This window comes from Schistocerca cancellata, chromosome 1 (genome assembly GCF_023864275.1).
Source record: "Schistocerca cancellata isolate TAMUIC-IGC-003103 chromosome 1, iqSchCanc2.1, whole genome shotgun sequence".
Taxonomy (NCBI): Eukaryota; Metazoa; Arthropoda; class Insecta; order Orthoptera; family Acrididae; genus Schistocerca; species Schistocerca cancellata.
The window spans coordinates 805474788-805583884 of NC_064626.1; the positions used below are offsets into that span (position 1 = coordinate 805474788).

General features: G+C 40.4%; 1 protein-coding gene across 1 annotated transcript; it reads right to left on the reverse strand.

The window, feature by feature from the left end:
* Positions 1-11344: 11344 nt before the first annotated feature.
* On the reverse strand, positions 11345-73738 carry LOC126187992 (phospholipid phosphatase 5). Its single transcript, XM_049929403.1, has 7 exons — positions 73555-73738; positions 36766-36871; positions 36538-36685; positions 36272-36400; positions 27386-27556; positions 12015-12237; positions 11345-11808 (listed from the first exon to the last, which is right to left on the reverse strand). The coding sequence occupies exons 1-6, from the start codon at positions 73629-73631 to the stop codon at positions 12053-12055; spliced, it is 816 nt and encodes a 271-aa protein (XP_049785360.1). The 5' UTR covers positions 73632-73738; the 3' UTR covers positions 11345-11808; positions 12015-12052.
* Positions 73739-109097: the final 35359 nt, after the last annotated feature.

Sequence of the window (109097 nt, forward strand, 5' to 3'; positions counted from 1 at the left end):
ACTCCCCTGGATATGGCATTCCAGCCACCGATGCCACACAATCATTTTCTTTAAAAAAATCTCTTTACACACTGTGGAGTAAACGCACTTAGCATCATGTCATAGATAAAACTTGATGGATATAAAAGTAAAACAAAGCACAATTGTAGATTCAGTGAATCCACAGCACTTACAAAGTGTTGCTAATTATAGATGGCATGAAGACTTTCAATATTTTCTTTGAGAGACAGACATGAAAAAATGGTTACCATGATTTGTCGATTTGGAAACCCTTGTCTCAGATGAGCCAGTTGTCTGCTAATTGTATTTCCATGGCTTTCTTGGCCACTGAATCTCAGTACAAGGAGGCTGTGACCAGTATCTATTTTCCCATAATCCATGGAATTAAAGTTGAAATAATATATTCAGCCACAGCTGATTTATTAAGTTGTAGAAGATGGGTGTATTACTTGTGTTCACTGCAATTTTCTTTTACAGTGTGTACTGTTTGTCTTATGCACCTTTTACCACACTTACATGGAATTTCATATACACCCACCTTTTGTAAAAGCAGATTACTCTTCACAAATCCCAGAAGAGCTGCTGTCTTAGCCTAATAAACTGACATTGACCTTACAAAGTCTGAGACAATACTAGCCACATCATGGCTTTATTGTTTCAAACAGTAATTTTGAAGTTTACAATTAAAAGTTGATTGGGTTTCTAAAACAACTTACAGACTTTATACTTAAAACTGTCACAATCTTTATGAAATGGTTAACATGCCAAAATAATACAGTTATTATCACCAAAATAAAGGGTGTACATAAAGTCCAGGAACACTTTTAATTATTTATTGCACAAGAACCAAACATTGTACAAATATCATACATATGTCATTTTGAAGAGAAACCCTGAAAGTTTTTTTTTTTTTTTTTTTTTTTTTTTTTTTTTTCCTACCGCCATGGCGTAGTTTGGTAATTCGCCAATAGTCTGTGCTAGTCGCAAACATGGTGACTTCAGGTGCACAAAGAGCTTTCTGGGTGTTGGAGTTCGACAAAAACAAGTGTGCTACAGCTGTTCAATGGATGTTTAGAAACAAGTACGGTAAGAAGCACCAACAAGGAAGGCCATTTACCACTAGCACAACAAATTCGTAACAACGGGTTGATTGTGCCTGGGAAAGAGAAGCAGACGTCCCAGTGTGAATGAAGTGAATGTGGAGCGTGTGCAAGAGCCATTCATAAGGAGTCCAAAGAAATGGTGGCTGTGCCTCGTCATGCATCATGCATCCCATGAACTCAAAATGGCTCCAATGACAGTTTGGAAAGCCCTGCGACAGAAGCTGTCTATGAAACCATTCAAATTGGAGCTAGTGCAGAAGCTCAATGACGACGACAAAGACAAGCAATTTGAGTTTTGTTCGTAGTTGTAACAATTGAATGAGGATGAGGATGGCTTTGTTGATCGCTGAATTTTTAGCAACGAAGCCACTTTTCACACTAATGGGAAAGTGAACAGGCATAATTGTCGAATCTGGGGTACAAAGCATCCACACCAATGCATTGAATTTGAGCATGATTCCCCAAAGGTAAATGTTTCTTGTGCCTTGTCACGTCGAAAACTGTATGGGCCATTCTTCTTTGCCGAGTGCACTGCTACTGGATATTCCTACTTGGACATGTTACAGCAATGGCTGATGCCTTAAATGCAATCGAACTCTCCATTCATCTTTCAGCCAGACGGGGCTCCACCCCATTTACATCATGAAGTTCATGGGTATCTGAATACGGAGCTGCCACAGCAATGGTTTGGCTGAGCTACTGAAGGGGAGAGCTGTTTCGTGAAATGGCCTCCCCGGTCATCAGATCTAACCCAGTGTGACTTTTTTCTGTGGGGCCACATTAAAGATATGGTGTATGTACCACATCTACCACATGATGTAGCACAGCTCTGGGAGAGAATATGGGAAACGACTGCCACAGTCGACGATTCCATGCTGGGACAGGTATAGCACGAATTAGATTACTGTATTGACGTCTGCCAGGTCACTCATGGATCGCATATCGAAAGTTTATAAAAACAATGTTCAGAATTTCTCTTCAAAATGCAATTGTATGACATCTGTATAATGTTTAGTTCTTGTGCAATAAATAACTGAAAGTGTTCCCAGACTTCATGTAGATACTAACAAGAATCCTGCATCTTTAAACTTAGCTGAACAATAATTACAATCAGTTTGTGAGTACTAATTTTGTAAGTGCAGGCTTTTACATTTGTTTACATCTGTTGCACATACTTTTGGATAGTAGCTCTACTTCACCACATTTTTATTACAATTCATCATAATTATGTTCCAGGTAGTCCAATCACTTTAATATATTGAGTTTACAGTGTAACAATGGATGCTCAAGTGTTTGTACTACTTTGTGTAAACATCGCGGTATAGCATGAGGTACTTCAATACAGTTAGAATCACAGTTTTCGTTGAGAGTCATCCCATTCTGCTACTTCACAATATGAAGAGCAGTGTTTGTTCAACTGCACCCACAGACTGCAAAAATTGGGTACACAACAAATCACATAGCCAAACAAAGGAACATCATGTACCGAGTGACAAACAGGAGAAGTTTCATAGAATCATGAGTTTGCCACTGGTTTCCCTGTTCAACGTAAGATTACTAGTATGATTAAGACTCTTCAGACTGTAAATGATGGATTATAGCAAAAATAAAACAAAGGAAACCCTAGGATGGAATAACAACAGTAGGAAAAGGACAGATTGCCACTAACCCTATAGAGGAACCGTTGAGTCACAGAGAGGAGCAATGAAAACTACCACTAAACATTTAAACTCTCAAACACAAAAGGTCCCCAGCCCTGCTGCGGCTGTTCAGTCAGTTCTATGCTGTCCTTCAGAGGATCTGGGTTATGTACAGTCACGTCAACATCTACATGTGTCAGAGTTATTTTGATATTATTAATTTTCATTAAAAAGTTAGGAGGGAGAGCTGGGCTTAAGCGCCTCCCCACCAATCCCCAACCCCCACCCCATCTCACCTTATTAGAGCCCCTGAATAACAGGGAAGAAAGGTGGCACACAGCTGAACAATCAAAATGAAGAAAAAGATTGCCTGTACTTTGTGTGTGTGTGTGTGTGTGTGTCTAAATAATTGCTATCAATATGTTTACCAGATGGTAATCTCTAAGATGAAAACCAGTGTCGAAAAGAAAATTATATTAGAATTATGTTAGTGTTACTGGTTTCATAACATCGTTCTTCAAATCGTATTTAGTGACTGCAGTGATACAAATTTAGGATAGAAACAGCAAGCTAGACATCAGTAAATGAGTTAAAAACAAGACTATACAGGGTGAGCCAAAAAGGTCTTTACAACTTTGGAATCATACTGAAGTTTATTGAGATAACTTACAAACAACTTCAGATTTGGTTCATGTAGTACATTAACAGGGTGTATATACATGGACAAGGAAAAAAAATTCCCAGATTTTTCTCAGATTTCTCGGTTGAAAATACACTTTCTCCCGGGTGAAAATATATTTTTCCCCTTGTTATGTGAGAGTATGCTTTTCCTCGGCACTGTAAAACTTATCAGTCTTTAATGTTTGTGGTTTTATACGCTGACGTAGAGTTTCCCGGCACTATAGAAAACGAAACTCAGGTGGGGTGGGAGGGAGAACACGTTTTGGATAGATCTGTGATGTGCAGCAGCAACATGTACACTGCATATTTTCATGTTACGGAGATATAAATTCGAATTCCACTAAACACCGCTTGTTACTTTCCAAGGCATTGAAATCAAGGCATTGAAATCGAGATTGCGACGCACTTTTGTAAGCCAGTCATAGCTCATGTCATGTGATCTCGCCAGCTGATGTCACATAGGACACGTGATGTAGTCAACCAATAGCAAGATCACTCTTAAGTAGTGCGAACACACAAATAAGAAAAGTTGATGGCTTAAATTAATATACACAGAGTTGCTACAAGAAAAACAGAGGTTTCACATATAATCGTAGTCTGGAACATTAATAAGCTGCAAGAGAAGCTAAGTTTCCACATATAATGTTGATCTTTTTCGCGCGTCTTACACTTTAAGATACATCACACAAAAGTGCCAGTAAAATTTTTAATAACGACGTAAATGTCTGATCTTCTGGGATCGAAATTCTTGTAGATGGTCGTCCTCAAAGAGTTGATTTTTAATTGAGAGTCAAACGCCCTGTGATTTAAGAAATTCATCCTACATTCTCGCAATAGTTCATCTTGTGTAAAAGGAAATCTACTTTGAAAGTAACGCTTTCCAAACCACCATGCGTAATGTTTTCCCGTGACCTGTTAGAAAGTGATTTGTTTCAGCAGTTACCAGAAAGCCCCAGATAACAGGTCCCACCGCTCTTGCACAGCTACGATTACACAGGAAGCCCGTTATGTCCGTACGTGTAAAACATTAAAAGATCTTACACTATGTCACAAAAGAAACAAAACATCAGAGGACACTTCAAGTTCATCGGAATTTTGTGAACCATACTAAAATGCATAATTGGGCTTGAAGCACACATTCGTATGTCCAGATTCGGATGTAAATTTTCTTGTGTACCAGTACTGTATTTTCTCATGTTTGGTTCTTTATTACGGCATAACACCATGCAAGCTAGAAGATGGAAAACGTGCACTTGAAATGCAGCGAACAGTTGAAACTAGCCAACAGTGTGAAAGTAAACACTTCGTTCCAAATAAATTGACTGCCTCAGTGCAAAAGATTAATAAAAGCCAAATCTCTTCAGCAAAGTGACAAAAATAACTTCATTGTTCTGCAAGGTGATTAATGCTTGACTGTCAAAAGGTGGAAATAAAACATGAAAATAATACCATATTTTAGCCTTCCTTTTGTGGCGGCGTTCGTAGCGACAAACACTTCGCTGTAGAAACGGCTTACGAAGTCACCGCCACAGTTTTAATAGCGGGCCGACCGGTCCGCTGGAACAGTGAACAGAAAGATGAAAACCCAAACACTCTGATTAAATAAAAGTCGGTACTTATCTTTATTAACGAAGATACAGAAACACAGTAGTGAACTCCGTGTCTACAGAAATCTGTCTAGTTCGAGTTGGAGCGGCTAGGTCAGCGTCGGCTGACAACAAACAACAACTCTGCTGCGATGAACACACAACTGACTAGCAAGTACGCAAATCGGTGGCGAGTATACAACTGAGCGGCGAATACAGAACTGTCCTAGCGCTCGCGACTCCAGCGCTTAAGAAGCCAGAAGCCAGCGGTGGCGCGCGCAGACTTGCGGCGATTTCCTGTATCGCTGGCGCTGCTTATGCGGACGGCGTCCGGACTTTGATGCTGCCAACCTTTTGGCAGCGGGCTCGGTTGGCATTACTGGCTAGGATATAACACTTCCGTTATTATGCGAATGTATTTTAATTCATCTGATAGCTTCAGGCCATAGAAATCCGTTTTGTTTTCATTTGATGTGAGAGTAATAAACGAAGAGGAAACAGCAAAATCACTAAACATAAACAACAGGTCACATGGAGACTACCCACCTCCCCACTACAATTCAGACTGTTCTGTGCATCAGCCCCAGATGTACGATATTTCCGAAACGGGGCAATACTAGATAGTGGCGCCCAGCCACACATCCATGGCGGGAGAAGGTTCTCGCTCATACGCGACTCAACTGCGCACGCACAAGAGCCCGCCCGCAACTGCTCAAACGAATCTAATGTCAACAGCTGTCACGTCACGCTCATCGGAGGCAATTTGTCTTTATGAATCATTGCGTAGTCTTTCTGAAGCCTTTGACGCACTTTACTGCTGGCAGACACTTGTATGAGCACTATGTTTTAATGTTGTATATGGCGGATTTCCTTTGCGACCTAAGTTTTATTTTCGTTTTTTCTTCCTCTTGTTAACATTTTGTTGCTGCAGAATTATCCTGCAGACGCGTAGACAGTAATATCCTTTGTTGGAGTAATGGTTATTACCAGTCAAAGTCACAAAAATTTAACTGAAAACCGAAACAATGAAACATTCCCGGAATTCTAAAAAATTCCTGGGTTTTTCCCGGTTTTCTCCCGGATGAAAAAATCCCCAGGTTTTTCCCCGGATCTCCCGGGTCGTATACACCCTGATTAATACATTCGCTCACGGTTGTTCAAGGTTTTTTCGATAATTGCTTCCTTGGTCCCATGAAGGGCCAAACGCATGGCCACTTCACTCCCGAAACTTGACACAACTGGATTTCTTTCCCTGAGGTTTTGTTAAAGACTGTGTGCATGTTACTCCCCTACCAAAGTATTTAGCTGACCTGAAAAATTGAATCTACACTGCTGCAACAAGTGTAGGAAGAAACTGATTTACCAGTGTGGTATCTGCTGCATCACAAATGCTAGTCACACTGAAATAAAATTACAAAACTTGATGTTGGTTGTTATAAAATGACACCTGTAGAGTGACAAAAAAGACACACCTACTTTTAAACTGACAAATGATATTTAGTTAACATTAAAATAAATAAAACTCACAAGTTTTGTACATTCGTTTTTACTACACAAGAAAATACTGGCTGAAAGAGACAGTTGGTACTGTTTATTTCTAACACTCTTTTTTATATTAGGTCAGATGTCGGTGACTTAACATTTGTACATGGGCAAGGAGAGGGAAGAAGGTTGTGGCATCCGGCCTATTACGACAATGAACAGGAGGTTGAGCAGTCAGGACTTGTAAGTGGACATCCAGGCCTGCCGTTAAATGACAGAACAGGAAATTAGGTAAAATAAATAGTATATATTTCATTGTATGGTATACGAAGAGTGCACCTAAGGTCAGAAGTTACCATGTGTAGGCCAGGATACACAACTAAATAAGTGGGCAATGGATGGAGAGGTGGTTCATGTTAACTTATGTTGGTGGCCGATCATGGAACACAGAGCCAGAGGCTCTGCTCCCCACGGAATACTTCTGTTCTGCTCGAGGTCTGAATCGAGAGAGAGAGAGAGAGAGAGAGAGAGAGAGAGAGAGAGAGAGAGAAGCAACTGTGTTCTGCACTCCAGAATCCTCCAGTGCCCACACATGACCTGTATCTGCATACGATATTGAATAAAATCAATGGCGTGTATTTGCTAGCAGTTTCACCACGGGGCTCAAGGCATCTCTTGTCAGCAGCTTTAACTGGACAGAACTGCCTCTGTTCTCAAACACAGGCAATTTGTGTCATGTAGGCACAACTGAAGTTGCTCTGGGAGAAAACTTGTAAAGATCTGACTGGAGCCTTTGAAATAAATGTTTTAAACCAATTCCCTAAAATATTCCTTGACTGGCTGCCACCCTGTACACATTATAAGTAATACTTACGAGTTCATTTGATTCACAGATTTTGTTTTCATTGTTACCAAAGTCTAATACCTATCTTCATGTCTGTAAGTTATGCCAATTGTAGCTAGTATTACTAAACCTTTTCCCATTTTATGAAAATCTTTCGTGTTGGTGTTGTGTTTGTGAAATCCAAGAAATTGCACTCTGACTTGAATTTCACTAAAAGAAAATATTTCTTTATTCACTGAAAATTGTCTTAATCAGGAAGACAGTTGCTGATATAATATTTTACTGCTGACAAATATGACTGGATGGACAGCAAAAGAAATAAACCAAAGAGTAAAAAAGTCTAAAGCACTTTTCCAAACAATATCTCTGACATATCTGAAACTGCAAGTTACCAGTTTTGACTTATGGCAGTCAGACATAGATTTTCAATTCAAAATTATTGCTCTAAGAGCAATGAAGAGAAGCATGACAGAAATTAACAGAATCTATGGAAAATCAAGCTTGTCGGGGAAGAGATTGGATTAAAGAATTAAATCACATTGCAATGGAAATGAAATGGACATGGGCAAGAGATGCAACCACACAAATTGATGGTAGGTGCACTAGACAAGTTCCTTCCTGGATTCAGAGATACAAGAAAATTTCACAGTGCCATCCTAATGAAAAGTGGATAGATGATGTAAGAAATCATGCAGGAACCACAGGGGTGTGTGTAGCCAAAAACAGCACTGCATGGAAAAGCATAGAAGTGACCCTTATCCAGCAGTGCGAAATCAAATTTCTGGTGACGTTGCAATAAAATTAGTGTCTCATGAAATAGTGATAACAGGAATTAAGTTAAAAGTTCAAGTTCTGCATACTGGCCATAGGCTGGTCAATCGGACGAAATCAACTCCAAGTCATCCTCCACCAACAGCTTCATCAGATGTGATATGGAGAGGCATTTGGTCAGCAAACTCCTCTCCTGATTGTCGTAGTCTGGTTTCTTGACCTTGGAACCATTACAAATTGGTTGAGTAGCTCCTGAGTTGACCTTATGAGGCTGAGTACACTCTGTGCCAGTCCTCCCACCAAGGAAAAATTCTTGGCAGTACCAGAAATAGAATCAGAGCCCTATGCATGGCAGTTAGCCATGCTGACCACTCAGCTAAAGAGATGGACCAATAAAAGGGATTACTTTTTTACAAATAATTTTGAGTCATCACCAAAACAAATTAAAACTCACTCTTATTTTTACCCCAAGTGTAATAAACCCCAGGTTATAAACCATTGCTCTATTATAATGTACATGAAATGACATTACTGGCAAGTTTGCAATAAGAAACAAGGGCATAAAAGCACACAACACTGCATATTATCTGTACTTTGTAAGTGTATTTCCTTTAGAAAAAAATATACAAATTTATAAAAGACTTCTGATAACATATCAGTGTTGAAGAACTCATCTAACAATTCAACATTCTAACAAGGCTGCTACAAACTGATTGCACTTGGCAGAATGTGGAAATGATATGATTCTTTAGTTTCTCCTGCTGTAATAGTAAAAGTGAATGATGTAAAAGGAGAGTAAAATTATCTTCTGAAATACATCGAAAAGTATTCTTACTCTCTAAAATAAACATTTATATTATTTAAATTCTTATAAATATTTCTGTAATATCATATACACCATTTACATCACACAAAATCACAAATGGAAATTAATACAGAACTCAATACAAAAGTAAATGAAAAGCTACATAAATTGATATCATAGGTGCATTACCTATCATTTACCTGACAGTCAGACTTATACAAAACATGGCATAGAGATTCATGGACTCTTATGAAGATATGTAACAATCAGTTACTAAGCTTCTTATTCAAAAGATCACTGTACAGTATAACACTGCAGAACTCAAACTGTGTGACGCTCTATACATGCCTGTACACAATTCCAGTTTGTACAAGCTTAGTAGATCTATTGTGTATCAGCAATTACAGTTTTACCCAAACAATTGATGTTACATTTCAGCTCTAAGTGGTTTTAACTTCCTCTTCCTGTCTTCAGCACATGTTTTTGTTGCATCCTTTGTGTTCAGGCACCTAAAGAAAGGGGCCTTGGTTGCCAAAACTGATCACTGTATAAATCTCTATCTATTACAATCTTCACTTTTGTGACTAAAGCATGTCTAAACTAAACGTTCCAGATTTTTATCCTTTGATATGTGGCCCTGTTTAAAAATTCAATATCAACTTCTTTTAACAGCAAGCAAGTCAAACCAAAGATTGTCTTTTTGGAGAATACACCATGAAACACGCCACATGAAGACATGTCAACAGTATACTTTATTCACTGTATTGCTCATAATGGGCTATGGCTGCTTGGTGGATGAAGTATAGCTTAAGCTAGCTTTTCAATCTGATCTCTGTCAAAAACTGTATAGCATCCCTTCCAGCACAACCAAGAAAAAGTTTATAGGTTCAGATGCTTCTAATTGTCCTTAGGTATGCAGTACAGTTTCAGACATTCTCAAGTTTCATCCTTCATACAAATGTTTAAATAGAACACAAGCAAAACAGAAATTTTCACAACTGTGAAAAAAAAGACAGAAAGAAGGTAAAATACAGAATATGCAGATTATTGCTAAATAATATCTCAAAAAACAATTTTCATCTCTGTGAGGGCATCTTCTCTTACAAAGTTTGTATCCTTCCTTACGTGTAGTGAAATATGAAAACTAGTTCCTCTGTATCTTTGCCTCCCATTTTATCATGTATCTGACAGAATATTTCACTAATATACAGAATATTTCACTAATATACGAGTAAAATGATGGTCATCAAGTTGTAAATATTAATTTTTTTCGTGTTCTTTGTACTATTTGAACAGAGAAACACTTCTGTACTGAAAGGCATATTTAATTTTTCTCTCCCTCCCTCTATAAATTTCATTACCGCAGGACTAGGGTGCCAAGATAAAGAATGCTGCAGACAGACTGACATATCCACAGATTCAAGGTTGTTAATGGATGACATATTTTACTTCTGGTTAAGTGTTTGCTGTGTTCATCATACCTGAAATATTAGCAAGGGAGCGTCTGCAGAGTTTGAAATAGAAGAAGAGAGGCTGTGGGAGATTGAAGTAATGAGACAACCTGCAATGCATCCCTGGGTGGAGCAACTGAAAGAGGACTGCCCACAAAATATGTATCTATATGATGAACCTGTTTCAAGATTTCAACTGAGATACAGTCCTAACAAAACAAAAATCTCGCATTACATTTCACCAAAGTGCAAGATTATATTACAACACTAATAACTGCAAAAAGAAAATTTCATTGAGAAAACAGAACAATTACCCTCTGAAAAAGATATTGTCTGAAGTGTCACAATCATCATTACTCGCGACAAATGTTTGTCATTTCTTAAGTCACTATACTTATTTGCTATCAATGCCACACATTTGAATAATAATAATAATGACACACTAAAATGCATCTATAAACAATCCAGCTATGTAACTGGAAATTTTATCTCCTTGTAAAGAAGTTAATACAGTCGAAAGCTGAGTAGAAAGACGAATGCTTTTCCCATGTTACTTCACCCTATATTCACAAGAGATCGTATAATATGAAGGATTCAGCAATGTTTCATTTTAAACAGTGCTCCTTTACTTGTGGGTTTTAAGGTTAGAAACATTCTGAAAACTACCTCACAACATATTAATTCAAATCTAGCCACGACTGGACAGGAATCAACAGTGACAGTGAAAACTGGCAATGTGATCCTTCTTTTGGAGGATTCAGAGAAGTTAATGAAACTTGAATCAAGACACCTAAGACAGGTATTTAATATAATTATAAAAACAACTTTTGGTCAACCAGCTAAACTGCATTTTATATCTGAAACCCTAACTGTTGCCTTTTCTGTTGTGTGCTGCCTCAATGATGGCACAATCTTTCATCTTGATACATTTGGTTTTTCAATCCGTTGTGCCCCCCCCGCCCCCCCCCCCCCCCCCCGCCCCCCAATCTTAATTTACTCAACTCGTCCATCAACTTTCATTTTATTCCCAATCCAATCCAATCTTAACTTTCAGTACCTTTTCTTCCTGAAGCTACAAGAAAAGAAAAATATATATATATATAAATTGAAGAAATGAAGGAAATAAGAACTTGAATATTAGAATAAAGGAATTCTATGAGAAAACAACTTCCAGCGCACATTCAAGAGATTAAAAGGTGAGTATGTCACTAAATGTTGATTCATGATTAAAGATTGTCATTGCTGAGATTTGTACAAATTCTTCCACTGCAACGCAAGCCTGATGTTTTGCTGAATTTCACACAGAATTTATTTCTATTACTTTGTTAGAATTGCTTCTTCATCCAAGATCCCATCACTGGTTCAGCCTCCTAATACTTTTAGGTGTCAATTTCAAACTTTCTGGGATAAATGCACAACTTTGTTTCGCAAAAACATATGAGAACCTGTAAAGACAGAGGAAAGGTTAAAAACTGCAAAATGATTTACAAACTGAAACTGTTTCCTCAGTATTAAAACAACAATTTAAATAATGATATTACAATTTAAATAATGATATAGCACTTCAAATACTTGACATATTATAAAGGGCATATTTCTTCAGTACAAAATTCCTAATTTTTTTTACCACAAAAACTGTTAGTTGCATTACCTTGCACTTTAAATCCATATGTGAAGAAGATTTCAAGTTTATATCCATTTGACTTGTTCCTCAGGAGGGCGTGGCTGCCCTGTACTGCGAACAGCATCAAGCTCCAAGTATGGAATAATACCAACGTAAGGTCTGTGGGCATGGAGTGAGTCTAAACTTGGGTAATACTGTCGATAGCAAAGGTATGATATTGACAGACCCAAGAGAGAGCCACACAACACATCTGTAAAAAAAATAAATAAAAATAAAACACAGTTAACTCCACATACTTCCTTATATTGTACCAGTTTAGAAACAGAAACCTACAAATAATCATAAATAGCTGTTATTTTACTAACAAGGGAACCTCCCCATCGCACTCCCCTCAGATTTAGTTATAAGTTGGCACAGTGGATAGGCCTTGAAAAACTGAACACAGATCAATTGAGAAAACAGGAAGAAGTTGTGTGGAACTATGAAAAAAATAAGCAAAATATACAAACTGAGTAGTCCATGCGAACATAGGCAACATCAAGCATGATCTGAGCTCAGGAGCGCCGTGGTCCCGTGGTTAGGGTGAGCAGCTGCGGAACGAGAGGTCCTTGCTTCAAGTCTTCCTTCGAGTGTAAAATTTTATTTTTTATTTTCAGACAGTTATCAAAGTTCAGGCACTCACACATAATCAACTTCGCTCTCCAAAATTCCAGGACATGTTCACATTTTCTTGGACATATGCAGGATTTGATGGTCTACACACGGAAAAATTTGAAAATGTTAAAAACATATGTTTTGACAGAGCATAGGGAAAAGTGTGCGACTGTGAAACTGTTGGATTCATTTGTTGCAGTTTATGTGACAAACTCTTATGTTTTCATCACTGTTTTGGGAGTAATTCTCACATCCACAAGAAAACCTAAATCGGGCAATGTAGAAGAATCTTTTTACCCATTCGCCAAGTGTACAAATTAGGTTAGTCGACAACATATTCCTGTCATGTGACGCACATGCCCTCACCAGTGTCATATAGAATATATCAGACGTGTTTTCCTGTGGAGGAATCGGTTGACCTATGACCTTGCGATCAAATGTTTTCGGTTCCCATTGGAGAGGCACGTCCTTTCGTCTACTAATCGCACGGTTTTGCGGTGCGGTCACAAAACACAGACACTAAACTTATTACAGTGAACAGAGACATCAATGAATGAATGGACAGATCATAACTTTGTGAAAATAAAGAAAAACTTTTCACTTGATGGGAGACTTGAACAAGGACCTCTCGTTCCGCAGCTGCTCACGCTAACCACGGGACCACGGCGCTCCTGAGTTCAGATTATCCCTAATGTTGCCTATTTCGCTTGGACTACTCAGTTTGTATATTTTGCTTATTTTTTCATAGTTCCACACAACTTCTTCCTGTTTTCTCGATTGATCTGTGTTCAGTTTTTCAAGGCCTATCCACTGTGCCAACTTATAACTAAATCTGAGGGGAGTGCGATGGGGAGGTTCCCTTGTAAGCACTTGCAGTAAAACCAAAAATTTTTCTCAAAATTATAAACATATACAGGGTTATTCTAAATGATGGCAAAATTTTGTATTTATTCCAGTACAAATCCAAAAATGAACAAGCTTTACACCAATGAAAAGAGGAAGTTTCGAAGTTTTTTTTCCCTTAATGTTCGATATCCATTTAATAAATTTGATAATTTGTAATTAATTAGTTTTTATAATTATTTAATAATTAGAAATGTGATAAGTGTTATAAATGTGCAATGTGGCCACCATTGGCTGCACAGCAAACATCGACGCAGTAACCAAACTCGTCCCACACATGCGAATGCATATATGCTGTTACTGAGTGGACGGCAGCAGTGACCTGTTTCCACATATTGTTCAGAGTGATTAGTAGCAGTGAGATGTAAACAACTTCCTTCACATAACCCCATAAGAAATATTCACAGGGTGTGAGATCAAGGGATCTTGGTGGTCAGAAGTGCACAGCCAGGTCCTCACGTCCCCTGCAACCAACCCAGCGCTGAGGAAAGGAGTCATTCAAAAAGCCTGATGCATCATGGTGCCAATGGGGTAGAGCTACACCTCGTTTGAAAATGGAGTCCTGGGAATCTTCCATAACTTGAGGGACCAGCCATTGTTCCAACATGCCCAGGTATGTGATTAGCATTACAGATCTTTCCGCAAAGAAAAATGGTCCATAAACCTTTGTACAGGATATGGCTGATCTTCGGTGAGTCTCCTTTGTGTTGCAATGGTGACTGTGGTTGGTTGGTTTGTGGGATTAAAGGGACCAGACTGCTACAGTCATCGGTCCCTTTTTCCAGAAACTAAAAACATCCACAGAGAATAAAAAAAACGAACAACAGAAAAGACGGCAGACGACACAGGACAAGAAAGACACAGACACAGATCAGACAAAACGAATTAAAATCACACAGTGTGACGGTGGTTGGCCGACCATAGAGAAAAAAAGAAAAATCCAACCACCGAGAAATATATTAAAAACTCAGTCTAAAACTGTAGGCCAAAGACCAGAATCAACACTAAATAAAGATAAACACTTAGAGCAAATGATAAAAGGCCCCTGCCAGAATAAAACGCAAAACTAAACCTGCCATAGCAGAGTCATCAGTTAAAAGGGCAGGGAGCATATCCGGCAGCGCAAACGTCTGCCGGAGAATAGTTAAAAGTGGACAGGCCAACAAAATGTGGACCACCATCAAAGCCGACCCGCATCGACAGAGAGGCGGGTCCTCATGCCGCAGTAAATGGCTGTGTGTCAAGTGGGTGTGGCCAGTGCGGAGCCGGCAAAGGACTACTGAGTCCCTGCGAGTGGCTCGCAGGGACGACTGCCACACAGTCGTCGTCTCCTTGACGGCACGGAGTTTGTTAGGGGTGGTCAGACCGTGCCATTCAGCGTCCCATAGCGTGAAAACTTTGCGGCGTAAGACCGCTCGCAAATTAGTCTCTGGGAGGTCAATGTCCAGGGTTGGTTCACCGGTGGCCTGTTTGCCCAGGCGGTCAACATGGTTATTGCCCGGGATACCAACATGACCAGGAGTCCACACAAAGACCATAGAGCGGCCGCAATGGGCAAGAGTATGCAGGGACTCCTGGATAGCCATCACCAGAAGAGAGCGAGGGAAACACTGGTCGATAGCTCATAAACTACTCAGGGAGTCGCTACAGATAATGAAGGACTCACCTGAGCAAGAGCAGATATACTCTAGGGCACGAAAGATGGCGACCAGCTCAGCAGTAAAAACGCTGCAGCCAGCCAGCAAGGATTGTTGTTCGTAATGGTCCCCTAGAGTTAGAGCATAACTGACCCGACCAGCAACCATCGAACCGTCAGTGTATACAACGCCAGAGCCCTGATACATGGCTAGGATGGAATAAAAGTGGCGGCGGAAGGCCTCCGGAGGGACTGAGTCCTTCGGACCCTGTGCCAAGTCGAGCCGAAGGCAAGGGCGAGGAACACACCATGGGGGTGTACACAAAGGGGCTCAGAAAGGAGGTGGAACAGGGAAAATCCCAAGAACGGAGAGAAGCTATTTGACGTGGACCACGATCGTACAACCTGACCGGGGCCGACGTTCTGGCAGGTGGATGACCGATTGCGGGAACAGAAGACAATAATTTGGATGCCCAGGCAAGCTAAAAACATGGGCAGCATAAGCGGCCATTAAACGATGGCACCATAACTGCAGGGAGGGACACCTGCCTCAGCAAGTAAGCTGTTCACAGGGCTGGTCTGGAAAGCACCAGTGACAAGGTGTATCCCGCTGTGAAGGATTGGGACCAGCACCCACAATGCCGAAGGGAATGCTGAACCATAAGCCAGGCTCCCATAATCCAGACGAGACTGGATTAACACCTGGTAGAGCCGTAAGAGGGTAGATCGGTTGGCGCCCCAGCTGGTGTGGCTCAAGCATCGCAGAGCATTTAGATGCCACCAACACATCTGCTTAAGCTTCCGAATATGAGGCAGCCAAGTCAACCGGGCATCAAAAACCACACCCAAAAATCTATGGGACTCCACCACAGCAAGAAGTTCACCGTCAAGATAAAGCGGCAGCTCTGGGTGAACAGTGCATTACCGGTAGAAATGCAGAATGCAGGTCTTGGCTGCCGAAAACTGGAAGCCATGCGCTACAGCCCAAGACTGCGCCTTGCGGATAGCACCCTGCAGCTGACGTTCAGCAACTGCAATGCCAATAGAGCTATAGTAAAGGCAGAAGTCGTCAGCATAAAAGGATGCTGAGACAGACATTCCCACCGCCGCAGCGAGCCCATTAATTGCTATTAAAAACAGGCAGACACTTAAAACAGATCCCTGTGGCACCCCATTCTCCTGAACTCGGGAGGTACTAATAGAGGCCGCGACTTGCACGTGGAAGGTACGATGCGACAGAAAACTGCATATGGAAATCGGCAGCGGACCCCAAAGACCCCAATCATGAAGTGTAGAGAGGATGTGATGGCGCCACGTCGTATCGTACGCCTTTCGCATGTCAAAGAAGACAGTGACGAGGTGCTGACAGCGGGCAATGTCCGTATGGATGGTGGACTCCAGGCTCACCAGATTGTCAACAGCAAAGCGGCCTTTTAGGAACCCACCCTGAGACGGAGCCAGGAGGCCCCGAGACTCAAGTACCCATCTCAATCGCTGGCTCACCATCTGTTCGAGCAGCTTGCAAAGAATGTTGGTGAGGCTAATGAGGCAGTAGCTGTCCACCTCCAAAGGGTTCTTTCCAGGTTTCAAAATGGGGGTGACAACGCTTTCCCGCCATTGCAACGGAAACACACCCTCGACCCAAATACGGTTGTAAAGGTCAAGGAGGCGTCGCTTGCAGTCCACTGAAAGGTGTTTCAGCATCTGACAGTGGATGCGATCTGGCCCAGGAGCGGTATCAGGGCAAGCGGCTAGGGCACTGTGAAATTCCCACTCACTGAATGGAACATTGTAGGTTTCAGGATGGTGAGTGCGAAAAAAAAGGCTCCGACGTTCCATCTGCTCTTTAATGGAGCGGAAGGCCAGTGGGTAATTCGCAGAAGCGAAACTCAGAGCAAAATGCTCTGCCAAGCGGTTGGCAATGACGTCGGAGTCAGTACAAACTGCTCCATTCAGTGAGAGCACAGGGACGCTGACAGGGGTCCGATAGCCACAGAGGCGTTGAATCTTGGCCCAGACCTGTGATGGAGAGACATGGAGGCCAATGGTGGACACATACCGCTCCCAGCACTCCTGCTTGTGTTGGCGAAAGATGCGGCGGGCCCGCGCACGGAGCTGTTTAATAAAGGCGACGAGGTTTTCTAAAGATGAATGCCGCTTGTGACGCTGGAGCACCCGCCAGCGATCTTTAATCACCTCAGCAATCTCAGGCGACCACCAAGGCACAGTCCGCGCCGAGGGCAGTAACGATGCCGGTGGTGACCGAGTGCACCACCGCATCAATGGCGTCATTAGAAAGAGGCTCAATAGCGGCAATAGAGGAGAGCAAATCCCAGTCAGCCTTATTCATAGCCCATCTGCAAGGGCGCCTAGAAGAGTGACACTGTGGCAGTGACAGAAAGACCGGAAAGTGGTCACTACCACACAGGTCGTCATGCACACTCCATTGGATAGAAGGTAAGAGGCTAGGGCTGCAGATCGAAAGGTCAATGGCGGAGTATGTGCCATGTACCACACTGAAATGTGTGAAGGCACCATCGTTTAAAAGGGAGAGGTCGAGCAGTGCCAATACACTCTCAACGATGGCACCTCGACCTGTTGCCACTGACCCACCTCACAGAGGGTTACGGGCGTTGAAGACACCCAGTAACAAGAAAGGTGGCAGCAATTGGGCGATCAGCGCAGCCAGGACGTGCTGTGGGACATCACCATCTGGTGGAAGATACAGACTGCAGACAGTAACAGCCTGTGGTGTCCACACCCGAACAATGACATCCTCTAAAGGTGTTTGTAGAGGGACAGACTCGCTGTGAAGAGAGTGAAGGACATAGATGCAGATGCCACCAGACACCCTTTCATAAGCTGCCCGGTTCTTATAATAACCCCAATAGCCATGGAGGGCAGGGGTTCACATCGCTGGAAACCAAGTTTCCTGAAGAGCAATGCAGAAGAAAGGGTGAAGGCTGATAAGTTGTCAGAGCTCAGATAGATGATGGAAGAAACCTCTGCAGTTCCACTGGAGGATGACATTGTCCAAGACTCAGAAAGGCGTGAAAGGACTGGAAAGGCAGATTACGCCGCTGGGTCACCTGCTGCCTCTGATTGAGCACCTGTGCCAGTGCTATCCATGGTGTCTGAGGGACCGGCGAGATTGAGGTCCTCAGCAGACACCAGAATCTCCACCTTGTCCTCAGACGCAGAGCTGGAAGGTTGCGGTGGGGTGGGTGCCACCGCGAGTTCCTTAGGCTTAGAACTCTTCTTCTTGGATTTCTCATGCTGCTCCTTGGGTTTCAATGACTGGGAGGGCTTCACCAATTCAGTCTCCGGGACGGAGGAGGATCGCGAAGCCCTACGACCAGCTGATTGTGGGCACTTATACCACTGTCGGTCGTCAGCCTTCCCGCTTGTGGAAACCTGGGAAGGGAGGGACCCAAGGGACCCAATGCGAGCGTGAGAAGTCAAAGAAATTGGACACTTCTGCAGCTTAGAAGCGGGGACGGATGTCCCCGATGTGTGGGGGGATGTTGCTCCCGAGGTAGATGGCGCAGGAGCAACAGGGGGGATAATGCCCCCCATGGGCAATGGGGCATGTGGAGTTGTATGGCTCTGTGATTGGGCTGGAATATGCTGAACTGATGGGGCTAACACGGATGTTGTTGCAGCAGCATAAGAGGAAATCATTCGTACCGGATGTAGTCATTCATATTTCCGCTTGGCCTCAGTATAGGTCAGTCGGTCCAGGGTCTTATATTCCATGATTTTGGGCTCTTTCTGTAAGATCCTGCAGTCTGGCAAGCAAGGTGAATGGTGCTCTCCGCATTTGACACAGATGGGAGGCGGGGCACATGGAGTATCGGGATGTGATGGTCGTCCGCAATCTTGACATGTGAGGCCGGAAGTGCAGCGGGAAGACATGTGGCCGAACTTTCAGCACTTAAAGCACCGCATCGGGGGAGGGATATAGGGCTTGACGTCACATTGGTAGACCATCACCTTGACCTTTTCCGGTAATGTATCACCCTCGAAGGCCAATATGAAGGCACCGGTTGCTACCCGATTGTCCCTCGGACCCCGATGAATGCGCAGGACGAAATGGACACCTCGACGCTCTAAGTTGGCGTGCAGCTCGTCATCAGACTGCAAAAGTAGGTCCCTATGGAAAATAATACCCTGGACCATATTTAAACTCTTATGTGGTGTCACAAGCAAGTAATCAGCGTGATTGGGCAGAGGATGCCGTTTTTATCAAAACTGACCCAGAGCGCATTTTGGACAAGCCCTCCACCTCCCCAAACTTGTCCTCTAAAGAACTGAGGCTTCACGAATACAAAGGATTCCCCATCAGCTCTGGTACAGACAAAATACCTGGGCGAATACGCCTCACTTTCATTCATTCATTGCCTTTCATTCCTCCCATAGTGTGGCCAGGGAGGGGAACAATTTGCGGTCATAAACGTTAGCTTTAAAATGAGCCCTCGAACGCTTAGAGACTGCTGGTGACTGGCCACCAGCAATAGAAGATGTGCCACGCTTCACTGCGTGTCATCCACCCTGATGCCACCTACTCCGACCAAGGGCCCTCCCCATGGGCGCCACCCAGCCACAGCAAGGGCCACCTGGCAGGATGGCCATTGCCGGGAGTTCTGATGCCCCAGGGAGATGGGCATCTACTCCTGGGCATACATGGGGAGTAAACGGTGCAGGCATCAGCAGAGCGATCCCTGTGTTGTCAGGGGGCTACAACTAACAGGGTACATGGCGGCCCCACCACAACGGACTGGCTACCATGCTGGATATTAGGTGCAATAAAGTCTATGGTAGTCGCCTCCGCAAAAAAGCAACACTGCGCAGTGCATAATGGAAATTGCACCCAGGAATGCATTCTCGCCCAAGAGATGGAGAATGAGCGGGACGGCAATGCACCATGTAAGGCGCCCGCGCCCTTCCCCAATCGGCTCGCTCTTCGGAAGAATTTTGAGATATGGAGGTCAAACCTGACGGGGGACCATCACATAATGGCGAAACGTTTGAGACTCCTTTTAGTCGCCTTTTACGACAGGCAGAAATACCGCGGGCCTATTCTTACCCCCGAACCCGCGGAGGGGGGGTGGGGGGGGGGGGGCCAATGGTGACTGTGGATTTTTCCAAATCCCAAATGCGAACATTGTGTCTGTTGACTTTTCCACTAAGATGGAACGTCACTTCATCGCTAAAAATTACACACTGTAGAAATGCGTCATCCTTCATCTTTACTAGCACATAACCACAAAATGCAATACACTCCTCTTTGTCAGTGGGATTGAGAGCCTGCGCAAGTTATAATCGGTAGGGCTTGTACAGCAAATGCCATTCAGAATTTTCCATACAGTTGGCTGGGGTCTTCCAAGTTCTCGCCTGGCTCTATTGGTAGACATACTGGGACTACGCACAAAACTTTCTTGAATCCGTCAGACATCATCCTCTGACCCACACGGTCAGCCTGTGCTATTTTCCTTTGTACACAATCCCAGTCTGTTTAAATTGCTTAAACCAACAGCTAATTATTTTGTGAGTTGGTAGTAGAATACCAAATTTGGTACAAAATGCCTACTGCACTGAAATTTGCAACTCACTTTTCACGAACTCAAGAACGCAGAAAACCCTGAAGAAGTAAAATTGCTACAAAAAGGAAAGGATCTGAAACGAAAAATCTAAAAAATACAAGACAGAAATGCAAGTTAAAGACATGTCAAATACAAAAAAACAGGTTAAGCTAACAAATTGTATTGCAACAAGGACAACAAATTTTGCCATTGAAGATAGAAAAGATAAAGAAAAAGTATATAAAGAAAGCAGTGATAATGTAGATAATCTTAGGAATATGGCAGGTGATTAAATATTTAATGATCAAGAACTGCTTCATTTTGCAAGAAATTAACTGTATGCAGGTGACTGTATTTTAGTAACATTTTTTTAAATAAACGGAACTAATGAATAGCATGTGAAAATTTTTTCAACGAAGATGACTGCAGGAATGAGTACAAGGTGCAAATTCATGTTTTATCAGAAATTCCCATACATTCATAGCCATTTTACGTCAAGCTTATGATGTGAATGAGAACACCCCTCTCCAATTACCAAAAGCAGCATTTTCTTTATCTGCTACTAGTATATTTAAACAATTGTGTTTTCCTGTGGATTTTTGTATTTATAATGTGAAGTAGCATATTAAACCCTTGTTAAAGTAAAAATCAATTATCTATCATAAATACTTATCCATGTTAATGACAATACAATGACAGAAAAAACACAACACCAAGTAATGGTTGTGTGACAAACAAAGTTGGTAGGCATGTTTCTGAAAGAGTCTGTCTCTTCAAATTTTATGTCAGTTACATAAGAGTGGCACTGATAGTGCTACTATGGAAGTAAATCAGACCTGCTTTAAATAAGTGCTGTAATGGTAGTGAGTATTAGTTACCTTTGAGATTGGAGATGGTGAGTTGATGTTAGTCAAGAATGCCTTTAAGACGACAAAGGCATCATTATCAATAAATGGTTCAAATGGCTCTGAGCACTATGGGACTTAACTTCTGAGGTCCATCAGTCCCCTAGAACTTAGAACTACTTAAACCTAACTAACCTAATGACATCACACACATCCATGCCTGAGGCAACATTCGAACCTGCAACCGTAGCAGTCGTGCGGGTCCAGACTGTAGCGCCTAGAACAGCTCAGCCACTCCGGCCGGCTCATTATCAACACCTCACAGAGTTTCAATGAGGTCGTGTAATAGGGCTATGAGAAGCTGGCTATTCCTTCTGCTATACTACAGAAAGACTTGGCAGGAATGTAGCCACTGTACATGATTTCTGGCAGTGGTGATCACAGGAATGTACAGCCACAAAAAGACCGGGCACCAGACACCCGCATGGTACTATCGAGAGTATTCGGCGTATGGCTCTGACGCATCATACTGCATCTGCGGCAGCAATTTGAGCAGCAGTTGGCACCCTGGTGACACAACAAACTGTTAAAAGTCTGTTACTTCAACAACAGCTCTGAACCAGATGCCCTACAGCACACATTCCACTGACCCCAAACCACAGTGATCTGTGAATTCAGTGGTGAAAAGCAAGAACTCATTGGAGAGCACAGTGAAGGTCTGCTGTGTTTTCTGATGAAAGCAGGTTCTGCCTTGGTGCCAGTGATGGCCATAGGTTGTAAAGGAGGCGGCCAGTTGAGGGCCTGCAACCAACCTGCCAGTGTGCAATACAGGAACATTCTCGTGGTATGCAAACCGACTACAAATCTGTATGTCAATCCGGTGATTTGACCTCTTGTGCTGCCATTCACGAACAGCATTCCAGTGTGTGTTTTCGCCCACATACCACTGTCGTAACCCAACATGCTCTACAGAGTGTCGACATGTTGCCTTGGACTGCTTGACCACCAGATGTCTCCAATCGAGCAGGTATAAGGCATCATCGGATGATAACTCCTCCAGCATAATCCACAAATGGCATTAGCTGCCCCTGTATTGACCTACCAAGTGTAACAGGCACGGAACTCCATCCCACAAACTGACATCTGGCACCAATACAACGCAATGCATGCATGTTAGCATGCTTGCATTCACCATTCTGATGGTTATATTGGTTATTAATGTACCAGCATTTCACATTCGCAACCACTTATCTCGTGCTTACATTAACCTGTGATCATGCAATGTTAATCACTCAAATTATCTAGACAAATGTATTCTGAAATTTCATTACTCTATATTAATTATTTTTTTGGTATTGTGATTTTTTCATCACTGTATATTATGGTAGTTCACTACAAATAAAACATTCTGTAATATTTATTTCTGTTTGTTCTTGCATTTTGTAAGTGATTCCAAGTACATTATGCATGCTTCAGGATAAAAGATACAAGACGATGTGACTGAGGATTCAACAGTGTCATGTAAGATTCCTTACTAGTGTGCAGTTAAAAAAAATTCAAAACTATTTAAGAAATAATAATGTTTTATTTACAGTTTTCTAATTATTTTGAGTGTATCAAATCAAATCAACTGCCTTAACTACAACCATTTATATGTAGACCAATGCGACAGGAATTGAAAATTGAGATTTCATGGAGATTTTGCAGCTTTTTGTCCCCAACAACCAAATAAATCACAGTAGCTGTCCATTTAAAACACAACAAAGATCCTATGTGTACATTACAAAAGCTGCAAACTGGACATTCTAGAGGACCAACAAATCTTCATACACAAAATAGCGCAAGCACAGCATTTGCTTAATGAAATAAAATACACTGGAGTTATCAATACCTCCAGCAAACTTCCGTTTCAAAAATCCTACCCACTGCAAGCTCCTATTTCATCATCTTTCATTACTTCAAAAATCAATTCCTCTCTCTCTCTCTCTCTCTCTCTCTCTCTCTCTAAACAGGATCATAAAGTGATAGTGGGAGAGGCTCAGAATAGTCTTGGTAGTGATTGGGCATACGATAAAGGACTTGGGCAGGACTACTAGTCAAACTTGGGCCACTGATGATCAATGTGTACAGCTGTTCCAGCATTACAATCAACCCCATCTTGACAGTGTTGTGAGGTGAGTTCATATGGGACCTGATAGGGTGCTGATGACTGTTGACAAGGCATACATTTTGGTGATGATAGTCAGGCTATACTGGACACTAGTCTGGGAAGGGGTGGTCAGTGATGCTAATAAGTGACAACACAGCAGTCTTGTTCAGGCCAAATTTCAGTGATAATGTGCAGACGAGCTAGACATTTTTTAGGGCTAAATCAGGTACAACACATCCCTGCTTGAGGACATTAAAAATGAAAGTTTGTTCATTAAATGAGAAATGCAGATCATGAGGTGCTGCAAGCTTATTTTATCAAAATATTACATGAATTAAAGGTAAAATATGTGAATTGCTAATAGATCTTAACTCGTTACTTATTTGTATACCAGAACATCATTTACATGGTGAAGAAATATAAAGCCTTTCTTTGGAGAGGTACATCTTATTTGATCCCCATGCTAGCAGTCTACTTCGGAAGGGAGGGATGGCCATTTATCCCGAGTGGAATGTTTTATTCAAAAGAGTTGACATATCAAAACACTGTAAAGAGCAAATATTTGAATAGTATGCAGAAGAATTTAACTTTCAAACAAAAAACCCTTTAATTATCGGCCTCAGAGGATTCTCCAGTTCTGACTTCAGGGTTTCCCTCTCCAAACTTGTCTCTGTAAGAAACATACAAAGGTGATTACAGTAATTGTAGGAGGAGCTGCCTTAAGTTGCATAGGAAGTTTAATCTATTTTGGCCTAGCTTACAGGGTCACTGCAGGACCCCCTTAGTATCAGTTAATGTTTTGAAATTCGCCATCCGAAACTAGTCATCAACAAATAAATAAAACTTCCTATGTAACTTAAGATTGTTCCTCTAACAGTTATTGTGACCACAAAAAAGTTGCAGACTTGTCATAACCCCAGCATGCTGGAGATACAAACCTGAAGCTGATTTTGTGTGAGGATTTCAATATAAACTTTCTTACTGATTTCCCAGAGAAAAAAATGTTAATGGATTTACTTGAACCTTACAAACTGGCACAGACAGTATACCACCAACTAGAGTTCAGGGACAGTAGAATGAACACAAACAATATCTTTAGAAATTGTTCTCCATTTGAAGGATACAGTGTGAGAAAAATTAGTAATGGAATGTCAGATCATGATGCGCAGGCAGTAATACTGAAAGGAATGAAGGCAGAATCATATTCCAAATAAGTGAATCTCACTTGCAAGAGATCTCACATGCAACACAAACACTTAAAACCATTCTCAAAGGGGAACTTGGCAAGAGGTATACAACACAGGCAACTTTAATGACAAACATTTCTTACTTTCTTTGTTAGCTCTTTGCTATTGAAACCTTGCAGGCAGATACGTAGTAAAGAGCCCCATAATGGAATTTCACTACTGACAACACTACAAAGTAATGTGGAGTATCATCAGACAGTTAAAATAATGCACTCCACCAAAATAATAGAAAGCTCTCAGAACAAAATTAAATATATATTTTTTCAACTGTGGAAAAAGGCATCAGGACAGAAATTGGGTGTTTAACATATACCTTTCTTATGCAAGAATGAAACTGTTACAGATCCAGCAGAGTTGCGCAAAATAATTAATGAACACTGTGTCAATAGTACATCGGTTAAATCAAAATTTTACTGGTACAGGTAAATACGTACAACTCCTGAAAACTGGTGTTCTGAGTCAACTACATCACAAGCAGCTACACGAAACAAGCAAAGATGAGCTGAATCAATTATTAGATTAGGAGATGGTAAAATTTCAAGTAGTATTATGAAAATCACTGTAACATAACTTAATTCTGTAGTCAGTTACTTATCTGTGCATTGTGTCTTTCAGGTATGGTCAATTTCCTAACAGACTGAAATACTCTTTGGTGAAACCACTTTATAAAAACAGTAAAAGAGAGAACGTAGACAACTACTGGTTAATAGCTTAGTTTCAGGAAAGCAGTATCCGCAGAAAATCAAATTTATTATTTTGTGTGCGACACACTGTCAGGGCTAAAATGATAGGTCGAGACTACTCAGTATTTTTTATTTTACCAAAAGCATTTGACTGCACAAATTATGTGTTACTTTTCAAAAGCTGAAACTTTATATGATTAGCAAAAAAGTTTAACAATGGTTCAACTCTTATGTGGAAAGCAAGAAGCAGAACTTTGTCCTTCAGTGAAAAAAATGGGAAGATGTTTCAATCTGACTGGGGTCACATAAAGTGGGGGGAATGAGGAATTGGGGAGGGGGGGGGGGAGTGCCATAGGATTCTAGCCTGGGTAGATCACTTTTCTTGGTAGATATCAACAATCTTTCACTAAACAGGATAGGTGAATCAAAAATTTCTCTCTTTGTGGTCAACAGGTAAAAAACATAGAATGTAATATAAACGATGTAGCTACTAGGTTGGTCAGTAAAATCAGATCAGAATGCAGCTTTCAGAGAACAGATTAGTTCTTAACTACAACAAATCTAATGGATACAGTTTCTATCACAGAACTCTTATAAAAGAGAATTTTTTTCCTCCAAAGGTGGTCAGTCAGTGAAGTTGACCATTTCAAGCACAGAGGACTGAAGGTAGAAAGAAACTAAATGCAGCTATCTTCGCTATAACAATGACATCCACTATCTTTGACACTGAAACATGAAGGTTGTTTACTTTTTTAAGTTTCACTCTCTTACCTCATATGGCATTTTATTTTAGGGGAACTTTGTCTACTCACACTGTGGTGGTGGTGGGGAGATAGATGGTCAGAAACTGAAAGATATAGAAAATACAGAAAACAGAAAAGGAGTGAAGAAAGGTAGCCAGTATACACCCTCTACCTATGCCCATTTATTCTAACTGATAACTTGGCTATAGTCATAACAATGCAAAAGACCAAACAGCCTCCACATTTACCACATACAATGCACTTAGTTTCCCACTCTTATTAACTCATACATGATATTTGTCAGTGATCTCTGTCTTGCATATTACCCTATCTCCCACCTTTAAACTCTCAGGTTTTCAAATCTCTTCCGGTGCATTTCCCAGCAACCAGTCTTTCATTCTCATCCTGTCCATAAGTCTCCCCTGACCCACAGTTCTCGAAGACTTTTCCGAACTTTCCCCATTTCCTGAACCTCACCAGTCCTTTCCCTTCACCCCTTCACCTTCTCCTTTCAACCCTCCTGCCAGGAGGAGCCATTGGCTCTTAAAGCTTGCAAATTTCAATATCTTTATTTGTGTTTTCTCTTGCCACCGTACAGTGTGGATTAGGATCACATGGTCTAAAAACTACTGAATTTAATTCACAGCCTTTAAATTTACATTCTCTATTGCAGGCAGTGAAAATTTCACTATTTTTGCTAATGAGCAGCTCTGTATATCATAGTAATTACTTGGCAGAACTACTTAAAGTTTAAACCCCACTGACCATGAAATTGATTAAATCTGAGTACTCCCGAATTAAAAATTGAGACCAAAAAGCATCAATAATGTTAGCAATGGTAACCAAAATCTTTGTGTCTGTGAAAGATTCATCAAATGTAAAAGAACAGGAACCATAAGTGTAATAAGTAATGAGAAGACATATGAAACTGAATATCACTGTGCTTGTATACACACCTTGCCAATGATGATGATAATCACATGTCCGGCTCAGGGCCACACAGGTTGCTACTGTAAGAGGTGCAAGAAATATGCACAGGCGCCAAGATCTTCCTCTTCCAAATGGTGTAAAAACATGAAGCTTCCCAGCCAAGTAGAAAGCAACAAACCCCATACTTGCAAATGAAACTGAAAATATTCAGAAGCAATGGTCTAACTTATGATCTCAAATTCCAAACATTAAAGGGATACTCACATTACCTATTTTGAAACACTGATATAAACATAGTAACACAATTCTATAACAGAACATATTATACATAAATTAATACATATACTTAAAGATTAAAAACAGTCTTGATCACAACTTTTTATTTTTATTGGAGTGACCAGTTTCAATTCTATTTAAGAACCATCTTCAGGCTCTGAAAAAACATATTCCCAGATAGATTTCAGAGTCTGAAAATAGTTCTTAAATAGATTCGAAACTGGCCACTTCAATAAAAATAAAAAGTTATGATCAAGACTGTTTTTAATCTTTAAGTTTTAATTTAAGGATTGCTGATAATGTTTTCAAAAATTTTATTTTAATACGTACGCACTCTGAAAAAAGTTATACCAGTGACCTGTACAAGATGTATGTATATCAACATTCTTCCAAGTTGAAGTTTGAATACCTGTTTTCTTTGCTTACTACATAACTAACTAATCTTTGGTTTTCATTTAGAGTTCAATTTTTCGGATGATCAGATCATAGGCCTGGTATCAGAAAGATGGTTATTTGGTTTTGACTGATACATCTCACTTCTTTTCAATTTACTCTGCTTTCTATTCCAAACTAATGTCTGTGGAACTCTTTTACTTTTGTCTAGAGGTTGATAATGGCCATGCTAGTTAGAGAATATACTTTCAGGTGTGTGCAGTGAAAGAAATTATTGAAAAATTCCACTTTGGCCATTGTACAGGCAGTTCTTTATTTACTCTTTTTTTCTATCTGCAGAAAATTAGAAGTCTTATAAAATTCTAAACTGATTTTCTTGACACAGAAATTTTCATCTAAAACCACTGTTGTACTGCAACTTATTTTTTCCTTAAGAATCTTATCTGCATCAGTAATTCAGTTATAATGTGATTCCATACTACAGCTTCAGCAGTGAAGCAGCAGAAGCCTTGCATTACAAATGTATAGTATATGATCTCTGAGCTGCAGTTTGCATTAAGTCCTTAATTGCAGTTTGCGATACAAGAACAGAAAATGTGAAATCTTTTCTGCACACACTATCTAGTCTCAATACTGTACTTATTCAAAACTCCATAAGCTTTCATTTTAAGGTCCTTTTAAACTCATTTAATCTTTGGTGTCCTTTTTCCTGTTGTTCACACAGTTGTAGTGCTCTTCTCCATTAGTGCTTCAATGACTGTCCCTACCCAGCAAGGGCAAAACAGGAGACGGAGGAGGGAGGGGGGGGGACTGGAAGCTAGGAAGGCACCTGAATTTCATTTTTGTTGCAGTACAGATTTTTCTGTGGTGACTACGCAAATAAGATTCCCAGGTAATACTAATAAATAATATTTTATTACAAAAAACACAGAAAATGAAGTTATTCACAAACTATATCCTCGTGTACACAATTCCATAAAGTCTGAACACACAAATTGTAATCTTCTTGATTTGGTTTTACAAAAGAAATAAGTCTCAGAGGATACTAGTCCAATGGCGATAACTGTCAATATTAAAATTTTTCAAAGTACAGTTGGACACCTATCACTGATGACAGTTATTATGTGCTATCATTGAATTGAAGCCATCGAGCATATACCATCCCAGAAGCACAGTGTCTGACTTAAGACTGAGGTCAGGGAGGTGGTGATTCCGGCTGCAACTGCTGGCAGCTTGCTGCAGTACAGCTGTGTTGATCCTCCTTGGCTGTTGCTGCCATTGGAGCTGGTTGCTCTGTGGCCTTATGGACACTTGTGTACAAGTGATCCTGCAGTCACGTTATCAGCACATGCAAGTAGTCCAGCCCACGCAACACTGCCTGCGGCAATGCAATGGTCATGGGTGAAGAAACTGGCCCCACCCGTTTCCGTTGTGTCCATCAGAATCTAGAGTTTATGCCAGTGGTGCCAGTTTGCTGCAACATCCTGATTGCTGCTTAATTTTCTGTCAGCAGGGCACCCTTGTGTGGTGCAGTGCACCACACTGTGTAGAACGGGTCACTCAGAATTAACTTGGTAATAGGATTAGCATGAATGGGAAACAGGATGACTGCTTAAGCAGATTCCAAGTCTGTATCATAATATTCCTCTGGCACCATGTCAAGAGTCGCATTCTGACCTGCCAGAAGATAGGAGAGAACATCCGTGTTCATGGTTTGCATCGTAGAGCGGTACTGAATACCATATGCCTACATTGACAAAAATATGGCTCACCCCTGGAGACACTATGTTGTTTTTTGTGGACTACCAGCTTCCATATGAAAAAGGGACAGCAGCAGCTTGTGGTCAGTCAAGAGCATAACCCATTGGCTGTTGACTAATCACAGAATGTTTTGAGCACAGAAATGATTGCCAGGGCATCTTTCTTTATCTGGGTGTAGATGCATTACGCCATCATCAGAGTTTTTGAAGTAAAGACAATAGGGTGTTCCATGCAGTTTATCTTGTGGGATAGAGCCTCTCCAAGCTCATTATCAGAGGTGTATGCAGCCACTATTAACAATTTCCGAGGATCATACACTATCAGATAGATTGGATGGAGGAAAGTCTGTTTGAGGTCTAAGAAGGTTTTTTGACAGATGGGTGATCACTGACGCTTTACGTCTTTTCATAGAAGGTGTGCAAGGGCTCCTCAATGGCTGCAGTGTGGGGAGTAAATTTCCAATAATAGTTTTATTGCCCAAGAAATGACTAATTGTTTGGTATCAGTGGCGCTGAGACTTCTCGTACGGCCTCTAGATGTCGAGGTGTTGAGAAGATCCCTGAAGTGCTAAAAATGTGTCTGAGGTATCCTACCTTTTGGGCAGAAAACACACATTTCTCTTTCTTGCATTTCAAGGTTGGCTTTTTCCAAAACTTGAAACAGTGACTCCAGATTCTGCAAAAGATCCCTTGAATCCTTTCCCATGGCAATAATGTCATCTAAATAACTCACAGTTTCAAGGACATCAAGTGTCAGCTGCTCCATAGAGCAATGGAAAATAGTGGATGCACTTGAAATCCCAAACGCCAATTGTTTATACTGGAATAAGCCAAATGGATTACTGATCACTAGACCTCGAATTTTAGGTAAAAACCTAGTTTGTTCCTCATTAAGTAAAGGCAATAAAAGTTGTACATACACGAATTATGCCAATTTATGATCGAAAATGCTAGTTTTATAGCACCTACTGTATCTAATTTCATGTTAGTACCTGATTGTACCTAAATTTTAAAAATCCAATTAAATAAATTTTTTTGTGACTAACATTCTCTCATGGTCTTCCCAGCTAAGAATTATGCAAATACTTTATCGAAAATTGTAATTTTATAGTACCTAAAATACCTAATTTCATGTTAGAACCTGACTGTACGTCATTTTTAAAAATCCTAAAAATACCTAATTTCGTGTTAGAACCTGACTGTACCTAATTTCTAAAAAATCCAGTCAAACAAAATTTGTATGACTAAAACTACTCTTCTGGTCTTCCCGGCTACTTAGAAAATAGTAATTGAATGGTAACTGCTTGCATACGTGAATGCCAATTAGGAGTCAGACAACGACAGCATACGCCAGGCTGTTCCAGCCCGCCCTGCTCTGCAGAGCATTGTCGCTCGCTGTGAACCTTTAAATGAGCCAGCAGGGCAAGGAGGAGACTTGTGATCCGCCTCTGGCACCTTCCTTCCCTGTCAGAACAGCCTGTTTAAAACACCTGCACTGTCTTCATTCAGTTGGTCAGTGTGCTGCTTGGATGTGGTGAAATATTTCAGTGACAGTGTATTTGTGTAAAGTCAACCGTGCCGAAAGTAGCCAGCTCCAAATCATCTCTGATTCATCAGGGTCAATCCAAATGAAGAGGTCCAATAAAAATTAAATTGGTTGCTTGACCATTTTTAAATATTTTCATTTTTTTATATGTGATTACCCTATAATTGAGAAGTTCAAACAGTTTTTTAAAAAATTTTACCTTTCACCTTTACTGAATGACAGCCATTTTCATTTGTAAGCATGCGACAATCTTTCAGTTTAGAGACATTAGCAAAAATATGAATATCTCTGCACTGGGTTAAGTTACAACATTGCAATTGACATGATTGCTTTTAGAAAAGTGTCCTCTACAACACTGTCTATTACACAAAATACCCTAAATTCAAAAATAACCAGTCAAAATGACCTCCAAAGTTTGGTATCCAAATTGTTAAAAATCCACTTTTTAGGCCCAAAAATAACAAACAAGGAGTGATTTATGAGAGTCTATTTTTTTCCTATAATTAAATATCATACACTGCTAGCCTCATATACAGCAAGAACACTTATATATGTTTCCTTAATTTTATATGAAGGTAGTATCTGTTCCCGAAAGAACAGATACCATTGATGACCGTGCAGCTTCTCTAGAATGAAATGATAGTTAAATCAACACCCTAGCTGCAAACAGGCATTGTATACATCATTGGGGACATGTTGAAAATGTGTGCCCTGACCGGGACTCGAACCGGGATCTCCTGCTTATATGGCAGACGCTCTATCCATCTGAGCCACCGAGGGCACAGGGGATAGTGCACCTGCTGGGACTTATCCCTTGCACGTTCCCCGTGAGACCCACATTCTCAACATGTCCACAACAGATACTTCATATACAGTTAAAATATGGCTACCCGGCCACTGACCTTCTGGTGCAAATGCACACAATATGCCCCAACTCGTACGGGACTTGATAGATTAAGCTGCCGCGAGTATTGAGTGTGATGGGCAAACATCTATTAGGCACACTACGAATGCAGTGGTGTGGACATGTTGGGAATGTGGGTTTCATCGGGAGATTGCAAGGGATAAGTCCCTGTAGATGCACTATCCTTTGTGCCCTCTTTTTCAGATGGATAGACCGCCTGCCATGTAAGCAAGAGATCCCGGGTTCGAGTCCCGGTCGGGGAACGCATTTTCACCATGTCTCCAACGATGTATATCAATGCCTGTTTGCAGCTAGGGTGTCGATTTAATTATCATTTTGTTTCCTTAATTGCTTATGAATTTTTGAAATTTGAAAATTTTCATTTTTTTGTAAAGTTTGGGGTTAGTTATAACAGGTGGGACTGAATATAAAAATACGATTTTTGAACAGTTTTTACACCTATATAATAGCAATGTACTGTAAAGATCTCAACATTGATATCTGACTGTGAACAAAGATATGAATTTTTGAAAACGAGGAGATAATTCACATTACTCTACAACTGATCTTATGGCTGTTGCCTATTCATGTGTGATAGTGGCAGGATATAAACAATTATCATTGAAGTAAGGTACTGAATTATATACAAAAAGTGGAAACATCACTGAAATAACATTTATATTATTCTGACATACTTAAATCAAATATTTTCAATTAACATCCTTCAAGATGCAACTGTTCCTAAAACTGGTGATGAATGTTAAGAACACTTATTTGTTCAGACAGCTTCTGTAATATAGAATAAGACCTCCCAGTTGCTGTGGTAAGTTCAAGCACTGAAAGTCTCCTTAAAACATTTTCCATTGGTGTCCAAACTTAGATTTCTTGAATGATGTTCTTGGGCCAGCAGAGTGGTAAAAATGCACATAAACATCAGTTTTCCAAACTTATTCTTTCAACCTCTGCAAGCCACCACTGTCCATCATACACACATGCCACTATGTCATTCAACATTAAAGATAGAGATGTAATTTTACTGACACAATGATCCTCATAAATTTCGGTTTCTGATGTTACATAGCACTGAACTACGTTTACTGCAGTGCCAAGGAATTTAAGGAAATGCCTTGTTCCTTTTATTGCTATACAGTTTTCAAATCTGGTTTTAAGTGTTTTCATATGCAGAACCACTTCTTCTTTCTTGATCAGAAAATAGGTAATGCCTTTAATATTATCCTTGCAAAAGACATACATGTCCTGTTCTGTGAGAATTTGGTCTGTGGTTAGTCTTTGGAGGCTGGCTTTACTTACTTCACGTTTTGTTGTACCTCCTGCCCCATCAAATGCATTTTTACCATGACAAGATGCAAAAAAGTGCCATTCAGCCTCCAACCCAAAGTCTATTTTGTGGTTGCACAGATTTGAAAACTTATTTTTGTTGTTATACTGACTACCACTTCCATTTAGAAAGTATATCAGCTTCTCAACCTTGGGAAAATTTTTGTTTATGTAACTTATTACATACTTTTGAAACAATGATATGAATATAATAGAGGGAAACATTCCACATGGGAAAAAATATATATAAAAAAACAAAGATGCTGTGACTTACCACATGAGAAAGCGCTGGTAGACAGACACAATAAAAAAACACACAAACACACACACAAATTTCAAGCTTTCACAACCCAAGGTTGCTTCATCAGGAAAGAGGGAAAGACTAAAGGATGTGGGTTTTAAGGGAGAGGGTAAGGAGTCATTCCAATCCCGGGAGCGGAAAGACTTACCTTAGGGGGGAAAAAAGGACAGGTGTACACACACACACACACACACACACACACACACACACACACACACATACACACACACACACACACACACACACACAAAATCCGTCCGCACATATACAGACACAGCATTTACACATGTCTGCCTGTGTCTGTATATGTTTCCGGTGATATCCGCCAGAATCTAATTTGATAACAGATCAGCATGTTTTGGTCAGCCACTGTGTTGATATAGAATCCAGCCTGTTTTCTGAAACCAGTAGGGGACCTGAGATATGGCAAACCACCAGCCATGTACATATTGTGTGCAGGCAGAATTGTAGGAGGCAGTATTTTCCAACAGCAATATCAAATTATCTTTTGCTATGACCATTCTTTATCATTTTCATTTTTCTGATTTTATGCTTCTGCCACTTCAAATCTGTCTGTGACATATTTTATAGAGTGGAATAGAAAATACCATCATTATTAATCCTCTGAAAGTTTCTTCTTTATGATTCAATAATATCGTTTAGTTTTGATTCCCAAGAAACATGTAGCAAAACAAGTACTTTATTTGACACTATTTCTCCAGTGGCCCGAGCTTTTTCTATTTCTTGTTTTGTTTTGTCCTCTTACCTTTCAATTCTTGAAGAACATTTTTTCTTCTCCTCTTCATTTACCATTTGTTTTCCAGACAGTTCCATTTGCCGTATCAAACAGTGTTTCCACCATCCTGTTTTAATAATACACCACTGTGATATCCAGGCATATAGGAAGGTGATTGCAGACAGTATTCCTTTGGGGTTTGGACAATAGTGAATCAAGTAACTAAATGTGTGATAAAAAATAAAATACTATACCATTACCCTATAAATTATCAATTTTGTTATAAAATATGATAACAGTACACTGTATGTAACAAAGTTGTGAAAACTATCATAAAAACTTATCTATATGGGAGCCACAAAAATGAGAAGTTTCCTATTATTTGGTTTCTACACAGTTGAGCTGCAGAACTTTTACAAATAAGAAAAGAAGAAATAAGACTAGGATTACTTAAAGTCCAGCTGACAGTGAGGTCAATAGAGAGCAGAACACAAAGAAGGATTGGACAAGGAAATTGGATGTGTCCTTGCCAAAGAAACCATCATAGAATTTGCCTTAACTGATTTAGTGAAACCACAGAAAACCTAAATCTAGACAGCAAGACATATATCAAACCCTACTCCTCCCAAATGTGCCTTAATGATTATAGAACTTTGCACATTTATTCAGAATTATGGAAGAATGACGATTCCATATATTGTTTCAAATTTGTCACCTGAGGGAATGTAACATTAGAATACAATGTTACACAGACAAGAAAATTACACGCAAATTTCAATCGAACTGCAGTACCACAATGAACTCATTTTTGTCTCCCCTTAGGTACGTCAGCCTAAATCTCTTGTGCAGCTAAGATAAGCAAACAATTTATCCCTTGTTACGATCCTAAAACAGATAAGTCACTTGCCATGCATGCAAGAGGTGTGAGCATTTAAGGCCATGTCTTAGCTAAGACTAATCCATAAGCTTCGAGTAAAGAAAATGTATGCAAGAGAATTTGCAGATGCTGGTAATGGTCAAGATTTGTGCTGAATAACTGAAGTTTTATTACTGTTCTCTGCATGTTCAGGAACACATCTTATCTACAACACATGGAGACAAGCAATGAAACATCACAAGCCATCACTGCTTACAATGACTGTGAAAAACATATGCTTCAGAAGAGCTGACATTTACAAGATCTTGACTAATTACAATTTAGCGTGCTAGCACACAGTAAAAATGGGAAAAACCGTTTAAAATGTATGTATGGTTATTTGGCTATGATTTGAACACTGATTCACAGCATTATACGTTGTGATTTTAAGCTGTTTACTCAAGAGTCCACAATGTATAATAAAGCCAGTCAAGAATATTGATTTATGTGAAGAAAACTGTTATGGAATTAATGCAGTCTTTCATTGGAAATTAAGTATATTCTGGATAACAATAATTAAATATAAATACTGCAAATGAGTTGGGTGTAGGCTAATAATCGAGACAATTAACATGGTTGTTTACAATGGAAACTGTAGTTAAGTAACTATTGAAGACTAATAGCAAAATTTTAGAACCCACAGTGACTTTCCAAATCAAATTAATGTATGTGTACTTCAGGGTTTTTTGAAGTAAAATGTTTCATTCTAATTCTGGGATCTTCACAAGCAACGATTACTTACAAGATGAATGCCCACTAGGAAAACTTTTACGTCCCTCCCAGACTACACTCTCATCTCCTGTGCACTCTAGATCAGGGTTAACTTCTCCATCTGGAAAGCAGCGCCAGAAAAAGTCAGGTCGCGGTCGTCCTAAAATATACAAATTGATGTAGCATTTTTACCAAATCATTTTATTTTAGTAGTACAATAAGGTAAAAAAACAGGTTGAGTGAAAAACTTTGAGCTCTTTATCTGTTCTCATTAAAATCTATTGCGAAATTACTTACCAACAATTAGTTTTATCATGTTAGTGAGTGCACCATTTAGGGAAAGCCCTAAAGTCAAACTCAGAACTGCCTGACAAACATCAATTTTGTCCCTCTGGAGTAGGAACATGGCAAATATGACAGCTGCTGGTGTAATGAAAACCAGGGGCTGTAAGAAGATTGATTCTTGAACACCACATTACAGAAGAGATGAGCTGATTTAAAGTGCATACAGACAATAGTGCTTACCCATAACATAACAACAGGAACATAGCTCTCACTTCTGGGATTTTTATACAACCATAATTCATCAGGGTGTATCTTCCTTGAAAAGGGTTTTGCACCTTCCAGTTCACTGTAAAGCAGAGGAAAATAATTTATTCCTTTCTCTCTTTATATAACACTACAAAAAAAAAAAACATTTGTTAATTTCTCTCTCTCTCTCTCTCTCTCTCTCTCTCTCTCTCTCTCTCTCTCTCTCTCACACACACACACACACACACACACACACAATCACTGCAGTTCATCCACATCCTTATATAATACCCTCACAAACATGTCAAAAATAAAATATACTAATGTGAGCAGTATTTATTAGTGACAACGAGATTCTGGAAGATATACTCCACAATTACTTACCTTTACAAGAACTGTGCATATATAGGGTATTTCAAGAGAGGTGTGGTATGAGGGTCATTCAATAAATAATGCCTCGGTTCTTTTTATAGCCATTAATACAGGGTGTTTCAAAAATGACCGGTATATTTGAAACGGCAATAAAAACTAAACGAGCAGCGATAGAAATACACCGTTTGTTGCAATATGCTTGGGACAACAGTACATTTTCAGGCGGACAAACTTTCGAAATTACAGTAGTTACAATTTTCAACAACAGATGGCGCTGCAAGTGATGTGAAAGATATAGAAGACAACGCAGTCTGTGGGTGCGCCATTCTGTACGTCGTCTTTCTGCTGTAAGCGTGTGCTGTTCACAATGTGCAAGTGTGCTGTAGACAACATGGTTTATTCCTTAGAACAGAGGATTTTTCTGGTGTTGAAATTCCACCGCCTAGAACACAGTGTTGTTGCAACAAGATGAAGTTTTCAACGGAGGTTTAATGTAACCAAAGGACCGAAAAGCGATACAATAAAGGATCTGTTTGAAAAATTTCAACGGACTGGGAACGTGACTGATGAACGTGCTGGAAAGGTAGGGCGACCGCGTACGGCAACCACAGAGGGCAATGCGCAGCTAGCAGGTGATCCAACAGCGGCCTCGGGTTTCCGTTCGCTGTGTTGCAGCTGCGGTCCAAATGACGCCAACGTCCACGTATCGTCTCATGCGCCAGAGTTTACACCTCTATCCATACAAAATTCAAACGCGGCAACCCCTCAGTGCCACTACCATTGCTGCACGAGAGACATTCGCTAACGATATAGTGCACAGGATTGATGACGGCGATATGCATGTGGGCAGCATTTGGTTTACTGACGAAGCTTATTTTTACCTGGACGGCTTCGTCAATAAACAGAACTGGCGCATATGGGAAACCGAAAAGCCCCATGTTGCAGTCCCATCGTCCCTGCATCCTCAAAAAGTACTGGTCTGGGCCGCCATTTCTTCCAAAGGAATCATTGGCCCATTTTTCAGATCCGAAACGATTACTGCATCACGCTATCTGGACATTCTTCGTGAATTTGTGGCAGTACAAACTGCCTTAGACGACATTGCGAACACCTCGTGGTTTATGCAAAATGGTGCCCGGCCACATCGCACGGCCGACGTCTTTAATTTCCTGAATGAATATTTCGATGATCGTGTGATTGCTTTGGGCTATCCGAAACATACAGGAGGGGGCGTGGATTGGCCTCCCTATTCGCCAGACATGAACCCCTGTGACTTCTTTCTGTGGGGACACTTGAAAGACCAGGTGTACCGCCAGAATCCAGAAACAATTGAACAGCTGAAGCAGTACATCTCATCTGCATGTGAAGCCATTCCGCCAGACACACTGTCAAAGGTTTCGGGTAATTTCATTCAGAGACTACGCCATATTATTGCTATGCATGGTGGATATGTGGAAAATATCGTACGATAGAGTTTCCCAGACCGCAGCGCCATCTGTTGTTGAAAATTGTAACTACTGTAATTTCGAAAGTTAGTTTGCCTGAAAATGTACTGTTGTCCCAAGCATATTGCAACAAATGGTGTATTTCTATCGCTGCTCGTTTAGTTTTTATTGCCGTTTCAAATATACCGGTCATTTTTGAAACACCCTGTATCTATAGGAATATGTACTATAAAGTGCTTCAAATTTGATGTTTCTTCAAATGATTCCATCAGATGGCAAAGCCATAGTAAACCATCAAATTGATATTTATACAGGACGCTCATCACAAGGAATGAGCTGCAGTTGAATTTTTGGTTGTGGAAATAGAAAGTGTGGTGAACATCCACAAACATTTTTGTTCAGTGCGTGGTAATGATATGGTTGATAGAAGTGCTGTTGGGCGATGCATAAAGAGTATTAAAAGGTCAGGATGTATAGAAATTGCAATTCATAATCGGCCACATTTGTGACATACTATCACAGCCACTGCATCCAAAATGGTGAACCATGCAGATACCATTATTTGCACTGAGCAGCACACTAAAACTTAACAATTTGCTCTACAGTTTGTGGTGATACTTGGCTGACATAAGCCTATAGAATGTGATGGGGACTACATAGAAAATTAGTGTGTAGACTATATTGATACCAAATTCTAACTCTTAATATGATTAGAGAAAAAACTGTGGGGCATTATTTATTGAATGAACCTTGTCTACATTTCAAGTATCAGTGGAGGCAATGTGAATTTAGAAAATTGGCATGGAAAACACACACTTTTTTGCCATTTGTTTTATTAATTACTTATTTTTATGATCAAGGTTTCAGGTTATTAGCCAATGTCTAGCATAAATGACAATGATGATGATGTGCATAATTGTACAGCAAAGAATTCACCGTCCTCAAATAAAATATATGTAATACCAAATATACAAAAATTATACTTTCATGATCATAGGACATTAAAATAAATAAATAACTGGCACATTGATTTATAATCAGGCATAATTTAACAAAATTTGATTGAGTCACAAGTAGCAATATCAAGAAGTGCAAAGTAACTGAAGTCTGTTTGCTCGTTCAGTAGCTATTCAGGACGATTCTGGACATAAACATGTGTTTGGTTTTCAATGGAGCAAGGTCCTAACCATTCCAAAACTGTTGAATTTGGACCAAAAATGACATTGCGTAGGCATCGCTCAGGAACAGGAATTGCCAAATGAAGACAACAATGATACAGAACTTCTAAAGAAGGTTATAACAGGTGATGAAGAATCAGTGTTTATGATGTTGAAACAAAGGCCCAATCATCCAAATGAAAACTGCCTCAAGAGACAAGACCAGAAAGATTCAACAAATTCCACCACATATGAAGGTTCTCCTCACTCGTTCCTTCGATTACACTGGGATAGTGCATCATGAGTTCCTGCCTTATAGTCGTATGGTCAGTATGGAATATTACCTGGAAAGTAAGAGCCATTTGCATGAAGCAGTCCAAAGAAAAGTACCAGAACTGTGGCAGAACCACTTGTGGAAATTGCATCATGATAATGCCCCCACTCACACCTCAATGCTCATTCACAATTTTTTTGAGAAAAAACAAAACTTTTATGTTGTCTAAGCCACCATATTCATCAGACATGGCCCCTCGCGACTTCTTTCTATTCCCATGAAAGGGTGTTGCTTTGCCACCACTGATGGTGCTGAACACCATAATGAAAAGTAAGTTCCAGAAGCGCTTCAAAGACTGGAAAAAGTGCAGGCACAAGTGTATTATATCTGAAGGAGATTACTTTGAAGTGGCAAAGGTGGTGGTGATGAATAAATTGAGATTCTTTCAGAGAAACAAAAAGTTCTCTTAATTTTTGATCACACCTCACATATTAGAAAAAGACAATAAGCTTTAAAACAGCCTCAGTTAGTTTGGACAAAACAGTTGTAAAGAGTTAGTCAACTGTCTTACAACTGTGCATAGTGTTCACAACCGTATGCATTGAATTTCTATCCACTCAAAACTTATCACTTGAAATATTCACCATTACTTTCATCTACAAACATACTTCGCAAGTCACCGAATACTATGGTGCATAGTGGATGGTATCTTATACCAACCACTATAAATCCTTTCCTGTTCCATTGCTTCCATTTGAGCCATAATTTATCTTACCTTTGTGGTCCTTAAGTGAAATGTACACTGGCGGTAATAGAATCATTCTGCAGTCAGCTTCAACAGCCAGTTCTCTAAATTTTTCAACAGTGTTCCTCAAAAAGGTTCCTCAAAAAGAGCATCACCTTCCCTTCAGGTATTCCCGTTTTTAGTTTCCAAATCATCTCTGTAAAACTTGCATGTTGAATGAACCTGTCATTTACAGATCTAGCAGTCCACCTCTGAACTGCTTGAATGCCTTCCTTTAATCAGACCTGGTGCAGATCCCAAACACTCTAGCAGTACTCAAGAATGGATTGCACTAGTGATCTACATGCAGGAGAAGAAATTTTGCCTAAGTCATCTTCTATCCTTACAGTCACTCAACGACGACACCTTCCTGTAAAGCACAGCACCATCAGCAAACGGACACAGATTGCTGCTCATCTTGTCAGCAAGACCATTTATGTATACAGGGAATAATAATAGTCCTATCATACTTCCCTGGGACACTCCTGACAATATCCTTATCTCTGATGAACACTCCCCATCATGAAAAATGTACTGGGTTCTATTACTTAAGAAGTCTTTGAGCTAATCACGTATCAGGGAACCTACTCCGTATGCTCGTAACATTGTTAACAGACTACAGTGTGGCACTGTATGAAACACTTCCCAAAAATCTATGAATAGGAGTCTGCTTGTTGCTCTTTGTTTATGACTCGCAGGATATCACGTAAGAAAAGGGCACGCTGAAATTTGCACAAGCAGTGCTTTCTAAATGTGTGCTGTTTTGTGGACAAAAGCTTTTCCATCACAAGGAAATTTATTATATTTGAACTGAGAATATGTTGAAGAATTCTGGAGTAGACCAATGTTAAGGGTACAGGTCTGTGATTTTGTGGGACTGTTCTTTTACCCTTCTTATATACCAAGAGTCACTTGCAATTTTCCCAGTCACTTCATGATTTGCACTGGGCAAGAGATTTGAAATAAATACAAGCTAAGTAAGGAGCCAATGCAGTAGAGTAATCTTTGTAAAACTAAACTGGGATTCCATCCAGACCTGGCGACTTATTAGTTTTCAACTCACAGTTGCTTCTCTGCAACAGAAACACCTATTCCTATGTCCTCCATACAGGATTCTGTGTGACGGTCAAATGATGGTATGTTTGTGCGATCTTGCTGTGTGAATGATTTCCTGAATGCAAAATTTAAGACTTCAGCTTTCCTTTTGCCATCTTCTACTACCATACCAGACTGGTAAATGAGCGACTTATTGCTTCCTCAGCACTGTCCAAATTTTGTATTTAAACCATGGAGGGCCTTTTCCATCTTTAATCCACTTACTTGACACATACTTCTTCACACCGCAATTTACTACCCATTTAAATTTTGCCCATGATTCCTCTATGTCCTTCATACTGGAACTAAATTATGTCCACATGGATTGTTAACAACTGCTTATTTGTTCTTTCTAGCAAAAATGGTCTCTTAGCCTTCTTGAGTGATTTAATAACTTTAGTAACCAGTGTCAGTATGATGACATCATGATAACTAATCCCTATCTCTGTACTGACACCACTGATACATTCAGGCCTGTTTGTAGCTACAGACCTCCATTGCATGTGGGTTGTCTAACAATCTGTTCAAGAGTTTTCTGAAAATACGTTTAAAAGTATTTCACGAAACTGCCTGTCCATACCGCCTGCAATGAATCCACAGATATCTTAGTCTATACTCAGTAAGTCAAAGTCATCTCCAACTAATACCGCGCGATCCGAGTATTTTCACACTACTGAGAGTAGACTTTCTTTGAATGACAAACTATTACAATGGAATCGGGTGGCTGGTAAAAAGTCCGATAACTAACTAAATTTCACCCAGATCTTTTTATATATGACCGTATAACTTCACAGTCACACTCACATTCGACCCCAATAGAGAGAATATTTTTGTCAATTGGAATGAACGCTCCTCCTCCTACATCCTCAATCCATCTTTCTAATATATGTTCCATGACTCGCTAAATATTTCAGAGCATTCTTCTTTGAGTTTCAGCCTGCTCGTAGTCCCAAGAGTAATATGTGTGTTACAAGTTTCGTGGAGGGCAGTAAATTTTGGAACTTTGTTAAGACTATAATTTACTGATACAATTTTGACAGCTATCCGCATTATGACTGGCGAGTGTTCATCAGAGTACCTCAAACTACAAAAACAAAAAACACACCAGTTCACTCTACAAGCACTCTGCTACCCGAGTAACTCCTTCCTTTGAGTAGTACACCACAGACCTACCAATCAAGACAAGTCCTACAATACTCCATGCCATAACACTGGTGCAGAGGTCTGCATCCAAGACTGACAAAGAGTCGATGAAGACTTTGGTTGAGACCCTCCTCTGAGCTCTAAACCAAAGAACCTCGGTCAACTCTGGGAAAAATGCTGCAAATTGTGAGCTCTGGTTGCAACCTGCCACTTCTGCTAGATATTTTTATGAACTGAGGGTGGCCTCAGAACACCAGCAACAGCCATCATTGGTGCTGGCTTAAGTCAAAACTTGCAGATGACTGAAACCTGCATAGTCAATAGCTGCAAGCAATGTCTCCTCCACATCTTAGATGAGGGCCGCTGGCAGACATACCAAGTCCACACTGACTTTCTTTCCGGCCCTCAAACCCCTCTCCCTACATGCCTGCTCAATCCCTGCTGAAGCAGTGGCCACGTGTCCACTCACAGGGCAAATTGGCGATGCTAGGTGACCAGACTACACACCAACCCTCCAACTCTAGCTTTAAAAACCACCGTTCACCATACACCGAGGGTGAATCAACAGGGTCAGGTACAATGGGAGGAGCCTTGGCAGCAGCGCTCATGGTCAAAATAAGCAACATCTGCAGTGTTCCGTGTGACATGCCAGATTCTCCACCACCACTACACCTCAAGGCAGCAGTCTAACAATGACTGATTGTAGCCAAGAGTGTTTATTTGTTCGCAAATTGCAACCAGTTCTTCCTGTGGCTGCGCACAGCATGTACACGTCCTACCAGCCTAGAATGACAACCACAGAAGCAGAGAGAAATCTAAATATGCTACTTGCTACCTTCCTGATGTGTCACCAATGGAGGCTGACTGTGTATAGCTACAGACTGTACGAATCTCTACTTTACAGTTACAAAAATGCAAGATTACACTCCCTTAACTAGAAAAACATCCACATAATTTAAGAATTAAACTACAAAGAAAACAGAGAAAAAGATAAGTATGTAACTTGCTGTTCTTCTGGTGCACAGCAGGTGAGAACTGGAGCCTGATGTCACCCTGTATAATAACTATATGCCTGTGTGCTCACTGATTAAAGACCAACTTGCACAAAAAGATTATTTTTCCCTAAATGTTTCATTTTTGAACAGTCTGAGCTCTCATGAATACTGTGCCTACAATGGAAACACCAATCTTCAGTGTTAAATATTTCTGGTATGTTCAAACACTGCTCAATATAGTAATTAATGGTAATTTAAGACTAAGAGACACAAAAATATACATTTCTCAGTTTTCTACTCTTAATGAATCACATATTTTGGCATTTGTAATATTAAATTAAGATTACAGCCTCATTAACAAATGTTCTTTGGGCATTTGTGTTGCATAGTAATTGGTCTAGTCTCTCTGTTACTGGAATGAAACACAACGAATACCATACTATTAGCTCAGGGCAAAAAAAAAAAAAAAAACAACAACAACATAATCCATAACTCTTAAAATTAGTAGTATGAAAGTGTCGTTACAGAACACTGCTTGTTCTGCAATGGCAATAATCTTATATTTACACAGAAATGACAACAATTTCAATAAACACATGCACGAAATTAAGGTTGCAATGACAGTAGCACTACCAGAGAATTGAGTTATTCACAATTGGTACCACTGTTATGTATGGTAACACGGACTGAGATGAATGAGGGGTAATAGTCATTTGTAGCATCCCGACTCTCGTTGTGAGCACTCTCATTCCGTCCCTCCACCATGCGTGAAATGCACACTGTGATACACCACCTGAATGCCAAGGGTATGAACACTGCTGCGATTCACTGCAAAATCGTGTCAGCGTATCCCGAGGAGGTTATCTCATTGCAACATATGACAAAATGGGTACAAAATTTCATTTTTGGAAGAACAGAAATTCATGAAGAAGAGAGAAGTGGATGCCCATCTGTGATGACTGATGAACTGGTGCAAAAACCTCACTAGCATATTCGTTCTCATTGCCAAGTGACCACTGCTGACCAGGACAAACTGTCCCGAAGTTTCCCAAACTGTTGTTCACGAAATTATGAGCGATCAACTAGGATATCTCAAGTCATGTGTGCAGTGGGTTCCATAGCTGTGCACGAGACTTTCTTGATCTTTTTGCGAGTGATGAAGAGACTTTTCTTGGCCCCGAATTGACAGGGAATGAAACATGAGTTTGCCACCATCCATGACAGATATTAAATAAACACCAGCTGTAGCAGCACTTGTTTCTGTATCTACTAATTCCACAGATGAATAAATTGAAAGAATGTATGATGAGATAAAATAAATCAATGAGATAGTTAAGGGAGACAAAAATTTAATTGAGATATACGTGTCGCTAGGGCCTTCCGTTGGATAGGCCGTCCATCTTGCGTAAGTCTTTTTAGTTGATGGGTCATTCCGTCAAGGGGACCAGGGGTTCCCACTCCACCATTTCCAAATCTAATGAAATTTGGTGTGAAGGTTCTATATGGTCTTTGACAGTTATATACCAAATGTCAGTCCAGTGTCTTCAGTGGTCAAATGTTTAGGGGCTTTTAAAGAGAGGCTACTCCTCTACACATCACGTACAAAGGTGCAAATATGCAAAGTTGCTAGGTATTTTTACAAGTTCCAGCAAACACTTCATCATTTGCTTCAATATACATAGATGTCTTTTAATCCTGAATCACACCACAGCAAAAATTTGGGATTTTGCCATGCCTAAATATTGTTAAAAGTCTCTAAAGTGGCTAAAAAATTCATTGTGCTATTCTGAGAGCCAAGATTTGACCGACCACTGCTACTTTTCATATGAACCAATCACACCAATACTTCAGAGGGTTAATCCTGCCAAAGATGTATATACATGGATCAAATTTAATTGCCATTGGATGCCTAGATGAAAAGATATGCATCTGCAAAGATGACCAAAATTTTCTACATCCTTGGTCAATTTTTTTCCCCCTTGCCACAGCTGGAAAGAACTTTCAGAGCTGTTGTTGTTGTTGTTGTTGTTGTGGTCTTCAGTCCTGAGACTGGTTTGATGCAGCTCTCCATGCTACTCTATCCTGTGCAAGCTTCTTCATCTCCCAGTACCTACTGCAACCTACATCCTTCTGAATCTGCTTAGTGTATTCATCTCTTGGTCTCCCCCTACGATTTTTACCCTCCACACTGCCCTCCAATACTAAACTGGTGATCCCTTGATTCCTCAGAACATGTCCTACCAACCGATCCCTTCTTCTGGTCAAGTTGTGCCACAAACTTCTCTTCCCCCCAATCCTATTCAATACTTCCTCATTAGTTATGTGATCTACCCATCTAATCTTCAGCATTCTTCTGTAGCACCACATTTCGAAAGCTTCTATTCTCTTCTTGTCCAAATTATTTACCGTCCATGTTTCACATCCACACATGGCTACACTCCATACAAATACTTTCAGAAACGACTTGTAACGTCCCTTAGCAAAAGACATATTTCGCAGTAAAGAGAAAATATTGTGCATTGTATTCAGTTATTGTATGGAATTATGTATTTTTTTTATTATTATTTATATTAGATAATATCTGTGTCGGCGAGTACTGAAACCGCACAGACGATAAATATCATACAGAGATGAAAAATATCCCTAGTATAAATAATACAGAACGAACAGTAATTTCTTTGTCTTCTTCTTGGATTTACGTGAGAAGGATAGCCTGTGACGTGATATTGTATGCTAGCGTAGCATTCTTTTGTCAACTTTGTAAGAGGGACGCCATTAGGCAAGATTGTTAAAAAGGTGTGTACTACTCAAATTGTTTAAATGTTTGAATAGAGTTATTTAGTGAAACCTTGCATTATGATTCATGTCAAGCTTGCCTGGTATTTTATCCCATCCCTTTAAGACATTTTCAGTTGTTTAAATATTATTCGTGGTGCAGAGCGGCGCTACGAACGAGCCAGCCGCTGCCGCGGTTCATTTAAATTGCAGTACATGAAACCTATCATACCGCAAAGAAGCGGTCAGGTAACAGTGAAATGAAAAATTATTTCTTTCAGCTTTCGAAGTTGCAGAGCAGAGCAGCAGATTTTATGATGTGTTTTACAGGCTGACGCGGGCTGCTGATAATATAGTACTAATAGTGAAAAGGGATAATTTATTTTCATCACATGAAAGAAATCTTGCTGTGCGTAGTTCTGGTCTGGCAACCTTATAGTAAAAACATCATTTTTCTCCGATAATAGTCTCATGTTCGCGGGTTAGCCGTGATACTTATTGTTGTCTTACTATTAACAAAAATCCACTGCAAAATTAAAATGTTGAACAATCTTTGCGAACTGTAACATCAGTATTTCATAACAAAGTAATTTTCATTTTTCAATAACTATAAAGTAGGGAAGATATGTTGATTTTTTATAGTGAGTTACAGTAACCAAAAATGTTCCTTCAATAGAAAGCCAGATACAGAACAATAAGAACCCAATATATTCTGTTTTATTGAAAATTAATGATTATAAAGAAATTCTTGGCACAGCATTACTAAAAGGTATTTCGCGGCTCTTTTCGTAGTAACATATCTCATTTCGTATATGCGTTATTACGCGAGCAATAACAAAAACAAAACCAAAATAAATAGAAAAGAGTAATTTAAGAGCATAAGCGAAATTGGCGCCCAAAAACGTGGGGCCCGAATTTGCAGTGGCCACGAAAATAAGAATATTTTATGTACTTTCTTTCAGTGTTTATTATTATATATATGTATGTATTTAGTGATAAATGTATGTATGTGTATCATGATTAATGCTATGTATTAATGACTGTACAAAAATTTTTCATGAAAAACCGCACCACTGCAAGCAAGTTAGAGGAAACGATCCTGATAGTACTGAGAAACTGTAACGACTACATAATCCGGGGGCAGCCGATCCCCGAGATCAGATAAATTAAAGGTAAGACTACAGTGTAGTTCTCACATCTCCTTTTATCCCCTTTCTTGAAGATCGGGACTATAATTCCTTTCTTCCAATCCTCAGGAATTCTGTTCTCCTTCCACACCACCCTCAGCACTCTGTATAGCCACTGGGTTCCTACTTCTCCTGCTGCTCGTATCATATCCACTGTTACTTCGTCCCAACCTGGTGCCTTGCCCCCTTTCATCCTCTTTATGGCTTCTTCCACTTCATTCCAAGTTAGATCATCAATTTCTCCACTATTATCATCGTCTGCTGCCTTAGGCTCTCCATCGCTGTTAGTTACCCGCTTGGCGGCATTCAACAGATCTTCAAAGTACTCCTTCCAAATCTTTTTGAGCTCATGCATTTCCTCCACAACTCTTCCATTATTATCCATGATCCTCAGGCACTCACTTCTGTCCTTCCTCTTATTTCTTACCATGGTGTAAAGTACTTTTTTGTTCCCTTCACTGTCCTCTTCTAACATTCTTGTCCATTTTTCCATCCACTTCTTCTTCTCCGCCCTTACTATGGTCTGTGCCGCTTTCTTGCTTTCCTTATATTTTACCCTAGCTTCCTCTGTTCGGGTCTGGAACCATTCTCTGAAGGCTTTGTTCTTTCGAAGTACTGCCTCTTTACATATGTTGTTCCACCATGGGGTTTCCTTACTTCTGCTCTTTGTGCTAGTTCTTCCGCACACAATCTCAGCTGCCTCAACTAGGGCCCTCTTAAAATCTCCCCATTCTTCTTCCACTGTTCTCTGATCTTCCTTTGGCAGCTTCTTCCTGATCAGTGTCTGGTACTGGGTCCTCCGTTCATCCTCTTTCAGCATCCATGTCTTCAACCTTTTCTCCTGTATATCTGAAAGGGGATAAAAGGAGATGTGAGAACTACAGAGGAATCACCCTGCTATGCCACTGTGGAAAAATCTATGAAAAGATCCTGGAGAAGAGAATAAGAAGCAGTATTGAAAGTAGACTGCAAGAGGAGCAGTATGGTTTCAGACCGGGAAGATCAACAACGGACCTCATATTTGCGGTAAGGCAACTGCAGGAAAGGCACTATGAGTACGGGAAGGACTTAATCATGGCTTTTTTAGATATTGAGAAGGCGTATGACAGTATCTGTAGGGACAAGCTCTGGGATGTGCTGAACGCAAAAGGGATAGATGAAGAGATAACACGAAAAGTCAGAAAAATGTATGAGGGAAGTGAGAGTTGTGTGAAAGTGGGGAGGGAATGTACTGCATGGTTCAAGCTGGAAAATGGGCTGCGACAGGGAAGTGCACTTTCGCCTTTATTGTTTATTATTGTTATGGATGAAATCCTACAGCAAGTGTCAGATGCAATTGGAGATCATAAAATGAAAGCAGTGCTTTTTGCCGATGACCTGATGTTATGGGGAAATTGCGAGAAGGAGGTGCAAGAGCAGTTAGATGCATGGGAGGCAACGGCAGCACAATATGGAATGCATTTCTCTGCAAAGAAAAGTGAAATAATTGTCACAACAAGGAAGACAAATAGGCCAAATGTGGATATAACTTGTGGAGGAGAAAAACTACAAGTGGTAGAGAACTTCAAGTACCTGGGAAGCGTGATTGAAAGTAAGGGGAGAAACGCAATGGAAATAAATGAAAGGTGCAGAAAAGCAGGGCAGTTCTACAAATGTATTAGGGGGCTTATTTGGAGCAAGGAGGTGCCACAGAAATCCAAGGGAATTATATACCGAACCTACTTTGTCCCCATATTGGCATACGGAAGTGAGACATGGGTAATGCACAAAAGCAACAAAAGTAGAATACAGGCTAGCGAAATGAAGTTCCAGAGGAGCAGGTTGGGTGTAACAAGACGAGACAGATTACGAAATGTGTATGTGAGGGAAAGACTAAAGGAGGAACCAGTACAGGACAGGATAGAAAAATCAAGACTGCAGTGGTATGGACACATGAAGAGAATGGATGAGGGAAGAATTCCAAAGAGGATGTTTGATCTGCAACTGGAGGGGAAGAGGCCCAGAGGAAGACCAAGAGATAGATGGGTGAAGGGAGTGAAGGAATGTGTGACGAGAAGAGGAGAGAACTGGACGAAGGTGGAAGAGGGGGAATGGTGGAAAGACAGAACACGATGGAGAGGCTTGTGTTCCCGACAGACCCAGCCAGTGGCTGGAAACTGTCCAAGATGATGATGATGACTACAGTGTAGTTGTCCTGTTTGTAGAAGCTTAACTCCAGTGAAGTGATCTCATATCGCTAGTGGTGTGTAGTTTGATGTTAGTGTTTATGACAGGACAAAGTTGATTGTAGATAGTAATTTTTAGTGTGCAGTGTACTGTAGATAAACTAACATATTTTGTGTGCAAGTGAAAAAACTGTTAGGTCTTGTGTTCGAGTAGGTAATTTATGAATATGGTTAAATTGCGTAGTCAACGTCCGAGCAATATGGATACTGAGGAACAGCCATTAGTTAGTGCAGGAAATGTAGAAATGGGTGCATTAAGCAGTACAAGTACTCTCTTTGAGGATATACCATGCGAAAATGTGGGGGCAGGGGCACAGGAAGTGGTGCCACCGCCCACCAGGGCTCAAGGAGAGGTAGATACAGAAATTGCACCACCTCCAGAAGAGCAGGAACCAGAGAGTGGTAATCTGCCTGGTGGGTATTCACTTCAGGCGATATTAGAGCGCGTGCTGGATTACCAGGCAAAATTTGCGCAACAGCAAGCCGAGAGAGATCGCCAGCAAGCTAAGCGGGACCAGCAACTTGTGCAATCGTTAGAAAATATGAAAAAAGAGATTGCCAGTATGAAACAGAATTATGAGTCGATACCTAAGGCTGTGCAGGAGTTGACGGTACAGGTCAACAACCTGCAAGTAGCAAACACTAACAGGGTAGACGAAATAGGTGTCTTAGCCAACCGAGTAGAAAAGCTAGAAATAGATTCCACACGGCTTGTAGAGCAGAAGTGGAACGAACAAGCGACTAAAATTGAAACCGAATTCAACTCATGGCTAGAAGCGAAGGAGAGTGAGATTGACAAAAATATTAATTCTAAGGTACAAGCAGCCATAGCGGATAGAGATTCCGAATCGTTCAGTACCGCAGTAAATAGTCAGGTACAGAACGACGTCCAAACCATCAAACAAATACTCAGTGAGGATATTCCGCAGTGGCAAGTGAATATTAACAAACGGATATCCGACTTAGAAAAGAGTTTAACACAAACTAGCGAACATCTTGAACATGAAACTATGTCGCCAACAGCCAATGTTTTTGGCAACGCACAAACTTATACGCGACGCAACAATGGTGAATCTTTAGGCGATAATGCGAAGAGCTGTAGCTTCTGTTCGGAGCACACAGCCTATGTCCCAGGAGCAAACCAGTATAGCCCAAAAATATTAGTTGAAGAAAGTTTGATAAAAAATAGGCAGTTTCAAACGTTTACTACTGAACGGAAGTCAGTACACCCAGTGGTATTCATAAAAAGCTTTAAAAATATCTTGCCTAGTGTGTGGAACGAAGCACAGAAAATTCAATACGTAATGTCATACATTCAGGGTGATGCAGCATTGTGGGCTACGGAAGTAGCAGACAGCTGCATGACATACGAACAGTTCGAGAGGGCATTTTTGTCGAAATACTGGTCGCCTTGTATACAAGAGCGGCTAAGAAAAGAAGTATACAATCCCGAACCGTACTCACCCCGTCTTGGGAATCTGAGACGGTATTTCGAGAAGTACATAAACAAAACGCGTTACTGGGACGAGCCTATCTCACCAAGAGACATAATAAGACTCCTAAAATCACATTTACCAGAAAGCGACATGGAACATTTCCTGTCTGTTCTAGATTCAATAGACTTAATCCAAGAAGACGCAAAAGCAGCGTGTGATCACTCGCGGAATAATGGATCAGGGTGTAAACATGACAGAAATAATAGTGCACAAAACCACAACCATGGAAATGGTGGGGGTGGTAACAAGCGGCAAGAGCATTCGCGAAATTGTAATAATGGGAGAAGTCAGAACGGGTATGGGCAGCCGTCCCACAATAAAAAGCGTCGATTTGACGACCGGTACGATTCCGGATTGCCAGGGACCAACCGCTGGAAAAATGCGCGAGGTCACTGGTATAGCAATTACAATGACGGTAATCGTAATTGGAATCAGAATCAGCGACCAAGCCCAGAGCGGCAGGGTAATGATCGGTACGATAACAACAGACCACCACTGCAGAACGCGCCTATTGCGCAGTCGTGGCGGCCCACAAACCAAAGCGTAAACATAGTAGAGGTCGCGGATAATAGCCGTCCAAGTACCTCGCAAGCAAGCCACCCGACAAACTAGAATCGGCCTCGATATGCTCTCCATCGCTGGCCGAGGGGTGGAGTGAGAGCAACATGAATAACAATAGTACCCCTGGAATACGTATGCTGCGATACAACGACGGTATCAGTATGGATAAAGATCTACTGACCGAACAGCATGAATGTAAGAAAGATAGCAACGAAAATGTGCAAGCCATAATAGAAGCGAAAATCAATGATGTTGCAGTGAATATAATCATTGACACAGGTGCCTCAGTGAGTGTAGTTGTTTAAAGCGCTAGGGAAGGGACGTAGTATACCGACTTTCCCGGTTAATAATTGCAAGGTGTCTGGAGCTATAAGTGCACAGAGCCAGTTAGTTAAGCACCAGGTGCAGGTGGAGATTTGTAAGGAGGGCGAAGCCATAGTGAGCTCGTTCCTCATTGTTAAAGGGTTAAAGGTGGCCTGCATTCTGGGAGTAGATTTTCTCCGTGAGAGGGACGCAGTGATCGACCTCTCCTCGGGAAAACTAAGTATAGTTAATAAAGGTAGGAGGATTGAGTTGTCTATGATGAAATCGAAGGAGGTACTTGTGCCATGTTGTAATCGAATTAATATCAAAGGTAGGAACCCCTGGGTACTACACTTTAATGATTATTCACCTGTGACGGATCTCTATTATCCGAATATAGGAGATAGAAATTTTGAACCAAATGTTGATGAATTTCGAACCAAAGTACAGGAATCTGAAAGTTTAAGCAACATACAAAAGCAACAGTTGACGCAGCTGTTATCGGAATATACCATGGTATTTACCGACCGACCAGGAATAGTCAAAGGGTACCACTATCACATAGTGGTGATGCCTCACAAAACATACTGTCGCGCATCTTACTCCATCCCTTGGTCGAGGAGGGAGGTAGTGGCTAAGGAGATTAGGAAGATGTTAGAATGGGATATCATTGAGCCCTCTCTCTCTCCATATAGTAGTCCTCTTGTAGCAGTGGCGAAAGCCAACGGAAAAATCCGGCTAGTGTTAGATGCACGGGATATCAATAAAATCATTATACCCGTCAGAACTCGCCCAGAAAATTTAGATGAGCAGATACAAAAATTCCACGGAGTGCAGTACTTGACCTCGGTTGATCTTAAAAGTTCGTACTGGCAAATCCCACTTACACCAGAATCAAGGAAGTACACAGCCTTTATATTCGGAGGGCGAAGTTACCAATTCAAGGTACTTCCCTTCGGATTGAATGTAAGTGCTGGAGTATTCATTACTGCTCTAGACACGGTACTGGGTCCAGACTTGTTAGAAAAAATCACAGTATATGTTGATGACCTTGTAATCGCTACTGCTACTTGGGATGAACATGTGGAATTGCTGCATAGAGTATTAGAGAAATTTAAGCAGGCAGGTGTGACAGCAAATTTAGAAAAGTCAAAATTCGGACGCAATAAAATTAAATTCCTAGGACACCTTATCACGCCGCTTGGTATCAGCCCAGACAACAAAAAACTAGAGGCGATCCGAGAATTTCCGAGCCCCCGAACTAAGAGGCAATTGAAAGCATTCATTGGACTTACGTCTTTTTTCAGAAGGTTCGTACCTAATCAGTTGTTAAATGACGCGTCATTGTTAAATCTACTGCGAAAAAATGTGCAGTGGGTTTGGACTGACAAATGTCAGCAAGCTTTCGAAGCAATTAAAACCGCCCTGCTGAATGCAAATATTTTGCAGCACCCGGACCTATCAAAAAATTTTTGTCTTGCGACGGACTCGTGTTCCTATGGCTTGGGAGCGTGCCTGTTCCAGTGGGAGGAAGGCAACGACCCGGCAACAATAAAGATTATCGGCTTTGCCAGTAGGACTTTAACTAGCTGCGAGAGAGCCTACTCGGCAACGGAACTGGAAGCGCTCGCCGTAGTCTGGGCTGTAAAAAAGTTTAATTACTACCTATATGGGAAGGAGATTAAAGTGTATAGTGACCACCAGGCGTTAAGTTTTTTGATGTCATGCAAGCTATTCCATACCCGACTAAGGAGATGGATGCTTACATTACAAGAATACCGAATAAAGATTATGTATATAAAAGGACAAGACAACATAGTAGCGGATGCTTTGTCGCGACTGCCGGTAGGATTACCGGAGTTAGCCGAGATGTTAGAACAATCCGCCGAATATAAAGTGCTTTTAGTACGAGACAATGCTTACAGGAAGGATTTTCTATATATATGTCAAAATATGTCTGAACTACAGAGGTCAGATCCGATGTGGGCAAAAATCATTAACAATATTGAAAATGGTGTCAACAATAGAGACGAGCAAGGTTTTAAAATTGTGGACAATATTTTGTATTATAAACTTAGCACGAAAGAAGACGGCTGGACAGTATGCATACCTAACCAGTCTGTCAATGTCATAATATGGCACACGCACTTGGCATGGGGCCATGCAGGAATCGGGAAGTGTGCAGAAATCATGGCGAGATACTGCCACTTTCCCCGAATGAAACACCAAATTCAGGTAACAGTTAGGACTTGCACTATATGCCAGAAAGCAAAACATTATAATAGGTCCACCAAATTTGAACTTCATCCCATCGTTCCACTCCGGCCGCTTCAACTAGTATCTGTGGATGTAGCAGGTCCCTACCCCATGGCCAGAGGAGGTATGAAATATATACTGGCCATGTACGATATTTTTTCCAAATACTTGGCAATTTATTGTATAAAATCAGCTACTGCCAAAACCATAGTCAGACGGATCAATCAAGAATACTTGCCTAAAGTGGGGAAACCTGAAGCCATAACGACTGACAATGCCACTTATTTTACGGGTCACACTTGGAAAAATTACCTAATGGAACAAGGTATACAGCATATTCTAGTATCACGGTTCCATCCGGAAGCAAGTTTAGTCGAAGGAACGTTCAGAGAATTGAATAAGTTCCTTAGAATTTACATAGGGAACCGACACACAAGATGGCCTGAGTTGGTACCTAAATTTGTAGAAATCCACAATTTAACACCCCACTTAAGTACAGGATACCCACCAGTAGAGATATTGAAAGGGGTTAATGAGACACAGAATGAATGGCTGACGCCTTTACCGAGACTACCAGCCAGGGTAGAAACAAGAGAGGAAAAGAGAAAAAAGATATGGGACAACCTAACCAGCTGTGCTGCAAAGAGAAAAAAGAAGTACGACCGAGGTGTAACTAACAAACAGAAATACAATGTAGGGGACATGGTGCTTATTCGTAACCACCCCAAATCCTCAGCCACCCTAAAGCGAAATAGTAAGTGGCAAATGGTATATTCAGAGCCCTTTGAAGTAATAAAGGTGCCACACGAATGTAGCTATTTGTTAGCACATCCACAGACGGGGAAAATAAAAGGACTGTATCCACGTAAAGATGTAAAGTTATTTATTCAGTGACGTGTCTGATGTAAATAGTAGTGGTAAGAAGATTTCAATTGTGTTTTAGAGAATAAGTATGTTAGCTTTAAGAAAGAATTTATGTATAGTTACAATTTTGAGGAAGTAGAATCAGTAAACTGAGCAATAATATGCAAATGGGAGACTTTGTTTACAGACAGTTAGTGTCATTAAAATACTACATGCTCTTCAAGCAATGAATAATCTTTTGTTGATAAAATAATGATTAATTTCTTGAATCATTTTGTAGTAAGTAAGTACAATTAATGATGAAATCTCATATAAATATGTAGCAGATGTAATTGTGTTAGAATTAAAGAACCCTGAGAGTGAGTCTATACTAGCCAAAAATTGACTTTGTAGTACGAAATAATTATGTGATGTAATGTTTAATGCCATTAGTGATCTGAGAACGACACTGGAGCAGAATCCAATAAAAAACAAAACCGTTCCGTGTAACCTATGCTTTGTATACCTAAAAACAAAGACGATGTGACTTACCAAATGAAAGTGCTGGCAGGTCGACAGACACACAAACGAACACAAACATACACACAAAATTCAAGCTTTCGCAACAAACTGTTGCCTCATCAGGAAAGAGGGAAGGAGAGGGAAAGACGAAAGGATGTGGGTTTTAAGGGAGAGGGTAAGGAGTCATTCCAGTCCCGGGAGCGGAAAGACTTACCTTAAGGGGAAAAAAGGACGGGTATACATTCGCACACACACACATATCCATCCACACATATACAGACACAAGCAGACATATTTAAAGACCAATATGTCTTTAAATATGTCTGCTTGTGTCTGTATATGTGTGGATGGATATGTGTGTGTGTGTGCGCGAATGTATACCCGTCCTTTTTTCCCCTTAAGGTAAGTCTTTCCGCTCCCGGGACTGGAATGACTCCTTACCCTCTCCCTTAAAACCCACATCCTTTCGTCTTTCCCTCTCCTTCCCTCTTTCCTGATGAGGCAACAGTTTGTTGCGAAAGCTTGAATTTTGTGTGTATGTTTGTGTTCGTTTGTGTGTCTGTCGACCTGCCAGCACTTTCATTTGGTAAGTCACATCGTCTTTGTTTTTAGGTATATTTTTCCTTCGTGGAATGTTTCCTTCTATTATAACCTATGCTTTGTACGTATTAATGCTTCAATTGAAGCCTGTGTACTTGGTACACGTTCTTGAATATTAATTACGCGGTACGCGAATCAAGTTACGCGGAAACTACACTGTAGTCCTGTAGGACGGACCGTTAGAAATAATACTAGTACTAAATGAAGTATTTATTGAACAATATGCCCAAGTCAAGCTGTCATGCACATGGTAAAATCTGTTTGCTAGATGGGTGATAACCTGGCAAGCTACACTAAAAGAGGAAAAGAAAGCTATGTACAAAAAAAAAAAATCACACACCTTTAAATAATTACAAAAAAGCAATATATGCCTAGTAATAGTATTAAAAGTGTGTAATGAGAAGGTAACACAATGGACTCAATGTAGATGAGGGTGATTATGCTAAGAACAGTTGTTATGCATTAAAAATAAACTGTGTGCATAAACAATCTAGGAAAGGACAGAATATTGTGTGTAGTAGGGACAGAAAATGACTGTTGTACCTGCACCAATATATACGTCGCTATAAGTTAAGTGTTGAGTGACTAACTGTCATAGTGCAGTGCTCAACGAACAGTACACTGTGAGTAAAAACGGTAGTTAGTGATCCGTTCGGGGTCGATTCAAACAAACATCGTTCGACGGAGACATTTAGTAGGTGTGTACCGAAATATTTTCGCGTGTTGAAAGACGCTCCGGCAGTGTATCAACCGTGAGAACAAGTGAAAGTGTGTAGTACAATGTGCGTGTGACGAACCCTGAATACCAGTGTCACAATGCCACAAGAAACCTGTTATCACGCCAAAACGTCCTGTGCATACCAGCGAAGCGACGGCGTAATGAACAATAAACGCTTTTAACCAAAGTGCATTTTCTTCCACAGCTAATAAATTGTATCCTTAAAGACAGTACACCGTTGTGGAATATTTGTTTCATGCGTTACGACGGGGAGCCATGCGGAGAAGCAGAGACGGGTGCCGTGCCGCCAGCCAGCCGGTCGCAGGAAACCACTGCAACACACCGACATTGGTGAATGGTTCGGCGCGGTTCGCGACTGCTCGGGCGCCACCGCAGCACGCCGTCGATGTTGCTGCTAGCAGGTCGTCGACCTCAGCGGTCGTTGGCACGCCGCGCTCCAGATGACGCTACGCAACAATTGCTTCGCGCCGCCCGCTCCGTACGACATTGTTGACGTTCAACCGAACATTACCAACTCCGTTGTTCATGTACTAATATGAAAATGATTTATTGAACACGAAATTACGTGACAAACATTTTTTTTTGCTGAGTATAACTCAAAACATTCACTTGTTCGATGATATATGTCATATGTTTTCGTCATATTAGTGACACAAACTGACAAGAATGCCATACAACGGTAGAATATTTGTGGTGAGTAAGTGTAGAGACAATCCATTACATTGCTATCGAACTGTTTAATGATTGACCTTAATTGTGACACAGAAAACAAATGTGAAAAGGTGTAGAAGGTACATTTTTAATAGAGAGGCTAAAAGGTTTAACATTTTGACATAAATAATCAATGTTATCTGTGAACATTGGACAAAGTCCACCCTTGTTTGATGCGCTCCGGCGCAGTTTTCCCAGGTTTTCTGATCGCACGTAGCCCAAATGGGGGAGCCAGAAAACTGTAATGACCCTGGGACTAGGTTTACGGTCACCTCGCAAAGTGTGAAAAACTATAAAAAATGTAATTAAAACTATAATGTAAAATAAGAAAGAAGTGAACAGTGAATATTCCAAACAAGGTGATAGACAATGGCAAAACGGACGTTAGTGGCAACATATTGCCGAACATTCTTAACGTTAGTCAATTGCTGCCAGGGGGCATTGTAACGTCCCTTAGCAAAAGACATATTTTGCAGTAGAGAGAAAATATTGTGCATTGTATTCAGTTATTGTATGGAATTATGTATTTTTTTTATTATTATTTATATTAGATAATATCTGTGTCGGCGAGTACTGAAACCGCACAGACGATAAATATCATACAGAGATGAAAAATATCCCTAGTATAAATAATACAGAACGAACAGTAATTTCTTTGTCTTCTTCTTGGATTTACGTGAGAAGGATAGCCTGTGACGTGATATTGTATGCTAGCGTAGCATTCTTTTGTCAACTTTGTAAGAGGGACGCCATTAGGCAAGATTGTTAAAAAGGTGTGTACTACTCAAATTGTTTAAATGTTTGAATAGAGTTATTTAGTGAAACCTTGCATTATGATTCATGTCAAGCTTGCCTGGTATTTTATCCCATCCCTTTAAGACATTTTCAGTTGTTTAAATATTATTCGTGGTGCAGAGCGGCGCTACGAACGAGCCAGCCGCTGCCGCGGTTCATTTAAATTGCAGTACATGAAACCTATCATACCGCAAAGAAGCGGTCAGGTAACAGTGAAATGAAAAATTATTTCTTTCAGCTTTCGAAGTTGCAGAGCAGAGCAGCAGATTTTATGATGTGTTTTACAGGCTGACGCGGGCTGCTGATAATATAGTACTAATAGTGAAAAGGGATAATTTATTTTCATCACATGAAAGAAATCTTGCTGTGCGTAGTTCTGGTCTGGCAACCTTATAGTAAAAACATCATTTTTCTCCGATAATAGTCTCATGTTCGCGGGTTAGCCGTGATACTTATTGTTGTCTTACTATTAACAAAAATCCACTGCAAAATTAAAATATTGAACAATCTTTGCGAACTGTAACATCAGTATTTCATAACAAAGTAATTTTCATTTTTCAATAACTATAAAGTAGGGAAGATATGTTGATTTTTTATAGTGAGTTACAGTAACCAAAAATGTTCCTTCAATAGAAAGCCAGATACAGAACAATAAGAACCCAATATATTCTGTTTTATTGAAAATTAATGATTATAAAGAAATTCTTGGCACAGCATTACTAAAAGGTATTTCGCGGCTCTTTTCGTAGTAACATATCTCATTTCGTATATGCGTTATTACGCGAGCAATAACAAAAACAAAACCAAAATAAATAGAAAAGAGTATATATTCATATAATTTACGAGTTACGCGAAAGACTTCCTGACACTTAAATCTATACTCGATGTTAACAAATTTCTCTTCTTCAGAAACGCTTTCCTTGCCATTGCCAGTCTACATTTTATATCCTCTCTACTTCGACCATCATCAGTTATTTTGCTCCCCAAATAGCAAAACTCCTTTACTACTTTAAGTGTCTCATTTCAAAATCTAATACACTCAACATCACCCGACTTAATTCGACTACATTCCATTATCCTCGTTTTGCTTTTGTTGATGTTCATCTTATATCCTCCCTTCAAGACACCATCCATTCCATTCAACTGCTCTTCCAAGTCCTTTGCTGTCTCTGACAGAATTACAATGTCATCGGCAAACCTCAAAGTTTTTATTTCTTCTCCATGGATATTAATACCTACTCCAAACTTTTCTTTTGTTTCCTTTACTGCTTGCTCAATATACAGATTGAATAACATCGGGGAGAGGCTACAACCCTGTCTTACTCCCTTCCCAACCACTGCTTCCCTTTCATGCCCCTCGACTCTTATAACTGCCATCTGCTTTCTGTACAAATTGTAAATAGCCTTTCGCTCCCCGTATTTTATCCCTGCCACCTTTAGAATTTGAAAGAAAATATTCCAGTCAACACTGTCAAAAGCTTTCTCTAAGTCTACAAATCCTAGAAACGTAGGTTTGCCTTTCCTTAATCTTTCTTCTAAGATAAGTCGTAAGGTCAGTATTGCCTCACGTGTTCCAGTATTTCTACTGAATCCAAACTGATCTTCCCCGAGGTCGGCTTCTACCAGTTTTTCCATTTGTCTGTAAACAATTTGTGTTAGTATTTTGCAGCTGTGGCTTATTAAACTGATTGTTCGGTAATTTTCACATCTGTCAACACCTGCTTTCTTTGGGATTGGAATTATTATATTCTTCTTGAAGTCTGAGGGTATTTCGCCTGTCTCATACATCTTGCACACCAGATGGTAGAGTTTTGTCAGGACTGGCTCTCCCAAGGCCGTCAGTAGTTCCAATGGAATGTTGTCTACTCCGGGGGCCTTGTTTCGACTCAGGTCTTTCAGTGCTCTGTCAAACTCCTAACACAGTATCGTATCTCCCATTTCATCTTCATCTACATCCCCTTCCATTTCCATAATATTGTCCTCAAGTACATCGCCCTTGTATGGACCCTCTATATGCTCCTTCCACCTTTCTGCTTTCCCTTCTTTGCTTAGAACTGGGTTTCCATCTGAGCTCTTGATATTCATACAAGTGGCTCTCTTTTTTCCAAAGGTTTTTTTAATTTTCCTGTAGGCAGTATCTATCTTACCCCTAGTGAGATAAGCCTCTACATCCTTACATTTGTCCTCTAGCCATCCCTGCTTAGCCATTTTGCACTTCCTGTCGATCTCATTTTTGAGACGTTTGTATTCCTTTTTGCCTGCTTCATCTACTGCATTTTTATATTTTCTCCTTTCATCAATTAAATTCAATATTTCTTCTGTTACCCAAGGATTTCTACCAGCCCTCGTCTTTTTACCTACTTGATTCTCTGCTGCCTTCACTACTTCATCCCTCAAAGCTACCCATTCTTCTTCTACTGTATTTCTTTCCCCCATTCCTGTCAATTTTTCCCTTATGCTCTCTCTGAAACACTGTACAACCTCTGGTTTAGTCAGTTTATCCAGGTCCCATCTCCTTAAATTTCCACCTTTTTGCAGTTTCTTCAGTTTTAATCTACAGTTCATAACCAACAGATTGTGGTCAGAGTCCACATCTGCCCCTGGAAATGTCTTACAATTTAAAACCTGGTTCCTAAATCTCTGTCTTACCATTATATAATCTATCTGATACCTTTTAGTATCTCCAGGGTTCTTCAATGTATACAATCTTCTTTTATGATTCTTGAACCAAGTGTCAGCTATGATTAAGTTGTGCTCTGTGCAAAATTCTACCAGGCGGCTTCCTCTTTCATTTCTTAGCCCCAATCCATATTCACCTACTACGTTTCCTTCTCTCCCTTTTCCTACTCTCGAATTCCAGTCACCCATGACTATTAAATTTTCATCTCCCTTCACTACCTGAATAATTTCTTTTATCTCATCATACATTTCATCAATTTCTTCATCATCTGCAGAGCTAGTTGGCATATAAACTTGTACTACTGTAGTAGGCATGGGCTTCGTGTCTATCTTGGCCACAATAATGCGTTCACTATGCTGTTGGTAGTAGCTTACCCGCACTCCTATTTTTTTATTCATTATTAAACCTACTCCTGCATTACCCCTATTTGATTTTGTATTTATAACCCTGTATTCACCTGACCAGAAGTCTTGTTCCTCCTACCACCGAACTTCACTAATTCCCACTATATCTAACTTTAACCTATCCATTTCTCTTTTTAAATTTTCTAACCTACCTGCCCGATTAAGGGATCTGACATTCCACACTCTGACCCGTAGAATGCCAGTTTTCTTTCTCTTGATAACGACATCCTCCTGAGTAGTCCCCGCCCGGAGATCCGAATGGGGGACTATTTTACCTCCGGAATATTTTACCCAAGAGGACACCATCATCACATAACCATACAGTAAAGCTGCATGCCCTCGGGAAAAATTACGGCTGTAGTTTCCCCTTGCTTTCAGCCGTTCGCAGTACCAGTACAGCAAGGCCATTTTGGTTAGTGTTGCAAGGCCAGATCAGTCAATCATCCAGACTGTTGGCCCTGCAACTACTGAAAGGGCTGCTGCCCCTCTTCAGGAACCACACGTTTGTCTGGCCTCTCAACAGATACCCCTCCGTTGTGGTTGCACCTACGGTATGGCTATCTGTATCGCTGAGGCACGCAAGCCTCCCCACCAACGGCAAGGTCCATTGTTCATGGGGGAAGGTGTGGAATACTACCATCACCGAATTTGAACAAATCATATGGAGCCAATATTTGGTTATACAAGGGCCTCTGCAGACTAGCACAGGTTGCTAGTCTTTTCGCTGCTCCCCCAATGCCATCACAGGATGATTTACCATGGCTTGTTCCCAAAAAATTCAATTCAGCAGTGACTCCAAATCCTTTTTGTGCACACATAAATTGATGAAATTTTTGAAATTATTATACTGAGCAGCTGAACCATCACACATAATAAATGTTCTTAATGTTTTCAATCTTTGTCTTTAAATATGCTATTTACTTCATCTGAAAGGCATGGGCTGCAATGGTATCATTAAGGAGACAGTTGCTAATCATATAAATACTAACACCCTGACCACCTTTGCCAGCAAAATAGACAACAAATGGATGTAATGTGGCCTGACTATTCTTCCATTGAAATCTTCGCACAGCGTCTTTAACGACAAAGGAATAATTCACGGCAAAATCCGTCAATATAATAAATTCATTTTCAGCTAGAGTTCCTTTTAGCTGCTTAAAGTACAAACTTTGGTGTTTTGACACAAAGTGATGGCTTTGTAAACCGATAATTTTCAAAATCTGTACCTCCATGAAATCATCTGACATGTCTCCAACGTGTCTGTGTCAATATGGATCCATTGCTCGTATTCCATTGTTTCTTCAGGATCCCAGTCTTTATAAGTGTCTTCAAGAAAATCCTCACAACATTGCAGCATACAATCTCCCGATTCTAAACTGCAGACAATTTCTTCTTCAAATCCCTGTTGTCTTAGATGGAGGCTGCTGAAGTCAACAATAATTTGACTTTTTGATTAATTGCACATACATATACAGAATGTGATCCAGAAGCACCAACTACAGTACATCATTTTGGCCTGAGATAACAAAATTTTGGGAAGCTAAGTTGATTTCATTATTGCTTACAACAAGCAATGAACTTTTTTTCCCAGGTTACAGAGGAGCAGGTGTTTCTGTCTGTGAATCTTTCTCCCATTTATTCTTACTGCAACACAATCCTTTTTGCCTCGACATAATGAGAAAACTCATCATCTTCAAAAAAAGTGAGGAAAATAGTTTCACTTCATCATTGACCTTTTTCCGTTTTCGGTTTGCAGGTGTCACCACAATCTTCCATCTTTCGTTTCTTTGCCTACTTCACCATTTCAGCTGAAACAGCACATTCTTTAGCCATTTTCACAATAGTCCAGTTATTGTGGTTATGGTCAAAATTTGAACTTTATTGCAATTGCCTGAAGTCCGATGTCCATATCTGTACATTTTAACACACTTCCATTAATTTGTATTTGAGCAATACCTACTCGGCTCAAACTAGCAGCTGTCGCAATTACCTTAGTAATCCTGCCTTGGGCTTGCAGAACTTTGCACTTCATGTATCGCATCAAATCCCTTTTGCTGATCCATTGATGCTTTAATGGTGACTCTCCAAATGATGATAATGAAGCATTAGCAGTAGAGCAAGCATCAACAACATCCATGTCTTCAGTGGAGGGTGATTCTTTCTGGGCCACTTCATGTCTACATTTGGTACAAATTTTCTGACCAGGTTTAAAAACTTCATTAGTTAGTACTTCAACCTATCAGACATTACAATGATTACTGGAATTAAAGCCTTCTTGGTTACATGTTTTTCTTTACCAAATGGGCTGCATCAAGTTTTCTGGAGGAATTGAAATTTTGTCGTCAACATGGCATCATGGTATGGACAAATTTGAGCATCTTCAGTAAAATCAAGCCCAAACCTATGTCGTAGGAGCTCCTTGTCCACTGGTGACATTTCCTTAGCTGACTGTAGTTGACTTTTGCCATAATAGAAGGGTGATGACTTATGACAATCAGCTCCATCTGATCTGCCGAAGTAGAAGGGTGCAAAGATCTCTTGGTTCATTTTACACAATAGTTTATTAACCTATAACAACCAATTCTGAAAGCTCATTAATATCCTGGTTTGAAGCATTATGTAAGATGCTGTTACACATGGTGATGCATATGAATCATTTACTTAAAATTTCACAGTTTCTGTAATTTATTCATATAACAGATTCAGTCTTGATTGTACATAAAATACACAAATTAGGCTACCAAAACATATCGTTTTAGTGCTTATCATCAGCTACAGCAATTATTATTGATAATTCAAACACTTGCTAGTCGACACTAAGATTTTACAATGTCAACACCAAAGATAACACCGCAGAGAAGACCAACACTGTGGAAATTGCCAATAATGGAAGCAACAACTGAAAGCGGTGATTAAGCAATGCACTGCTTTGATGACAGAGCATTAAAAAACTACTGCTGCTTTATGATGCTGATGGAAACTGAGTGATAACGCATATATGCACCACCACAAATTGTAGAGTTGAAACGTTCTAAAGCAACATAGCATTCCATTATGCTCTTCTACATCTGTACTCTGCAAACATCTTGAGGTGCGTTGCAGAGGGTATGTCCCATTGTACCAGTTATTACGGTTCTTCCTGTTCCATTCATGTATGGAGTTGAGAAGATTGATTTTCTGAATGTCTTTGCGTGTGCGGTAATTATTCTAATCTTTTCCTCAGACTCCCTATGTGAGCAATATGTAGGGGGTTGTAGTATATTCCTACAGTAATCATTTAAAGCTGGTTCTTGAAACTTTATTAACAGGCTTTCTCAGGATAGTCTACATTATGTCTCTCTTCAAGAGTCATCCAGTTCAGTTCCTTCATTATCACTGTTGACACTCTTCCATGGATTAAACAAACTTGTGACCATTTGTGCTGCCCTTCTATACATACATTCGATATCCTCTGTCAGTCCTATTTAGTATAGGTCCCACACACATGAGCAATTTTCTAGAAACGGTCGCAAGCGTTAATTGTAAGCAATCTCCTTTGTAGACTGATTGCACTTTCCCAGTATTCTACCCATAAACCAAAGGCTACCACATGTTTTACCCACAACCGAATCTATGTGATCACTCCATTTCATATCGCTACAAAGCGTTACACCCAGGTATTTGTATGAGTTGGTCGATTTCAACAGTAACTCACTGATATTATAGTCATACGATACTACATTTTTTTGTCTGCGAAGTGTAAAATTTTACATTTCTGAACATTCAGAGCAAGTTGCCAATCTCTGTGCTACATTGAAATCTTATCAAGATCTGACAATATTTATGCATCTCTTTCAGATAGTACTTCATTATAGATAACTGCACGATATGCAAAAGGCCTGATTTTACTATTAATATTGTCTGCAAGGTATTAATACACAATATGAACAGCAAGGGTCCCAACACACTTCCCTGGGCCACACCCAAAGTTACCTCTATAACTGACAATGGCTCTCCATCCAAAATACCACGCCGTGTCCTTCCAACCAAAAAGTCATGAATCCAGTCACAAATTTCACTTGATACCCCATATGATCGTACTTTTGACAATAAGCGTATTTGTGGTACTGAGTCAAGTGCTTTTCAGAAATCAGGAAATACTACATCTACTTGGTTTTTATAGTCTTAAGAGCATTTTATGAGGTTACATTATATTTATATTCTATACTGTGAAATAATGTAATAACACTTCTTATTAGCAGAGTTACATTCCCTAAACCACAGGCTAATCTTACACTACTAAAAGACACTACACTTACACATATTCTGATTAACAAATTCAAATTGTATTAAGTTTTTGTACTTATTGATAATCCATTTTCTCTACTTTTGATAGGTATTCTTACTCATCAAAATGCGAGATTCAGAAATTAAACAATATTGCTTTGAAAGCTTAAAGCATGTTCTTTCCAGGGAAAAAGATTAAACAGGGCACAACTGATATATTGCCCGCCAAAAATACACTAAAATTTGCTCTTAGAAAATTTTGGCTAACTTTGTAGATGCATATCTTTTCATCTAGGCATCCAATGTTAGTTAAATTTAATCCATATATAGACATCATAGGTAGGAATAACCCTCTGAAGTTTTGGTCTGATTGGTTCGTATGAGAAGTAGCAGTGGCCGGCCGAACCTTGGTTCTTGGAATAACGTGATAAATTTTTAGCCAATTTAGAGGCTTGTATGTACACTTAGGTGTGTGTTAAGTCCCTAATTTTTGCCATAGTGTGATTCAGCATAAAAAGTTGCCAATGGATATTAAAGCAAATGACCAAATGTTTGATAGAACTTTTAAAAAGGCCTAGCAAACTTGGCACATTTGCACCTTCATGGGTGGTGCGAAGGTGAGTTGCCGCTTTTTAAAGGCACCTAAAAATTCAACCACTGAAGACACTGGACTGAAATTTGGTATATAAACATCAAAGACAATACAGAACCTTCACACCAAATTTCATTAGATTTGGAGATGGTCACTATTTAATATTGGTCCCTTTGACATGGAAAGACCCTGATGGCACTCTGGCATCTGGTGTGTCAAAATTGTGATGGGGGACTGGAATTTAATAGCAGAAAAAAGAAGAGCAGGAAAAATAGTCTGAGAAAGTGGACTGGGGGGGGGGGGGGGGGTAAGGAATGAAAGTTAATTGTTGCAAATGCTTGTTTTAAGGTTGTACACATGGAAGAGACCTGGAAGCACCACAAAGATTCATATAGATTACACAATCATAAGGCAAATACTTCAAAATCGGGTTTTAGACCACAAAAGATTTCCAGGGGCAAATGTGGAGTCTGCCCTTAATATGTTGGTTATGAACTGCATATTAAAACTGAAGAACGCATAGAAAGGTAAAAAAAAATAAATAGAGGATGGTATTTGGATAAACTGAACAAACCGAAAGCTATTGAGAGTTTGAAACGGAGCATTAGTAAACGATTGTCTGTTACAGGAGAAAGAAATAAAACAGAAGACAAATTGGAAACTCTGAGGGGTGAAACAGCATTGCAGCAGAGGATCAAATAGGAAAAAAGACAAGGCCCAGCAGAAATCCTTGGATAACACACAAGATATCAAATTTAGCTGATGAAAGAATGTTGTTGTTGTTGTTGTTGTTGTTGTGGTCTTCAGTCCTGAGACTGGTTTGATGCAGCTCTCCATGCTACTCTATCCTGTGCAAGCTTCTTCATCTCCCAGTACCTACTGCAACCTACATCCTTCTGAATCTGCTTAGTGTATTGATCTCTTGGTCTCCCTCTACGATTGTTACCCTCCACGCTGCCCTCCAATGCTAAATTTGTGATCCCTCGATGCCTCAGAACATGTCCTACCAACCGATCCCTTCTTCTAGTCAAGTTGTGCCACAAACTTCTCTTCTCCCCAATCCTATTCAATACCTCCTCATTAGTTACGTGATCTACCCACCTTATCTTCAGCATTCTTCTGCAGCACCACATTTCGAAAGCTTCTATTCTCTTCTTGTCCAAACTAGTTATCGTCCATGTCTCACTTCCATACATGGCTACACTCCATACAAATACTTTCAGAAACGACTTCCTGACACCTAAATCTATATTCGATGTTAACAAATTTCTCTTCTTGAGAAACGCTTTCCTTGCCATTGCCAGTCTACATTTTATATCCTCTCTACTTCGACCATCATCGGTTATTTTACTCCCTAAATAGCAAAACTCCTTTACTACTTTAAGTGTCTCATTTCCTAATCTAATTCCCTCAGCATCACCCGACTTAATTTGACTACATTCCATTATCCTCGTTTTGCTTTTGTTGATGTTCATCTTATAAGATGAAAGAATAACATACAAAAATGAAGCAAGTGAAAAAGAACACAGGCATCTAAAAGGTAAGAAGTAATACAAAATGGCAATGCCGTGATAAAGTGGAGATAGATTAGATGCAACTTTTGGTGCATGGATGTGTGGAGTGTAACTATGTCTGTGTGTGTGAAACAACATCCTGTAATTGAGTTTCTAACTGCAAAAAACATGCTTCCAACTGAATCCATAGAAGAATGTAAGCTGTGTATGGTGGTGACGACTGTATCCACATCATTAACATGTGACATTGGGTTGTTTGTGCTCGTGATGAAGGAAATGGTGGAGCTATCCTCAAGGACTGTGGATGACTGCATACAGCAACCAATGAGACTCAATGGACTCAGGTAGATGAACTCATCAGAGAAAACCAGTTCGATAACACAGATATAACTCATGCAAGTGTGGCGCATCACAAGAGTGTGTACAGACCATCATTGCAGAACTGTGGTACAGAAAATTGTGTGCATATAGTAGGTGCCTCAAATGCTCACTGACATGAAACAGGGAAGACTGAACATTTGTCAACAATTTCTTTTGCTTTTGGGGCATGAATGTGATGAAAGCTGGGTTCACTATTTTCATGCCAAAAACAAGACAGCATCAATAGAGTTCTCCCACAAAGGATCATCAATGCCGAAAAGGTTTAAGAGCATGATATCAGCAGGTAAATTCATGTTCATAAACTATGCAACATTCTGCGAGACCCTCAGAAATGTGAAAGCACAAAGTCGAAGTGCTTATAGACACATGGAGCACCCTCTCCTGCAGCCTGATACACACGAGCACTGAGACATCTGCAACAATCTGACACCTGTCATCGATCATCCTCCATGCAGTCCCAACTTGAGCCCATCCGATTTTCATCTGTTTCCAAAACTTACAAAACACCTTCAAGGACTTCATTTTGACATTGATGAAGTGGTGGTAGGAGAGGTGAGGTTGTGGCTCCATCGACAAAGTCAAACATTCTACAGCGACGGTATCAACAAACTGGTCTCTCACTGGGAGAAATGTTTTTGTCACCAGGATGGCTCTGTTCAGGAACAAATATGTAGAAATGAAGAATAAAGATGTAGAATGTAAAAAACGCTGGCTTTGTTTAAAAAGCTTGAAGATGAAACTCAGTAACCTAATCCATTCACAGATTAAAATCATGCATTATACTATCATTGACGCTACTATCCTCGCAGATCCAACAGCTGGAGAGGTCTCTCATACGATGTTTATCAACTGATATACCAATTCAGTTTAAGCAATGTCAGTTCCCAATCACGGCTTCATTTGCAATAACAATAAAAAAAAGGCTCAAGGACAGAGGGAGGGGGTGGGGGAGGAGGAGGAAAACGACAAAGAGTGGGGGATTAGGAGGGGGAGGGAGGGAGGGGGAGGGAGAGAGGGGATGGCATTAAGAGGTATCTCCAATGCCCCTTCAAAGCTTCTGCAAGAAGAGTGAGCCACTGATCCAAAAGCTTGCAAACTTCCACAGTTTTATATGTGTGTTCTCCTGCCACTGCATCATGAGCAGATTTTTTAATCTATCGAACAACATTATATTTTTAATAAATCCTTTAGGCTCTTCTTAAACTGAATTTTATTAGTAGTTGAACTTTTTATGGCTGCTGGCCAGTTACTGAAAATGTGCTACCCTCCTGATTAGTGGACATATTATTCTTATTTCTAGTATTGATTCCTTGTTGCCAGTAGTTGGTTTGACAAAGAGATAGATCATTTATGATAAATTTCATTACAGAACAAATATATTGGGAGACAGTACCTTTTGGATTAGTAAAACTGTAGCTTGTCTTGGTAAGTTAAAAATCATCCTGATTGACATAATGGACTGAAAGTCTCGAATGAACTGTGACAGGAGCCCAACCAACAGTGAACGGACATACTAGGTTATATATTAAAACTCTGAAAAACTGCATTGATAATGGCTAGGTATTAGCCAAAAATCTAGATTTGCTTTAATAACACCATTATTTTGAAAGGACTAAAAGCAACTGAAGTATGCTCATATATATAATTTCTCATTATCTGCATTGTAAATCAAGATTCTTACTTGCTTCAGCAGTTCTGAGGTGTGCTCCTATGAAATGAACTTTTTTTTAAAAAAAAAAATATAAAATTGTAATCCCAAGAATGTAATACTGACAACATCATCTATCTGCTTATTATCACACTTTAGACATATACTGGGAGGGGGGGGGGGGGGGGGGGGGGGACCTCTTACAAGTTCTGAACTGCATATCATGCATCTCTCCAAATTTAGTGAGAAAAAAAATTGGCTGGGAATCATTTATTGATGTCCATTTCATTAACTGATCTTTCTAAAACTATATCTGATTTGTTACTTACAGCAATATTTGTATTGTCTGCATACAAAACCAATCTGGCATGTGATGGGATTACTGATAAGAGGCCTAAGAATGGACCTTGTGGAACATTATGTATAATTAGTTCCTAATTGGGTGATGACTGGTAGCTTAATATAGAACAACTCCTTCTTAAGGATATCCTCTGTTTTCTATCAGATTTAAACCATTTTGCAGAATCTCCTGCTACACCACAAAATTCCAATTTACTAAAAAGGATATTTTGATTGACACAGTTAAATGCTTTTGACAGATAATTTACTTTGGATGCACTCTATCAGTGTGCTATGGTACCGTGGGGATTTTAATTTATACTAGAATTGCAAATATGAACCACGAGAATAAACACACTTTTATTAGGTAACTTTATCACTACCCCTTGAAAAAACATGCATAGGTATGGGAAAAATAGATACTGCCTATGGGAAAATTAAAGAGACCTTTAGAGGAATAAAAAGCAACTGTACGAGTATTAACAGACGGCTAGTCACTGCAAAACAAAGAATCAAAGATTGAAAGTTGGAATGAATATAAAGATGGGCTTTGCAAATGACACAACTTAACTCCAAACAAGGTCCCTGGAGTACATGACATTACCTCAAAATTATCGAAATCATTGGGAGAACAAAAGCACAAGCAAAGCTCCACCTTTTGGCCTAGATGGGCTAATTGCGACCACAATGTCATCCTCTTCAAACGGTGTCACTTGGATGTAGTATGCAGGTGCATGGGATCAATGCACCACTCTTCTGGATACTGTTGGGTTTCTTCACTTGGGAGAACAAAAGCACAAGCAAAGCTCCACCTTTTGGCCTAGATGGGCCACTGCTTCTCAATCAAGTAGCTTCTCAACTGGCATCACATGGCTGAGTGCACCACATTCCAGTCCTCCCACCAACATAAAAATCCCTGGCAGTACTGGGAATTGAACCTTGGTCGTACACATAGATGTCAGACATGCTATGGAGGCGGACTTCAGGAGAACATGCCAGTACACAATGTATTCAATTTTGATGCAAGATGTATGAGATAAAAATAAGACCGTCACACTTCAGGGAGTATTTAATAATTCCATCTCCAAAGAAAGCAAGTACTGGCACCTGTGAGTATTACCAAACCATATGTTTAATACATTATGGTTACAAAATATTGGCAAACATTATCTACACAAAAGGAAACAGTGGTACAAGACAACCTCAGGGACAAAAAGTTTGGTTTCTGGGTTGTAATCTACAAACTTTGCAATCTTTCAATGACACTAATTCTGTCACAGATGGTAAAGAACTTGAAAGAGGAGTAGAACAGTACAGGCAGTTTGTTTAAAAGAGATAAAACAAGGATAATGAAATGTAATCAAATTAAATCAGGTAACATTGTGTTAATTAGATAAGGAAATGATACACTAAAAATAGTGATCAGGTTGGAAGAATATGAACTGCAGATTGGCAAAAGGAAGAAAAATATTTCTGAAATTGAAAAAAATACTTCAACTCACTTTTTGGAAACACATCATCTATTACCTGCTCTCTCATTGTGTACACACACCAAGGTGACAAAAGTCATGGAATAGCAATACACATCTATATCAATGGTGATAACATCACATGCACAAGGTATAATAAGGCAGTGCATTGGCTCGATATCCACAGTATCAACTGTATGCGCCAAGATTTCTGGCATCTTTTCTCACCATATACAACACAAGTGGCCTGTGGCCTTCACTTAACAAATGAGAGCAGACAAGTTTGTGTAGAGTTGTCAGTGTTTACAGCCAAGCAACACTGTGTGAAGTAAATGCAGAAACCAACATGGGTTACGATGAACATATTCGTTAAGGCAGTGTGGTGTAATTTGGCATTACTGGAAAGCTGATCTGGTCAGATAGGTCGTGATTTCGGCTGGCGATAGGTCGTGATTTCGGCTGGCAAGAGCGGATGGTAGGGTTTGAGTGTGACGTTGTGCCGTGCGGTCTAAGGCATCTTGTCACGGTTCGCACAGCTCCCCAGTCGGAGGGTTAAGTCCTCCCTCAGGCATGGCTGTACGTGTGTCGTCCTTAGCGTAAGTTAGTTTATGTAAGATTAAGTAGTGCATAAGCTTAGGGACCGATGACCTCAGCAGTTTCGTCCCATAAGACCTGACCACAAATTTTCAAATTTGTGACGCAGACACCGTGAAGCCATGGACCCAAGTTGTTCACAAGGTACTTTGCAAGTCAGCGGTAGCTCCATAATGGCGTGGGCTGTGTGTACATGGAATGTACTGGGTCCTGTGCTCCAACTGAACCGAACATTAACTGGAAATGGTTGTTTGGCTACTTAGAGACCATCTGCAGCTATTAATGGACTTCACATTCCAAAACAATGATTCATTTTTATAGATGACAATATATCATACCATCGGGTCACAATTAGGTTACTAACAGTGTCATGCTAAGTTTTTTTTTTAACTCCGATAAATATATTGTGTATGTGGTTCTTCCCTACTACTACAGTAACCAGTATAACGACATGTTGAAATTCTATACCAAACATTTAAATGTTAACAACCTTCTACCACCGGTAAAATCCTCGCTACTTTCGTCCAAAGCTTTCATCAACATTGTTCTTTTGTGTTAAAAGGAAAGTTAATCTCGGTTTTCGCAAGAGAACAAGGAACGTTTGTTAGTCACACTCACATAAATATCAGTGCCAACACGACTCTTACGATAACTTCCACAAACAAGTTGCTTGAGTTTTCCCGTGAGTCTGCCATCTTTTAACTATCTATTTAACATATCTGCTTATGACGATTTTCAGTGCTGTATTCTCCGTACGACAGCATAACAATCACAACACGCGTACATTTAAAACACTGTCACAACAACGCCAGAGATAATATGAACATCAATAGGTGAAAATAACAAAAACATAGCGTTGAGGGTGTAAACATGTTTGTTACGTTGGATTGCTTTCTTGTGCTGCTCTCGTAAAACATATTTGCACATGAGTTTCTCGTTAACGTCTCTATCCGCACTGGTAGCCGTGCATCCACGTCGTCTGCAACGCCATCTCTATGTATATGGAGAAATAGTGGTCCTATCACGCTTCGCTGAGGCACTCCTGGCGCTCATGAATGCTCACCGTCGAGGATACCATACTGGATTCTATAACTTAACAAATCTTCGAGCCACTCACATATCTGTCAACCTATTCCTTATACGCGTACCTTTTTTAACAGCCTGCAAAGGGGCACGGTGTCAGCCGCTTTCCGGAAATCTAGAGATTTGAAATCTGCCTGGTACTCTTCATCCGTAGTTCTCAGCAAATCACGAGAGAAAAGGACAAGCTAAATTTCACACGAGTGATGCTTTCTAAAACCATGCTGATTCGCAGACATAAGCTTCTCGATCTCAAGAAAATTTATTGTATTCGAACAGAGAATATGTTCAAGGATGCAGCAAATCGACTTTAGGGATATTAGTCTGTAATTCTGTGTGTCCATTCTTATGCTCTTCTTATGCACAGGAGTAATCTGCACTTTTTTCCAGTCGCTTTGGACTTTGCTCTGGGCTAGAGATTCACGATAAATGCAAGCTAAATAAAGGGACCAATGCCATAGAGTACTCTTTGAAAAACCGAATTGGAATTTCTCTCGGACCTGATGACTTATTTGTTTTCATTTCCTTCAGTTATTACCATGTCGTTCACATGGAAGCCTTTTCGATGTTCAAACGACGGTGTGTTTGTACGATTCTCCAGCGTGAACGATTTCTTGAACATGAAATTTAAAACTCTGGCTTTCGTTTTGCTATCTTCAGCTGCCACACCAGCCAGCAGTTTCATGGTAGACGCTATCACAGACTGACATATTTCCTACAAAGTTGCTGATATTGTTAGCGATAATATTGCAAATATCTGCTGTCAAACATGGTGAGTTGTGGTCAATACCATGTTTCATCTTCTCTCTAAATCTTGCTGTACAAGAAGCTACGGAAGAGATAACCGAGCCGCGTGAGATTAGCTGAGCGGTCTAAGGCGCTGCAGTCATGGACTGTGCGGCTGGTCCCGGCGGAGGTTCGAGTCCTCCCTTGGGCTTGGGTGTGTGTGTTTGTCCTTAGGATAATTTAAGTTAACTAGTATGTAAGCTTAGGGACTAATGACCTTAGCAGTTAGGTCCCATAAGATTTCAACACACATTTGAACATTTTTGAGATATCTGACATTTTAGCAAAAGTTGAAATTTTGTCACGTTTTTAAATCGTATCACACAAGAACAAAAAAGCTGATTGCTTCACAACAGCAAATGAATTTAACTGTCCTCAAGCACAAACTGGATGTCCAAACTCCCTGAAATTCTATTTTTGACATACTGCAGCGAATAGTGAGATAAAGGATGCGATTACTGCTACGTTAGCACTTCTGCACTTTGACCAAACTGTAAGAGAAGGGGACTGGGAGATAGTAGAGGGAGGTTTGCTCTTACTTAGTCCACTCTATGAAATTACAATACAGATAAGTGGCGAAAAAATATGACTTTGTTAGAAGTTAGTGTGTTTTGTAACTTGCTTAACAGTTTTCTGCTTCCAACAATAAAAAAAGTCACAGTGAATCAAGTGTTGAAGAAAGACAATGAAAACCGTTTTCAAGATGTAAAGAATAACATTCCATACGCTGGGTGTACCACTCTGAACACTGCTAGAGAGGATTTAGAAACCAAAGAGCTTGTGAAACTGCGATACAACGCCTCAGAAATAAAACCAGCGAAGTGCAATTGCATCAGAGGGAGAATCAAGAGCCGGTCGGAGTGGCCGTGCGGTTCTAGGCGCTACAGTCTGGAGCCGAGCAGCCGCTACGGTCGCAGGCTCGAATCCTGCCTCGGGCATCGATGTGTGTGATGAAAATATATAAAGCTACCCACCCTGTTACATAAAGATTTAAGATAACTAGACTCCTAAACACGATACTTAAATGGATACATTTTTAGTAACAATTCTTTGGCCTGTAAAAGTGGGTTTAAGTTTTTGATCAAGGAAATTAAGGAGAAAATAGTTACTCACTGTTCCCACTTCATTTAATTTGATATTAAAAATTTGTCCACCAATGCTCCCATTAAAAAAAACGACTGGACTAACAAAAAACATTTCCTTAAATACATTAAAATTTTCAAATACCAACCAAAACGATTCATGGAACTATTGTAGATGATATTTCACTTTCAACAACTAGTTTTATATACAAATTAATAGTTAGCCATAGGTTCTAGTATAGACACTACAGTTGCCATTTTTTAAATGACTTGGAGGACGATCTTATGACCACAAAACGAGAAAAATTGTCTGTTGTAAATGGCATGTAGGCAAACGCTTTTACTTATTGTTGGTTCTAAAGAAGAAATAGAGACACAGAGTTTAAAGACCGCCATAGGAAAATTGAGTAGACCGTTGAGCATGAAACTGATGGCAGTTTAGAATTTCTCGATTTTAACATTAAAAAGCTATGTAGTAAGTATGCATTTAGGGCTTATAGGAAACTGTCAGCAACTGAAGCTGTAATTTCTAAGGAATCGTATCATCCAAGGGCTTATAAAAAGGCTGTTTTTCAGAATTTGTTCACTGCAGGGAATGTCTCGCGCCAGTAAAACGCCTGACTACACTGACGTTTCAGACCGGAAATTGACATCATTTGCAAGCTAATGATGTGTTTATCAAGGAATCTTGAAAGATCTTTGCATGAATAAATGAAGAAACTTAATATGTAATTTCAAAAACGAGTCATATAAACTTTGTGACCTCTGAGACCAAGCACTGTATAAATTATGGATTATATGTGGGAAGTAGCCCCACATGTATGAAGTGGCAGCTGTTAAACAAAAAAATTAGTTATTCAGAATGCCTACATCTATGAACACACGAATATCCTAAAATCCTGGAAGAGTGGCATGTCTGCAGATTATATTTATTATATTTACATGCTAGTGATTGGCTGGTTATTTTGCTACAGCAGACAGCATTTTCGTCTTTGAGCGCCATTTCTTTTATAAATGTGTTTGTGGATCCTGATTTATCCCTGCATGAGATCTATTTTCGGATTTAACGTATGGTTTCTTCTTTCTTGTATTTAACTCTTGTCACAGCGCTAATGCCATACCTGCCCATACGATCTCAGTTGACACTATGTTGAAAGCTGTGCAAATATGTAGAATTTGTGATGTCCTGTGTGAACGGTAGCTCACAGTGTCACTACAGAAAGCGACAAGCTGAGGCGACACATTAGCTCCGTGTGTGAACTTGGCTTAAATAGAAACATCGGCCTAACCAGCATAATGACGTCACAAGCTACGAAAGTGGCAGCTTGACAAGTCCGACCCCTAGGGGGTCGAGTACGTTCCATATTACTTTTTGAAGGAACTGACATAATCGTGATGTAGTGGCGCCGTGAAAAGACCAGAATCGAGGCTATCGATTTGTCGAACGCTATAGCGCCGAGTTGATGTCTATGGATTGAGTGACAGGAGAATCTCATTTGCAGTGAGAACTTTATGGGTATATGTTTGTGGTTGTGCAATGTGCGAAATATTTGTGACAAGGAAGAACATGATCATTATTGCTCATCTCACTTACAGCATTTTAAGCAGCCCTCAGGTTCCTACCTAACCACTCACTCGGAAATCATTACATATTCGGACATAAACAGCGAAATATTTGTTTCATCTTTCGTTCTCTACTCAGACGGAAATGTTAAATAATATCGAAAGCTGCAGAGCACACTTCTATTGCATTCATAACAAAGTCCCAGAATGCGTTAAGAGCGCTAATAGAAAAATATATTAGAATGTAGTGGGATGCAAACCTACAATTTGTAACTCAGGAAACCATGACATTATCCATTATGTACAGCTTTATTATTATTATTATTATTATTATTATTATTAAATGAATTTATTGAGAAACTATTATTATTACGAAATGAATTTATTGAGCAACAGGTATCACAAAGCTTTTACTCTGACTTTAAATACAACATTTACATAAGTTGTATAAATGATAAGAACTTTTCTCTTTTCGATTTATTGTTAAGAATATCTTGTTCTTCATTCTTCAGGTGTTGTTTAATGTCATACATAGACTCTCCTTCCTTGTTGAAGATGTAGTTTATAAAACAATACATGAACCACATGCATGTTCTTGTCTTGGATGTGGGAGTTGCCTTGACATCCATATAAATAATTTCCTTGCTGTTCAATTTTGTTAACAGGTGTTGATAACAAACTTATTGCTGATTTAAATTTTATATATTTCCATAGTCCTGCAGTTCTGGAGCAACCTACTATTGGTGTATGGGCATGTCACCTATTCCACAATAGAGTCAGCGCAGGATGCACTGGCCGATGCTCAGTGGCCAGTTTTTGTCCAAGGCACTGTGCAAGTTCATTCGTTTGTTCAGAGGGGATGACGAAATTGTCTGCCGCCTTTCGGCTGGTGGACGATGACGTAATCGAGGCCCACGCCCTGCAGCCTTTCTCAAACGATTTTGCAGAAACTATTCGGTAAACATTTTCATTTTTGATTTTCTTTTAGCCTTATATGTCAGGTTCATTATGATGTACCCGTCATTGCGTTAATTATCATAATCCTTGTGAGATTTACATGGAATAAGACACTGCATGAAATTCTAAAATATTTGCAATGAAAAGTAGGGATAGGTATGATTTTGCGTTTGGTGCATATTACATAATATTTTGCTGCGTACAAAATTTTGCTATCATATTGTATTTTTCTTTAGATTTGGTTGCAGGTCTCTATCTGTCAACAATCTCGAGAAAATTGATCTGACATAGCACACTCATTTACGATGGCGACGTGCAATAAAGCCAGAGTGAAATATCCATCACATTTCTCATATTTCTTTAACAGTTTGAGATATCGAAATGAGATTTTGGCAAATGACAGCATGCAAAGAGGAGAATATTTTTCTATGTACTTATTACGCAAAACTTCATTATCTATCATGTTATTCCACTAAGTACAGACTTTTTTGATGAAACAATTAATTTTTAAGGGCCACCAATAGCTATTGAAATGAGAAATGCTATAGGTTTTGGAACAGTATAAGAGAGGCATTACACGTTTGTATTATACTGAAGATGTGCTTTTTCATAAGATACTGACCTTACTTTTCCTCAGTACCTTGTGTAATAAACCTAATAAATCACTGTTTAAGAATTCTCTCACAACGAAGCCTGCACAACATGTTAGTGAGGTGAGACTGTGTAAATACCACTGTGTTTTGGTGAAAGAAGCAAATTTTAACATGGCAATAGGAGAAATGTGTAGGGACGTTTCTCTGAATAATAATTAACAAGCCAGGCGAAAATAAATCACTGCATTTTCAGTGCTATTCTTTTTGGATACTAATCAAAGAGGAGGTAACAGATCTTTTTCAATGGTCACCATGCGAGTGTGGATGTGGAGGGGCCCACCTATTATTTACAAAAAATGAGAGTGTAGGCTCCAGTTTAGAATGGCATTTCCCCTACAGCGCCTGCCTGCAGCCCCCACTACTACCACTCTCCCAACACGTGGCCTGCAGTCTGCGCATCTACCAGACACGGTGTTTTGCATGGACTCTACTGGCAGCATGGATGATTAGTTAGTTTTACGCTGTGGCGTCAAGCAGCTGTTGGGATCAAATCATTTATAAACATGTGAGCTGCTGAATGTAACCTTGAACTTAAGGGTCTGTATACAAAGTTTGACCAGGTCGTCTTCCAGTTTAAGTATTTGTGTTTCATCTGGTTTGCTGGGGATCATGGAGCTTTTTCCTAATGGTTTCGATTATTATCTTACATTTGGAGTCTTCTGTAAAACGTATATTGGAGTTTGCACTGAAACATGTCTATTGGGAGTTTGTTATTTGCATTTCTGAAATTTGTATATTCTTTGGATGTCTCAAACGCTAGGCAACAATTTTGAATTACTTATTATTCATGTTTAGTCTTTGGCCAGAGTAGCTGTCTCACTGTAAGATGTGTTTCTTTTGCCATCGCCGCTTGGCAGTGAGGAGCATGATAGTTCTGTCACGAGGATAGTAGTGAGACAGTTGCTGAGCAGAGGACTCGTGGCATTGTGAAACAGAGGGGAAGGATTTGGTAAGTTATTTAGAATGAAAAGAGTATGAAGAGGTTTGAAGGTAATATTCTAATTTACTGGAAGTAGTTAGGATTTATTGTTGAATGAGACATCCACATCAGGGAACTTTAGATTTTTCATTAAAGATTGAGTAATTTTCATTATAAGGTATTTTTATGTTCATTAACGATTTATCTAACTTTTGTGAGAGTAAGAGTTTGGTATCAGAGTTGCCATTTTTCAATGTCAATGAGTGTTGTAACATGAATTTCATACAATTAATAATATATCAGATAGTTCCAAAACAGTTTGTTAAAGGACTATTTCGCCTAAGAACATTGTCCACGTCCTCAATCCAAGTTTGTGTTCACCCAATGATGTGTATAAAATAGTTTATTTGTTGTCTGGGCCATTGCACTAAGCTCTCGGCAACAGTGGTTAGAAATTTGCAGCTGGTGCACAGAGAGCAGCAAGTACTGCATTTCCAAGCAATAACATTACAAGGAAAGATATTTTCATTTCAGGATCAGTTTCTTCTACGACGATATCAACACACAGGGACCATTACATGAACAGCATTATTAGGTAGATCATTAACTCACAGGGACCACTTTGTTTAATTGAAGAGATTAATAGTAAAGTTCAGGATTTAATTAGGCAGTACAGTTTTTTTAGAAAGATTATAAAACAGAGCCAAATTCGTGTAGTATTCTCGCAGGCAGGTACATTTGGTTTCTCTCGCAATTGTAAATGTAGTCACAAAAAGCTGAACAACAGGAAAGTTACAGCCAACCAAAGACAGCACGAGTTCAGAGAAACAAATGAATAGAATTATTAAAGGAATCTTTGAGCATGACATAAAGTATGTTTGCAGGCATCCTTCTGTTATCTCTATTTTCTGTCTTGATACGTCGCCCAGCCTTTAGTACACCAACCATTTAGATAGTAATTTGAGGGTGTGTATGAAATTTTTCACTATAAGGGCTGAACATTTGGCTCACAGTCTGTTACAGGTAGGATGCCTTTATTAAATGGTGTCATCATTTGACCCCTGGCTACCTGAAACAACATACCTTTCCAAATAAACCAGCCTATGCACTTTTTGATTTGTATGATACATTTCCTATTGATGGCTATGATTTGTGCGCCATACCATATTTTGTATAGGGCCAGTATATTTACACATTCAATCCTCTGAATGATATTTAATTTCCTTGTACTATTCGCTATCAGGGCACCTCTCACTTTTTCTATCACTCTTTTGGAACTAGCATCAGTTTACGTTTTTCCTTGGTTTCAGTCCTAGCACTTCCATTTCAAAACATTCAGTGAAAAGGTGTGATATGGGATGAGCACTTTCATTTAGCCATGGTGGGTGTGTTTTATCGTTGTTTATAGTTGCCCCTGCCGCTTCTTTACAATCATCCATTATCACATATACTTTTGCAGTTCTGTAATTATAATGGTAACATCATCAGTGTTTATAGTGAATTGTTGCGCACCAGCGTGTAAGCCTTCTATTGAAGTGCTGACTGTATGGATTAATGACTCTTAAGAGATGACTAACCGTATCATTGACAAGGAACAACTCTGTCGGACAGAACATTGTTTTGGAATGCTTCTGTGAACTATTATTTGACTTACATCTTGGAAAACATTTGATATTGGTCTGGTATCAGAAAATATATGGTTGACTGTGGAAATCCGAAATGCTCTAGCACACTCCTAACGTATTAATGACGAACTTTATGGAAGGCTTTCTCTAAATCGATGTTCAGCAGGCCTAGTGTTCGTTCCTGTCATTTCCATGAGTAGAATGTCGTATCTCTTAGGGTACAAATTCCATGTACAAGGAATAATACTTTGTTAGGTACGCTACACGTCTGTTCCGCCACGAGGATGTCTGGAGTGGTTTGCTTTAATTTTGATTTTAGGCCACGAGAGATTATTTTCGAGTTTGTGCACGAGAAAGTTATCGGCCTGAAATCCTTTGTTCTTTATGGAATAGGTTTCTTGGGAACGAGTACGATATTTCCGGACTTTTTTCTGAAGTATAATTGTTGGCACTGCTGTTTCCCTGTCGCTACTTCCATGAATTCCTTCTTACTTATTGATCAGAATGATTTATAAAAGTCATAGGAAATACGATCTTCTCGTGTGCTCCTCCATTTTCGAAAACTTCTGACAGCATCTTCAATTTCGTCCTTCCTGAGATATTGGTTCTGAAAACATAGCGATACCTTCATTTGTTAGATGTGACATATAATTTTGTATTATCTCTGTTGTTTTCGGAATATCAGATGGCTGTTGTCTATACAGACTTTGGAAATGCAATTTGATCCCTTTCAGATTAATATTTTCGTTCGCATCTGAAAACAGTATGTGGTGGTGGTGGTGATTAGTGTTTAACGTCCCGTCGACAACGAGGTCATTAGAGACGGAGCGAAAGCTCGGGTTAGGGAAGGATTGGGAAGGAAATCGGCCGTGCCCTTTCAAAGGAACCATCCCGGCATTTGCCTGAAACGATTTAGGGAAATCACGGAAAACGTAAATCAGGATGGCCGGACCCGGGATTGAACCGTCGTCCTCCCGAATGCGAGTCCAGTGTGCTAACCACTGCGCCACCTCGCTCGGTGAAAACAGTATGTTACTTACATATTTCTGTTGGCACTTATCTTGTTCTCCTGTGAGGTGATAAATGCTCCACTTTTTACCTGGTGTATGCCCATAATCCTTGCAGGTGAAATTTTTCCTTCTAAATAACTTTTCTCAGTTTTAAAATTTTCTTTTTGAATTTTTTAAAATCACTTGCTCGATCTTCCCCATTCTATGTTTTTGCTTGCAGTTCATGAATGATAAGATAGTCATACTCGATATTATTTCTCCTGGTTTCATAAATCCTGTAGGTGAAATTTGTAAATAATTTTCGAAAACTGAAGGAAGAAATATTACCAAACTGCCCACAGAAAACAAAAGTAACTCCTGTATATAAAGGAGGTGACAAAGTGTGCCCAGTTAACTACAGACCTTTTACTATCACATCTGTAATGTGTAAAATTGTAGAAATAGTCATACAGGATAGGAAAGTGAATTTTGTAGAGAAACATAACACAATAAAAAGAACACAGGACGGTTTCAGGAAACATCTGTTCACAAAGACAGCAGTTGCAGACTTCACAGCATATGTAGTCAGGGCACTGGAAAAATGTGAACAAGTTTTTAGGCTATTCCTAATACTATCAAATGGTTTTAATTGTATAACCCACAGTCTTCTGTTAGAAAAATTAAAACAGTGTGGCATAGAAGGCATAACGAATTATATTACCAAGAAATTTATTGAAAATATGCAACAATGTGTAGAAATAAAATATAGAAATGGCAACATTGGAACATGTGCACTCTGGAATCAAAGAGGTAAAACATGATTAACGACAAGGTTCAGTATTGGGACCATTACTATTTCTCTACACGTAAATCCCATGCCAGAAGTGGCAAACCATATAGTGACCATGTATGCTGATGACACATATTTAGTAACCACCAGTGACTCTGCAAAGGACCTTGAAATGAGCAAACTTTTAGAGATGGATAGGGCATGCAAATATTTTGGGTGCTGCAACCTCTTATAAACGGAAATAAAACAGCTTTCATCAGAATATGAACAAATAAAACAGCCGGAGCAAATGATCTAGTTATCAGGCTTTCAGACTTAAGTATTTCAGAAGTCCACTGTGACAAGTTTCCAGGATTGATGGTGGATATGGGAGATTCATATACGTAAAATGTGCTCCAGAATTATCACAAATATATTTCTCATGAGAATAATGTCACAAACTGTTGATCATCTATGGTGTAGTTTAGCTACACATACATTATTACATACCTGCATGTGGAGTAGTATGGCTAATATACATATATGTTGAGTACTGAAACTGCAAAAGAAGGTCCTCATGGGCATTGGGAAGCTATCAGCAAGGTAGTCCTGCAGAAATAAATTCAAAGAATTAAAAAGACTGTCAGCATCTGCTTTGTACAATTACTAAACAATTACAAACTTAAAAACTACTGTTTTGAACAAATATAAGTAGCAAAACCAGCAATGCTTCACAATTTCTAAATACATACTGAAATTATATCTACATCCTAATCTCCTTTTCCCTCCCTCTATCCACCTCCTCCTACTCCTCCTCTCTTTCGCCATCTCCCCATCTTCCCCCTCTCTTTGTCCATCTCCTCCTTACCCCTCTCTCTGTGCATTTCCTCCCCACCCCCTCTCTGTCCACCTACTCTTTTTGTCTCTAACCTTGATCCTTGTTTATTTTGATCCTTGTTTATTGTTATTGCAAATGAAACCTTGATTGGGTAATTCAGTATCTTAAAATAAATTGGTAAATTAGTTGGGATCATTAATATAAGGGGCCAATGAGAGACCTCTCCACTTGCTGGATCGGTGAGAATAGCAGCTTCAGTGACAATATTTGTCATAATTTTAATCTCTGAATTAAAGGACTGCAAAGTTTCACATGGTTCAGATTCCATAATAGTATTCTAATCATAAGTCAATAAGCCATAGGTTCAATATTGCTCTTTCCTCTTAAAACTGACTGCAACGAAGAAAACAGAGCAGCACACTGTTGTGTATTCAGTTTTTGTTTACAATTATATATAAGGAGAAACAAAATATGTGGTAAAATCAATTTGCCTAACGGTTTAAATGCCCTGATATCTAAGTTTAAACTGACTACGAGAAAGAAAAGAGAATTGCGCATTTTCCTAGCACTGCATTTTCTTTCTTACAGTTGGTTTTGAGAGAAAATCTGTACATCGTTGTTTAAAAAAATATATACACTTTGTCTGTCTGAATGTTGGTGGAGTATTGTGTAACAATTTGAAGTAGAATGGTGAAGAAATTTACGAGATTTTTGTTAACAACGTTTCACTTTTATATATTAAATATGAATTTGTAAATTACATATACTGTATATAAAAATACACATCCAATATTCTGTCTCATTGCGAATAAGACTACTGTTCAAAAATTTGAAATAAATTCGTCAAGAACTTAGATTTTTTTCTGACAGGGTTGCCCCTTTGATATTACAAATATATTTATTTACAATATACAGGGTGATTATAATTAAATTTAAACTTTTTAAATCGCTGTATTAAAAACACCAATGATCAGAATGACGTCAAACGGAATATTATCGGAGATGGGGGAAAATGTATGGCAGAAGAAAAATAAATAGTTGCAAAATGTAGCGATAGATTGCTCTGTAAGCATCATAATTTAATAGTGGTCGACTGCAGATGACAAATTACTCATATAACAATGCCCAAGGTGTACGTTTGATGTTAAACAAATTGTGCTACTACTCAGTGTGCATGGGTGTACAGGTGTGATACTGTTACTTATGCAGGGCCATCCACCATGGTAAGGTCATATCACATCGGATGGGAAACATTGGTTTTTAACAGTCTTGAGGCCAAAAAAATGCATAAAAAGCATCAATCAAAATCAAATCGGATTATTAATTTCCGTGTGACTGGCGTAAAAAATGTTCAGTATGCTGTCCACCGTTTTCTGCAACAAGTCAAAATCGTGAAACAGCATGTTCCAAGACTGATCAAAGTGTTTCTGGGGTGACATTCAGAATGTGTTGTGCAATGCATGCCTTCATTGCAGCTAAGTTTGCAATCGGAACACTGTACACAAGATCATTCAGATAGCCCCACAGCCAGAAGACACACAGATTAAGATCAGATGATCAGATCGGCCAGGCCATAGGGAAATGGTGGCTGATAATTCTAGCATTTCCTAAATGGCGCTTCAGCTATTTCTTCACTGGATTTGCAATGAGCAGAGGTGTGCCATCTTGAATAAAAATGGTTCCATCCACAGATCCACGCTGTTCGAGATCTGGAATGACGTGGTTGCGCAAAAGACACTCACAGCGATTACCAATGACAGTAGAGGTAACACGACCAGAAGCAACTGTCTCTTCTAACAATATGATAAATGATGCCGTAAACCCGCACCACACAGTGACCTTTTCAGGATGAAGTGGTATGGATGCGTGGATTTTCCGTTGCCCATATTAGACAATTCTGTGTTTTGACATATCCTGTCAGATAGAAGTGGGCTTCGTCTGTCCACAAAATCTTCCATGGTCAATCAATGTCCACTTCCATGCATGCAAGAAATTTTAGAGCAAAGGTCTCTCTTGCTGACAGGTCAACAGTAAGCAACTCGTGCATATGGTTAATTTTGAATGGATAGCAAAGAAGGATGTTTCATAGGATTTTACGCACTGTGCTCACGGATATGTCCAATGTTCAGGTAATTCTCCATGCAATACAAATTTTCACACCACCACGTGTCTCCTCCTGCATTGCTGTGGCCACTGCTTCCACTGACGTCGAATCAATTCATTTCCTCCCTCTACCACGTTGCACACCAAAAGAACCCGTCTTTTCGAATTTCCGAATCATTTTGCCCAGGCCCATGGCAGGCATCAGACCAAAGCGTGTTTTCGTATCCTTCAGTGTCCGGAACTTCTGCACAGCGATGTGTGCACAGTCATCATTCTTGTGATACAGCTTTACAAGCAGAGCGCGATCCTGCATTGAGACAGTCATATCGAACGTCTCAGACGCGAAAGGAGGAAAAGCCATGTACCTGACTGTTTATATTAACTTCAATGCGTCGTGCACATGACAGGTGTTTTTATTTACGTATTCTGACACATACAGCGGCATCTATTGTTCAATTTTCACGTTTTTTTTCTGCGATATGTTTTCCCCATTCTCCGATAATACTCCGTTGCAATTTGATGTCATTCTGATCAGTGCTGTTATTTCTACAGCGTTTTGAAAGTTTAACTTTATTTATGACCACTATGTACATTTAAAAAATTATAGCCTGTGTCTATCAGAAAGTTTATTATAATATTGTGTAAAAATAGGAAATAAATTGGTCAAGAACTTTTCTAGATGTTTACTAATAACGTTTCCTGTTTATGTGATGCAAACATATTTGTATACAATATTTATTTAAAAAATATGTAGCCTATGTCCACCCAAATGTTTATTCGAGTACCATGCGCAAATTTGAAGTAAATCGGTGAAGAACTCTTTGATAATTTTGCAAACAATGTCTCCATTTGTGTACTATATACACGTTTATATATCACATATATTAAAGAAATATGTAGCCTATTTTCATCTGAACATATGTTAGAGTAAGAGTATCATATAGACATTTGAATCAAATCGGTCATGTGCTTCTCATGATTTTTCCTAACCAACGTTTCCGCTTTATATGTGTATACATATAACTTTTCTGGATTAGCAAGATTTGAACTAACCAACCTTTGCTTATTCTGAACAAACTAAGTCTGAAGACTTCACAGAACAAAATTCTTTATTTTGGTAACAGAGTCTGCTGAACAGGTAGATAAGCAGTTACTGTCTTCATTGGTTATGAATCCGAATGCTTAACTCACAAGTGTAACGTTCTCCATGTGAAAATAACTCAAGAAGGGGCGGAACAGGAAAACAGTAGTTAACATTGTCCCCATGACAGAGTGGAGAAAAAATCAAAACATGGAACAAACAAACTCATATAAAAATTCACAAGTCAATGAATAAACACTACCAAAGAATATAAAATATATTATGAAACACAGCACCCCTGGTGGTTGGTGCAGAAACTGTTTGATGGCTGCAACTCTTTTGTTAATACAGACCACACACGCACACAACACTGCACCGCTGAACCCAATAACATCGCTGGTTGGAGCGAACTTCTTAGGATACACTTCATCAGTCCCCACAGTGGAAGCAGTGCATTGTCACAGAACCAGGCTGGGAAGTGTACATGCACTCTTGTCGGTCGATGTTGGCAGTTGTTGTTTACCACACTGTCTAAAGTCTGTGCGCTTTCTCATAGGAGACTGTATGGTCCAGTGTACAGTGGTTGCAGCAGTGGCTTAACACTGTGCATTCGAAGCATTACGTGCATTTCCGAATTGCAGGGTGCGTAAGTGTTTGGTGTATCATGCGTGGAGACTGTGGGGGTTTGTAAGCATGTGACGGGGTCTCTAATTTCTTGAAGAAATTCCGACTGATTTTGGGTCGGTAACTGTAGTGCACTAGCTAGCCTCAATAAATTCCCCAGGAAGACGCAGTGGTTCAGCATGGACTAATTCTGCCGCCGAGGAGTCCAAGTCTTGCTTATACATCGTTCTTAGGCCCAGGAGAACGATCGGAAGGACGGAAGTCAGGGATGTACCATGACACATAAGCGTTGACCATGCCATTACTAGTGGGGTGGCAGCTAGTAGTTTTATGATGTACACACTCACTTAATCTAGCCAGCTGGGCGAACAGTTCTGATATTCGAACTGCATGCCTCGATCAGTAGTTATATGGAGTGGGCAGCCAAACCCAGCTAGCCTAGTTGATGTGAAAGCAGAGTCTAGGGTTTCTGCGGTGATGTCCACAGGCGTTGCCTCCAGCCAGCGCGTAAGTCCGTCGATCATTGTAAGAAGATATTGCTGGTCGTTCAGTGGGGAATGTTGTTCTACAACATCAAGATGTACATGAACCAAACGAGAAGTTGTGTCTGGAATGTTACCCTGTGTTGCGTGCACATGATGCGATGCTTTCCAATCCTGGCATTGAAGGTGTAACCGTGTCCACAATGCGACTCATAGCTCTACAGTACTAGCATCAAGCACATCAGTACATAGCATCAACAGATTAGTGTTCATCACGAACGTGGTTTTGCAGTCAGTGCAATGTTTACAAATGCAGAGTTGGCAGATGCCCATTTGATGTATGGATTAGCACGGGGCAATAGCCGTGGCGCAGTACGTTTGTATCGAGACAGATTTCCAGAACGAAGGTGTCCCGACAGGAAGACGTTCGAAGCAATTGATCGGCGTCTTAGGGAGCACGGAACATTCCAGCCTATGACTCGCGACTGGGGAAGACCTAGAACGACGAGGACACCTGCGTTAGACGAGGCAATTCTTCGTGCAGTTGACGATAACCCTAATGTCAGCGTCAGAGAAGTTGCTGCTGTACAAGGTAACGTTGACCACGTCATTGTATGGGGAGTGCTACGGGAGAACCAGTTGTTTCCGTACCATGTACAGCGTGTGCAGGCACTATCAGCAGCTGATTGGCCTCCACGGGTACACTTCCGCGAATGGTTCATCCAACATGTGTCAATCCTCCCTCATTTTAGTGCAAATGTTCTCTTTACGGATGAGGCTTCATTCCAACGTGATCAAATTGTAAATTTTCACAATCAACATGTGTGGGCTGACGAGAATCCGCACGCAATTGTGCAATCACGTCATCAACACAGATTTTCTATGAACGTTTGGGCAGGCATTGTTGGTGATGTCTCGATTGGGCCCCATGTTGTTCCACCTACGCTCAATGGAGCACTTTATCATGATTTCATACGGGATACTCTACCTGTGCTGCTAAAACATGTGCCTTTACAAGTACGACACAACATGTGGTTCTTGCACGATGGAGCTCCTGCACATTTCAGTCGAAGTGTTTGTACGCTTCTCAACAACAGATTCGGTGACCGATGGATTGGTAGAGGCGGACCAATTCCATGGCCTCCACGCTCTCCTGACCTCAACCCTCTTGACTTTTATTTATCGGGGCATTTGAAAGCTCTTGTCTACACAACCCCGGTACCAAATGTAGAGACTCTTCGTGCTCGTATTGTGGACGGCTGTGATACAATACGCCATTCTCCAGGGCTGCATCAGCGCATCAGGGATTCCATGCGACGGATGGTGGATGCACGTATCCTCGCTAACGGAGGACATTTTGAACATTTCCTGTAACAAAGTGTTTGAAGTCACGCTGGTACGTTCTGTTGCTGTGTGTTTCCATTCCATGATTAATGTGATTTGAATAGAAGTAATAAAATGAGCTCTAACATGGAAAGTAAGCGTTTCCGGACACATGTCCACATAACATATTTTCTTTCTTTGTGTGTGAGGAATATTTACTGAAAGTTTGGCCATACCTTTTTGTAACAGCCTGTATATCTTGGCACAGGCCAAAACACTGAATATTGTTGAGCCATGCCACCCGTAATTATAGTCACGCAACAAATTCACAGGGTATCAGTCAGGCACGGCCATTGCTTTGAGTGTGGGATAGTCTCTGCGCGAGCACCAGGCTCTTCCTTTCTTCGGAACAAGATGAAGCCCAGACGACCATGGGCAACTTGATGGCCGGATTATACCTTGCTTAAGCATCGCATTGAATTTCTCCTTAGCGATGCCCAAAAGATTAGGTGCCAATCCACTGGGTGTACAAGACACCAGTGGACCATCTGTGGTTTGTATATAGTGTACCGTGTTGAGTGCCACATGCAGAGATGCACCTTGTGGCCTGATCAGGGTTGGATATTTCCCCAACACTGCAGCGTAATTCTCGTCATACACCTATACTAGCTTGGCACTATGCACCGATGTGTCATGCTGAAAACCTGCTACAATCAGATTGGTAAAGCCCGGTCCACACGCAACAATCTGCCTGCGCAGACATCGGTGCAGGTGTCTGTACATGCAAAAGATCGCTGCAAATGTGGTGTGTTCACACGACACAAACCCCAATCTGCTACTACTCGCCCGCCACAAGTCGGTGTAGAAAAGAAATATCAGTGGCAAGCGACTACGCTCCCCGTAAACGTCAAAAATTTAATTCAGTTATTTTGAAATATAGAAATGGAGGAAGTTCTGTTGTGGTCTGTGTTCGCAACTTGTGTTGCAAAAAACATTCAGACCAACCGCAGGAAACGGAGAGAGCGGTCAAAATGGTGTAGACAGTTGCTGCCAAAGCGAAAGCAGTTTTCTCACGTAAATTTACTGCGAGATTTGCAGGGCGAACCTTAAGAAAGCCAAGCAGATCAAAATACCATAACGTTGGCGGGTATACTTGATCTACTCATACACCAGATTTCTGAACTTTGGATAACTCTTTTCGGTAAACAGTTCGCAACGAATTTTTTTTTTATTACTGTTTCTCTGTTTGCCGAGGCGTCAACTTCCCGCAATTTTTCAATTAGAGCATTTTATGGCACTATGGCACTTTTTGTCTTGGTCACTATATTCTTTACTTTTAATCTTCCACAAACATGGGTGGATATTTCAATGAATTCACTAAGAAACTATCGAGAACACTGACGAGTATCAGCCATTTTAATGCCCTGTGCGCACAAATACAAACACTAGATTGAGCAAACAGCTGTTTCGCGCCAGATTTGCGGCGATCTCCTGTCCACGCGCTACAATTTGTCTGCGCAGATGTGGTTTGAACCCACAGACTTGAGAGGTTTCGCTCAAACCTCCAACTCCAACTTCTAGGTTTGCACAGACCTGAGGTTGGTGCAAATCTTCTGTCCACACGCAACGATCTGTCTGCGCAGATGTGATGTGCGCAGACATTTGCGCAGACAGATCGTTGCGTGTGGACGGGCCTTAACTCTGTCGACCACTTTGGCGTTGGCTATACCTGGTAAAAGATAGTAACGTGCCAGAAGATCAGCTCCTATTATCGTCTCCGTGAGGTCGGCGACGATGAAATCCCTTGTAAATGGACGATGCAGTTCCAAATTTAACTCGATCCATATGTAGAGATAGATGAGTTGTTTGCAGAGGATAAACGGAATGCAGTCGGCAGTCTACAGCAAGGGACTGAAGTTCTTAGCGGGAGGCTTAAGTCTGAGCTGGTGTCTATCAAATACTTCTGACCGGATCTCCTGTCACTAACAAACAGACGCCGTGACTTTATTGAGTAGCCTGTCGTGTCTACTACCGGCTGCCGCTGGCATTTGGTTGCAAACACGGTGTTGTACAATAATGCGCATGTTCGCCGAACCTACGGTGGTACCAGCGTATAGGATGGTCTGTGCTCGACAGCGCACCGTCGGTTGATGATCGGCTTGTGAATCTCTGGCGATTGTATCCTCTATCATTCCAAGCACCGCCCTGAGGCAGTAGCGCGCCGATCTGTGTGCACAGCGTGTCTACTTTCGCCGCCAGCGAATCGAATTCCGTGCGCATCAACGTTGGTGTCACTATCGAATTAGTGCATAACACTGTCACTCCACTAACTTGTGCGGTTGCGATAACTTCTTGAATCCGATCCGCAAACTCCGCCACCAAATCAAACGACATTTCCGTCAGTGATGCCACGATCGCTTTGGTTTGCAGAGGTAATCGGCTGCTCCACAAGGTGCGTAGCAAGTTGTCAGAGACGGTAATTGTATCGACTTTGTTCCGCAGATGACGCAGGTAATGTGACTGCTTACGATCACCGACATGCTCTTGTATCAGTACCTCTCTGATTCGCTCTTCGTGCGACGCAGCGACTCTGCGGATTAACCATGTAATGCCCAACACCATTCCCCACAGTCCCAAAAATTTCTATTTTACCGAAACTCTGCCTCTTTTCGCTATTTCATGTGAAATTCTAACGCTTGTAACGTTTTCCATAATGAAATATTAATGTGACGTATTTGTTACACCAGGCAGTAGACAGTATAAAATACTGGATCGCAGGACATGTTGTTGAGACTATAATTTAATTTGATTCATAGGTTCTAGTTCCTAAATCTCTTGTATTCTCATTTTTATGAAATATTCTGTGTTGAAGAATGAATATATTAATACCAGTTTACTTTTAAATACATGTATTTATAATTAATACATATAGTATGAAATAAATGAGTGATTATTATCATACAACAGAAAGTAACTGTATACTGGGTGGTCCATTGATAGTGACCGGTCCAAATATCTCACGAAATAAGCATCAAACGAAAAAACTATAAAGAACGAAACTCGTCTAGCTTGAAGGGGGAAACCAGATGGCGCTATGGTTGGATATCAACTGCGTTTTCTTAAATAGGAACCCCCATTTTTATTACATATTCGTGTAGTACGTAAAGAAATATGAAAGTTTTAGTAGGACCACTTTTTTCACTTTGTGATAGGTGGCGCTGTAATAGTCACAAACGTATTTTTTTTTCTTTAAGTATGTGGTATCACTTAACATTCCGCTAGTGCGGACGGCATTTGCTTCGTGATACATTACCCGTGTTAAAATGGACCGTTTACCAGTTGTGGAAAAGGCCGATATCGTGTTGATATGTGGCTATTGTGATCAAAATGTCCAATGGGCGTGTGCTATGTATGCTGCTCGGTATCCTGGACGACATTATCCAAGTGTCGCGACCGTTCGCCGGATAGTTACGTTATTTAAGGAAACAGGGAGTGTTCAGCCACATGTGAAACGTCAACCACTACCTGTAACAAATGATGATGCCCAAGTAGGTGTTTTAGCTGCTGTCGCAGCTAATCCGCACATCAGTAAAAGAGAAACTGCGCGAGAATCGGGAATCTCAAAAATGTCGTGCTACATCAACATCGATTGCATCCGTACCATATTTCTATGCACCAGAGATTGCATGGCGACTTCCTTGAACGTCGTGTACAGTTCTGCCACTGGGCACAAGAGAGGACAGATTTTTTGCACGTGTTCTATTTAGCGACGAAGCGTCATTCACCAACAGCGGTAACTTAAACAGGCGTAATATGCACTATTGGGCAACGGAAAATCCACGATGGCTGCGACAAGTGGAACATCAGCGACCTTGACAGGTTCATGTATGGTGCGACATTATGGGAGGAAGGATAATTGGCCCCCATTTTATCGATGGCAATCTAATAGGTGCAATGTATGCTGATTTTCTAGGTAATGTTCTACCGATGTTACTACAAGATGTTTCACTGCATGACAGAATGGCGATGTACTTCCAACGTGATGGATGTCCGGCACATAGCTCGCGTGCAGTTGAAGCAGTATTGAATAGCATATTTCAAGCCCAGGTGGATTGGTCGTCGAAGCACCATACCATGGCCCTTACGTTCACCGGTTCTGACGTCTCCGGATTTCTTTCTGTGGGGAAAGTTGAAGGATATTTGCTATCGTGATCCACTGATAACGCCTGACGCGTCAGCGCATTGTCAACGCATGTGCGAACATTACGGAAGGCGAACTACTCGCTGTTCAGAGGAATGTCGTTACACGTATTGCCAAATGCATTGAGGTTGACAGACATCATTTTGAGCATTTATTGCATTAATGTGGTATTTACAGGTAATCACACTGTAACAGCATACGTTCTCAGAAATGATAAGTTCACAAAGATACATGTATCACATTAGAACAACCGAAATAAAATGTTCAAACGTACCTAAGTTCTGTATTTTAATTTAGAAAACCTAGACTGTTCGTCTAAAATCGTGAGCCATATGCTTGTGACTATTACAGCGCCATGTGTCACAAAGCGAAAAAAGTGGTCCAACTAAGACATTCATATTTCTTTAAGTACCAGTACTAAACGAATATGTAATAAAAATGGGGGTTGATATTTAAAAAACGCAGTTGATATCCGTTTGACCTATGGCAGCGCCATCTATCGGGCCAACCATAGCGCTATCTGGTTTCCCCATTCAAGCTAGACAAGTTTTGTTCTTTGTAGTATTTTCGTTTGATGCTTATTTCGTGAGATATTTGGCCTGGTAACGATCAATGGACCACCATGTATATTTCACTTTAGAGAAGTCAGGTTATTATACAGGGTGAGTCACCTAACATTACCGCTGGATTACGAACGTGAGGAGAGCGACTAGTGTAACTGGTTAATACAAACCATAAAAAAATGCACGGAAGTATGTTTTTTAACACAAACCTACGTTTTTTTTAAATGGAACCCCGTTAGTTTTGTTAGCACATCTGAACATATAAACAAATACGTAATCAGTGCCGTTTGTTGCATTGTAAAATGTTAATTACATCCGGAGATATTGTAACCTAAAGTTGACGCTTGAGTACCACTCCTCCGCTGTTCGATCGTGTGTATCGGAGAGCACCGAATTACGTAGGGATCCAAAGGGAACGGTGATGGACCTTAGGTACAGAAGAGACTGAAACAGCACATTACGTCCACATGCTAACACCTTTTTATTGGTCTTTTTTACTGACGCATATGTACATTACCATGAGGGGTGAGGTACACGTACACACGTGGTTTCCGTTTTCAATTACGGAGTGGAATAGAGTGTGTCCCGACATGTCAGGCCAATATATGTTCAATGTGGTGGCCATCATTTGCTTCACACAATTGCAATCTCTGGCGTAATGAATGTCGTACACGCCGCAATACATCTGGTGTAATGTCGCCGCAGGCTGCCACAATACGTTGTTTCATATCCTCTGGGGTTGTAGGCACATCACGGTACACATTCTCCTTTAACGTACCCCACAGAAAGAAGTCCAGAGGTGTAAGATCAGGAGAACGGGCTGGCCAATTTATGCGTTCTCCACGTCCTATGAAACGCCCATCGAACATCCTGTCAAGGGTCAGCCTAGTGTTAATTGCGGAATGTGCAGGTGCACCATCATGCTGATACCACATACGTCGACGCGTTTCCAGTGGGACATTTTCGAGCAACGTTGGCAGATCATTCTGTAGAAACGCGATGTATGTTGCAGCTGTTTGGGCCCCTGCAATGAAGTGAGGACCAATGAGGTGGTCGCCAATGATTCCGCACCATACATTTACAGTCCACGGTCGCTGTCGCTCTACCTGTCTGAGCCAGCGAGGATTGTCCACGGACTAGTAATGCATGTTCCGTAGATTCACTGCCCCGTGGTTTGTGAAACCCGCTTCATCGGTAAACAGGTAGAACTGCAACGCATTCTCTGTTAATGCCCATTGACAGAATTGCACTCGATGATTAAAGTCATCACCATGTAGTTGCTGATGTAGCGACACATGAAACGGGTGAAAGCGGTGACGATGCAGTATGCGCATGACACTACTTTGACTCAGTCCACCGGCTCTCGCAATGTCCCGTGTACTCATGTGTGGGTTCATGGCAACAGCAGCTAACACACCAACTGCACCCGCTTCTCCTGTGACGGGCCTGTTACAGACCCGTTTGCGTGCTACGACCATACCTGTTGCATACAGTTGGCGGTAGATGTTTTGCAATGTGCGGCACGTTGGATGCTCTCTGTCCGGGTACCGTTCTGCATACACCCTGTAGGCTTCAGCTGCATTTCGTCGACACTCGCCATAGATGAGTATCATCTCCGCCTTTTCAGAGTTCGAATACACCATGGTCACAGTTCCTACAACACTACCCTATCACAAACGCCTGGTAACACGGTGTACTACAGTTGGTCTGCGTGCAGAGACGAATGCAGAATAACAATAGCAGCAAGCGCTACATGGGGACACTGCGACAGCTAGACCAAACCACAACAGTGCACTACAGCCACACTCGTAAACACGGTCGTCATCGTAAACATGTCCCTGCAGATGCTGCTCACCGACCGTGGCCCGTGTTTGTTACAACACGCAACTGAACGTCGGAGGTTTCAAGCGTCAACAATATCTCCGGATGTAATTAACATTTTACAATGCAACAAACGGCACTGATTACGTATTTGTTTATATGTTCAGATGTGCTAACAAAACTAACGTTGTTCCATTTAAAAAACGTAGGTTTGTGTTAAAAAACATACTTCTGTGCATTTTTTATGGTTTGTATTAAACAATTACACTAGCCCCTCTCCTCATGTTCGGTCTGTGGAATCGGTTCGTCAGTATTTGATGTGGTTTACGAAATATATCCAGCGGTAACGTTAGGTGACTCACCCTGTATACTATAAAACAGCAGCTGATTAACTACATAGTATATTATGAAAAACTGTTAATTACTTTTCACAATAACATAGAAAAAAGCAACTGAAATTGTTAGCCAACTCAATTTGTCAGTTTTTATGTATGAAATCTTCTGAAACAATTTTTGCCTTTATTTAAACACAAAAATACATCACATTTTTCACTTCCCAGATATAATACCATTTTGATACATATCTTGCATCGTCCTCTTGTTTCTGACCATATGGGCCAATGATCATACTTGTTCCTTTGGTAGTTTACAACTGGCAGAGCTGTTGTGGCAGCCCTCTTCTTCTTTTTCGACATGTTATCTTTACTTGGGTGTCCTTACTCTGATTTGTCTTTCTGTGCCACTATTAGTCCACTCGCAATTTTCGCTTGGAACTTGTGCAGTGGAATGTGTTGTTCTTGAAGAAACCTGCAATCTTTACGGTATTTGAGCCTACTGTTGACTACCACAACTGTAACTGTGTCAGTAGATGTATGAATACTACCTCCTAGTTTTATGTAGTATTTATATAGTGATGATAGCATGTTCATCAGATCTATACCTACCATACAGGTGTTGTAAGCTGGGATTACAGTTGGTCTCGGCACTTGCACATATTCTCTTTGTGATTTGTCCCATCTGAAAGCTATATGCTGGGGCTCAAAACCAAATAAAGATGACAGCAAAGTAACAGGTTTGTTGTCGTACCAGCTCACTATAGCGACTTGCCCTGTGTGGTCTACTAGGCTCGCTATTGCTCCTCGTCCTTTGGCTTTCATGTCTTTTTCGTTGGGCAGATCACTTTCAGCCTATTTGGACGTACTGTTCCAATGAAATAGAAACCTCTGTTCAACTGATGCTGAACAAAAATATTGCTCGTAAAAAATTTGTGGGCATACACCTTCAAATGGTGGTTTTCTGGCAACATGTCTGTTAATTTTACGACCACTTTCTACGTGAGCCCTTTCCCTGCTTCTCTCTTCCTTTTTACATTTTTTCCTGCTGCGCTGTGATAAATCTCAAAGTCATATAAGTAGCCATAAGCTCCTGCCCTACCCCATCTTTTCAGTTGCCACCTTACATTTTTGTTTTGCATAAATTGTATCAAGGTGCTTCTGTCTTTAAAACCTATAATTACTTCATCGACACTATGATGTTCTTATGGAACTTCTTTCAAACAGTTTTTCTAAAGTGATTGAGCCATGGTGGAATTTTCCAAAGCTTATCGTTAGTTTAAGTTCCATCAGTTGCTAATAAATTATTTTCGAAGTGGAGGACGCTCAACGGTTTTTCAAATCTATATTGTGCCATAACCAATGGGTGGGCCAGCCAGTGTTAGGCATTTGAGCAATACCATTCTCAAATATATGCCTAACATTTGTTTCAATTATGACTTGCTTGTGTTCACTGTAGTTCTGGTCTTTTGTGCATTACTGATTTAATTGGTCTACCAATTTGTGAAGCATGTCATCTGTCATCAGAGTTCTGAAATATTGCACAGTACTCATTAGTCCAGTAGGAGCTGATACAGGAAAAGGAACAAATGGCTCAATGACTGTAGCGAAAACCCTTTCTTCCACTAAGGGCTCTTCAACTTCTTCAGCTAAGCAAGCTTCAGCATTATTATCAGCGGAAAAAGGAATATTAGGGGATACTTGTTCCTATCTTAATAAGTCTCTGGTCATAACTGCATTTGTTTCATCAGAGTCTTCAGCAGCACCATCTGAGTACAAATCTTCTAAGTCACAGACTTCAGGCTCATCTGGAATAGAAAGTGTATCTTTAATGGGTAGCTACAAAAGGGATAAAGAGTCATTATCTCGATGATCTTATCACGAGTTCCATTGTTTCATGAAGTGAAATAATTAGGGATTCATCCACAACTGCATAACTCATTGCCCATTGTTACATACTTGTAATGTGCCTTTTCGGTCACTATTACAGCACCCTATAGAATAGTTATTCCATTCCCAATCAATATTTACTATTTGTGGTATGGCAACATAAAGTAATACATTAAAATATTCAAAAAACTGTAGTAATATGAAGACAATGAACGCAACACTGTTACCAGGCGTGATGACTGTCCACAGCAGCTGTCAGCTGATGGAACTACCTCAGTGCGCTTTGTCCACAGCACTGTATCATATGAGCACTACCAGAGACAGCTACGAGGTATTAACAGTTGCGTCACGCCAGACATTAAGGAGAAAGGAAGCAAATTGTTGTCTCTGCAGGCCTTCAAACCCAGTGTGTCATTTATGTACCACAGGGCACTAGAGGGTTAATTCAGATTTAAGCTTTTCATATGAATTTTCGTTCGGCGATGCAGTGGTCACATCTTGCACTCTTGCAGCATAGGGATGGTCAAAGTTGGCTCACGACGAGGGCAAATTTTATTGAGTCAGCCATAATTTCTGCGTAGCTAAAACTTGTTGAACTTGAGCAAGCTATAAGATCAGTTTGTCTGGCCAGAATGGAATAAAACGGACTGCTGGTCTAGACACTGTTAGCTCATCTGTATCTTGCACGATATTTAAGTTCCATAGTAGTTGCTCAACCTCTTTCTTCAGCCCATATCGGCTGGTATGAACAAAGTGAGTCTGGCGGTTTCACAGACAAAAATTCTTTATTTTGATCACACTGTCTGCCGAACAAGTGGTCAAGCGAGTACTCTTAAAGTTGGATACGAATCCGAACGTTTAACTCGCAGGTGAAACATTCAAGATTTGCGTATAACTCAGGAAGAGACGAAGGGGAAACAAAATAACCGTTCTTGACACTGTTTGCTGAGAGACTGGGTAAAGATAAAATCATCAAACTAACGAAATCGAATAGACATTTATGTGTAAAGAAATGACCAACACAAAAGAATATAAAACATATTATGAAACACAGCTCCCCTGACAGCTGTCGTGGAAGCTGTTCGACAGCAGCAACTATTATGTTAACAGAGACCACAGACACAGAAAACACTGCACCACTGACCACAATAACATCGCCAGTTGGCGCGAACTTCGTAGCAGATGCTACAACTTTATGTTGAAAACTGTATAGCCTACATCTGTCAGAAAGTTTATTGGAATACTGAGTAGATCAGTAAAGAACTTTTGAAGATATCTGCTAAAAATATTTTCTCTTATGTATTACTTCCATATTTTAGGAAAGAATCGGTCAGGAACTTTTCGAGATCTTTATTGACAATGTTTCTCCTTTATGTATGATATAGATGGTGTAGATTATGTCCATCTGAATGTTTATTGCAGTATCATGTAAAAATCTGAAGTAAATGATCGATAATTATTTTGTATTTTTGCTATCAATGGCCGGCCGTGGTAGCCGAGCGGATCTAGGCGCTTCAGGGACAACCACGTGGTTGCTTCAGTCGCAGGTTCGAATCCTGCCTTGGGCATGGATGTGTGTGATGTCCTTAGGTTTAAGTAGTTCTAAATCTAGGGGACTGATGACCTCCGATGTTAAGTCCCATAGTGCCTAGAGCCATTTGAACCATTTTTACTAACAATGTTTCCTCTTTATATATTATATAAACATTTATGTATCACATATATTTAGCAAATGTGTAGCCTATATCCATCCAAAAGTATTAGAGTACCACGTAAAAATTTGAACTAAATCAGTGGAGAACATTTTGAGATTTTTGCTACCAATGTTTCCTCTTTGTGTTCTAGATTTATATTTATATAGCACACACATTAAAAATATGTAAATATGTAACTTATGTCAGATGAACACTTATTAGAGTAGTGACAAAAATCTGAAGTAAATTAGCCAAATTCTTTCGAGGTTTTTGGTACAGCATTAATCAATGACTTTATATATATATACTATATATATATACTATATATACTATTATATAAATAGAAATCGTTGTTTAAAGGTGTTACCAAAAATCTCGAAAAATTATGGATCGATCTACTTCAAATTTTTAGACAACATATATATATATATGTACTGCCGATAGCCATCTGAGTGTTTATTACAACATTGTGTAAAAATTTGAAGTAAATCGATCCACAATTTTTCGAGATTTTTGGTAACACCTTTAAACAACGATTTCTATTTATATAATAGTATACATATAGGTTTTCATATGGCATATATATTTAAAAATAAGCATTCTGTGTCCATCTCAAAGTTTATTTGAGGATACTGTAAAAATCTGAAGTAGACCAGAAAACATTTCGAGATTTTTGGTAACTACATATGCCCATTATGTAGTATATATTTGTGTTACATGTATATTAAAATATGTAGCCTATATCTGCCTGTAGATTTATTAGAGTATTGTTATTAGAGTATTGTTTAAAAATTTGACTATTTTTTTCAAGAATTCTCCAAGATTTTTGTTAACAAATATTTCAGTTTATATAGTGTGTAGATATACATAACACATATATTTATAAAGATGTAGCCTGCATATATCCGGACATTTGTTGTGGTATTGGGTTAAAATGTGAAGCAAATTGAACATGCACTTCTCGAGACTTCTGGTAATAACATTACACTGTGACTTGTCTTCATAGAAAAGTGTAGACTTTAGATATATATTTAAATACCATATATACATAAATATGTAGCCTGTGTCTGTCTAAACATTTATTAGACTATCATTAAAAGATCTGAAGTAAATCATTCAGGAAATTTCCAAGATTTTAGCTAAAACCGTTTTCCTTACATTAAAAAATGTGGAGCCTGCGTCTGTCCGAATGTTTATTAGAGTGTTGAGTACAAATTCTAAGTAAATCACTCAAGAACTCTTCGAGATGATTGGCAACAATTTTAAACTACAACTTGTCTTTAGATAGTATTTTAGATTACAACACTAGCTGTAAAGAAAACTACCACATGTATATAAGTAGATTTAAGTAACAAAAAGCAGGATGCATATTTTGTAATAGACTTCCATACATCATAAAAAACTTAAAAAGACTTTCTACTTTCAAACAGAAACTACTAGGTTGGTGCATAAGTTCGTAGCGTTTTCCCATATGTTTAATAAATGCAACAGCAAAAAAGCTTAATATACTTTCTACTTTCAAACAGAAACTATTAGGTTGGTTCATACGTTCATAGCGTTTTTCCATAAGTTTAATAACCATGACAGGTACACATAACAGAGACTTTACTAATCAATAATATGTTATTCTTCATGTACAACAGTCTGTACGACTGTAGATCCAGTATCCCAGCCAGACGAGTTCGAAAGGCGTCCAAAACACACGTACCTAGGCGACAGATGCTAGGCGGCGCTCCTAGTATTTTTGAGCGCTGCTGTCGCCGCTGGGCTCTCGATTTGGTTCACTCTCGAGACTTGTCATTCTATCACACTGTACCCGATGTTCGTTCATCGCTGTTGTTGTCTTACCATGTTTTTCAGCGACTCACCGTCGACGCCCTCGACTGGTCGGCCAGCGTCTCCTTGTCGTGTCTGATTCTGTTTACTACAGTTGACGACGGGAGAAACGGTAACCGGTGTTTTATGGACGCTGATCTTGTGCAATTCGTGAAATAGCAACAGCTGTTCCTGCAGCAGCAATTGCTACAGCAGTTCTAACAGCATTTGCAGCAGCAAACCGACTTGTTATGTCAGAAAATTCAGCTTTTGTCAGAACGCTTGCAGGTCCGAGGTACACAAACCATTCAGGATGTCGTTGCTTCTCAAGTGGAGTGCCCCCAACCGGAGTATCCGCCATATAACGACATCAAAGAGGATTGGGACACATATTTTCAGCGGCTGAAACACCACTTCACCGCTTTTTGGGTTTCTGATTACGCTCTCCAATGGTCGCTGTTCCTTTCTTGTACTTCCCCGGACACATTTTTCTTACCAAAGAAGTTGGCTGCATTCACATTCGGGGATATGTGTTGGATACTGTCAAACTATTATACTGTCAAACTATGTGGTCACGATGTGCCTTGAGTTCCATCAATACCACAACGAACCTAGTCAGTCATATCTCCCATGGGTGATAGATTTGCAAGGACTGAGTGGTTGTTGTAATTTCACTTGCACAAACCCGTGTTGCAAAACCTCCGATGCGTATTCCTTGATTGAAGAGGTGGTCTTCCAACTGGTCCCCAATCTGGAAGCATGTACTGCAGCCCTTAGACTAGACAATCCTTCCTTGGACGTTGTTTCGAAAATCGCGCATTCTTACGAGATCGCACAGGCAGCAAAAGAACGTCTTATGACAGGTAGCGGCATTTCACCAGCCACCGAGGGGTCGAAATTCTCGTAAGTCTTTTTCCGACGGCAGCATTGTGATTCGTCACTTTAGGACATGTCAATGGCATCTGAGCAGTCAATCACACCGCATCGAAGTAAGTGGTGAGGTCTCGCATCTTGTCATGACTGTTTCACTATGCACCAACATCCGGAATGTCCAGATTGCTGGACACACTGTACCCATTGTGGTAAAGATGGACATCTCGAGATTGTCCGCCATCAGGCATTGGGACAGTTGAGCTCCACTCCACACTTGCATCAAGGGACAGTACATGGACTCCAAGCCATTGTCCCATAAGGCAACCCTTCTGCCATCATGTTGTTTATTGATCTCGTGGTTGCACATCAGGACATTCGTTTCCAAGCACAGGAGCGCCTAAGCTCGACTACATTACCTAGCATTGGCTCCACCCTCCTGCAAGTTGGTTGCATATGGTGACAGCTCAGTCCCCTCAGAGGTCAGTTCACAACTATGGCAGCCTACATGAAGGTTACATGGAAGACAACGCTGTTTATTGTCAATAGTCAATTGGCTCGCAGTATTGTTGGCCTTGATACCTTCTCACTGTTGGGTTCACCATCATGGTCAAAATGTCTAGGAATTCTTTCCCTTCCAGGTACCTGATGTCCTTGGTACCTCTTTCGCTATGCAGTGCCCCATTTCTGTTGTCCATGTCCACTTCAGGTCTCCTGACATACAGCAGTTAATCTCGAACTCAATCTCCTTCGTGAAGCTGTGGTAACTGAAAAACTGTCAAAACTAGTGGTTGGGCCAAATTCCTGGTAGTGGTTTAGAAACCAAAGGGCTCCCTCAGGCTGTGTGGTGATTTTGGGTCAACAATCAATGCCCAGGCCAGGTGGAAGCTTACCCCATATCAAGTTTGGAAGACCTCTTAACAAAGCTTAGGCCGGCCGTAGTGGCCGAGTGGTTCTAGGCGCTTCAGTCTGGAACCGCGTGACCGCTACAGTCGCAGGTTCGAATCCTTCATCGGGCATTGATGTGTGTGATGTCATTAGGTTAGTTAGGTTTAAGTAGCTCTAAGTTCTAGGGGACTGATGACCTCCGCTGTTAAGTCCCAGAGTGCTCAGAGCCATTTGAACCATTTTTGAACAAAGCTTAAAAATATTTTTCTATAATAGATCTTGCTGATGCTTATTTATAGATCCCACTAGATGAGGAACTGCAATGCTTTATGGTCATTGATACACTCTTTGTCTTGTACAAATACAAATGTTTGCGCTTTGGGATCTCTTCTGCTCTGGCAGTCTTCCAGCGATACCTGGAACAGTTAATCATTTTTATCCCAGCCTGTGACAATAACCTGGATGACTTAATAGTTCCAACTGCAAAGCACCAAGACCACCAGAGCAACCTTTGCACTCTTTTTACCACATTGCATGATGTAGGGCTCAAGTGATGCCTCTACAAATGCTTTTTTTTTTCAGGAGCGAGTGGACTGCCTAGGACACTTGCTCAATGAAGACAGGATTCAGCACATTGACTGTAATGTTTCAGTTGTAGACTCTCTCCCACGTCCCCAAAACCTACAGAAGCTGCAGGCCTTTTTGGTGAAGCGAACTGTAATTCCAAGTTCCACCTGCAAGCAGCACATGTTGTGAACATACTCATCTAGCTGGAGAAGAGGGTCTTTCAGGTCCAGTGGTCGGTTTCATTTGAGCATTCGTTCACCCTCGGCCCCCTGCCTTACGCCCTTTTCTCCATTACATCCTCTTGTTTCGGCTGCTGAGGCTTCCCCCTATGGCACTGGTGTAGTGCTGGTGCACTGTAATGTTGATGATACTGAGCAACCCATCTCCTATGTTTCAAAGACACAGACGTCTGCTCAAAGAAACTACTCAGAGGTCGAGAAAGAGGCTTTGACGATCATCTTTGCCTTTAAGAAATCCCATGTTCCACGCTCATGGCTGCCTGAGCGGATGGTTCAAAGGCTCCAGTGTTAGGTTCTTTTCCTCACTTCTTACAATTACTCCCCTATGTACATACCATCTGCACAACACACAAACGTGGATGCACTCTTTCATCTGCCCTCAGGACCAGATCTGGCAACTGAACAATGGGAAATCTCTTGTTTCCACATTGACATACAATGTCAATACACATCGGATGGGTTTCTCACTATTGCTACCCATACTGCCACAGACATGCGCCACAACACTATCTTACAGCGTGCCACACACTATGTGCTACACGGTTGGTCCACTTATTTTGCAGACTCTGCTGAGCCAGAAATCTGGGCCTGGGTTCGCCTTTCTCATTGTTTGTCTGTTGCCTCTGATGATTTCCTACCAGATGCAGTAGCGGATACCCACTGTGTTTCCATCCTGACTGCCTTACACCCTTCTGTCTTGGGACTCCTCCATCTTTTGTACTGAGGTCTATCAAAGATGAATGCCTTTGATAGGTGAAATACACGCTGGCAAGGACTGACAAAGACATGGAGGCCATGGTGTGCAACTGTTTTGCACATGCCCAACGTAAGCTGCTCCACCCTAGTCTTTCAGCCTCTGGTCCACTCCCTGTAACCCCTGTGGCAGCATTCATCTGGTTTTTGCTGTTCCCTTTCTGGATTCTATGTGGCTCATTGTTGTGGACGCTTACTCCAACTAACTGTATGCGTTTTGCATCGTGTCCACCACTACAGCCACCACACTCAATGCCCTTATCCAGATCATCGACATCATCAGACTTTCATGCACCCTCATGTCTGACCATGAGCCTCAGTTCACTATGACAGCCTTTGAACAGTTCTACAACATCAATGGCATTAAGCACTTGTTTAGCCCATCTTTTGACCCATCTTCCAATGATGAAGCAGAATGGATGGTACAAACATTTAAACAATAAATGTTGAAAGCAATGGACACATCCACCACTGCAGCGGCATTCATACTTTTCCTGAGCACCTACAGAATTACCCCTTTCCATGACTGCAGTTCAAGAGAACTCCCCCATGGCTGACAGCCACATATTCTCCTCCACCTCCTGGCACCCCAGCCCTTGCACCCCCATATCTGACATGCTGTACGATACCTCCCAGGTTGAGCAGTCTGGGCACATTAATATGGAGCAAAACCTTGATGGATGCCAGCTATGGTGGTGATCGCCCATGCTTGGTGCCTTATGACAGTTAATACTCCAAAACGTGGATTGTCGTTTCACCTACCAATTACATCCCCACCTACTGACAGCGCCACCATCGGTGGATTACTCGGAGCTAGAGAGCCTGCTGTTGCAAATCCCTCAGCCACACTGACACAATTTGCATACCAGGGCACCATTGGCTGTTGCTGTGGATGCAGATGTGGAGGTTGAGACTTCACTGCAACATCAATTCACTCATCAATCGTTTCCCTCATCATTGTTCTGCAGCACATTGTTCAGTGTCCCATCCTCCTTTTCCCAGATGCGGGCTCCTTCACTGGTTCACCTCCTGAAACATCATACAAGGCACTTCAGGTTCTATGCCCCTGTTGCATGGGGAGGGATGCAGTAATCGGCACAAGTTCGGAAGCCTGTCAGAAAGCATGGACCTAGACAACAGCCTCTAGGCAGCGCTTCTGATATTTGCGAGCGCTACAGTCGCCACTCAGGGCTAGGTGCGGGTCGCGCCACGGCCGCCACCCTATCGGCACCCATTGTCACCCTATAAACATTGCTCCAGACCTCAGTCATGTTCTGACGGTGCTCTCGTATTGTTCACTATACTCATCGTTGCTTGATTCCTGATATTGATACGTCTAGGCTCTCTATGTGGTTTACTCTCTGGACTTGTCATTATATCATGTTGTCTTCGTTGTTTGTCCATTGCTGTGGTTGTCTTTCTGTGATTTTCGGTGACTCACACCCTCGGCCGGTCGGCCATTATCTCCAGGTCGTGTATGATTCTGATTGCTGTAGTAGAAGTCACTTAATTTTGAGGTGGAGAACTCGTCGAGCGATGTTCAGAGCACATTTTCATCTGGAAAGCAAGTTTCTTGAAAGTTGTTCAACAGAAGGCGACAAAGGTGAAAATCTGAGGGAGCAAGAATAGGTACATAAGGTGGTTGCAGAATGCCTTCCCAACCAAACTCCTGTATAGTCTTTTTTCTGTCTAGCGTGATGCGGGCGGGCATTATCGTGGAATAGCAACACTTCACACAGTCTTCCTGGTCGTTGTTCTTGGACTATATCTGCAAGATGTCTCAGTTATTGACAAAAAATGTCAGCAGTGATGATTACACATTGGGGAAGCAATCTATAGTACACCACACCGTCGCTGTTACACCAGATGCATAACATATTTTTTGGATGTACACTGATCTTTACATGGGGAGTTGCTGCTTTGTTTGGGCTCAAACATTCCTTTTTTCGTTATGCTAATATAGAGACTCCATTTTTCGGCACCAGTAACGGTACAGGATAGTAATGGTCAGTGTTCAAATGGTTCAAATGGCTCTGAGCACTATGCGACTTAACTTCTGAGGTCATCAGTTGCCTAGAACTTAGAACTAATTAAACCTAACTAACCTAAGGACATCACACACATCCATGCCCGAGGCAGGATTCGAACCTGCGACCGTAGCGGCCGCTCGGTTCCAAACTATAGCGCTTAGAACCACACGGCCACACCGGCCGGCAATGGTCAGTGTTGTTCATGAGCCAATTGCTGTTGGGTAAGCAGAGATGCACATATCGCCATCTACTGATTTTTGAGATTTTGGCTTAGAGTATGCAGTACCCATACACCCATTTTTGAACTTACCCTGTTGCATGCAAATGTCGCACAATGGTGGAATGATCTCAGTTTCATATTCGGCAGTTCTCAAGTACAGTGACGTGGATTGTTGTGGACGATCTTCATCAATCCCTGACAGTCTTCGTGAACATGGAGACTCACCAATGCCAAAACGACCTCCTTAAACAGAGAAAACCATTTTCTTGCCATGCTCTGTCCAGTGGACTTTTTTCACGTTAGTAACAATGATTGCTAAAGGTGAAAGAAACGATAAATAAAAAAGTAAAAAAATAGCCCACTGGTTAAGTCAGTTCTATGGATAGATTACTACTCCTGTTAGTTCTATTTAGTATGGATACCACCTGCATCAGTTATATTCAAAAAATGAGATACGTGACTGTTTTAAAGCAGTTCCTTTTTCAGACACTCTCTTTAACTGCACTTAGAGCACGCTGGTTTACAGAGTTCGAATAGTGCACAGTTCAGTTGTGATGTTCCATTTTTTTCGAAAGCTGCACTGTGTGATCTCAAAATCTGTCTCCATAATAATCTCACGCTACTGGGACTATTATGGGATGTTTTTCAAATCTAATTTGCATTCACAAACAGGTTACATCAAGCATCTCACAGACATTTTGTTTTATAACCACCAAAGAAACGTGAATCCTCAAATTAAATGTCTCACAGGTATACAAAAAACGATGTTCTCAGGACAATGAGAAGTTTCGTGGATCCATTTAACTTATGAGATGCACGTTTTTGAAAACTTACAAAACTTTTTCAGTAGTTTACAACAAATTCAGTTTTGAATATTAATGCTACAATGGAACAAAGTACCATATCACTTACTTAGTTTCATGTTCCACAGATCATTTGCATGATAAATCATAATGATGTGGAAGGAGTCATTTTACATTCACATTACATTTATGTGTAAATATGGCAACCTGGTGAACATCTATAACTTTCTTTATTATTTATTATTATTATTCAATATATGGATGTGAGTTGCTAATTGTTACTAACCACCTTTGCATATTATAATAATAGAAATTCTTCTGTGGAACAGGAGTTGACGAGGAGAAACTTTTTCAGTTTGTTTTCAGATTTTACTTTGCTGTCAGTCAGACATTTTATATCAGTGGGTAAGCTATCACAAATTTTAACTGCAGCGTTATGCACCAATTTTTGTACTAAAGGAAACTTTAATTTGGAGTAATGAATACCATTTTTTCTTCTGGTATTGTAAACATGTACAACATTGTACCCTTTGAACTGTAGTGCATTGTTTACAACAAACTTGATGAGGGAGTAAACATTCTGTGAATCAGCAGTCAGAGC

Bases quoted from the DNA above. Each gene is read 5' to 3' on its own strand.
- LOC126187992 (XM_049929403.1), bottom strand. From the start codon at position 73,631: ATGGCAGACTCACGGGAAAACTCAAGCAACTTGTTTGTGGAAGTTATC. The intron at 36,686-36,765 runs GTAAGCACTATT...ATCTTCTTACAG, and splicing joins TTCCTGTTGTTATGTTATGG to CCCCTGGTTTTCATTACACC. The intron at 27,557-36,271 runs GTAAGTAATCGT...GAATATTTTCAG, and splicing joins TCCTAGTGGGCATTCATCTT to TTTCATTTGCAAGTATGGGG.